The following is a 144,179-nucleotide window of genomic DNA, read 5'->3' as shown; positions in this document are numbered from 1 at the left end:
CCCCTGATGAGCTCCCACTCCAGGCCCCCGACGACGGCGGGCTGACCCTTGATGAGCTCCCACTCCGGTTTTTCCCACTCCCGCACTAACGGCAGGCTGTAGGATTAGGCCCCGCCCACACACGCCATGAAACGCCCCCCGTGACGCAGCGCGCTTCCCCCGTAGGATTGGTCAACCATCACGTCACTCAACGCTAATGAGCGGATTTTTACCGGTTTTTTTAAGGTTTTTCCAAAAAGTAAATATGCCTATGACACTCCCCTAATCATAAGCTTTCTTTTGATATAACATATGTGTAGGTACGCTCTGTAACTTTTGAGTTAAGCACGGACATACACACAGACAGACAGACAGACACCACCATCCATTTATATATTTATAATATATATAAAGATAGATTAAGGGCAAGAGGATAACCAGGGAAAGAGTAGGGCCCATTAGGGACCAAAGTGGCAATCTGTGTGTAAAGCCGGAAGATATACATGAGGTTTTAAATGAATATTTTGCACCTGTGTTCACTATGGAGAAGGACGATGTAGGCATAGAAATCAGGCAGGGGGATTGTGATACACTTGAACAAAGCATTGAGAGGGAGGAGGTACTAGCGGATTTAGCGTGCTTAAAAGTGGATAAATCCCCAGGCCCAGACGAGATGTATCCCAGGCTGCTGTGTGAGGCAAGGGAGGAGATTGCAGGAGCTCTGACACAAATTTTCAGAACCTCTCTGGCCACAGGGGAGGTGCCAGAGGACTGGAGGACAGCTAACATAGTACCATTATTGAAGAAGGGGAGTATGGATAAACCAGGGAATTACAGGCCAGTGAGCTTAACATGAGTGGTAGGGAAATTATTGGAAAACATTCTGAGGGACAGATTTAGTCTCCACTTGGAGAGGCAAGGATTAAATCAAGGATAGTCAGCATGGCTTTGTCAGGTGGAGATCATGTCTAACCAATTTGATTGAATTTTTCGAGGGGGTGACTAGGTGTGTGGATGAGGATAGTGCAGTTGATGTAGTCTACATGGACTCCAGTAAGGCTTTTGACAAAGTACCACATGGGAGACTGGTCAAGAAGGTAAGAGCCCATGGGATCCAGGGCAATTTGGCACATTGGATCCAAAATTGGCTTAGTGGCAGGAGGCAGAGGGTGATGGTCGAAGGTTGTTTTTGTGACTGGAAGCCTGTGTCCAGTGGTGTACCGCAGGGATCGGTGCTGGGTCCATTGCTGTTTGTAGTGTACATTAATGATTTAGATATGAATGTAGGAGATATGATCAGTAAGTTCGCAGATGACACAAAAATCGGTGGAGTGTGTAAGAATTCGCAATAATTTACAGTTCTGAAGATTAATTTTTTTGATTAAAGAATCCCTGGGCGTTGTGCTTTTAAATTTCCAGGGATTAAAAATGGCTGTCACACCACATGGCCGAAGACAAAGGACTTGGAAAGCAGCTTTCTGTGTCTGGAAGTAAGGTTCAATGGAGCTGCTAATCAAAGGGGAGTCCCCACCCCCCCTGCAGCAGGACAATCGATGCCTGTTTACAAAACGTTCTACAATGTTCACTCTAAGATTGAGTGCTTGAAACTGCCAGCATGAACAAAGGAACTTTGTTTGCTAAGCACTCAAGACTGTCAATCAATTGTGGTTCCAGATGACCACAGGGCAATGCTTTGTTTACAAAGCAATTGAATGCTATTAGCATTTGTTTGTATATCGAGTGGATACATCTAAGCTGCAGAAGAGACTTTTGGATCATGAATGGGAACCGTTTAAGAACTGAATGGGTCTAAATCACCTGGCATTCTGGACAATAGAGCAGTTGTATTTCCCTTTTGTTTCAGCCCAGGGAGCTCCGGAAGACACATTAACCCAGTCCAACCACTCTGAGTTAGCCAATCACAGCTTTCTTTTGTGTATTGGACCCTTTGGGTGGGAATTTTGCACACAGCCCTTGCAAGGCAGAACGGCAGGGGGCTCACCAGGTATATAAGATAGCTGCTGAGAAGCTATCTCTCTCTTTACTTCCTGGGACCAGAGGTGAGCAGGGTGTTCTGACTCCTCGGCAAGGCAACCTAGCAGGAGTTTGGGGTGGCGATTTGAGGGTAATTGCTAAGATTGTTTAAGTAACATTGGAGCCATTTTATCCCTCATTTTTGCCGTCTGCAACCCCGTTATATAGTTTTACTGTAATTACTGTGTTCGTGTGGCATAGTTTATCATTTGATTGTAGTTTATTTAGGTAATAAAACTTGATTTTTTTCTCTCATCCAAACCACTTGTCCATTTTAATATAATTAATTATAAGTTCCTCCACTCAGAACTGAAGGAGGGGTAGCGATTCGAAACCACTGTTTATAAATTGGTTTAGAGTGCAGCAGCAAAAGGCTGCTGACCAGGTGAATTACCGTAAACCAGGTAAAAGGTTGGAATTGGTCAGAGCTCAGAGGCAAAGGCTGCTGGCCAGGTAAATTACCATAAACCAGTTAAAAGATGCCCCCCCTTACAAGTGGTAAATAGTGAGGAGGGAAGCCTCAGGCTATAGACGGGTTGGTCAGAGGGGCAGAACAGTGGCAAATGGAATTTAACCCTGTAAAGTGTGAGGTGATGCATTTTGGGAGGACTAACAAGGCAAGGGAATACACAATGAATGGTAGGACCCTAGGAAGGACAGAGGATCAGAGAGACCTTGGTGTGCATGTACATAGATCCCTGAAGGCAGCAGGACAGGTAGATAAGGTGGTTAAGAAGGCATATGGGATACTTGCCTTCATTAGCTGAGGCATAGAATATAAGAGCAGGGAGGTTATGATGGAGCCCTACAAAACGCTAGTTAGGCCACAGCGGGAATACTGTGTGCAGTTCTGGTCGCTACACCATAGGAAGGATGTGATTGCATTAGAGAGGGTGCAGAGGAGATTCACCAGGATGTTACCTGGGCTGGAGCGTTTCAGCTATGAAGAGAGACTGGACAGGCTGGGGTTGTTTTCCTTAGAGCAGAGAAGGCTGAGGGGGTACCTGATTGAGGTGTACAAAATTATGAGGGGCATAGATAGGGTAGATAGAAAGGAACTTTTCCCCTTAGTAGAGGTAAGGGGCAGGAGGTTTAGAGGGGATTTGAGGAAAAACCTTTTCACCCAGATGGTGGTTGGGATCTGGAACTCACTGCCTGAAAGGGTGGTAGAGATAGGAACCCTCACAACATTCAAGAAGCATTTAGATGAGCACTTGAAACGCCATAGCATACAAGGCTATGGACCAAGTGCGGGAAAATGGGATTAGAATAGATAGGGCTTGATGGCCGGCACAGACACGATGGGCCAAAAGGCCTCTTTCTGTGCTGTATAACTCTATGACTTCATTCTCATTTACCAATCCATCTATGGTCTTATTCCACCCTGTCTCTGCAACCTCCTGCGGCCTACATCCCAGCCACACCATTTTCTCTTCTACTGTGGTTTAACTGCATCTCCACCTTCATACATTCACCACTGGTGACAGAGCAGTGGATGTTGTGTCCCAGCTCTCTGTAATTCTCTTCCTAAACCCTTCCAATCAATGCTCAATCTCTGCCCATCTTCAAGAGCCTCCTCAAAATCTATCTCTTTGACCACAGCTTTATTTACCTCCTTTAACTGCTGCTTGGTGTTGGATTTCCACTGCAAAGTACCTTGGGATGTTTTGATGTGTTCAAGGAGCTATTTGAGTGCAAGCTTTGCTGTTGTCTCTAAGCTGCAATCTTATTAAAAGAGACTCTTGACATAATGCATGGAAAGGGTTAAGAAATCTCTGAACTAGTTTTAAATTGCTTCCTGGAGACCAAAGTGACTTTCATGCACTTTAATGTACAGAAGTCACCGAGGCCATTAAACTTTTTGTTAGGTACTGTACGTTTAAAAATTTGAAGTGGCAAAAACTAAATTAACTATAATTGTGACGATGACAAATTGACTCAACCGCTGTTAAACATTTTGCTCTTGGACCATTTAGAACTGCCTTTCACACCCTTGAATATTTAGGACTGAAACACAAAATAAATTAAAAATAATCACTATGCCTTTCATTGCTGTGTTGGTGTACTTCCAAACTGAAAGATTAGGCACTTAACTGGAAAGCAAACAGACCATCAAGCCCAGGTTAATGGCACGCCTTCAAAATACTTCACTGCGTTATTTGTACATGATGTAATTCCAATAAAATTAATGCTCTGTTCTTCCAGCTATTTGACCTTTGCCAACAAAAAAAAGTCTGACAATCACTTTTCAAAAATGGAGATAGTGGGGTAGATTTTTACGTTGTGCAATAGTGTAAACAGGTGATAGCGAATTGGCAATCCATTTCACATCTCTCCCTGATTTTTATTTCCATTGAAGTCAATGCTTTGAAGGTCATGAAAGGCGCTATTTAAATGCAAGTTATTTCTTTCTTTTTAAGTGTTGTACAGTGGAGTAGTTGATGGAGTTAATTATTTAATTAAAAGGTAAGATATCCATTTATTTGTACGATAATAAGCTGCAGGTGAAATATGCAGGCATGTTTTGTAAGACTGGTTGGGTCACTGGCTGCTTGCTGTGGTCTGTGTAATAGAACCACCTGGTGGACTACTGATGTATTATAATAATAAAGCCATATGCAGTATAGTTCTTACCGGAAGCCAAGTTGTGCTGTTGTGCATATATATGCTGTGTCCCAAGAATATCACAATGAGGATGCGATTGCGGATTCCCTAGCTGAAATTTCTTTTGGAGGATAATCCTGCCAACCGATGGAGGGACTGTTAGAGGTTCTTCGTTTTGCAGAAAAACTTAAAAATCTGAGGTAAATTTCGAGCACACGTGGCTGAACTGTCGATGTTGCCAGAGCCCAGATGGCCATGCCTATGGGAATAATAGGGCACTTGAGTGAGTTCCATCGTGACTGAGAGACTTTTGGAGCGTATGTGGAGTGGCGAGAAATGTTTTTCACCGCGAATAGTATCGTCAAAGTCCCCGATGATGTAAACTGTAACTGGGCAGTTTTAGAAATGAAACGGGCTATTCTTTTTGACTGAAGCAGGCCCCGAGGTGTATGAAACCCTGAAAAATGTGCTTGCTCCCACCAAGCCGAAGGACACGCCAATGAAGGAGATCCTAACCAAGTTAGAACAACACTACAGTCCTGAGCCCCTGGAAATTCCTGAAAGTTATCGTTTTGGAACACGTGATCAATTAAATGACAAGGGTATCAGTGAGTACATTGTAACTTTAAAAAAGCTATCCATTCACTGTCATTTCAGAAACTTTCAGGACCGATCTTTGCGTGACCGCTTTGTTAGTGGGTTGAAAAATGAACGTATCAAAAGTAAATTGTTGACAACCTCTAACTTGACTTTTGACTTAGCTTGTCAGACAGCTATGTCGATGGATATGGCCAACAGATACTCCCAAGAGTTCCGCGCCATTTCCAGTCATCAGACAACCGAGGTGAATCAGCTGCAAGTTAAAAGTAAAAGGTAGTTGGGCCCCAAGGCCTCAGCTACTGGCCAAGATAACAGTGCATTGAAGTCGTGCTTTCGGTGCCTGGGGCAACACATTGCTCAAAGGTGTCCATGTGTGAAGGCAGAGTGTTTCTACTGCAAGAAAACTGGACATCTTGCGAAGGCATGCCGACAGGAGAGTAAACCGATTGGCAATGCTAGAAGTAGAAATCGCCAGACACCACATACCATTGAAGAGACGCAGCAGGACGAGGTGTTTCTGGAGATTCACGTCATCAGGAGCACGAAGGTATCTAACAGCGATTCGCGAGGTATCGTCATCCAAGTAGATGTCGCAGGGACCAGGATACCCATGGAAATCGATACTGGTGCATCCGTGAGCATAGTACCAGAATCACTATATCGCGACAAGTTGTGTGTTTATCAACCAGAGAAATCGAGGGTAGAGCTGCGAGGCTACTCAGGAGAGCAAATCCCTATAGTAGGAAGTGTCACCGTACCAGTGAAATACAAGGATCAGTGTCAGAGCTTGCCTCTCATAGTAGTGGCAGGAGACAAGCCTGCCTTGATAGGTAGAAATTGGTTGGGATCACTGAAGCTGGATTGGATGAGATTTTTCGTGTGGAAGCGAAATTTGCATCGAAAGATGATGTCATCAAGCAGTATCTGAAGGTGTTCAGTGAAACGGGCAGTCTGATCCAAGACTTCAAGGTGATTGTCAGAATGCAGACGGACGCAAGACCAGTTTACTCCAAGCCACTTCCCATACTCAAGGAGAAGGTTGAGCAAGAACTCAAAAGACTAGAAACTAAGAACATTGGGTTAAAAATTGGGTAGCACCCTTCCTTCGCCAGGGCGCTAATTTTAGCACCCCGAAAAAGCTAGCGCCCCCGCAGCCGATTTTCCCAGGTAGCGCCCCAATAGGGAGGAGGAGCGCTACTGGAAGTGCTCTGCGTCCCTCTTGGGGTGCTGCGAGCCAAAACCACGGTGCTACGGACATCGCACCATGGTACATAAGAACATAAGAAGTAGGAGCAGGAGTAGGCCATACAGCCCCTCGGGCCTGCTCTGCCATTCAATAGGATCATGGCTGATCCGAACCTAGACTCACGTCCACTTCCCTGCCCGCTCCCCGTAACCCCTTATTCCCTTATCAGCTAGGAAACTGTCTATCTCCGTTTTAAATTTATTTAATGTCGAAGCTTCCACAGCTCTCTGAGGTAGCAAATTCCATAGATTTACCTCTGAGTGAAGAAGTTTCTCCTCATCTCAGTTTTGAAACGGCAGCCCCTTATTCTAAGATTATGCCCCCTAGTTCTAGTCTCACCCATCAGTGGAAACATCCTCACCGCATCCACCCAATCAAGCCCCCTCACAATCTTATATGTTTCGATAAGATCGCCTCTCATTCTTCTGAATTCCAATGAGTAGAGGCCCAACCTACTCAACCTTTCCTCATAAGTCAACCCCCTCATCTCCGGAATCAACCGAGTGAACTTTCTCTGAACCGCCTCGAGAGCAAGTATATCTTTTCTTAAATATGGAAACCAAAACTGTACGCAGTATTCCAGGTGTGGCCTCACCAATACCCTGTATAACTGAAGCAAGACTTCCCTGCTTTTATACTCCGTCCCCCTTGCAATAAAAGCCAAGATACTGCAGGCCTTCCTCCCCTTATTAAAGGGGAGGGGTCTGGCATAGTGCGTCCCAGCGCCCAGCTGGGCCACCAGGTATCGGGAGTGCCGGCAAATGAGCCTGGTACTCAAGGGGACTTCACGGGGGCCGGGGACAGCAACGGGGGCAGGTGCTGGCAGGAGGCCAGCAACAAAAATGGCCGCCCGCCACATCCCCTTTAACTAGCGCCGCCCCAGCAGCACGGTGGCATAGTGGTTAGCACTGTTGCCTCACAGCGCCAGGGACCCGGGTTCAAATCCGGCCTCGGGTGACTGTCTGTGTGGAGTTTGCACATTCTCCCCGTGTTTGCGTGGGTTTCCTCCGGGTGCTCCGGTTTCCTCCCACAGTCCAAAGATGTGCGGGTTAGGTTGATTGGCTATGATAAAAATTGGCCCTTAGTGTTAGGGGGGATTAAATATGTGGGGTTACAGGGATAGGGCTTGGGTGGGATGGCTGTCGGTGTAGGGACCGGGTGCTAGGGTTTGGATGATCAGCCATGGTCTCGTTGAGTGGCGGAGCAGGCTCGAAGGGCCGAATGGCCTACTCCTGCTCCTATCTTCTATGTTTCTATGTTTCTATGACCCCGACGGACATAGCATCTGGTGGAAAGTCGGGAGGCGGCACCCAATGTTACAGCCGGGGCGTGAGCGGGGCGCTGCACATGGCAAGGATATCATTGCCAGCGGTGCAACACCGTGTGGCACTAACGGTTAGTGCCGCCGCTAACCTCCCGCGAATTTCATAGGAGGCGTTACCGGCGCCGTGCCCAGGCGCTAGTTGATTTGCGCCCCGTTAGCACCCTCTTAGAGGTGCAAATCAACCAAATTTAGCCCCTATTATCTCTAAGGTAGATCTGAGTAATTGGGCCACACCCATTGTTGTTGTACCTAAGTCAGATGGTAAGGTAAGGTTGTGTGGTGATTATACGGTAACCGTAAACCAAGTTCTAGAGTGTAATCTACCCAATACGTTGCCAAATGTGGAAGATTTGTTCACAATGCTGACAGGTGGCCAGACCTTTTCGAAGTTAGATCTAACAAACGCCTACCTACAACTTGAGTTAGATGAAGAGTCCAAGTCATGTTCGACTATAAATACTCACCGAGTCCTATATCAGTTCAATAGGCTACCATTTGGGGTGTCTTCTTCCCCCGACATATTCCAGGGGGTGATGAACCAAATTTTGCATGGGATTGAAGGGGTAGTGTGTTATTTGGATGACATACTCATTTCAGCACCAAACAGGCAAATCCATGATGAGGTGCTCAAACGGCTAGAGAAGCTCGGAGTACGAGTGACAGCTCACAAGTGTGAGTTGTTTCAAAACTCAGTGGAATACTTAGGGCACAGAGTAGACAAAGATGGTTTACATCCAACCAAGGGAAAGTTGGATGCAATCAGAAATGCACCCACTCCCAAGAATGTCTCTGAACTTCGATCATTTTGGGGTCTTTTGAATTATTACGGAAAGTTCCTCCCAAACTTGGCTACATTGTTACATCCACTGAATGAGCTGTTGAGAAAACAGGTCCCTTGGAAGTGGTCAAAAGAATGTGACACAGCATTCAAAGAGTGTAAAAGCCAGTTAGTAGAGAGTACCATGTTAGTTCACTATGATGTATCTAAGGAGATCAAGCTAGCGTGTGACATCTCTCCGTACGGAGCTGGGGCAGTGATCTCTCATGTACTAGATAGTGGGGAGGCGAGGCCAATTGCTTTTGCATCATGCACCCGCAGTGCCAGTGAGCAGAATTATGCGCAGATTGAAAGGGAAGCTTTGTCATTGATTTTTGGGGTCAAGTAGTTTCACAAATACTTGTTTGGTCATAAGTTTACCATAGTTACTGACCATAAGCCCCTGACAGCAATCCTCCATCCAAAGTCCACAGTTCTAACCTTTGCTGCAGCCCAAATGCAGAGATGGGCTTTGATTTTGTCAGCATATACGTATGACATTCAGTTCAAACGATCAGCTGATCACAGTAATGCTGATGCTATGTCCAGGTTGCCATCCCCATCACAAGTTACACCCAATAGGGAAGAAGTGTTCTATTTCTCATACATTGATGAGCTGCCAGTCACAGCTGAAGAGATTGGTAGGGCAACCAAACATGACCCAATTATGTCAAAGGTGTATGATTACAAAGCAAATGGATGGCCAAACCAGGTAGCAGAGGAAGATATCCATCCATACTTCATTTGTAGGAATGAATTGTCAGTGGATAAAGATTGTATCATGTGGGGAGCAAGAGTGGTTATCTCAAAATAGGTTCAGGTCTAAATTGTTAGGAGATTTTCAGGACCAGCACCTGGGAATGTGCTTGACCAAGAGCTTTGCACACAGTTACTTATGGTGTCCAGGTTTAGATAAAGAGATAGAGTACATAGTCTGTCAGTGTACAACATGTCAATCGGTGAGCAAGAAACCACCATCAGTACCATTACAGCCATGGAAATGGCCTCCCAGAGTGTGGCAAAGGTTACATGTAGATTTTGCTGAGCTAGAAGGACAGCAATTGTTCATAGTGATAGTCACTCGAAGTGGGTAGAGGTGTCTACGATGCGGATAATAACAATAAGCAAAACAATAGACAATTTGCAAAGATTGTTTTCTTCATATGGCCTCCCAGAAGAAATTGTGTCTGATAATGGGCCAAAATTTTGTTCAGAAGAGTTCACAGTTCATGAGCAGAAACAGTGTGAAACATACCAAAGTTCCACCATACCACCCTGCTTCAAATGGCGCAGCATAGCACACAGTAGAAATTGTCAAACGTGCCCTCATCAAGCAAATGTTGGATCTGATTTTCTGATTACCTATCGGAACACTCCTCATACCACTACTGGTAGAAAACCAGCAGAGTTGTTTCTCAAACGACAGCCATGAACCAGGTTCTCATTTTTAAAGCCAAACTTGGCACAGTCCATAGAAGAGAAACAATCAAGGCAGAAAGAGAGTCACGATAAAGGTAGAGTTAGAGAGAGAAGTGTGAAATTGAACCAGAAGGTTAGAGTGAAGAACCATCACCATAAATGGTTAAAGTGGTTACCAGGAAGAGTAGTGAAGAAATGTGGCCCTCGCACATATTTGGTTAAAATAAAATGTTTGATCATGGAAAGGTTAGGTTTGTTCACATTGATCATATCTTACCTGCAGATGTGGAAGGAGTTGAAAGCTGGGATGATTCAGTTTATTCTGATGAGTCAGATAGTCTTGTTACAAGTAGAGTACCGGTAGCATCAGACGTACCAGAAACAAGTCCAAGACAAGGTCAGAATTTAAGTCTGAGCCCGAGTCAGGCAGACAAACAGTCTGAAAGTGTAGAGTCCAAATGTAGATCAAAGTCAGCCCTTGGAGAAAAATTCTCCGCAGGCTCAGCCTAGAATGAGTCCTACAACACCTGAACAAGATCTGAAAGTTCTGTTCAAGAAAGAAGGTATCCTCTTCGAAACAGAAAACCAGTGGTTAAGTTTAATCTGTAAATATGGAAAATAAGTTCATGGGCTGGATTTTCCGATCAGAGGCTTCCTGCGTGCGGATGCCGCCGGTCTGGAAAAATCTACGAACTTACCTGCTGGCTCCGTAGGTCCCGACACTTCTGATCCTGGGCCTCTCCTGGTGCGCGCGCAGAGGCCCAGGTATCCCAGGGGCGCAGGCGGTTCGCAAGCGTCCCTGGGGTCATGTGGGCCATGGGGAACCAATCAAAGAAAGGAATTCCCCCTTCACACTTTTGACAGGTCTCTCCACATAGACCTGTCAAAAGTATGAATGGGGATCACTCAAAAAACACACTAAAACATTAAATACACTTATTTTTAAAATCATGTATTTAAAATTAGTTAAATTTACATTAAATTTAATATTTTAAACAAAAATGTAATTTTTTGAAAAAAATAATTAGTTTTTTACAGGGCTAAAAATAATCTTACTGTGGCGGAGCCACTAAGAGACTCAGAACATTTGAGAATAATCTCTTTAACTGCATTGTAGTGCAGCCACGTACTGCACCTTTAAACTGTTTGTTAACTATACTGTATGTACCTTCCTATACTCTGCGTGATGATGTCATGACGCTGATCACGTGACCGCCAGTGGCGCGAAGAACGCGATGACGTCATGACGTCAGTTTCCAGAACCTTCCAGTAGTCTTCGAGTGCCTTGCAGCCTGAACAGACCTGTATACATCTTCTCCTGTAGTTTACTAGTTAACCTCGTTGTTATTAAACTTTGTTGTTTTGATTTACTGAGTTGAACTGCAATTATTCAGATAGGAACTACCGTTCCTACATTACCTTTTTTAAAATTGTATTTACATTATAAATGAGTGGAAAAAAAAAATATTTGTTTACTTTTTTAAACTCTTTTGCTGGTAAAAGCAAGCCTTATGCCTGCTTTTACCAGGTGTAAGATTTTTAAAGGTTTTCAGCGGGCGGAAGTTGTGCAGAAAGCGGAATTCTCCACCCGCAGAGGCCCTTCTCCTGGGCAGGTGGATGATCTGTCAAGAGGATTCTTGACAGATCGGAAGTGTCGGTTTTCAGCGCATGCATTTCGCATGCCTGAAACCGGCACTTGCGAGGCCCCCAACACATGTGTACACACCTCGTACACACCCGTGGGGGTCGAAAAATATGGGCCATTATCTTTTGTTTGTGTCACAGAATTCTACAGTAGAATTTGGAAACATAAAATGGGTTCCATTTGAGAAATGTATACCAAGAGTTGTGTATACCATGCAAGTCATGTACAATGATTATTTGCTATGATACACTTCTCCCTCCTTATTGAAGAAGTTAAATAGAGCCACCTGGTGGACTACTGATGTATATAATAATAAAGCCATGTGCAGTACAGTTTTTACTGGAAGCCATGTGGTGCTGTTGTGTATATATATATATATATGAATGATGTGTTCCAAGATATCACAGTCTGAAGAAATGTTTCTTCCAAAATTAAGGTACTAGACAAAGACTTTGACCTGACACAGCTTCAAGTGCTTCAAAGTTTTAGGGGGAGAAATTCGGTATCGCCCCGTTCGGGGCACAATTATCGGCCGGGCGCAAAGTTTAGCGCCTGGCGCTAATTATCGCCTCTGACTGCAACCTTGGCTTTTATCGCCCCTGGAGGTGATTGGAGCGCTAAATCAGGCACTGCTCACCTGTCTTAAGGTGCAAAGGCCGAGGAGCAAGGCGCTAACTCAGAGTGCGGGTGCAGTGCTGGTGATGTCAGTTAGCGATGGAACATAAGACACACTGGCGCCGGCCAGTTCTTAAAGGGGTCGATCTTGCTCTCCAGCCACACCCTGCTCATTGGAGCCTTGAATTTCGGCCTGGAGAGACCTGTGACTACATTTTCCAGCCAAGGACCATGGAGAGGGTGAGAGAACGAGCTCAGCGCTTCAGCGAGTGGGCCTTGGAGGCTCTGGTTGGTGTGGTGGAGCGCAGAAGATCTATATTCTACCCTGAGAGTGGCAGGAGGCCTTTGCCGCGCGACTACAGAAGAGTGTGGAGGGAGGTGACTCAGCACGTCTCCTCCAGGAGCATGGTGCCCAAGACCCATACTCAATGTCGCAAAAAGTTCAACGACCTCACTCGGGTTGTCAGGGTGAGTGGCATTTTTTCAATACCTCTCCATCGCTCCATTTCAACCTCACTCTATGGCCAGAGGGTCTTAAAACCCCAATGCCCAACACTCATCCAACAACTATGGCCCTCTCATGAAACATACACGCACATTCCACACCTTGCATACAGTAAGGGCTATTCAACTATGGGAGGCGCATCAGCAAGACCATGGCTGCATACGTTAAGGGCTATTCAATTATGGGAGGCGCATCAAGCAAGACCATGGCTGCATACATTAAGGGCTATTCAATTATGGGAGGCGCATCAAGCAAGACCATGGCTGCATACATTAAGGGCTATTCAATTATGGGAGGTACATCAGGCAAGACCATGGCTGCATACATTAAGGGCTATTCAATTATGGGAGGTACATCAGGCAAGACCATGGCTGTATATTTACTCAGGCGCCATCCTTTTTCTTGCTGGCCAAGCTCTCTCATAACAGGAGACAGCAGCAACGGAGGGGTGGAGGGCAGCCTCAGCTGCAACACCTCAGCGATCTTGAGGCACGCGTCCACAGGATTGTGGCAAGCCAGGTGATCGGTCCCGTTGCCCCTGGAGAGGTTGACCCCGTTCGGGACAGCAATGGTAAGGTCATCAGCTTTCTCTCCTCTCTCATTCCACTTGTCCCTCACAACACCAGCCTTTGACACTTTCAATCCATCTTACTTAATTGCTCCACTCCTTCCTCCCTTACTACCCCCCTGACCTCACGCTAAAGCCACTCTTGTACCTCCCTGCTTTCAGATGGTGATTCATCAGCTGAGGAGACGGGCCCTCAAGCTGCCAGTGGGAGCGAAGCTGAAGGCGAGGAGGAAGAGGAGCATCAGCGCCACCCTCTCCCGAGGAAGCCCATGCCCACACCGGGACCATGTCTTCCCTAGAGGGGAGCGGCGGGGGGGGGGGGGGAAAGAGTCTGATGAGGGTGAAGCTCCGGGAGCCAGCGGGCTGCAGCAACGCGATGTGGCTAGGGAAGCTCAGGGGCCTTCTCCCCGGAGGGAGAGTAGGCCAGCGAGTCCTGCTGCACTGGACGCAGAGGAGGAGTGGCTCGTCGCTGAAATGAACACCCAGGCAGTGGACATGCACACTCAGCTCATGGGTGTAGTGGGAAGGGTGCCTGAATGCATTGATGCACTGGCAAGGAGTGTGGTGCACTACGCTGTAGCACAGGCGGATGCCACGCAAATGCTTAGTGCTGCAATTCAGTCACTGGCTGTCATGATCCAATCTCAGACTGGTCTCATGCAGACTCAGATTGAGGCCACGCAAGCACTGACTGCTGCCATTGTTGCTGGTTCGGACACATTTCCCCGGGGCTCTCACCGCGCCGCAGCAGGCCAGCAATCTGTGCTCCAGCAGATTTCTCCGGATGCTGATGTGCTGCTCCGTGGGAGTGCCAGTGTGTCAGTCGAGCAGGGAGTTGCTGTCCTCTCTCAAGATGACAGCATTCCTGCTGCCACCACTGTCACTTCCCAATTGCACTTGCCACCACCTGTAGCCCAGACTGCTGCCGCCCATGCAGAGTTGGTGCAGTCTGCAGCCGGGCCCTCCAGGCCCAGAGCTGGTCAAGGTTGTCCTTCAAGGGCATCTGTAGTCTCAGGTTCTGACAATCAGCAGCCTTCCAGCAGCCTTGCTGCAGCCACTGGGGCCCCATTACAGAGGAGCAGTAGGGTGGGAAGGGGGGAAGTGCGCAAGAAAAGGAGATCACCCTCGAAGGGCAAAAAGTAGGAGCTGTGACGAAATGTTCGAAAAAATTTTATTAAAAGTCGAGCTTCATGTTCAAACTTTTGTTTCGTGTTTTGGACATTATCTCCAGGTTGTGAGAACCAGTTATGTTAATTAATGATTTTTTGTGTTTGTTTCTATTAGTTTGTCATGAAGAAATGACACACACAGAGTTTGTAAAATAAAAAAGTTTTTGTATTCAAAATGTACAGGTTTGGCCTTTGGAATCATTGCTGCCTTGTCCGGCTTTGGGGTTGCGGGTTGCTTTCATTCATGTTGTTCTCCATGCCAGAAGCCATTCCTTAGTAGGGGCCTAGAAGCAGCTTGTTATCAGCCGTTGACAGACGGGCCTTGCAGTTTCAACATTGTGGGCCTCCCTCCCGCCTTAGTGCTGCTGCTAATCATCCTCCTCCTCTTCCTCCTCCTCCGGTGGTGCTCCAAGGCCTGGTGGCATTGACTGGGTCCTGAGGATTGCAAGGTTATGCAGCATGCAGCACACAACTATGAAGAGGGAGACTCGCTCAGGCGAGTACTGCAGGGCTCCTCCTGAGTGGTCCAGACAGCGGAACCGTTGCTTGAGCATGTCGATCGTCTGCTCAATGATGTTCCTGGTGGCGAGATGGCTCTCATTGTACCGCAGCTCAGCAGGGGTGTTGGGGTTACGGAGCGGTCTCATCAGCCAGGTGCACAGTGGATAACCCTTGTCCCCGAGGAGCCAACCACTTGGCTGATGCGGTGCCTGGAAAAGCTCTGGCACACCAGTCTGGCAAAGGATGAAAGCATTGTGGCTGCTGCCAGTATAGCGGGCATTGACAGCGAGTATCAGCTGTCTGTGGTCACAGACCAACTGGACGTTTAAGGAATGGAACCCCTGCGGTTTCGGAAAACCTCTGCATTCTCCTGCGGTGCCTGCAATGCCACATGCGTGCAGTCAATGGCGCCCTGCACCATGGGGAAGCCCGCTATCCTCGCAAAGCCCAATGCGCGTTCATGCCGTTTGGCCCGGGTCATCGGGAAAGAGATGTACTGGCATCTCCTTTATAGAGGGCATTTGTGACCTGACAGCAATGGACCGTGACCTGACAGCAATGGACCGTGAACTGGGAGATATTGGTGATGTCCCCAGTAGCTGCTTGAAAGGAGCCGGTGGCATAAAAATTCAGAGCCACTGTGACTTTCACTGCCACCGACAGAGACATCCTGGTCCTCAGTTGAGGCTGCAGATCTGGCTGCAGCAGGTGGCAGAGCTCAATGACCACCTCCTTGCTGAAGCACAGACTGTGCAAACCCTGCTCCTCAGACAAATGAATGTAGGAGAATTGCTCCCGGAATACCCTGGGAGGGTAGGGTCTCGTGTGCAGAGGCCTGTTGGCCCTTCTCCTTCTGACCATGATTGCCACTCTCTCTCTGCGTCTCTGATACCTCCGATTCTGCAGGCGCAGGACGACGCCCCGAATTAGTGCAGCCCCTATAGTCTCTTGGCAATCAAAGTAATGAAGGTCAAATCCAAAAGTACCTGCAAAGTGATGCACAGTAGCCAAAACTACTTCACACAGCGTTGACTCTATGCAGAAATCTCTCTTTCTCTCTCTCAGAATCTCTCTCTCTGTCAAAATGAGTGGTGCAAAAATGTCTACCACAGAAAAAAGCAGGAAGAGGGCGCCTTTAAATAGTGCCCCTCCAGCCCCTCACTGAATGGGAAACGTTCCAGTCTCCCTGTCATTGCTTGCGCCAGGTGGAAAGGAGGGGGGCGCCACTCAATACCCGGTCCTGGGCGCCACAAGGGCATTGCATGCTCGACTAACGTCACGATCTGCGGGCGCAGGAGATCGGGCCAGTAAACTTTTACACCGCTGCAATAACTCTAGTTAATTCCACAAGTGGCGCAAACACCATCACGCCCGGGCGCTAGCTTTGCACCCCATTAGCGCCCTTAGGCGCTAACGGGAGGCGTAAACCAACCGAATTTTTCCCCCTTAGTTTACATATTTAGACAAAAGTGAATTTCAGCGCTGCATTGGCCAGCACTAAGAGACATGAGAATGAAAACAGTGTCCATCTGTGATGTTAATGAGTGCCTCACACATGACCTTATTAGTCTTACCCAAAGCTGTCAACACTGAACAAATCCCAGTAGCAAACATTCAGTCACAAGTTGTATACCCGAGACATTAACTCACTCCAAAACATGAAGCTGTTTAAAAGCGGCAGGCTGTCTCTTTCACAGGGGTTACTGGGAGGACCAAGTGGCATCATTATAGTCTTCTTCTCTCACAGGGGTTGCAAGGGAGGGCCAAGAGGCATCAATATAGTGTTCCTCTCTCTTCGTTCTCATTCTTTTTCTCTACTTCTCTTTTCGCAGCCCACCTGGCTGTGGGGGTTTGCAAGCGTTCGATCTTTCCTTCACTGGAGCATAAGGGAAAAGGAGGAATAGCGATGGAAACGGGGCTATCCCAGTATTGATAGCAAAAGAGAACACCCTCTTTTGAATCTATAGAGCCTGTAGTTTTAGTAGAGGGTTTTAACTGTTGCTGGGATACTGAAGTAATCCTGTCTCCATTGAGGTGGTTTTGCTTTTTCTCAATTCCAGTGACAGAAAGCAAGAACATTTCTAGGATTTATTGGTACAGTCTAAATATACACAAGTTTCCATTATTACCTTTGGGAAATCGATGTATTTTAAGAAGAATTTTCCTGGATAGATTGTAGATGGCCTGTGGAAGGAGCAGGTTTCCTGGGCTAAATGGCCTTTTCTCATTCTATGCTTTCTAATGTTTTCTTGGAGATGACACCTGTTTATAGTTCAACATTACTGTTAGAAATTAGTCTGAATCATTCTGATAATAGAATTAACCTATGAGGTCCATATAAACTAATGCAGAACCTGCAGCAGAAAATCTCTATTAAATGCAGAATAACCTCTCCGGTTTCTGATTATCACAAGATAGTAATGGATGAGGAAGGTCATTTGGTCCATTTGATTCAGTCACCCAGAGAGATCCTACACCCCTCCCCCCACCCCCATTGTAGCAACTAGTTGTTTCTTCACTTATTCCAGAGTTTTACCTCCAATATTCTAACTGGAGATTTATGCTACATGTTGATTGCTCTTTACGTGAAGAAAAAGTTCCTGATACCTGTCTTAAAAGTACCCTTCTGTGTCCCCTAGTTCTATTTCCCAGAGTTTAACTTAAATTAATATTCTGGATTAACTTTTTCTTTTTTTTATTCATTCATGGGATCTGGGCATCGCTGGCAAGGCCAGCATTTATTGCCCATCCCTAGTTGCCCTCGAGAAGGTAGTGGTGAGCCGCCTTCTTGAACCTGCAGTCCGTGTGGTGAAGGTACTCCCACAGTGCTGTTAGGTAGGGAGTTCCAGGATTTTGACCCACTGACGATGAAGGATCGGCGATATACTTCTAAGTCAGGATGGTGTGTGACTTGGAGGGGAACTTGGAGGTGGTGGTGTTCCCATGCGCCTGCTGCCCTTGTCCTTCTAGGTGGAAGAGCTCGCGGGTTTGGGAGGCGCTGCCGAAGAAGCCTTGGTGAGTTGCTGCAGTGCATCTTGTAGAGGGTACACACTGCAGCCACAGTACGCCGGTGGTGAAGGGAGTGAATGTTTAAGGTGATGGATGGGGTGCCAATCAAGCGGGCTGCTTTGTCCTGGATGGTGTCGAGCTTCTTGAGTGTTGTTGCATCTGCACTCATCCAGGCAAGTGGAGAGTAGTCCATCACACTCCTGATTTGTACCTTGTAAATGGTGGAAAGGCTTTGGGGAGTCAGGAGGTGAGACACTCACCGCAGAATACCTAGCCTCTGACCTGCTCTTGTTACCACAGTATTTATGGTTCTATACCCTTATCTTATATACCTCTATAAGATCACCTCTCAGAGGCCTCCTTTCCAGGCAGAAAAACCCAAGTTGCTCTAGTCATAACTCATACCCCTGACACTGAAGAGTAGCCTCATGGCTCTTCTCTGCATTTCCTCCAGCGCCTGGCTATCTCTTTTTTGCTTGGCGAGCAGAACTGGATGCAGTATTCAAGGTGTGGTTTGATGAGAGACTCTAAATTTTGATCATTACCTCCTCTAATGTGTATTCTACTGTTTGGGCTATGTAGTTCAACATCTTACTGGCTTTGTTGATTGCTGCCTCTACTGGTTGTTTAGTGTTGAATCCTCAGTCTCTTTCAACTTCATCCTCAGCTATTTCAACATCATTCGTGGAGTGCGCGTTTTGTCAAATATTTCTTACTATGTGTAGCACTTTAATTTGTCTGTATTAAATGTAATCTCCCATTGTTCTGCTCACTTACATACCTCTTGTCCAACCCATTCTGTAATTTCTGAGCTACCTCCACCAATTACCTTGCCTCTCCTGGTTTAGTATCATATGCAATTTTGACCACTTTGTATTAATCCAGAAATAAAAACAGAAAATGCTAGAAATACTCAGTAGGCCAGGCAGTATTTGTGGAGAAAGAAACAGAGTTAGCATTTCAGGTCGATGACCTTTCGTCAGAACTGGAAAAAGTTAGAGATATAACAAGTTTTAAGCAAGTACAGAGGCAGGGAAAGGGGGGAGGGTGGAAAGAACAAAAGGGAAGGTCTGTGATAGGGTGGAAGGCAGGAGTGATTAAATGACAAAAGGGTTGATGATACAAGGCAAAAGGAGATGGTAATGGGACAAGTAAAGAAACAAAAGGTGGGCCTAGAGGGGGTGTAAATGGGAATAGCAGAATCATCAACAGTTGCCATGCAAATAAATGGGGGTAGAGGTTATTATCTGAAATTGTTGAACTCAGTGTTGAGGCTGGAAGGCTGTAAAGTGCTTAATCGAAAGATGAGATGCTGTTCCTCGAGCTTATGTTGAGCTTCATTGGAACATTGTAGGAGGCCGAGGACAGAGAGGTCAGAGTGGAGTGGAGCGGAGAATTAAAGTGACAGGTGACTGGAAGCTCGTGTTCACGCTTGTGGACTGAACGGAGGTGTTCCGCAAAGCAGTCACCCAATCTGCGTTTGGTCTCCCCAATGTAGAGGAGACCGCATCGTGAGCAGCGAATACAGTATACTAAATTGCAAGAAGTACAAGTAAATCACTGCTTCACCTGGAAGGACTGTTTGGGGCCCTGGACGGTGGGAAGGGAGGAGGTTAAAAGGGCAGGTGTTGCATCATAGAATCATAGAATGGTTACAGCACAGAAGGTGGTCATTCGGCCCATTGAGCCCGTGCCAGCTCTCTGCAAAAGCACTTCAGCTAGTCCCACTCCCCTGCCCTTTCCCCGTAGCTCTGCAAATTATTTTCCTTTAGATACTTATTCAACTCCCTTTTGAAAGATAAGATTGAGGCTGCCTCCACCACCCTTTCAGGTAGTGCATTCCAGATCTTAACCAGTTGCTGCATAAAAAAGATTTTTCTTACGTCGCATTTGGTTCTTTTGCCAATCACCTCAAATCTGTGTCGTCTGGTTCTCAACCCTTCTACCAATGGGAACAGTTTCTCTCTATCTACTCTGTCCAGACCCCTCATGATTTCGAACACCTCTACCAAATCTCCTCTCAACCTTCTCTGCTCCAAGGAGAACAACCCCAGCTTCTCCAGTCTATCAACGTAACTGAAGTCCCTCATTCCTGGAATCATTCTCGTAAATCTTTTCTGCACCTTCTCTAAGACCTTCACATGCTTCCTGAAGTGTGGTGCCCAGAATTGGACACAGTACTCCAGTTGAGGCTGAACTATTGTTTTATACAGGTTCATCATAATTTCCACACTTATGTACGCTATACCTCTATTTATGAAGCCCAGGATCCCGTAAGCCTTTTTAACTGCTTTCTCAGCCTGCCCTGCCACCTTCAGCGATTTGTGCACACATACCCCCAGGTCTCTCTGTTCGTGCACCCCCTTCAGGATTGTACCATTTAGTTTGCATGTCCTCTCCTCATTCTTTCTACCAAAATGTATCACTTCGCACTTTACTGCATTAAATTTCATCTGCCATGTGTCCGCCCATTTCACCAGCCTGTCTATGTCTTCCTGAAGTCTATCACTCTCCTCCTCATTGTTCACTATACTTCCAAGTTTTGTGTCATCTGCAAATTTTGAAATTGTGCTCCGTACACCCACAGCCAAGTCATTAATATATATCAAGAAAAGCAGTGGTCCTAGAACCGACACCTGGGGAACACCACTGTATACCTTCCTCCAGTCCAAAAAACAACTGTTCACCACTACTCTCTGTTTCCTGTCATTAGCCAATTTCGTATCCATGCTGCCACTGTCCCTTTTATTCCATGGGTTTCAACTTGCTGACAAGCCTATTATGTGGCATATGTCGAACGCCTTTTGGAAATCCATGTACACTACGTCAACTGCATTATCCTCATCAACCCTCTCTGTTACCTCATCAAAAAACTCGATCAAGTTGGTTAAACGCGATTTACCTTTAACAAATCCGTGCTGGCTTTCCTTACTTAATCCACACCTATCCAACTGACTATTAATTTTGTCCCTGATTACTGTTTCTAAAAGCTTCCCCACTACTGAGGTCAAACTGACTGGCCTGTAGTTGCTGGGTTTATCTTTACACCCTTTTTTGAACAATGGTGTAACATTTGCAATTCTCCAGTCCTCTGGCACCACCCCTATATCCAAGGAGGACTGGAATATTATGGCCAGTACCTCCGCAATTTCCTCCCTCAATTCCCTCAGCAACCTAGGGTGCATCCCATCCGCTCCTGGTGATTTATCTACTTTAAATACAGCCTGCCTTTCTAATACCTCTTTATAAATTTTTATCCTATCAGGTGTCTCCACTACCTCCTCCTGCTCTATGTCTATGACAGCATCCTCTTCCATGGTGAAGACAGATGCAAAGTACTCATTTAGTACCTCAGTCATGCACTCTGCTTCCATGCATAGGTCTCCTTTTTGGTCCTTAATCGGCCCCACCCCTCCTCTTACTACCCATTTGCTATTTATATGCCTGTAGAAGACTTTTGGATTACCTTTTATGTTGGCTGCCATTCTATTCTCATATCCTCTCTTTGCCCCTCTTATTTTCTTTTTCACTTCTCCTCTGACCTTTCTATATATAGACTGATTCTCAGATGTATTTGCAACCTGACATCTGTCATACGCGCTCTTTTTCTGCTTCATCATATTCTCTATCTCTTTCATCATCCAGGGAGCCCTGACTTTAATCGCCCTGCCTTTCCCCCTAGTGGGAATGTACCTGAACTATTTCCTCTTTAAAGGCAGCCCATTGTTCCATTACAGTTTTGCCTGCAAATCTTTGATTCCAGTTTACCCAGGACAGATCCATTCTCATCCCACTGAAAATTTACTCTAGATTGCTCCCTGTCCTTTTCCATAGCTAATCTAAACCTTATGATACGATGATCACTGTTCCCTAAATGTTCGCCTTCTATAACTTGCTCCACTTGACCTACCTCATTCCCCAGAATCAGATCCAGCAATGCCTCCTCCCTCATCATGCCGGAAACATACTCAACAAGAAAGTTCTCCTGAACACACTTCAGAAATTCTTCCCCTTCTCTGCCATTTACACTATTATGATCCCAGTCTATATTAGGATAGTTGAAGTCCCCCATTATTACTATTCTATATTTCTTGCACCTCTCTGTAATTTCTCTGCAAATTTGCTCCTCCATATCTTTCCCACTATTTGGTGGTCTATAGAATACACCAAGTAGTGTAATGGCACCTCTATTATTTCTTACCTCTAGCCATATAGATTCTGTCCTTGAACCCTCCAGGACATCCTCTCTCTCCAGCACTGTAACATTCTCCTTAACCAATGCTGCCACACCACCTCCTATCTTTCCTGCCCTATCTTTCCTGAACACCTTATAACCAGAAATATTTAATACCCAATCCTGCCCTTTTTTGAGCCAGGTCTCCGTTATTGCCACAACATCATATTCCCATGTGGCTATTTGTGCCTGCAGCTCACTTATGTGTTCACATACTTACACTGTAAACCCATCTTAGACCATCCTGTATTCTCTGTTAGTTTGACCCCACCTAATAACTTTCTATTTCTTACTTTAGTGCTCTCCCAATCCTTTGAACACTTTATTTTCCCTTTCTAATGTTAAATCCTGGTGCCCATCACCCTGCCAAATTAGTTTAAACCCTCCCCAACAGCACCAGCAAACCTCCCCGCGAGGATATTGGTTCCGGCCCTGTTGAGGTGCAACCCGACCGGCCTGTACAGGTCCCACCTCCCCCAGAACTGGTCCCAATGCTCCAGGAATCTGAAGCCCTCCCTCCTGCACCAACTCTCCAGCCACACATTCATCTGCTCTATCCTCCTATTCCTATACTCACTTGTGCATGGCACCAGGAGTAATGCGGAGATTACTACCTGTGAGGTCCTGCTTTTTAACCTCTTTCCTAGCTCCCTAAAATCTGCTTGCAGGACCTCATCCCTCTTTCTACCTATGTCGTTGGTACCGATATGGACCACGACCTCTGGCTGTTCACCCTCCCCCTTCAGAATGTTCTGCAGCCGCTCAGAGACATCCTTGACCCTGGCACCAGGGAGGAAACATACCATAATGGAGTCACGTCTACGGCCGCAGAAACGCCTGTCTGCTCTCCTAACTATCGAATCCCTTACCACTATTGCTCGCCCACTCTTCTTCCTCCTCCCTTGTACAGCTGAGCCAGCCGTGGTGCCACGGACTTGGCTCTGGCTGTACTCCCCAGAGGAACCATGACCCTCACTAGTACTCAGAACCGAATACTGGTTGGAGAGCAAGATGCACTCAGGGGACTCCTGCACTACCTGCCTCCGCTTGCACGGGAAGGTGCCATGGGAAGGGGAGGGGGTGTTGGGGGTGATTGAGGAGTGGACCAGGGTGGCACGGAGGGAACGGTCCCTTCAGAATGCTGAAAGGGGATGTGAGGGGAAGAAGTGTTTGGTGGTGGGATCACGCTGGAAGTGGTGGAAATAGCAGAGGATGATCTGTTGAATGTGGAGGCTGGTGGGGTGGAAGGTGAGGACAAGGGGATCCCTATCATGGTTCTGGGAGAGAGGGGAAGGGGTGAGAGCAGAAGTGCAAGAAATGGAACAGACACAGTCGAGGGCCATGTCAACCACGGTGGAGGGGAATCCTCAGTTGAGGAAAAAGGAAGATATATCGGAAGCAGTGGTATGGAAAGTGGCATCATCAGAACAGATGTGACGGAGACAGAGAAACTGGGAGAATGGAGTAGAGTTCTTACAGCTGTCCAGCATCTGCAGTATTTTGCTTTTGTTCTTAATATGCACGCTTTGTGGGCAAGGTTTAATGCCAAGAATACAAATATATAAAATATTCCCTTACATAGCTCTTCGTGGGTTTCTTCCATTTCCAAAAAGGCTTGCCGGATACTTTTCATGAGGAGAGAGCCAGTGGATGTGGTGTACCTTGACTTCCAGAAAGCCTTCGATAAGGTTCCACACAAAAGATTATCATGCAAAATTAAGGCTCATGGGATTGGGGGCAAAGTATTAACGTGGATAGAGAACTGGCTGGCGGATAGAAAACAGAGAGTTGGAATAAACGGCTCATTTTCGGAGTGGCAGGCAGTGACCAGCGGGGTGCCGCAAGGATCTGTCCTGGGACCCCAGCTGTTCACAATATATATAAATGATCTGGATCAGGGAATTGGATGCAATATTTCCAAATTCGCTGACGACACTAAACTAGGAGGAGGGGTGGGCTCTGATGAGGATGTCAGGAGGCTACAGTGCGATTTGGACAGGTTGGGGGAATGGGCGGATACGTGGCAGATGCACTATAATGTGGATAAATGCGAGGTTATCCACTTTGGGGGTAAAAACAGGAGGGTAGATTATTATCTAAATGGCAATAGATTGGGAGATGGGGAAGTGCAGAGGGACCTGGGTGTTCTTGTGCACCAGTCACTGAAGGAGAGCATGCAGGTGCAACAGGCGATTAAGAAGGCAAATGGTATGTTGGCCTTCATATCAAGGGGGTTCGAGTATAGGAATAGGGATACCTTACTACAGCTGTACAAGGTGCTGGTGAGACCGCATCTGGAGTATTGTGTACAGTTTTGGTCGCCCCATCTGCGGAAGGATGTTCTTGCCATGGAAAGAGTGCAACGGCGATTCACCAGGCTGATACCTGGAATGGCGGGAATGACCTACGAAGAGAGATTAAATAGTTTGGGCTTGTACTCACTGGAGTTTAGAAGATTGAGAGGGGATCTCATCGAAACATATAAAATTATGGCAGGCCTGGACAGGCTGAATTCAGAGAGAATGTTTCCAATGGCCGGGGAGCACAGAACCAGGGGCCACAGTCTAAAAATAGCGGGCAAATCATTTAAAACAGAGATGAGGAAGAATTTCTTCACTCAAAGAGTGGTGAGCCTGTGGAATTCCCTGCCACAGAGGGCTGTGAAGGCTAATTCAATAAATATTTTCAAGAGAGAATTGGATATATTTCTGAAGGCTAAGGGGATTAAGGGTTACGGAGAAAAGGCGGGGACGGGGTACTGAACTGGTAAGATCAGCTATGATCTCAGACGAAGATCAGCCATGATCTCATTGAATGGCGGAGCAGGCTCGAAGGGCCGAATGGCCTACTCCTGTTCCTATCTCTATGTTTCTATGTTTCTATGTTTAACGTTCAAAGAAACTAGCCCAAACTCTCCCAATTCATCCATACAGTATATGGATCTGAAGTCCAGAATTATCCCAGTTAGTCCTATGCCACATTGTTCAACACCTCTTCCAACCTATTTGCCTAAATTGTTCCCTTATTTCATTGCATTTAGCCTTTTTAAAATGATATACCTGGCTTATGGTCTTAGGTATTTCTGACTCTCAGATTGCTCATTCAGTGGTTGCTGCTCCCCAGGGGTTCTGCGACTTCCATTTCCTGTACATTTTCTGGCTATTTTACAAATACCAGTTTAAATTTGGTTGAGTGAATTGTTCCATTAAAATAACTTTCCTGTTCTCACATATCCTTCCAATCTATACAACGAGCAAATTGTCCTCCTTATGCTAACCGCACAGGGTCAAATAAATATTTGTGCACATCAATGGTGTGCTCCATATTAATTCTTGCTTCACTGCATTTATGTTCTGCAGCCAAATTTAACGGCAGGACTTCATTATCAATTTTTTATTCCGTTTCCCACCCGGCAACTGGCCAGATTGACAGGCTGGCCGGCTGCCAGGCTGGAAAGCCTGTAGTAGAAGGCCGCAGCCAGGGACCATTAAATTAGTGCTGCCTGCTGTTTTACATGATTGCTACGTGCAGCCAGTGCTACTCGCGCTGTTCATTGGTGGCACACATCAGCAAGGGGCCGGATATTGTGGATGACTAGCGCTACTTAAAGGCAGCCTGCACCTCTTAAAGTTGGCTGCAAGGAGTGGTGGCAGTCCTTTGCGAATTGAATCTGTGCTGTAATATATTGAAGAATGGCTGAAAATGTGAGAGCCAAGTATATGAAACCTGCAAAAACGCATACAATTGCACCAGCAGCCAGAAGAAATAATCCAGCAACTAACCTGTAAGTAGTTAATGATCCCTTTAAATAGCACTGGTGAGGGTCCTTGATTCTGTTTAACATCATGCCCAGCTGTGCGAGGTTAAGACACGGCGTTGGCTGGAGTGTGGAGTTGGAAAATGGCAGCGGTGGCTTCAAATCAGCGTTGCACCCTGGTTTGAGTCATCATCTTGATGCTCTGCAAGCTGCCGGAAGTATGCACGCGCATCTTGGGCCCCATTTTCGAGTCTTAGTTGGTCACCCGGCGCCTAAAAAATAGGCGTTACACGGTCCAATTTCCTTTGTTTTCATAAGGAATGTGCGGTGGTCACTCCTACCAATGCTATTGTGGACAGATGTTTCTGCAACAGGTAAAAGAAAAGAAAGATAGCAGTGATGGAGACTATTTGCTCCACTGTGCCATTTCATGGTGCTAACCTTTTAACTGGTGCTATCCTAATCCCATTTCCTTTACCCATATGATTTTGTACTCATTCTTTTTCAAATACTTATCCAATTTCCTTCTAAGTAATGTTGCAGTTCCTGTCTCAATAGCCACTTGTGGTAAAGCACCATATGTTCCAAAAACCCTGTGTGAAAACATTTCTAACTTTGTCTTTGATACTAATAATTACGATTGTTACCAATTCACCCATTAATCTTTCACCACTTACCCTCTCAAAACCATTCATAATTTTGAAACCCTTTATTAGATTCCTCTTTAACCTGGACTGAGAAAATCTCTAATTTATTTGAAGCTAGTACATGGCAGCACATTAGAGTACCCACGGCCTGGGCTCCTACCTTACAAGGCTCAGCATTCAGTGCTGCTGGGGGTCAGGGCCTGCTGGTCTCTCAATAATGTACTCTCCATAAACCAGATTAATTTAAGGCTTCAATACTTGGCGTGGTTCCAAAAAAAAATAGGCTCCACTCTGACCGTAAAATATGTTTCATGACAGAGATCTTCTGTTTGACCGTCCTCAGCTCCTTCGCTCCCCCACCTCGTGCTCCAGCCACTTTGCGCTGCCTCTCTGTTACCACGGCAACCCTGCAGGAGGCGCAAGATATCACAAGACCGCTTGGCATTCGTGAGAAGGAGGAGCAGGGGTCCAAGGTCACGGAGCCAATCGATGCACCAGGGACTGCGGCACTGCCGTCAGCCAGGGCCGAGGGGAAGAAGCTGAGCATGGTTCCCTCCACTCGGAGGGAGGAGGAGGTGGCTCCATCGGTCGATTGTTCACCCAGGTTAATCCTGGCTCTTGCCTGTGCGTGTTTATATATGAGGGCGGTCGGGCCGTGCTAAGCCCGCGGACTTGGATGCGGTGGAGTGAGGATGAACCCAATGGACGTTATGGAAAGCTTGGTGGGGGGTTTTTATGCGCATCCACAAATCGCGTGTTTTTTCCAAAAGTAAAAATCCTAAGATTTAGGCATTCCATCGCGTGATTGCGAGTGATGCTTTATTTCACTCTGAAATAGCGTGTCTCGCGATGAAATCTCAAGTTGGCAATACTGGAACAGAAGTAGGCCATTCAGCCTCTCAAGCCTGTTCCGCTATTCAATTAGATCATGGCTGACCTGTATCTTAATTCCATCTATCCTCCTTGGTTCTGTAATCCTTAATACCCTTGCCTAACAAAAATCTATCAATCTCAGTTTTGAAATTTTCAATTGACCTAGCCTCAACAGCTCTTTGGGGGAGAGAGCTCCAAATTTCCACTACATTTTGTGTGAAGAAGTGCTTCCTGACATCACGCCTGAATGGGTCAGCTCTAATTTTAAGATTATGCCCCATTGTTCTGGACTCCCGCACCAGAGGAAATAGTTTCTCTCTATCGATCCTATCAACTCCTTCAATCATCTTAAACACCACAATTAGATCACCCCTTAATCTATACTCAAGGGAATACAAGCCTAGTCTATGCAACCTGTCCTCATAATTTAACCCTTTTAGCCCTGGTATATTTCTGCTGAATCTGCGCTGCATCTCCTCCAAGACCAATATACCCTTCCTGAGGTGTGGTGCTTAGAACTGAACACAATACTCTAAATGGGGTTTAACCAGAGCTTTATACAATTGTAACATAACTTCCATACCTTTGTATTCAAAACCCCTTGGGATAAAGGCCAGCATTCCATTGGCTTTTTAAATTATTTTTTGTAGCTGTCCACCAGCTTTTAGTGATTTCTGTACCTGGACCCCTAAATCTCTCTGCTCCTCCACAGTTGCTAGCTTCTCTCCATTTAGAAAATACTCTGATCTATCTTTCTTGGTCCAAATTGGATGACCTCACATTTCCCCACACTGAACTCCATCTTATACAATTTTGCCCACTCACTTAATCTATCAATGTCCCTTTGCAACTTTCTGCTCCCATCTACACTATTTACTGTGCCACCTAACTTGGTGTCATCAGCAAACTTGGAGTCATCAGCAAACTTGGATATGCGACTCTCTTTATTCCTTCATCCAAGTCTTTTATATAAAAATATATATAGATAGTGAAAAGCTGAGACCCCAGTGCAGATCCCTGGGGGACACCAGTAGTCACATCTTGTCAATTGGAGTACGTACTCATTATCCCTGCTCTCTGTCTCCTACCTCCTAACCAATTCCCTACCCATGTCTAGGCTACGTCCAATTTTCATTTTTGTTAGAAGTCTCTTATGTGAAACCTTATCGAATGCCTTCTGGAAGTCCATATAAATAACATCGATAGACACTCCCTTATCTACCACGTTAGTTACTTGCTCAAAAAATTCAACTAGGCTCATTAGACATGACTTACCCTTTACAAATCCATGCTGGCTCTCTCTGATCAGCTCATATTTGTCCAAGTGCTCAGTCACTTTGTCCCTAATAACAGATTCTGGTTGAATTCTGGAACCTGAACCGAAGATGTTAGGGAAAAGATGTGCGAGTCCCATGAGTAACATAAATCACCTGGGAACAACTTGCCAAAAGAAATCAACCTAGCATCAATACACAATCTAGTCAGGCAAGTGTAGTTCAGAATAATTAACTGATAGCTTTCTCTTGGAGATGGTTATGTCCTTGCCTATACTGAACAATGATAAGAATGTATTTGATAGCCTGGCCAATACACGAAACAGCGGAACCGTACAGAGGGAGATTCTAATCAAACACCTTCAGACACCTCCATCTTTTGGTAAATAGCCTGGAAGGGCAAAAATGGCTTCTATTGGATGTCTCGTGCTGTATGATCTTGCGATGCCACTGTGTGGCAGCAATGCCACCAGAAGTAGGCAGGACAAGACTTCTACCCGTCTGTCTGTCCTGCTGTTAATCCCTGTGGATTTCCACCTATGCCAGGGAACATGCCACAGGGGTGAATATTGCTGCTACTGCAGGACTCTGGCTGCTGACTGGGCAGACAACCAGTCTTCTCCCACCACCTCAGGACATCCCAAAGTGTTTTACAGCCAATTAAGTACTTTTGAAGTGTAGTCACTCTTATAATGTAGGAAACGCAGCAGCCAATTTGTGCACAGCAACGTCCTACAAAGAGTAATGAGATAATGATCAGATAATCTGATTGTTAGTGGTGTTTGTTGAGGGATAAATATTGGCCTGGAAATTGGGGAGAACGCCCCTGTTCTTCTTTGAATAGTGCTGCTGGACCTTTTTCATCCACCTGAGCGGCAGACGGGGCCTCGGTTTAACGTCTCCTCCGAAAGATGGTGGGCTCGATTTTGTCAATGGGGAGCTTTTGGAGGCGAGACTCCCACTTTTTGGGTTTTAGTCCCGCCTCCATCAACTTGTGGCCAACCCACGCTACTTTCCCTTGATTGACCTTGTTAAGCCCACCCAGCAGGCTCAGCAGGCCAATTAAGGGACACCTGGTTACTGGTGACATCAGCGATTGACATTTCATCTGTCAAGAGCTTTTGACAGATGAAAATCAGCGTTTGACAGCTCTGTGAAGCTGTCAAACACTGACAATCTGTCTTCTAACTTGAGTCCTTCTACTCAGACTCAGTTAGAGAGCTCTCCAGACCAGAAAGCAGAGGCTGCAGCTTTTGACAGTTCAGCGGCCATTCTGCTTTCTGTGCCGGTGAGCTGAGCGACTCCCGAAACCTGAAGGAAAGAAGCCTGCAGGAAGAAGTAAAGGTAAGTAAAACTTATTAAAACACTTTACACTTACCTCACACACTTACCTCTGCACACATGCACCCATCACTCACCTGCACAACGGACATCTCGACCCCTCCAACCCCTGCAGACCGACAGGCAGTTAATTGGCACTAATCCCCTTCCCGCCTCAGGGAAGCGGCTCCCAGCACAGGTTGGGTTCCCGCCTCCTGGGACATTGGCACGGAGGCGGGTTGGGGGCAGGATGGGTTCCTGCCCCCCGATTTTGCAATTTTCCCACCACTCCCGCCTCCAAACCCGCCTCCTCGGGGCCTGGGAAATCGAGCCCGGTACCTCCAACAGTGAAGCACTCCCTTAGTTACTGCGCTGGAGTGTCAGCCTAGATTTTGTGCTCAAGCCTCTGGCGTGGAACTTGAACCCACAACCTTCTGAATCAGAGGTGAGGCTGCTACCCACTGAGCCGTGACTGACACCTAAAATGGTTAGAATTTGAATTCTCTGTAACAAATCAGTGTTGGAGGAGAGTCCATATGTACTTTTAAAAGTAAAAGAATTAGTTGTTTGGAAAGAGGAATGTTAAAGGCCTCTGACTTGCCTATTTAAACAAGACCCTCGCAGCTTCAGCCTGCTCAAAAAAACAGGTTAATATTTGAACCCATTGGGAAGGCAGCGGGATCAGAGGGGGTAAGTCGTTCCCCTCATTTTAACCAAGTTAAAATTGGGGCTTCTGTTTTGGGGTACAAAGTCTTGTTTGACAGTAGTGGCAGTTTAACTAATTCAAAATAGTCACATCACAATCACTTTGGCTTTAAATTTGGGCTCATCACTTATCCTATCTGATAGAGAGCAGCTGGTTGGAGAACTTGGGCTGGATTTTCTGAATGGAGACGTGTTGGAGGCGGGACTGCTGCTTGCTGGGTCTCAGTCCCGCCTCCATCATCTTCTGGCCAACCAGCGGGATTTTCTCCTGATTGACCTTATTAAGCCCAGCCTGGGGGCTCAGCAGGCCAATTAGGGGGAAGTCACTGACAGAGCACATCAATGTCTGATGTGCCATCTGTCAAGATTTCTTGAAAGAAGAAATGTCAGCGTTTAACAGCTCTGACATTCTGTGTAGTTTGATGACCCCTTGTGTACAGGACTCATCAAACCTTTCTACTTTGTAGAACTCAGATGACTGTTGGTTCGGAGGATCCAACAGCCAGTCTGTGAAATCTACAATGAAGATGTCGGGACTCCGGATCCAGAGTGGCTGAAGGCTGTAGGCAGAAACAAAGGTAAATGAACATTTTCTAACACTTTACACTCACATACTTACCACTCCACACTTGCGCCTATCACTCACTTTTACATTGCACTTTCAGGCCCTTCCGACCCCCGCAGACCTCCTACTCGACTCCTCCACCCCGGTGGGGTTCTCCGAGGTCGGGAAGCCTGCACTTGAAAAGGTAAAATGAGACAAATCCTTTTTTCTGCCTGTTAACTACCTGTTAACAGGCAGTTAAAAGGATTTAATCCCTTTCCCGCCTTGAGGTCAGGACGGCTTCCTGCCTCCTGGCAAAAGGGCATGGAGGCGGGATGGGGGTGGGTTTGCCAGCCGCCCCCACTTTCTGCAACTTTACCGGCAGTCCCGCCTCCATACCTGCCTCCTCGGGGCTGGCAAAGTCCAGTCCCTTGGGTGTAGAAAACAACATTTTTACACTGTGCAAATAGTCTCCGTTAGGAAATCCACCCCAGTATTTCCAAAACATTTCTACCAGGAACTGATTCCCCTCTTCTTGAAAATCATTTTAAATACGGAGTGATTATTTGCAACGCATGCTTGACTCTCTCTGTGCATGCGTGCCATTTCATACCGTGCACGTGCACTTTATCTAGTCGCGCATGCGCTGTACCCAACGGTGTGACGGCTGCAGCCTGCACTGCCACGCTTTCCTCAGTTCCATGCAGAATAGGTCAGGGGATCCATTGGTGGCCGGGAAGGAGAGGGGATCAAAGGAGGAGAGAGAGGGAATCCAGGGGGGCGAGAGAGAGGATCAAAAGAGGAGAGAGAATCAAAGGAGAGAGAGGTCAGGAGCTCGGGGGGAGAGAAGGTCAGGAACTCGGGGGGGGGGGAAATGAGGAAGAGCACGGAGAGCACAGTGGGGTTAGGGGAAGAATGTGATCTAGGTCTAAAGGGGGAGGGGGAATGAGAGCAAGAACGTGATCTAGATGGGAAGACAGATCACATTCTCACCCCCTCTGTTAGATGTGGATCACGTTCTTCCAACTCCACCCCATCCCCTTTACACCTGCACCACATTCTCCTCCCCTCCCCCTAGACCTGGTTGATTTCTCGGAAAGCCCGGCACAGGTGCAGCAAGTGACATCATTGGACTGAATGAAATCCGGAAGTCATGACACTGTCACTATTCACTTCACACCTAATAAACGTGCTAACAATCCGTGACCCACACACAATTCTCCCCCCTCTATGAGGGGGAGAAGGAGGTCAGGAACTTGTTGGGCGGGGGGGGGGTGGGAGAAGGTCAGGAACCCAGCGGGGGGAGGGGGAGAGAAGGTCAGGAACTATTTGTTGGGGGAGAAGGTCAGGAACTTGTTTTGAGCGGGGGGGGGGAGGGGGGCGGGGGGTGTGGAGTTCGTAACCCGCGAGGGTGAGCATTGTCTGTTTTCTGAAAGCAGTACTGTGAGCTGTATCTGGAGCCTGGCAGTCAGAATGAATGGCTCAAATTGCACATTGCAAAGTACTTGATTACTCAGGCAGGCAGGATCTAATTACCCATTCCAGACAAACTACTGGGTGTGTCTTGTCCTCCAAGGGGACCAATCAGAAATCTTGTCATTCAAGGGGACCAATGAGACCTTTGGGGGTAGATTTTCCTGAAGCTGTCGGGAAGGAGGCGGGACTACAACTTTCGGGTTTTAGTCCCACCTACATCGACGTCCGGCCAATGTGCGTGATTTTCCCTTGATTGGCCTGGTTGAGCCCGCCCAGCGGGCTCAGCAGGCCAATTAAGGGCCACCCGGCAACAGGTGACATCACAGACTGAGATTTCATCTGTCAAGAGTTCTTGACAGATGAAATATCAGTGTTTCAAACACTGACAGTCTAACTTCTAACCTGAGTCCTTCTACACAGACTCAGTTAGAAGTCTCACCGGCAATGAAAGCTGAAGGCTGTCACTTTTGACAGATCGCAGCCATTTTGCTTTCAGTGCTGGCTGAGTGATGGACTCCCGAAACCTAGAGGAAGAAAGGCTGTAATGGTAAGTACAGGTAATTTAAACTTCTTTAATCACTTTACACACACCAAACACACTTACCTTTGCACTTATGCACCCATCACTCACCTGAACACCGACATCGCGACCCCTCCAAGTCCTTCAACCCGACGGCCCGCCTGCTCTAACCTGGCGTGGTTTGGAGCCGTCGGGAATCCCACACGACACCCCTCAAAATAGGGATTAGGCTAAAAACTGCCTGTTAACTATCTGTTAACAGGCAGTTAATTGGCACTAATCCCTTCCTGCCTCGGGTCGGCGGGTCCCAGTGCGGGGCGGGTACCCGCCTCCTGTGAAACTTACGTGGAGGCGGGATGGTGTCGGGACCCCCGATTTCAGGATTTCCCCCCCACATGCCTGAAACCCCACCTGATGGCTCAAGGAAAATCTACCCCTTGGTGTTGCACATACACACAACCTTTTAAATATACAAACACTTTGGGGGAGCAATTCAGTATAGCCCCGTCTGGGGCGCTAACTTCGCCGGGGCACCCCGGAAATATTAGTGCCCCCGCGCCGGAAATTGGTCGGTTGCGCCCCAAAGGAAAGCAGGGCGCTACTGGAAGCGCCCCACTTCCCTCTTGGGGCGCTGCGAGTGAATATCGTGGTGCTATGTGCCGCAGCGCCACACACTGCGGCACATCGCACTGCGGTATTGCAGGCCTTCCTCCCCTTCTTAAAGGGGAGGGGCCTTGTGCAGTGCGATCTGGGGCCCAGCTGGGCCCCCGGGGATCGGGAATGCAGGCAAAAGAGCCCGGCACCCAAGAGAAGTGCCGGGCTCTTGGAGCGCAGCCGGCACTCCGCGGGCGGGGGGGGGGGCGGTTCCGGAGGCCGGGGAATGGAGCGCAGGCGGCCAACAACAAAAATGGTCGCCCCGCACCTCGCCTTTAATTTGCGCCTCCCCGGCCGCAGGTACGCCACCCTGACCCTGTCGGACATAGCATCCGGCGGTAAATCAGGGGGCGCTCCCAAAGATCGCGGCCCGGGCATGAGTGGGGCACTGCGCACAACGATGACGTCATCGCCAGCGGCGCAGCGCTAACGGTTAGCGCCACCACTAACCTCCCGCTGAATTTCGCGGGAGGCGTGGGCAGTGCCGCGCCCGGGCACCAGTTGGTTTGCGCCCCACTTAGCGCCCTCTTAAGGCGCTAACGGGTGGCACAACCAACTGAATTTTTCCCCCTTTCTCTTCCCATCATCTGTGCCAATAGCTTCTATTAACAAGATGGGTACATACTTGATACATTTGTCTGGTGTTACACTATGATTTAAAACAAAAATCACTGAGACAACAGCACACAGCAGTACAAATAGCACTCTGAAGTGAAAGTACGAACAGTAACACCATAAACAGAAAAAGATCTCCCTTTGGGGTTCTCCCGATCGGCCACCATAACTTCAGTGATGATCGGTGGGAACCCTATTAATACGGTGTATCTGGGACATCTGGCGAAGTCACAGTGGCCGATTGGGAGAACCGCCGAGGAAATTCTCAGTGGAAATAGCAGAAAATGAGATTAAGGCTATTGGGCCCATCAAACCATTCCTTCCACATACTATCTACAATTTTTTTTATTCATTCATGGGATGTGGGTGCTGCTGGCAAGGCCAGTATTTATTGCCCATCCCTAATTGCCCTCGAGAAGGTGCTGGTGAGCTGCCTTCTGATGAAGATACTCCCACAGTGCTGTTAGGTGGGGAGTTCAAGGATTTTAATAATTTTATGCCCTCTAGTTATTAACTCACCAACCCATGGAAATACCTGTTCCCTGGTTACCTCATGACAATCCCTTATAATTTTGAATACTTCTAACAGTGACGATGAAGGAGCAGTGATTATATTTCCAAGTCAGGATGGTGTGTGACTTGGATGGGAACTTGGAGGTGGTGGTGTTTGCCCTCTTATGGATTCTTTTGTGTCAGCTGTGGCTCAGTTGGTAGCACACTTGCCTCTGAATCAGAAGGTTGTGGGTTCAAGCCCCACTCTAGGGACTTGAGCACATAAAGCTAGGCTGACACTCCAGTGTAGTGCTGCACTGTTGGAGGTGCTGTCTTTCGGATGAGACATTAAACCGAGGCCCGGCTGCTCTCTCAGGTGGACGTAAAAGATCCCATGGCACTATTTCGAAGAAGAGCAGGGGAGTTATCCCCGGTGTCCTGGCCAATATTTATCCCTCAACCAACATAACAAAAACAGATTATCTGGTCATTATCACATTACTGTTTGTGGGAGCTTGCTGTGCGCAAATTGGCTGCCGTGTTTCCCACATTACAACAGTGACTCCACTTAAAAAGTACTTCATTGGCTGTAAAGTGCGTTGAGATGTCCGGTGGTCGTGAAAGACGCTATATAAATGTAACTCTTTTTTTCAATTTATTTAATTGCCTAAAGGAGGTGCATTGCTTCAGATAAAACCTTTAAGAAAATATATATTTCTGCTGGCACTCCTCCCCAAAAATAATGAGTGAAATTTTGATATTGGTTTTACCTCACAAATATTATTGAATTATATTTCACTATGATAGTTCCTTGTTCCCAGCATCACTGGAATTGTTTGATTATCTCCCTTGCTTATCCTGCTAAACTTCAATTCCATTGCAAACCATTCAGTTTCTTTCTGTTAAAGCTGAAGTCTGTGATGTTTTGATATACGTAGATTGTGGTTCTAGGGCCAAATCAAGTGTTAATGTATTACAGCTAATTATAACTCCTATCTTCTGAACATATACTGTATCTAGAATGATAGAATTTACATCACAAAGGGAAGCCACTTGGCCTATTTTGCCTGTGCCAGCTCTCTGAAAGAGCATCTACTTAGATCTATTTTATTACCTTCTCCCCATACCCGTTTAAAGTTTTCTTTTTCAAAAATTTACCCACTTCCATTTCAAAAGTTATTATAGATTCTGCTTCCATCACTGCTTCTGGTAGGGCATTCCCTGTCCTAACAACCCTCTGTATATGAACATTTCTTCTAACCTCTCCTTACATCTTTTGGTGATGATCTTAAATTTATGCCCTCTAGATATTAACTCACCAACCTGTGGAAATAGTTTTCCCCTGTTTACCTCATGACAACCCCTTCTAATTTTGAATACTTCTATCAGTTCTCTTATTAACTTTCTCTATTATATAGAAAATAGCCCTAGGCCGAGATTTTCCAGGGGATCAGATTGGTGGCGGGTCGGGTGGAAAAGGTCGCCACCCGCCTTGCCCCGATGTTGGATCTGTCAGCGCTGAACAGACCCGACATGCAGCGGTGGTTCACAGCGGGGGACCCAATTCAGGTAATTAGTGGCTTGTTTAGAGCCACTTAAGAATGAATTTCAGCTCACCTTTTGCATTTGACAGCTCGCCCACCGGGTCCACACTGGTCGCGGACCACGTCTGTCAAGCTGAGGCGGGAGTTCAGTGGCCATTGAATCAGCTGATGAGTTGACAGCTTCAAAATTAAAGTAAAAGCTCCCACCTTAGAGATATCTTTCCTCAGCCACAAGCTCTTCCTCACTGCATTTCCACAACAGATTCACCATGCTGCAAATCTTTACACAAGTCTCCATCCAGTCTGACCTCATTACCTCTCTCACCATTGACAGATTGCTTCTGTCATCTCTACTTCACCTGCCATCTATTCCATCAGCATGGGTGCCCTTTATACGGTCTCACCTCGATCCTCAGAATCCCACCACGATCAGCTCCAACACCAGCAGCACCAAGCACACCAGCAGCACCAACAACACCACCACCAACCTTCTCCACTGCACAGGACAGAGGGCATCAGCACCCGACCACATTGCAGCCTGCGAGGCCAGGGATGATCTCACCATGGCCAGATTTACTTCACTTGATGCTGTACACTCTGGCTGCCACATGATGTGCCAGGTTGGCACCACCCTACACTAACACCATAAAGCATTCCTACAATGCCCAAGCCATTCCTCTCACACTCATGACCATTGCGGGGGGTACCGTTATGTCTCACCATTCACAGCAACTCACTTCCAAAAGTGCACACAAATCTGTCCAAGAATGCAAAATGTTGAAAATAAAGGTATCAATGTTTGACTGCACATTAACAGAAACTTTACATGAACATTGGATAAAACACCCAAGTGGCTACCCTTGTGTGTTGTTAGTTGGTATGATTGTACTAGGATGAGAGTGAGGGTGAGGGGTGGCTAGTGAGATGGGGATGTGATAATGTAGGTAGAGAGGGATGAGTGGAGGTCAGTGGTGTAAGGATGTGCAGGAATAGGGTAAGGAAAGCAGTGTGATGGGGATGTGATGAGAGGCACAGCAGGATGAGGTTGAGTGTGGCTTTATACTAATGTTTCGTAATCTACTGTGGTCATTGAAACATTAGCGGCACTGCACCCAGGTCCTCCTGACCACATTCCTGCTTATGCCTTCCTGTGCAACGTGCAACCAGGCTGTGTTGATCTCCTGGGGAAGTCTCTACCGCCCATCAGAAGGGAAGAGAACCTCTCTGCGTGCTGTGACTCCCTCCATAGTATATTATTGGCCTGGGAAATGCACTGGGCGGGCTTAACAAGCCCAACAAAGAGAAATTCATTCTACACGGCGGGCTGGAGCCAGCAGTGGGATCAGGACCTGCCACTGACATCGCCCGCCACGGACCCGCTGAGGTTAGTAAAATCCCAGCCCTAGTTTCCCTAGTCTACTCTCATAACTAAAGCCTCTGATCCTTGGTATCACCTTAGTGGATCTCTTTTGAATGTTCTCCATAGCCTTGACATCCTTCCAAAAGCAAAGTGTCCAAAATTGGACACAATATTCTAATTGGCGTCTAACCAATGGTTTGTATAGATTTAACATTATTTTTTGCATTGATATTCTATGCCTGTATTTATAAAACCCAGGATTCCATACATTTCTTTCACAACTTTATAAACTGTCCTCCCAGAGCCATACTGGCCAGAGGTGTTATAGAAGTATAGACCACACCTTCTCCACGCCAAGCGGGCTACATATCAGTGCTTAAGAGATGCAACAAGCCTAGTGGAGGAAGCAGATATAGGCAACAAAGATTACTTCCACAAGAAGGTGACATATTGTGGTCAGACCTTCTTACTCTTGGCTTCAGGAGAAGAGCCCTTTTGTTTCAACTGCATTAATAGGATACATTACATACAATAATTTTATATAAACAAAACAGGAGTCAGCATTGTTATGTATTGTCATTGCATTGTATGTATTTGATATAGTTTGTCCTCACTATATTTATAGAAATATTTTATTTTTGGTCAGCCAGGTGTCTAACACAAGGAACTTCATCACTTTGTTTAAGAGTCTCCAAATCGAGCAGTTGAGAGATCTACACTTACCTGCAGGGTTTCTAATTGCTCAATAAGGAGTTGGTGAGCCAAGGCAAGTGTGCAGGAATTTAATCACCTAAAACTGCAACTTACTAAAGTTACTTCTCACTGTGTGTCCACCAAGGAACAGCTAGCTACCCATAGGACCATTGGTTTGCTGCATTATCTGGAACCAGGTGGGAAGAATCCCAGCTCTAAGTGACAGACCTACCCATCCGAATTGCATTGCTAAGCCTGACTGGCTGGTCAATCATTAACAATAACCTGCAGTATATGTGGACTGGCCTGGTTCAGATACCAGAATACCAAATCTACCACAAAGGTCCATTTGTTTCTGAACTTCTATCACTAGACATGTCACCTACCCCAGAGATCCCACTAGATAGAAACATCATTGTATACAACCTCACTTATACATTTAGGCTATTTGGGAAGATGTTGTCAATAACAGGGTACAGATTTCCTTTGAGAATTATTCGCTGCTAGAGTTACATTTACAATAACAACAACTTGTACTTATATAGTGCCTTTAACATAGTAAAATGTCCCAAGACGCTTCACAGGAGTATTATAAGAAAAATATTTGACACCGAGCCATATAAGGAGAAATTAGGGCAGGTGACCAAAAGCTTGGTCAAAGAGTTAGGTTTTAAGGAGCTTCTTAAAAGGAGGAAAGAGAGGCAGAGAGGTTTTGGCAGGGAATTCCAGAGCTTCGGGCCTAGGCAACAGAAGGTGCGGCCACCAATGGCTGAGCGATTATAATCAGGGATGCTCAAGAGGGCGGAATTAGAGGAGCGCAGATATCTCAGGGGGGTTGTGGGGCTGGAGGAGATTACAGAGATAGGGAGGGGTGAGACCATGGAGGGATTGGAAAACAAGGATGAGAATTTTGAAATTGAGGCATAGCTTAACTGGGAGCCAATGTAGGTCAGCGAGCACAATGGTGATGGGTGAACGGGACTTGGTGTGAGTTAGGACACGGGCAGCCGAATTTTGGATGACCTCAATGTTAAGTCTGTGTGTTATAGTGAGAATTACTACACAGACCACAAGAGTAAATTTTAACAGGTCTTTACTAGTCGAAGGTCAGGGCTGAACTGCCCAATAAATCATTACACAGCACTTATATACCGGTGTGGTCACCACCGGTATTACAGTATACAGCAGCCAAGATAAAGTAGTGCATCTCTTAAAATAGTTCTCTTAAAGGTGGAACGGTTACATACACCACAATCCTCCCTTTTTAGCTTAACAGTATATATTCCCCATTAACATAACATAATAACATATATACACAACTTCATGTAAAAACAGTTCACAGATTCAGTCTCTGAGGAGGCCTCCTGATCCGAGACGGATAACGCCTTTCAGGGGTCTCTGGTTCTCATTGCTGGGGTGACTCATCTAATAGTCCTTCACTGGACTTAACAGCTTGAACTTTCGTAACTTCAGAACCAGCATTGTTGACTTCTAAAGGCTCGAGTACCTTGGGAAGTTTTTCTGCTTCCAGACTGATTTGGCTCAGTTCGGAGGGACCACGTGCGTGACCTGGTAGGGGTGATAATGGTTCAGATGAGTCATCCTCTTCTGCTTCCTCTCTATTGTCTTCTATTTCCTCCATCACTTCAGCTTTTGCCTCTGCCACCAATTCCCTGAGTGGCTTATTACTGCTGACACTGCTCACAAAAGGGTGCTCTTTCTTCTTCGCTTTCAACTGAGCGATGAATTTGACATATTCCCTTTCTTGCTCAGCTTTGATTCGTTTGGCCTCATCGCGCAGACGGTCTGTGTGTTCCTGTTCCATTTTCTCAATCAGCTGCTTCTGCTGTCTTTCCAGATTCTCCAACTCTGTGTCAAAGAACTTTTTCTTTGCATTCATCTCTTGCTCAAAACGGCGAATCATTTGTTCTAATTGCTGTTGTAGTTTGAAATTGAGTTGAGTTCGAGCCCGGTGTTCCTCCTTCTGAAGCAACCGCAACTCTCGCAGCTCCTGCCGCCTTAGGAATCGCATTTCCTCAGCTTTCTTCTCATCCTCACCAATAATCTTTGAAGTAGTGACACCCACTTCCACTCCATCGACAACAAATTTTCTAGTTCGTTTCAGAGTTTTGTTGTATGCTTGGTTACCCCGTATTGATAGAGAGCCACTTTCCTTGTTTAAAGAGAGATCACCTGAAAGGGAAATGTTCAAGTCAACGCTATCGGATGCAGATATGCTACCCGAATCAGAATTTCTCTTTGACTTTCTATTGGTAGAATCTACTGCTCCATTGAGAGTTAATGAATCCGGGACCAGAGTGACTTGTTTATCAGATTTACTTTCCTTTTCGTTTCTGGTCAGCAATTCTTTTTCATTCTTTGAATCAGCAGTGCCCTCAGAAATGTGCATGTCTGTAGACTGGACAGACTCAAAATTCTCTGTCAAACTATGTTGTTGTTGTTCAGTGGAATTCTGTTCTGATACTTTGTTCTCTTCTGAAGCATTTATGCACTCCTTCGTTTTTCCATCATTAGTCTGCAAGTCCATTTTAGACTTGTCTTTTGCACATGGGCTGGTCTTACCATCATCAGTTCCAGAGTCTGAGCTGATTGTCTTCACCGAGTTCTCACTCTCTGCTTTGTCACTGTCACTGCTGCATATGCCCTCATCCAATATTCTGGACAATCGTTCAGGTTTGACATTTTTTTTTCCAGAATCTACCATGATTGCTTTTAGGGAGTGCCAGTCCATATTTATTTTCCTGATCCACTCCCGTCCCAGAAGTGGTGGACCTCCCTCAGGTAGTACATATAAGTCCATTCCTTGGTGTTCTTTGCCCTTGTGTACCACCTTGACTTTTATCTTTCCGATGGGGTATACTCTTTGCCCCGTGTATGTCTGCAATACTATCTCCGTATCCCGTAGGGGAATATGTGTGAATAACCTTTTGTAATCTTGCTTATTCATGACCGCCAACGCCGATCCGGTGTCCAATTCCATCTTCACTTGGACTCCTGCTATCTGCAGTGTGACCCAGATAGTTTGTAGGTCAGCTTCCTTACTCACATTGTGAATTCTCAGACTACCCAGTTCCTTGCTGTTGGAGTCTGAATCCGAATTCTGTTCATCCGAACTCTTCTCAGCCACCTTATGTACCTTTCTGCACTTTTCCTGCGGTGACTTTTTGTTGCTGGTCTTCTTTCCTGACCGGCATACCTTAGCTATGTGACCAAGCTTACCACATTTTCTACATTCCTGATTTTTAAACCAGCATTGGTTCTGATCGTGTGTTGTCTTTCCACAACGATAACATTTCGCTGTACCCAAAGCCATTTGATCTACGCTGAGTACCGCTGCCTTCAGTTGCATTTCCACAGTGCCTCTCGCTGCGGCTTCGTGCGATGCTGCAATAGTGACAGCCTTATCAAGTGTAAGATCATTCTCTTCAAGCAGCCGCTTTTGTGTTCCTTCTTTCGACAATCCACACACGAATTTGTCTCTCAGTGCCTCTGTCAGTCTTTCCCCAAACTGACAGTATTTCGCTAGCTTACGCAGTTCAATTAAATACTCCGCGTTGCTTTCCTCTTTCAGTTGCGTTCTCGCATAAAATTTAAATCGTTCCGCTAACATCAGCAGTGTGGGGTTCAAATGATTTCTCAGGACAGCAACAATCTTAGCGAAAGTCTGATCCGCCGGTTTAGCTGGTGATAGAAGATGCTTCAATAGCCCGTATGTCTTCGCACCCATTGAGTTTAGTAAGGTTAGTGCTTTATCTTCATCTGATATTTTATTTGCCTTACAATAAATCTCTATGCGTTCTACATACGTGGCCCAATCTTCAACATCGGGATCGAAATCGTTGATGTTACCACGCTTAGGCATCCTCGCAATCTTCTTGAGAAACAAAAAGAAATTTTTCTTTTATTTTTTTTTCAAAATGGCGGTTTCCCGCGCTTGTCTTCTTCCCCCGCCTACGAAAATGGCGGCTTCCCGCGTTTGCCTTTCTCCCCTGCTGGCTGTAATGGCGATTGCCGTATTGCTGCATTCGCCCTCCCCAGCGGTTCTCAAATCGTGCCTCCCAGCCCCTCTTGCAGTCCGGTCCTTTCCCCCGGCTGCGGCTGAGTTCTCCGCAGTTTTTTTTTAAATTTTATCCCGCGCCTCACGGTCTCGGTAGCTGCCCGGCCTTTTTCCCCGGTCGCGGTCGAGCTCTCTCTCGATGCTGTTGCGTCTCCCAGCCCGCTTGCAGCCCGGTCCTTTACACCGGCTGTGTTTGCATTCACCGCGGCTCCCGTGCCTTATGTTGCCCCAGTCTCAGCGCTTCTGGCCCCGACTTCTGTCCGGCTCTTTTCCCCGGCCGTGGTCAAGTTCTCCGCCCTTATATCCTCCGTTTTTCCCTCCCCTACTTCACAGCCAACGTGGCCGACTTGCTGCTCGTCGCTGATCGGCTTACCCACCACCGTGATAGAAGGGATGATCACTGCCTGTTGCTGATGGAAGGCTTCGTGTCAGGATTCTTCCTTTGCTCTTCAGACCCGAGTCTTTTCTCAGCAGGATGATGAGGGCGGATGCCTCTTCTCGACGCCCGTTAAACTGCCTTGGATGTATCTCTGCCGCAGGGTAAGATCGTACTCGTCGCCACTGTTAAGTCTGTGTGTTATAGTGAGAATTACTACACAGACCACAAGAGTAAATTTTAACAGGTCTTTACTAGTCGAAGGTCAGGGCTGAACTGCCCAATAAATCATTACACAGCACTTATATACCGGTGTGGTCACCACCGGTATTACAGTATACAGCAGCCAAGATAAAGTAGTGCATCTCTTAAAATAGTTCTCTTAAAGGTGGAACGGTTACATACACCACACTCAAGTTTACGTAGGGCAGAACGTGGGAGGCCAGCCAGGAGTGCATTGGAATAGCCATGTCTAGAGGTAACAAAGGCATGGATGAGAGTTTCAGCAGAGGATAAGCTGAGGCAAGGGCGGAGACGGGCGATGTTACGGAGATGGAAATAGGTGGTCTTAGTTATGCCGTGAATATGTGGTCGGAAGCTCATTTCAGGGTCAAGTATGACACCAAGGTTGTGAACACTGTGGTTCAGCTTCACACAGATGTTAGGGAGAGGGATGGAGTCAATGGCTAGAGAACAGAGATTGTGGCGGGGACCGAAAACAATGGCTTCGGTCTTCAAAATATTTAATTGAAGAAAATTTTTGCTCATCCAGAACTGGATGTCGGACAATCAGTCTGACAATTTAGAGACCGTGGAGGGGTTGAGAGAAGTGGTGGTGAGGTAGAGCTGGGTGTCATCAGCGTACATGATGTAGTGTATGTACCTTTAAGGGGAGAACTACTTTTTACAGCTCCTGTATACTGTAGTACCGGCAGTGACCACACCTGTATATAACCCTGAGTAGGGTTCTGTACTGCTTAGTTTTAGAGCAACCCTCATCCAGTAAACACTTGTTGATTGTTCTCTGCAGTCTCTGTCGATTATTTGAAGGACACACTACCTAAAGATATCCAGATTCAACATTGGCGATGAGGTGATTCGAACCTACCTGCAACTCTGCAGCAGAAGGCCGATTCCATCAGTGCGGGCGTCGACCATCCTGAGAGGACTTGAGCAGGCAGAGGAGGCTGTGGAGAGCTGGGCTTGGTTCTCCAGCTGCGACGATCCAGCGCAGCGGGCTGGCAGCAGGTATGGCGCAGACCCTTCCCGGACAGCGGCGGCGGGAGCCAACCGACGGCACACAAAAAGGCCGAGCAGCATCGACGGGTAAGAGAGAGGGTAAAGCGCACAGGGCACAGCCGGGGTTGAAGACCGAGCGGCGTCAACGAGAGAGGGTAAAGCGCACAGGGCGCAGCCGGGGTTGAGGACCGAGCGGCGTCAACGAGAGAGGCTCACAGGAAAACACGCAGAGCGCGGCCGGGGTTCAAGGGCTGAGCAGCGTCCGCAGTGGAGAAGAAGGGAGAGCGTGGGAAGAAAGGAAAGCGTGGGAGACGCCATTTTGAGCCAGCGGAGAAGAAGGGAGAGCGCAGGAGACGCCATTTTTAGCCAGTCTAACCACACCCAGGGATGCCGAAGAGTGGCAGTGTCACAGCGTTCGACAATGAAGTCGAAGATTGGGCGACATATATAGAACGCATAGAAGTGTACTGCAAGGTGAATGACGTGCCAGATGCCAGGAAAGCACTGGTATTGTTGAATTCCATGGGTGCAAAAATGTACGGCTTACTGCGAAACCTAGTAACCCCAGAGAAGCCAGTGGAAAAGGATTTTGAAAGCATAGTGGCAATCCTACAGGACCACTTAAACCCCACACCGCTGCTGATAACAGAAAGATTTAAGTTCCACAAAAGGAACCAGCATGAAGACGAAAGTAATGCTGAGTATTTAACGGAACTGCGCAAGCTATCGAAACACTGCCAGTTTGGAACGGGACTAGCAGATACTTTAAGGGACAAGTTTGTGTGTGGGCTTCAAAGTGAAGGAACCCAGAAACGGCTTCTATCAGAAAAGGATCTTACGCTGGACAAGGCTTTCAGCATGGCAGTACCACACGAAGCAGCCGCATGGGGCGCTGCAGAGATACAACGGAGACCGCAAGAATATGGCACAAATGAAATGTCATATGGAGCAGGGAAGTGTTATCGCTGCGGCAGAACAACACACGACCATAAGGATTGTTGGTTTAAGGGCCAAGTGTGCAGATAGTGTGGAGAAGTAGGACACATAGCAAGAGTCTGCAGGTCGGGAAAGAAAACCAGCAGCAAGAAATCTCCACAGGAGAAGTACAAAAAGGTACATAAGTTGACGGAGAGTAGTTCAGACAAACAGAAAAGTGATACATACTCCGGAAGCAAGGAGCTGGGTTGTCTGAAACTACATAATGTAATCAAAATGGAGGATCACCAAACTATCTGGGTCACGCTCAAGATAGACGGAGTCCAAGTGAAAATGGAATTGGACACAGGATCAGCCCTAACAGTCATAAACCGAAGGGACTACAAGGGGCTATTCTCACATATACCCTTGAAAGATACAGAGGTTGTCTTGAAGACGTACACGGGGCAAAAAGTCTACCCCAAAGGAAAAATAAGGGTGAACGTGATATACAACGGCAAGGAAACACCAAAAATGGACCTATATGTATTGCCAGATGGAGGACCACCACTACTAGGACGTGAATGGATCCGGAAGATACAGTTAGATTGGCATGCCATACAAGCACTGACGTTAGATGCCAAAAAGGATGAAGACGTCACACCTGGACGACTGTCAAAAATGCTAACTGACACACAAGAAGTGTTCCAGGAGGGACTCGGAACACTAAAAGGCATAACAGCGATGATCAAAACAGAGGAAAATGCAAGCCCAAAGTTTTTTAAGGCCAGACCGGTGCCTTATGCGATCCGCCCAGCCGTCGAAGCAGAGCTGGAAGGTTTGGAACGTTCTGAGTACTGTCCAAAGTGGACTGAAGCGAGTGGGCTACACCCATCATTCCTGTAATGAAGAGGTCGTTGAGTAATATGCCTGGGGAACCAAAGAAGATTCGCATCTGTGGGGACTTTAAGGTGACAGTGAACCCAGTCCTTCACACGGTACAATATCCGCTTCCGCGGATTGAAGATATTTTTGCCTCGCTATCTGGAGGAAAACGCTTCACTAAGATTGATCTGGCCCAGGCATACCTGCAAATGGAGGTAGAAGAAGCCTCGAAACAGCACCTCACGATCAACACTCATAAAGGTCTCTACCAATACAACCGGCTGGTGTTCGGGGTAGCATCAGCTCCGGCTATTTGGCAAAGGGCAATGGATCAAGTCCTGCAAGGGATTCCAGGGACCCAGTGTTATTTGGACGACATCCTGGTCACGGGCGAAAATGACAGTGATCACCTCGCCAACCTGGAGCAGGTGCTCACTAGATTGAAGGAATATGGGCTCCGAGCTAATCGCCACAAATGTGAGTTTTTCCAGAAGCAGATCTCGTATTGTGGCCACGTTATTGATGAAGAGGGGTTACATAGTCCCCTGAAAAGATTGAGGCAGTAGTCAAGGCTCCAGCACCGGAAAATGTGTCACAACTGAGGTCGTTCCTTGGGCTGGTGAACGACTACCATAAGTTCTTACCGAATTTGTCTACAATACTACACCCACTGAACACCCTACTGCAAACAGGGGTACCATGGAAGTGGAATTATGAATGTAAACGAGCTTTCCAGAAGTGCAAAGAATTGATCACATCAAAAGAGGTGTTGGCTCATTTCAACCCAGCACTACCAATTCGGTTGGCGTGTGATGCATCACCCTATGGTATTGGAGCGGTGCTGTCGCACAAATTCCCGGACGGCTCGGAGAGGCCAGTAGCCTTTGCGTCTCGGTCACTAACCTCAGCAGAACGTAACTACATCCAGATTGACAGGGAGGCCCTCGGCCTAGTGTGGGGAGTGAAAAAATTCAACCACTATCTGCACGGGCAGAAGTTCACCTTGCTGACCGACCACCAACCACTTGTCTCCATCTTTAATCCAAAGAAGGGCGTTTCAGTGATGACTGTGCAACGGCTACAAAGATGGTCCCTTTTTCTAGGGGCGGACCATTATGAAATAGAGTATAAGGGCATGAAACCGCATGGAAACGCTGATGGGCTATCACGCCTGCCACTGCCTACTGCAGAGGAAGCACCAGCAGTGGACCCTGTCGAAATATTTTATTCGACTATAATTGAACGCTTGCCAGTAACTAACGCGGATATAGAGAAGGAGACCCGAAATGACCCGACACTGTCTCGGGTATATGACTTGACGGTGAAGGGATGGCCAACACATGGCGACTCACTGTTGCCAGCATTCTCATCCAGAAGAGAACAGCTGTCAGTATGCCAGGGGACCTTGATGTGTGGATCCCGAGTGGTAATTCCACCCAAGTTAAGGGAGAGAGTGCTCAATGAGCTTCACGAAGGCCATCTGGGAGGGGTGAAAATGAAAAGCCTTGCTAGGGCTTATGTGTGGTGGCCGGGGATCGATCAGCAAATCGAGGACCTGACAAAGAGCTGCTCAGGATGCCAGAAGGTTCAAAATGCACCACCACATGCCCCTCTACACCCATGGGAGTGGCCCTCCTCTCCATGGCAATGGGTGCATATTGATTTTGCTGGTCCATTCATGGACTCAATGTTTTTAATAGCCGTGGATGCGCACTCAAAATGGCCTGAGGTGATCAAAATGTCCTCCACCACCACGGAGAAAACGATTGCAGTCCTACGGACCATATTTGCCAGGAACGGCTTGCCAGAGCAGATTTGCTCTGATAACGGACCACAGTTTGTGTCCGAAGAGTTTCGAAGATTCATGAAAAGGAATGGGGTAAGGCATTACACATCCGCCCCGTATCATCCAGCCACAAATGGATTGGCTGAGAGGTTCGTACAAACCTTTAAAAAGGCAGTAAGGGCCATGTGCGATGACGACATTCCACTGCAGCATAAGGTGGACAATTTCCTGTTAGCCTACAGAAATGCGACACATGCAGTTACCAACCAGACCCCGGCCATGATGTTCTTTAACCGAAGGTTGCGATCTCGTCTGGATTTGCTCAGACCAAATGTACGAAGAAATGTTGAGAATAAGCAATTCCAGCACATCAATGAGAAGCCGACAAGGAGCTTCAATGTAGGGCAACCAGTCTTGGCCCGCGACTACCGAACAGAGAAATGGCAACCAGGAACGATATGCACACGGCAGGGGCCACTAATGTACACAGTGGATGTTGGGGAGAACATTGTGAGACGCCATGTCGACCAGATCCTAGCGTCACAGGAACGAGTCAACCCCATGTCTCGCGTACCTGGTAATGAACCCGACATACAGGTAGCATCTACCCCAGAAACAGTAATATCGGAAGCTGATGAACCAACCGAAGACAAGGGGCCGGAATCGCCTCCGCACCAAGAGCAAGACACTCAGGAAAGGCGCTATCTAGAAAGGATCAGGAAGCCGCCCCAAAGACTGAATTTATAAATGGACTATTTTCAGTTAATGTTGCATGTTAAAAGTGTTAATTGTTAAATGAATGTTATGGTACTGTTAATCTAAAAGGGGAGGAATTGTAGTGTATGTACCTTTAAGGGGAGAACTACTTTTTACAGCTCTTGTATACTGTAGTACCGGCAGTGACCACACCTGTGTATAACCTGGAGTAGGGTTCTGTACTGCTTAGTTTTAGAGCAACCCTCATCCAGTAAACACCTGTTGATTGTTCTCTGCAGTCTCTGTCCATTATTTGAAGGACACACTACCTAAAGATATCCAGATTCAACACATGTGGAAACTGATGCTGTGTTTTCGGACGATGTCGCCAAGGGGCAGCATGTAGATGAGAAATAAGAAGGGGCCAAGGATAGATCCTTGGGGGACACTAGTGTAAGATATTTAGTAGATGAGAATCATATATGTATAACTGCAAGTGTAGCCATTGACCAAATAATATTACCCATAATTACTCCTGGGTAACTAGAACTTGTTCAAAATGTAGCTGCACAGTCAAAAGCAGTTTTGACTAAGTTTTGATAACAAACAGCCACAGACTGCAAGTGAAGGTCAGATCATTAAATTGCTAAGAAAAACATAATGCTGTTAGAACTTAGAATTCGCTTAACAAAACTAATTGCAACAATATTTAAAGAATAATTAGTGTAAATTCCAATAAATGAGAGCTCATGGAAGTTAAGGTATTTATCTGGTAGATTAAAGTGAGATAGTCTGGATACATCAAGACTAGTGAAACAGCACTGAAATGATCTGGGCCCTTGGTGTAGAGAAGGGCCTTGTACTGCTTAAGGCATGAAATGAAAGAGATATGGTAAATTCCAATGGGGTGAAAAGCTATAAACAAGATAACACGACAGCAGAACAGGGTTAATGGAAATGTACTGGAAAAGGAGTGGCCAGGTTACTAGCCTTAACCGGAGTGACAATGGTATTTTGACCATTAGAACCAATTAAAAAAGGTGATTTTGTTAAAGACCATATATGGACACTGGCCAACCAAACTGTTGATAAGGAATGGGTTAAAACCTCGATATTCAAACAACAGTTTCACACAGAGTTTTGCTGCGAAGATAAGGAACAGACCTGCGATGATGTTGCCTTTGTCCGAAGGGCTCCAGAAACCAAGGGCTGCGAGCTATTCGTTACTATTGCCTAATGTTAATGTTAATATTATGCTGTAAGCTTAATAAATCTGAGCTCAAACAGACTGGCTGCTGCCTATTTGTGTCTTGTCCAAGAACTCCGAGTGGTCATACTGACTGACTCACACCAGAGGTAACAATGTGGGGGCGGGAAGAGAAGCCATCGCAGGTTATTCTCTGGCTATGATTAGATAGATAAGAATGGAACCAGGCGAGTGCAGACCCACGCAGCTGGATGACGATGGAGAGGTGTTGGAGAAGGATGGAGTGGTCAACCGTGCCAAAGGCTCTGGTTTTATTTCCTTTGGTTTTAGGAAAAATGTTTCCCTCATTTCTTGTGCTACTACAAGGTCGTTAATTTCATGAAGGTTGTTGAAGTTCTTCATCCTCCATTGCCGAAGCGTCTGGCTATTCTTCAGATTCGTTCAGACTGATGCCACATCATGTGACCAAATTATGTCAGAAACCTCCCAACATTGAATACAAGATTACTGAGAAGATTTCAATTAACAAAAAAGGTTGTTGTTGTTTCCTATGACCCCTCGTTCTCAGGTAAACAGCTTAACAACAGTTTTCATAAACAAGCCAAATCTTTTGTGAAATAAAACCTGCACTATTTCTCTCTCTTGTTTTTGGGTTAGCATGGACCAGATCTAGCAATCAATCCCAAACATGACAAATTGCTTACTGAAGGTTATGTGGGATGCCCACCACATTTTCCGATTGCTTCCAATGATGAGAAATAACACACTTTTACACCACGAAACCAGATTTTATTTATAAATAATGCATAGAATCAGAAAGACATAGGCAAAATATTAAGCAGTACTAATACATGAACTGGAATTGACCCACACGGAATTAGCATAACCTATTCAGAAAGCTGGCTCTTACAGACTTTGGGCACATAACTGTTGCTTTGGATAAACCAACCTTTCTAATTCCTTTGCATAATCTTTCAGGATGAGATGTTCCATATAGAATGCATGAGTCACACATGCTCATGGAGCCCAAAACTAAAACCTAGCAACCAGACCTGTGACATTTATTCAATAAATCAAACAAAATGCTAACAATCTGCAGATAAGCAAACAGTGAGGTAAATGTAAATAAAAGACAAGTTTATGCAACTAGTTCTCATAATTTAATCCTTTTAGCCCTGGTATCATTCTGATGAATCTGCACTGCACCACTTCCATGGCCAATATATCCTTCCTGAGGTGTGGGCCCCAGAACTGAATGCAGTACTCCAGATGTGGTCTGACCAAAGTTCTGTACAACTGAAACATAACTTCCACCCCTTTGTATTCCAGCCCCATTGAGATAAAGACCACCATTCAATAGCCATTTTGATCACTTTTTGTACCAGTCCACTACCTTTTAGTGATTTGTGTACATGGAGACCAAAATCTCTTTGCTCCTCTACAGTTCCTAGTTTCTCACCATTTAGAAAATACTCTGATCGATCTTTCTTAGGTCTAAGGTGGATGACCTCACACTTTCCCCACATTGAAATCCAGCTGTCACAGTTTTGCCCACTCATTTATTCTGTCTATGCCCCTTGTAACTTCCTGCACCCATCTGCACTATTTACTGTGCCTCCAAACTTAATGGGCTGTATTTTCCGATCGGAGGCCTGCATGTGGAGGCCTCCAATCTGGAAAAAATCTACGGACTTATCTGAGGGCTCCAGAGGTGCATATATTTCTGCTCCTGGGCCTCTCCAACTCGAAATGTGCAGGGCCCACATATCCCAGAGGCGTATGCGGTTCGCAAGTGTTCCTGGGATCACATGGGCCATGGGGAGCCAATAGGAGAAGGGAATCTCCCTTCATACATTTAACAGATAGACCTGTCAAATATATAACGATAGCAAAATACTGCGGATGTTGGAAATCCGAAATAACAACAGAAAATGCTGGAAAAACTCAGCAGGTCAGGCAACATCCGTGGAGAGAAATTTGAGTTGACATTTCGGGTCAAACCCTTCTTGACTAGAGATCACCCCAAAAACACTGTAAAACATTAAATAATTTTTTTTTAAATCACATTTTTAAAATGAGTTGAAATTACAATAAATTAAATATTTTAAACAAAAATTTAATTTAAAAAAAAAATAATTGAAGTGTTTTACAGGGCTAAAAATAAACTTACCTTAAGATTTCTAAGGGTTTTCTGCGGGCGGAGGTTCTCCAGAAAGCGGAACTCTCTGCCCACAGAGGCCCTTCTCCAGGGCAGGCGTCCGATCTGTCAAGAGCATTCTTGACAGATCGGAAATGCCGGTTTTCAGCGCATGGCATGCCTGAAACCTTATCGAATGCCTTTTGGAAATCCAAATATACTACAGTACATCCACTGGTTCCCCTTTACCTACCCTGCTAGTTAAGTCCTCAAGAAACTGTAATAAATTTGTTAAACACAATTTACCTTTCATAAAACCATGTTGACTCTACCTAATAGTATTATGATTTTCTATGAGCCCTGTTACCACTTCCTTAATAATGGATTCCAGCATTTTCCCAACAACTGATGTCAGGCTAACTGGCCTGTAGTTCCCTGTTTTCTCTCTCCCTACTTTACAAATCCATGCTGACTCTCTTTGATCAGCTAAAATTTGTCCAAGTGCTCAGTCATTCTGTCCCTAATGGCAGAGTCCAGTAACTTCCCCACAACTGATGGTAGCCTGACAAGTCTGTCGTTACCCGATTTCTCTCTCCCACCATTCTTAAATAATGGAGTGACATTTGTAATTTTCCAATCCAACTCTACTCTGCTCTAGAGCTTTGACATTACTATCACTGCTTTTAAATTTTGCACTTTCCTGAATCCTCGCACCCCCCTTCATTAGTTGTCTACTGCCCTCGTTACTCGGTTCGCCAAGACACTGTCCCCAGCCTGGTTTAAGTGGAGCCCATCCCAACGGAACAGCTCCCTCTTTCCCCAGTACTGGTGCCAGTGCCACATGAACTGAAACCCCTTCCTCCCACACCACTCTTTGCCTTCTTACTTGATCTAGATTAAGTTATGGGTACTGAAATTAAATACCTACCTGTAACACAAAACACTACAAGTAGTGTAGGCAAAACGCAACAACTCCTTCCCCCTCTTCTCCGAATTCCCAATCTTTCCAAATTCCCAAATAAAACACTCTGTTTAAATCCACTCTGTTTTAATCCCTCTCTGTGCAGACCGCTGCAGTATCGAGGTAGCTAACCATTGACCTATGTTGACCCTTGTTGTGTATGTACCTTTAAGAGAATAACTGGTCTCAGACTGCAGTACCGGCAGTGACCACCCCTGTATAAAAGGCGCTAGTAAGCCTCTGTAGTTTCAGTTTCCCGATTGACTCCTTTCAGTAAAGACTTGTTTTGTTCAACTCCTGCTGTCCGTGTCTCAATCATACACGGACATAATACTGGCGACGAGCAGATACGAACTTACCTAGTCTGCACCACCTCCTGGGATCCATTCCTGCAGCAAAGTGAGCAGAGGTCGAGGCCAGAAGGAAGAAAGCAGTAGAAACGGGCGTCAACCGTGGGCATCTGCCCCTGTGTTAGCGGAGTTGAAGATTGCTGGAGAAGCTGTCGAAAGCGGGGCCTGGTTCCTGTCGACGGTGCTTCAGCTAATCGGGCTGGTGGCAGGTAGTACACTGATCCTTCCTGGGCTGCGGCGGTCACGAACTCGAGCGGGTGGCTTGCAACGGGGCCGAGCAGCGTTGTCGGGAAGAGGAGAGAGAGGGTGGAGCACACAGGGCGCGGCCGGTGCTACGAAGCCGGGCTGCGTATAGACCCGAGAAGAGGGAGGCAAGAGTCCCACAGGGTTGTTCCACGACGGGAAAATAATAAAAAAAAGAAATATTAAACACGCAGGAAACCGCAAGGAGCTGCAGGTTGCAACGGAAACCACAGAAAGCAGCGCTAGCAACAGCGGGGAAGGCGGCAAAGTGCGGGAGGCGCCATCTTAATCAGCGGGGAAGAAGGCAAAGCGCGGGAGGCGCCATTTTGTTAAATCGGGGAAGAAGGCAAAGCGCAGGAGGCGCCATTTTAGATTTGCAAGATGCCGAAGACTGGCTGTATCACTGCCTTTGATAATACAATAGAGGACTGGACCACGTATGTGGAAAGAGTCGAGGTATATTGCGAGGCAAACGAAATAGCCGATGAGAAAAAGGCATCGGTATTGCTAAACTTAATGGGCACTAGAACGTACGGCCTATTGCGGGACCTGATTACTCCAGTCAAACCGAAGGCGAAGAGTTTTAATGAAATTGTTGCTGTCCTACAGGAACACCTAAACCCTGCACCGCTGTTAATAGCAGAAAGATTTAAATTCCACAGGAGAACTCAGCATAAAGATGAGAGCAATGCTGAGTACCTTACGGAACTACGCAAGCTATCAAAGCACTATCAGTTCGGAGCAGGACTGGCAGATACATTACGGAACAAATTTGTCTGTGGACTCCTGAGTGAAGGAACCCAGAAGAAGTTACTCGCAGAGAAAGAGCTGACGCTAGATAAGGCTTTCAGCGTGGCAGTATCGTATGAAGCAGCAGCCAGGGGAGCTGCGGAAATTCAACAAAAGCCACAGGAATACGGCACCCACGAAATGACACGGGGATTTGCAAAATGTTATCGCTGCGGCAGAACTAACCATGACCAGAAGGACTGCTGGTCCAAGGACAAAATATGCAGGCAATGCGGAAAGATGGGACACATTGCACGAGTTTGCAGGTCTGGGAAGAAGACCAGCGACAACAAAAAGGTTACTAAGGAACCGTACAAGAAAGTACAAAAGATGACGGACAGTAGTTCCGAAGACCAGATGAGCGATAGTGAATCCGGGAACAGGAGACTAAGCTGTCTCAAACTTCACAATGTAATTGCAAAAGAGGATCACCGAACCATTTGGGTCACCCTCACGATAGCAGGGTCCCAAGTTAAAATGGAATTGGATACAGGATCAGCGCTAACCGTCATGAATCGACGAGACTACGAGCGGCTATTCTCACACATACCCTTGAGAGAGACATCCATCATCTTGACGACGTATACGGGGCAAAAAGTATACCCCAGAGGAAAAATAAGGGTGCCTGTCGAATACAACGGCAAGAAAATACGGAAATTGTATCTCTACATACTGCAAAATGGTGGACCACCGTTATTGGGATGTGAATGGATCAGGAAGATAAGCTTAGATTGGCACTCCATTCATGCAATGATGGTGGACGGTAAAAAAGATGAAGACGTCACTCCTGGACGATTGTCAACAATCTTAGCTAACGCCAAAGAGGTATTTCAACAAGAACTGGGCACGCTTAAAGGCGTAACCGCCTTGATAAAAATAGAAGAGAATGCAGTTCCCAAGTTTTTCAAAGCAAGACCGGTACCATATGCAATTCGCCCAGCCGTCGAGGCAGAGCTGGAGAATCTGGAGAAGGCAGGCGGCGTGTTGTCTAAGGTCGACTGGAGCGAGTGGGCGACACCCATCATTCCTGTCATGAAGAAAACGTTAAGCAATAAGTCTGAGGAGCCAAGGAAGGTTCGCATCTGTGGGGATTTCAAGGTGACGGTGAACCCAGTCCTTCACACAGTACAATATCCTCTTCCAAGGATAGAAGACATCTTCGCCTCACTGTCTGGAGGGAAGCGTTTTACAAAAATTGACCTAGCACAAGCATATTTGCAGATGGAGGTTGAAGAATCCTCTAGGAAGTATCTCATGATAAACACTCACAAAAGGTCTTTACCAGTATCATCGATTGGTATTCGGAGTAGCATCGGCTCCGGCGATATGGCAAAGAGCGATGGAACAAGTCCTGCAAGGGATTCCGGGGACTCAGTGTTACTTGGACGACATCCTTGTGACAGGTGAAGATGACAGTGAACACCTTAACAACCTAGAAAAGGTGCTCACTAGACTACGGGAACATGGGCTACGAGTCAACCGCCCCAAGTGCGAGTTTATTAAGAAACAGATATCGTATTGTGGCCACGTGATTGATGAAGAGGGGTTACATAAGTCCCCTGACAAAATTGAAGCGGTTGTTAAGGCCCCAGCGCCTGAAAATGTGTCGCAACTGAGGTCATTCCTCGGATTGGTGAATTACTACCATAAGTTTTTGCTGAATTTGTCGACAATCCTGCACCCACTGAACGCCCTGCTACGAACGGGAGTAGCATGGAAATGGAGCAATGACTGTAAGCGGGCCTTTCAGAAGAGTAAGGACTTAATCACTTCAAGAGAAGTATTGGCTCACTACAACCCAGCACTGCCGATCAGACTGGCGTGTGATGCGTCTCCCTACGGCATTGGGGCGGTACTGTCACATAAATTCCTTGATGGTTTAGAGAGGCCGATAGCTTTTGCGTCACGCTTGTTAACTTCTGCCGAGCGTAACTACGCCCAGATTGACAGAGAGGCCCTCAGCCTAGTGTGGGGGGTGAACTACCTGCACGGTCAAAAATTTACTCTACTAACCGATCATCAACCTCTTGTCTCCATTTTCAACCCTCAGAAGGGCGTACCGATAATGACAGCGCAACGGCTGCAGAGGTGGTCCCTTTTCCTAGGGGCACACCAATATGACATCGAGTACAAAGGAACTAAACAACATGGGAATGCTGATGGATTGTCACGCCTACCGTTGCCGACGGTGGAAGAAGACGACCTTGCAGTGGATCCAATGGAGTTATTCCACTCGACCATAGCCGAATGTCTCCCTGTGACGAATGCAAACATAGAAAAGGAAACACGGAATGACCCGACACTATCACGGGTCTATGATTTAACGGTGAAGGGATGGCCAGCACATGGCGAACCACTGCTGCCAGCATTCTCGCTGAGAAGAGAACAGCTGTCAGTCTGCAGAGGAACCTTGATGTGTGGATCCAGAGTAGTAATTCCACCTAAGTTGACGGATAGAGTGCTCAATGAGCTTCATGAGGGTCATCTGGGTGGGGTAAAAATGAAGAACTTAGCCAGAGCGTTTGTGTGGTGGCCGGGAATCGATAGAGAAATCGAAGAGATGACCAAGAGCTGTGCAGGATGCCAGAAGGTCCAAAACGCCCCACCACAAGCTCCTCTGCATCCATGGGAGTGGCCCTCATCTCCATGGCAAAGGGTGCACATTGATTTTGCTGGTCCCTTCATGGACTCGATGTTTTTAATTGCGGTGGATGCACAAAGTGGCCAGAGGTAATAAAAATGTCCTCAACCACCACGGAAAAAACTATCACAGTTTTATGAACCATATTCGCCAGGAATGGGCTGCCTGAACAGATTTGCTCTGACAATGGACCACAGTTTGTGTCTGAAGAGTTCCGGAGGTTCTTAAAGAACAATGGTGTTAAGCATTACACATCTGTCCCATATCATCCAGCCACTAAAGGATTGGCTGAGAGGTTTGTTCAAACATTCAAGAAGGCTATCAAGGCAATGTGTAATGAAGATATACCCCTACAACACAAGGTGGACAACTTCTTGTTTGCCTACCGGAATGCGACACATGCGGTTACCAACCAAACTCCAGCCATGATGTTCTTCAATCGAAGACTACGATGCCCCTTGGATTTGGTTAAGCCAAACATCCGAAGAGATGTGGAGAACAGGCAGTTTCAGAATATGAATGAAAGGCCGACCAGGAGTTTTAAGATAGGTCAACCAGTTTTGGCCCGGGACTACCGCACTGAGAAATGGCAGCCAGGAACGATTTGTACACGGCAAGGACCTCTCATGTATACCGTGGACATTGGAGAGAGCATTGTAAGACGCCATGCTGACCAGATTCTAGAGTCACTGGAAAACGTCAACTCCACACCACGATCTGATACACCTGGCAATGAAATCGACGTACCAATTGCAGCTACCGCAGAATCGGTGATATTGGAAGCAGATGAACCAAACAACAACATTGATCCCGACTCAACCTTGCCAGAGGAACCTGATACCCCAAAGAGGCGTTATCCAGACAGAATCAGGAAGCCTCCTCAAAGACTGAACTTATAATTGCTTAAACTTAACCAATGTATCTAGCAACCGTAATTGTGATTGTAATTAGTTATCATTTAGTTGTTAAATGAATGTTATGTACTGTTTATCTAAAAGGGGAGGAATTGTTGTGTATGTACCTTTAAGAGAATAACTGGTCTCAGACTGCAGTACCGGCAGTGACCACCCCTGTATAAAAGGCGCTAGTAAGCTTCTGTAGTTTCAGTTTCCCGATTGACTCCTTTCAGTAAAGACTTGTTTTGTTCAACTCCTGCTGTCCGTGTCTCAATCATACACGGACATAATAACCCTAGAGACGGCAATGGTGAAAAAGAACTTGTCAATCAAACAATGAAGCCGGATGGTCACTAAGACAAAGAACTTGGTTGTTCATTAACTAGTAGCAGCAACTCTTCTAATAACCACACAGACTGTGTCAATTTTTAAGTAAATGCACATGTACAGAAGTTGCAGAGATAGTTGCATAGCTAAAATTGACATATGTTTGTGTGGTTTGGGAAAAGTAATTGATTGGACAGACTGCTTGAAGTGATGCTTTAATCCTGTTAAAGGTGTGCTCCAGAAACTTGAACCAATGTATGACAGAGAAAACTAAAGAGTATCAATACAGTCGTTAAACTGCTCCCCAATCAATCAGAGCACGGGACATATTTTGTCGTCTTTGATTTGTGATTCTAATGGAGCAGAAGAAGCCGGGTAGTCCAGCGGAGATTAGTTACGCTGGTTTTGGGTACTGGTGATTAATGAAGCAGGCAGGAACGTCATTTGCTATGTAAAAGGAGATGGGAACGGGTGCTGTGCCATTTTTCGGCTTGCAAGATCCTGGATGCCAAGTTCCCAAGCATATCCATGGAAACCTGGCAGGAAGCAAGTCTTGGGCAGACCTGCTGGTGGTAGAAATATTAAAAGGCCTGCGTATTTTACAGGTTAAGTGTTTCAGGCCTTTAAAAGGCCCTTCTTGCTTTTTAGTGTTTTTTCCAGCTAGCACTTATGCTTTCAAGAGCCCTTTGTGCCAGTTGTGATTATTTATTTATTCCACCCGCACAAGCTCCCTTTTTTGGCAGCAGCTGCTTGGCCAATAGAGATTCGTCGAGCTGCCGTGACCGCAGGATGAACTCCAGAGGGGTGCCAAGCTGCCAGAGCAGTGCCCCGTGCCCCCCAACAACATAGCATCTACAGACAGGTACCTCACTTTAGCAAACATTTGTGTTGGTGAAGGCTCCTCTTTCCAAAGCAAACTGTGTCAGAAGTGGCATGATAATGAGATGTGAGTGCCTGATCGTTGTACTGGAAGGTTCTTCAGAAGCTTTCCAAACACCAACAGCATGTCATGCGTGGTACTGAATGAAAAAAGACAGTGATCAGAAGATGTGAGTTGGGAGCCAGAGGAAGAAAGGTCAGTGAAGGTTAAAATGAATAGCAAAAAAAAGCAGAGCATGTAGAAAAAAGAAAAATTAAAGCTGAAATTTAAAAAAAATGCAGGGCAGATAATAAGGAATAGAGAACATTAAAGCAAAGTGAATGACCGGGAGAATACATATTTATATGTAAAATAGTTTTTAGATGTGCAATTTAAGGAAAGTCTTCCATTTATATAGCACCTTTCAGAACCTCAGGATGTCCCAAAGCACTTTACATCCAATTAAGTACTTTTGAAGTGCAGTCACTCTTGTAAAGTAGGGAACACGGCAGTCAATTTGCACACAGCAAGGTTCCACAAACAGCAATGTGATAATGACCAGATAAGCTGTTTACAGTGATGTTGGTTGAGGAATAAATATTATCCAGGACACCAGAAAGAACTCCCCTGCTCTTCTTCAGAATAGTGCAATGGGATCTTTTCCATCCACCTGGGAGGGCTGACAAGGCCTCGGTTTAACGTCTCATACGAAAGCCAACACCTCCGACACTGCAGCACTCCCTCAGTACTTCTTCTTCTTCTTCTTCTTCTTAGGCAGTCCCTCAGAACCGAGGATGACTTGCTTCCAGATTAAAAATGAGTTTGCAGGTGACTGATGAGTCCAATGCGGGACCTACAGTCTCTGTCACAGGTGGGGCAGACGGTGGTTGAAGGGGCGGGTGGGTGGGGTGCTTGGGTTGACGTGCGCTCCTTGCGCTGCCTGCGCTTGCTCCCGGTGAAGAGTCTCGAGGTGTTCGGCGCCTTCCCGGATGCTTCTCCTCCACTTTGTGCGGTTTTGGGCCAGGGATTCCCAGGTGTTGGTGGGGATGTTACACTTTTTCAAGGAGGCTTTGAGGGTGTCCTTGAAGCATTTCCTCTGCCCACCTGGGGCTCTCTTGCCATGCCGGAGCTCTGGATAGAGCGCTTGTTTTGGGAGTCTCGTATCGGGCATGCGGACAATGTGACCTGTCCATCGGAGCTGATTGAGCGTGGTCAGAGCTTTGATGCTGGGGATGTTGGCCTGAGCAAGAACATTGACGTTGGTGCGCCTATCCTGCCAATGGATTTGCCGGATCTTGCGGAGGCAGCGTTGGTGGTACCTCTCCAGTGCTTTGAGGTGCCTGCTGTACATGGTCCATGTCTCTGAGGCATACAGCAGGGCAGGTATCACTGCTGCCCTGTAGACCATGAGCTTAGTGCCGGGTTTGAGGTCCTGGTCTTCAAACACTCTCTTCCTCAGGCGACCGAAGGCTGCACTGGCACACTGAAGGCGGTGTTGGACTTCGTCGTCTGCCCTTGTTGACAGTAGGCTCCCGAGGTATGGAATGTGGTCCACGTTGTCCAGGGCCTTGTCGTGGATTTTGATAATTGGGGGGCAGCACTGTGTGACGGGGGCAGGTTGGTAGAGGACCTTTGTCTTACGGATGTTTAGTGTAAGGCCTATGCTCTCGTATGCTTCGGTGAAGGTGTTTACGATGGTTTGGAGTTCGACCTCCGAATGAGCGCAGACGCAAGCATCGTCTGCATACTGTAATTCGATGACAGAGGATGAGACGACCTTGGATCTGGACTGGAGGCGACGGAGGTTGAACAGTTTCCTGTTTGTTCTGTAAATTAGCTCCACTCCAGTGGGGAGCTTACTGAGGGGGAGATGGAGCATTGCAGCAAGGAAGATTAAGAGCGTTGGTGCGATGACACAGCCTTGCTTGACCCCGGTTCATACGTGAATTGGGTCTGTGGTGGAACCGTTGGTCAGGATCACGGCTTGCATGTCGTCGTGAAGCAGGCGGAGGGTGACAAACTTTTGAGGGCAGCCGAATTTGAGGAGGACACTCCATAATCCCTCACGGTTGACAGTGTCGAAGGCCTTTGTGAGATCAAAGAAGGCCATGTACAGTGGTTGGTGCTGTTCCCTGCATTTCTCTTGTAATTGACGTGCGGTGAAGATCATGTCCATTGTGCCCCTTAGTGGGCGGAATCCGCATTGCGACTCTGGGAGGAGCTCTTCGGCCACTGGGAGAAGGTGATTGAGGAGGATTCTTGCAATGACTTTTCCTGTGGCAGATAGCAGGGAAACTCCTCTGTAATTACCGCAATCGGACTTGTCACCTTTCTTGAAGATGGTCACAATTACGGCATCTCTGAGATCCCCTGGCATGCTCTCCTCCTTCCAGATAAGAGAAATGAGTTCATGAATTCACGCCAGTAGTGCTTCTCCGCTATGCTTTAGTGCCTCGGTGGGGATTCCATCTGCTCCTGAGGCCTTGTTGTTCTTCAGTTGTCGGATGGCCTTTTCAACCTCATGCCGGGCTGGGGTTGTGCTGAGATGGTGGTGGGTAGCATGCTGTGGGATGAAGTTGAGGACACTCGTGTCGAAGACAGAGTCATGGTTAAGGAGATCTTCGAAGTGCTCCTTCCAGCGGGCACTGATTGCTTCCCTGTCCTTGATGAGTACCTCTCTGTTCTTGGCCCACAGTGGGGAAGGGCCTTGGGTGCTTGGGCCATAGATGGTCTTGACTGCGCTAAAGAATCCATGCACGTCCTTTAACGTCTCATATGAAAACCAACACCTCTGACACTGCAGCACTCCCTCAGTACTTCACTGGAGTATCAGCTTAGAATTTTGTGCTCAAGTCTCTGGAGTGGAACTTGAACAGAGACCTTTTGACTTAGAGGTGAGAGTGCTACCAACTGAGTAGCGGCTGATAATTCAGGGTTACTGTGGTATCTTGAGGTGGCCATTGATGGAGACAGACACAGGTTAACTCCGTAACATGGTTTAATCAACACTTGCACATAAAAGCTTCTGCCATGAGGCAGCAAAAACAAAGAGTACAACCAGTACAGACCAGACTTAACTCAGGAGACCAATTGCCACAGCACCACCTGGTGGATCAGGTTACTCATAACCTCCCAGGTTACTACACTCCTCCCCCCTTAAGATTGGCGTATGCAATTCTTAAACAATAACCCTTACTAGGTACTACGTTTTAATTAACCAGTATGCTCTAACCATGGTTAACCCCTGACTAATTTAACGGGTTTGTATAAGTCTTTCTGGTTGTTTGTGAACGTCTTAATTCCACTTGTGGTGGATTCTCAGATTCACTCGCACTTGAGATTGTAGTCGTCTCTGATGTTGGTTTTACTCTGTCCCGCTGTGGCCTGGCAGTATCAGTGTCCACTGGCACCTTATAAGCCGTGCTGGGTCCTGGAACAGCCTCCTCTACTGCCCTTTGTTCCATCTGAGGCAGTTCCCCCTGCTGCCAGCTGAAAAGCTGATCCACATGCCAACAAACCCCTCGACCATCCCCTAGTAACACGGAGTATGACACAGGTCCTGTAATGTCCTGGATTAGTCCTGGTATCCATTTAGGTCCATAGCCGAAGTTCCGGGTATACACAGAGTCCCCTATGGCAAAATGACAAGCTTTAGTATGTTTGTCATGGTACGCTTTTTGGTTTATTTGTTTTGGCTCAACCTTGCTTTTGAGATCTGGGTGTATCAGGTCTAACGTGCACCGCAACTTTCTCCCCATCAACTCAGCCGGAGAAAGCCCCGTGGTAGCTTGGGGTGTTATACGATAACTAAACAAGGCTCTATTGAGCTCTTCCTCATGAGCTCCTTAAAAGTCTGCACGGCTCGCTCGGCTAACCAATTTGAGGCTGGGTGATGTGGAGCCGAGGTGACATGTGTGATTCCATTCCTTACCATGAATTCTTTGCTCCCTTCACCAACAAAACACTGTGCATTGTCGGATACAATCATTTCTGGAATACCATGCGTGCTGATGCTGTTCCTGAGACAATCCAGTGTGGCATCAGTCGTTGCAGAGCTCACTGGATAAACATCGATCCACTTTGAGTGAGTGTCTACCAGCACCAAAAACATTTTGCCCATAAAAGGTCCCGCATAGTCTATGTGAATTCTCCCCCAGGGTTTACTGGGCCACTCCCAGGGATGGAGTGGTGCCCCAGCAGGTGCTTTTCTCTGTTCCTGACATATAGTGCATGACTTTACCTTTGACTCAATTTCAGCATCCAAGTTAGGCCACCACAGGTAGCTCCTAGCCAGTCCTTTCATTCTAGTCATTCCTGGGTGCGATTGATGCAACTGTTCCATCAAAGTAGAGTGTCCCCGCTCTGGGACTATGATGCGTGCTTCCCATAGCACACATCCATCTTGGACACTGAGCTCGTGCTGTCTCTGTCTGTACGGCGCGAACTCCGGTCCCTCACGGTGATCTGGCCAGCCTTTCAACACATACTCACGGACCCTTGACAGAACGGGGTCCTTGGCTGTCCAGCCCTGGATTTGCGCTGAAGTCATCAGGGGACTGATCTCCTGATCCAGCATCAGGACGTGCTCCTCAGGGGGAAGTACTGCGAGGAGATTTTGAGAGGGGCAGGCGACTGAGAGCATCAGCGTTCCCGTTTTCCTTGCCGGCTCTGTACGTGATCACATATTCATAGGCTCTTAGTATTACTGCCCATCTCATTATTCTCTGTGATGCCATTTGAGGCACCGCTTTCATCTCATTCAGTAAGCTAATAAGAGGCTTGTGGTCAGTACTGATTACAAACTTCCTCCCATATATGTACTTATGGAATTTCTTTACTCCAAATATAATGGCTAACCCCTCTTTATCAAGCTGTGAATAGTTCTTTTCCGCAGCTGTGAGCGTGCGTGAAACAAACCCGATGGGCCGTTCCGCACCATCTGGCATGCGGTGGGTCAACACTGCCCCCACTCCATAGGGTGATGCATCGCAGGACATTATCAGCTCCTTCTTCTCGTCGTAATGCACTAACACCCTGCTGGACTGAAGTAGCTCCTTTGACTGCTGAAACGCTTTCGCTTGCTCTGGCCCCCAACGCCATGGCTCCTCCTTTCTCAGCAGTTTGTGCAGGGGTGCCAGCAGCATCGATAAGTTTGGAAGAAACCGGTTGTAATAATTCAGGAGCCCTAGATAGGCTTTCAGTTCAGTCACCGAGGTGGGTGCAGGTGCATCCTGCACTGCCCGCACTTTCCCTGGTAACGGATGGAGGTCTGTGGCATCCACTCGATGTCCCAGGAATGTAACTTCCTTCTCCATGAAACTACACTTACTCAGTTTCAGACGTAGCCCCGCCTCTTCCAGCCGCTGTAGCACTTTGTCCAGTGTTTTTACGTGATCCTGATCATCACTTCCTGTTAGCAGAATATCATCTAAGTACACGGCCACCTTTGGAATGCCCTCCATAGTCCATTGGAATATTGCTGGGCTAGAACTGACACCAAATGGTAACCTGGCATACGTGAACAGCCCCTTGTGCGTGTTCACGACAAACTTTTTTGATTCTTCATCTAGCAATATCTGCTGATACGCATGACTCATGTCCAGTTTGCTGAATCTTTCTCTCCCAGCGAGCAATGTTAACATGTCCTCCATTCTCGGAATGGGGTACTGTTCCAGTGATGATACTCTATTCACTGTTAACTTATAGTCACCACACACCCTTACGTTACCGTCGGGCTTCAATACCGGGACTATTGGTGCCGCCCAGTCTGAAAATTTCACTGGTTCTATTACTTTGTCCTTTAGCAGGCGATCTAGTTCCGCCTCAACCTTGGTTTTCATTGCAAAAGGTACCAACCTTGGTTTAAAGAAACGAGGCGTGGCATCACTGGCTACATGAATCTTGGCTGTGGCTCCCCTTAAGGTGCCCAGTTCGTCCTTGAACACTAACTCATGCTTCATCAGCACTTCTTGTAGTGCCTCTGTACTGTCCTCCATTTTATTCATTGCCTGCCAGTCCACACTCAACTCACTGATCCACCCTCGCCCTAACAGGTTTGGCCCTGACCCTGCTACCACTACCACCGTAAGCTCTTTGGTGACTCCTTTGTGTTCCACTTGTACTTCGGCTGCCCTCAAAATGTCCACCTTCTGTCCTGTGTAGGTTTTGAGACTAATGGGGCATGTACCTAGCTCTGGTACTTTTGCTTCCCCCCATAGCTTGGCGTACTCAGTCTGCGACATTATGGTTACACTACATCCGGTGTCAATCTCAAACTTTACTTGACCTCCATTCACTATCAAATACTGAGTGAGAGGGGGTACATTGGGCCTTGAAGTGTCTATGCTGTATATAGTGAGAACCTCCTCACTAGACTCTTCCTCCTCTTGTATGTAATTTGCCCGCTTTGTGTACTTCTCCCTGCCCCCTTTAGCATGCTTTGCCCCTTTAGCACTGCTTCTCTCACTCACTATTCTTTTACAGACTTTCTTTAAGTGCCCTATTTTTCCACAATTGTGGCACTTTGCCTTTGCAAACCTGCAGTCCTTTGCATAATGGCTCATCCCGCCACATCGGTAGCAATCCCCAACCCCGACTGGTGGACTTTTCGCGCCAGCTTCCATCTTGAAAACAGCTCCTCCCATTGGTTTACTCCATTTCTCCTTGCTCATACTGTTTAAGTCCTTAATGTCCTTGTTAGCCGTCTCCATGGCTTGTGCTTTTTTAAGTGCCGTCTCAAACGTTAATCCTTCTTCTGACAGCAACCTTTGCTGTATACTGTCGTCGTTAACTCCGCATACTAGTCTGTCCCTTAACATGACTGTGAGCGTATTTCCAAAATTACAGTCCTGTGCGAGCTTCCGAAACTCCTCCACATGCTCAGTAACGCTTTCTTCCGGCCTCCTAATCCTCGAATTGAATTTCCATCTCTGTACTATTTCACTAGGTTTCGGATTGAAATGATTCTTTAGTAGACTCACCAACTCGTCAAAAGATTTTTCTCCTGGCCGCTCTGGGCTCAGCAGATTCCTCATCCGTGTATAGGTTTGCACTCCCACACAACTCAGTAAAATGGCCCTTTTCTTTTCAGCACTGTCCACCTCGTTTGCCATAAAGAAATGGCTCAGTATTTCACAATACTCCTCCCAAGACTGCGACTTGCTGTCAAAAGGTGCCACGGAGCCTACCGTTCCTGCCATCCTTGGAGTCCGGTCACGTCAGCCAAAAAATCAAACTCCGTTTCGACTCCCGCGGCCTAGCCTTATGCTTTTCCGACTAGTTTGCTAACCAACCCGAGCACCTCTTCCGAATACTCCATAATTATGACTGATCCACCAAAACTTTTCCGTCCTTTATTCTCGTCGCCATATGTGGTATCTTGAGGTGGCCATAGATGGAGACAGACACAGGTTAACTCCGTAACATGGTTTAATCAACACTTGCACATAAAAGCTTCTGCCATGAGGCAGCAAAAACAGAGTACAACCAGTACAGACCAGACTTAACTCAGGAGACCAATTGCCACAGCACCACCTGGTGGATCAGGTTGCTCATAACCTCCCAGGTTACTACAGTTACTATTACAGTAGTATGGCTTTTTCTATTATTGAGTATATCTTTAATTAAGGAAGGACTTGCATTTAGTGTCTGAAAATGCTTCCCATACAATGAATTACTTTGAAGTACAGTCAGTGTTATGCAGGCAAAAGCAGCAGCTATTTTGTGCACAAGATCCCACAAGCAGCAATGACCAGTTAATCTGTATTTTGGTGGTATTGGATTTAGGAAAGAACATTGGCCAGGACACTGGGAAAACTTCCTGCTCTTCTTCGACTAGCATTATGGGATCAAGCCACAATGTTCTAACACAGAGGGGAGTGTACCATCAACAAAGCCAGGCCACCACTTGGGAGAGCTGACCAGGCTGTGCTCCAACATGTTGAATGTCAGGTTTCAGATAAGGTTCCACAGATTTCAGTAACAAAGAACAGAAGCTCTGGCAGATGCTTCCTACATAACAGCAGAGCTTGATCAACTAAAAACAAGCACTTGGTGAAAGTGACTGGTTTACATCCTGTTACTATACTCCAGCAGTACAAAACTCTGCTTCCACCTAGAGGGTTTCAATGTGCACCCGGTCTGGATATTGGGAACGTTTAGTCCAATGCAAGAATTACACATCTATGATTATATTAAGAGAGCTAAAAATAACAGTTGATTTTAATGCCTACATTTTAACATTTAAAGGTACTTTAAGTTAATCAAATATGAAGATGCTTACTTCATGCTTTTATTTGATAATGCTATAGAAGTAGAGTGCACTGTTGACAACGTTCAGCATTGAGTTTCTGTTGGTCATTTCATTGCTAATTGTTCAGACTGTGGTAAGAGTAAAAAATTAAAGTGTGTACAATCCTAAAAGAGGAAATCTCAGCATCAATACTCCCTTCAAAAACTAGTATAAAAAAATCTGATAAACTACAAAATAATTTCATCTTCCTCACATTCTGTTATCTTACTGAATTTTTTTTTGCTTTCTTAGTTTTTGCCTCATCTCTCCCACAGCCACTAACTTACGCTTGGGTATGGTTCACATGTGTCATACGTTCAGGTACCCCATTCAAGTGGTCAGTCTTAATGCCTAAACCTAAGCAGTGAAAGCTATGGCCCAGTGGTAGCGATCTTGCCCGAGTCAGAAGGTTGTGGGTTCAAGCCCCACTCCAGACACTCGAGTACATAATCCAGGCCGACACTCACAGCAGTATTGAGGGAGTGTTGTACTAACAGAGGTGCAATTTTTCAGATGATGCGTTATACCGAAGCCCCGTCTGCCCTCTCAGGTGGACATAAAAGATCCCACTGCAACTATTTTGAAGACCAAAGGAGTTCTCCCCGGTCCTGACCAATAGTTAGCCCTCAACCAACACCACTAAAAAAAAACCCCAGAGAATCTGGTCATTATCACATTTCTGTTTGTGGAGCTTTGCTGTGTGTAATTTGGCTGTTGTGCTTCCTACATTACAACAGGGACTAAACTTCAAAAGTACTTCATTGGCTGTAATGCATTTTGGAACATCCTGATTTTGTGAAAGGCACTATATAAATGCGAGTTCTTTTCTTTCTTTATACAGACTACAATGTAGGAGGCCTGATTAAGGAATTTGCAGATGATACAAAAATTGGCCATCTGGTTGATAGTGAGGAAGAAAGCTGTAGACTGCAGGAAGATATCAATAGACTGGTCAGGTGGGCAGAAAAGTGGCAAATGGAATTCAATCTGGAGAAGTGTGAGGTAATGCATTTGGGGAGGGCTAACAAGGCAAGAGAATAAACAATAAATGGTAGGACACTGAGAAGTGTAGAGGAACAGAGACCTTGGAATGCATGTCCACAGATGCCTGAAGGTAGGTCAGGTAGATAAGAAGGCATACGGAATACTTTCCTTTATTAACTGAGGCACAGAATATAAGAGCAGGGAGGTTGTGCTTGAACTAAAACACTAATTAGGCCAGAGCTAAAGTACTGCATACAGTTCTGGTCACCACATTACAGGAAAGATGTGATTGCACTAGAAAGGGTACAGAGGAGATTTATGAGGATGTTGCCAGGACTGTAGAATTTTAGCTATGAGGAAAGATTGGATAGGCTGGGGTTGTTTTCTTTGGAACAGAGGAGGCTGAGGGGAGACTTGATTGAGGTGTATAAAATCATGAGGAGCCAGATAGTGAATTGGAAGGACCTATTTCCCTTAGCAGAGGGGTCAATAACCAGGGGGCATGGATTTAAAGTAATTGATAGAAGGATTGGAGGGGAGTTGAGGAGAACATTTTTCACCCAGAAGGTGCTGGGGGTCTGGAACTCACTGCCTGAAAGGGTGGTAGAGGCAGAAACCCTCATCACATTTAAAAAGTACTTGGATATGCACCTGAAGTGCCGTAACCTACAGGGCTACAGATCAAGAGTTGGAAAGTGGGATTAGGCTAGATCACTTTTTTAGGCCGGCACGGTCATGATGGGTTGAATGGCCTCCTTCTATGCCATAAGTTTCTAGGATTCTAAGCGCCCAGTGCTAATACGTAATCAGCCAGTGTATGTATGTATATGTATGCGTATATCGGTATTATGCTAGCAGGTCATTACCATATAAGCCAATCGGAGTTCTGTAAATTCAAAGCATATTATTGGGGAGCTGCAAAATGGCAGCCAGTTACTTAAAGGGAGAGACAATTCACGTAACCTATGAAGAATCATTAAAACACCCTCCGTACTTGTAATAAATCCACAGTAGAAGCTAAATTAAAAGCAAGTTAGGTTTCAATTTTTGTTTTATTTTTAAAACATTATTGTACAAGTGCAATGTGAACAAAATATTTGAAGATCTGTAGAATACAGAATGGAGTCCACAAGTGATAAGCTCAATATTACCATACTGTCAGTGTTTTCCCTGATACTCCGTGAAAGTACACTAATCAAAATATGGCAAACTGCTCAATATTCTATGTAGTACATCAATACAAATAATTCCATCTGGTTAATTAGCAGCACCAGTTCATTTAAATTAGCGTAGTAACTTACGCAAATTAGATACACATCTGACAAAGAGGTGGGACTTTGAATAATGTCTCCCAATTCAAAAAAACAGAAGGAATGCTCAGACACACATTTCCTCAATCTACAGAAAGTTTAGATACTAAATTGGAACATATAAATAATACTTGACTGTTCAGGTTCTCAATAGGTGGATTTTAGGGCCTTGATACAAGCAAATTTTGATTAAAATGTAACTCATTTTTCTGATATTGTTATGAATTATAAAAGGTGTAAGGAAACTATTTTAAGAATTAAGTGATTCACAAAGGCTCAGAATTTGCAGTGGGTAATAACAGCAAATGAACTGTATTCGTTATTATTACCCCATTGAAAATTACTGCAACTTCAGGATTTAGCGCATGCGCATCTTAATGCGGAAATCCTGAAGTTGCAGTCAGTAATTCACTGCTCTGACACTGGCTGTGCTGTAGTGCAATCCCCCCCCACCCCCACCCAATAGCTGGCAATCTATTTAATCAGCAAAATCAATCAGTGTAGCTGACAAAAGCTTTGGCTTTTCCGTGCTACTATCACTGTTAAATACCCTATTAAAAGTTGGACCTTGTTCATATTTATTTCAGGTTTACCTTTTCCCCGATGTGAGAGCCCCAATCTTTGTTTCTCTCTCTCTAACATTTTTAACAAGTTAGAATAAAAGGGGGTTCTTCACTTCCTGGTTCCCAGTCTGAGAATTCTGCATTGTGATTGGCTGCTTAGACAGCTTGTTGAGGTCACATGAGCTCGCGCTAGGGATTCCCCATTAACTTACACTGATCTCAACTGAACGTCGGAAAAGCCGAACTTCTCACCACAGAGATCGCGAGATCTTTGTGGGAAGCTTTCTTCAGGGTCAGCGGCGAATGCCTTTGCTTCACCGCTGACCGCAAATTATGGGCCATAGTATTTAAATACTACACACGAGAAATGTGAATATAATGCCTTCTCGCTCTTTACAAAATTTAAAGTTATTTAGCATTGCTAATTGGGACTGGCATACTTATCCAATCTACATGTCCTTTCACCTTAAAATGGTTTCATAGCAGCCTTTCGTTACATCTGTTGACTGAATATATACTTTTTTTTTTTTCTTATTGCAAAACCCAGGTGAAATGCCACAGCCCATCGTGCAGGGCAGAGATCATTAACTTACCTGTTTTGCATTTCACTACACAATGTGGCAATTTTCTGCTCGAGGCTAGATTTCCAACTGGCTATATTTAAACATCATTCAAATAACAACATTAATTGGAAAATTTAGGCCAGGGTTTATCAGCAGTAACTGTCTCAGGCTGAACCGGACTGTTAATAATCTTGCTGTTCTATTCGATAATCTACATCATAGGGTCCTTAAGGAAGTGGCCCTAGAAATAGTAGATGCATTGCTGGTCATCTTCCAAAATTCTATCAACTCTGGAACAGTTCCCATGGATTGGAGGATAGCTAATGTAACCCCACTATTTAAAAAAGGTGGTAGAGAGAAAACGGGGAATTATAGACCGGTAAGTCTGACATCGGTAGTGGGGAAAATGCTAGAGTCTATTATAAAAGATGTAATAGCAGAGCACTTGGAAAACAGCGACAGGATCGGACAAAGTCAACATGGATTTACAAAAGGTAAATCATGCTTGACTAATCTACTGGAATTTTTTGAGGATGTAACTAGTAGAATAGATAAGGGAGAACCAGTGGATGTGGTGTATTTGGACTTTCAGAAGGCTTTCGATAAGGTCCCGCATAAGAGATTAGCGTGCAAAGTTAAAGCACACGGGATTGGGGGTAAGGTATTGTCTTGGATAGAGAACTGGTTGCCAGACAGGAAGCAAAGAGTTGGAATAAACGGGTCTTTTTCCGAGTGGCAGGCAGTGACTAGTGGGGTACCGCAGGGATCGGTGCTAGGACCCCAGCTATTCACAATATATATATAAATGATCTAGATGAGGGAACTAGATGTAATATCTCCAAGTTTGCAGATGACACAAAACTGGGTGGGCGTATGTGCTGTGAGGAGGATGCAGAGAAACTCCAGTATGATTTGGACAGGTTGGGTCGTTATACTGCATTTGCCATGCATCTGCCCAATGTGGATAAATGCGAGGTTAGCCACTTTGGTGGCAAAAACAGGAAGACAGATTATCTGAACGGCAATAGATTGGGAAAAGGGGAAGTGCAACATGACCTGGGTGTCCTTGTGCACCAGCCGCTGAAGGTAAGCATGCAGGTGCAGCAGGCGGTTAAGAAGGCAAATGGTATGTTGGCCTTCATAGCGAGAGGATTCGAGTACAGGAGCAAGGATGTCTTGCTGCAGTTGTACAGGGCCTTGGTGAGACCATACCTGGAGTATTGTGTGCAGTTTTGGTCACCTTATCTGAGGAAGGATGTTCTTGCCATGGAGAGAGTGCAGCGAAGATTCACCAGACTGATACCTGGGATGACAGGAATGACATATGAAGAGAGATTGGGTCGATTAGGCTTATAGTCACTAGAGTTTAGAAGAATGAGAGGGGATCTCATTGAAACTTATAAAATTCTAACAGGACTAGACAGACTAGATGCAGGAAGGATGTTCCCGATGGCAGGGGAATCCAGAACCAGGGGTCATAGTCTAAGGATAAGGGGTAAGCCATTTAGGACTGAGATGAGGAGGAATTTCTTCACCCAGAGAGTGGTGAACCTGTGGAATTCTCTACCACACAAGGCAGTTGAGGCCAATTCATTAAACATATTCAAGGAGTTAGATATATTTCTTAAGGCTAAAGGAATCAAGGGATATGGAGAGAAAGCAGGGACAGGGTACTGAATTTGGATGATCAGCCATGATCTCATTAAATGGCGGAACAGGCTCGAGGGGCCGAATGGCCTACTCCTGCTCCTATCTTCTATGTTTCTATGATTCCAAGCTGAGCTTCCAACCTGATCCATCATAAAAACTTCTACCGCCGGAATATTATCTGCCTCCATCTCTATCTCAGCCCATCTACTGCCAAAACCCTCATTCACATCCTTGCACCTCCAGGCTCAACTTTTCCAATGTTCTCTTAGCCGGACTCCCATCTTCCACTTTCTGTAAACTATGGCTCATTCAAAACTCTGTTGCCCATATCCTATCCTGCACCAAGCCCTGCTCACCCATCAGCCCGGTCTTCACTGACCTACATTGGCCCCCAGTCCTTCAATGCTCAAATGTAAATGTTTCATCCTGATGTTTAAATCACTTCAAAGCCTCACCCACCCTGTGCTCTATAACTGCTCCCTTACCCCCAACCCAGAGGTCTCTGTTCCTCCAACGATGGCCTCTTGTACATTCCCCCCCCCCGCTCCCATTTGCTCTACCATTGGTAGCTATTCCTTCAGCAGTCGAGGCCCAATGTTCTTGAATTCCTTCCGTAAACCCCTCTGACTCTCCACCTCCCCTCCCTTCTATAAGGCACTTCTTAAAACCTACCTCTTTGACCAAGCTTTTGGTTACCCCTTCTAATGTCACCTCCTTTGTTGATTACACCTCTGAAGAACCCTGGGACATATTTCTATGTTAAAGACGCAATATAAGAGCAAGCTGTTGTTGTATGCTAATAATGGGGAGACGAGGTCAGAGCCGGTTACTGACCTATTAAAAGGATACTCTTGCCATTTATTAATGGTTTATTTGAACACATACACTACGAGTGCTTGGACCAATGTCACAATCCCAGATAGTGTTGAGTTAGTGCAGCAACTCCATATGCAATTCTGGACATTCCATTAATACTAGTAAAATAAGTCTACATGGGTATATTAGATACTGTATGTGCACCTACACATGCACACATTTTGTTTTCTTTTTCTTGTTTTATTTCTCATTTATATTTTATTTCCTGCCTCTTTCATGTAAAATATACATAAATTTTGCCTTAAGTCAATATTGAATGATCAGCTTAACCGGTCTCATGCAGTAAGTTCTGCAATCCACTGTCCAATATTAATTATACTACTGATAATCCATAATATTTTAAATGTGGCTTTTCTCAATAAAAAGATAAATATAGTGCAGTTTTATTGTATTCACAACTTAAAAAAAAAAAATCTTCACAAGTTTATCATAGTAAAAGCTAGTCAATCTCTCATAGCGCAAGACCACATGCAGTCTTCAGGGGAAGTGAGGTTAAAGGGCAAGAGATAATTGAACCAGAGCACACAGACAGAATACAGTCCCCATTTTAAAGTCATACTGCCTTTATTTTCTATAATACTTTGATCTTATATTATTTATAGTTAAATTGCAAAAGTATCGTATTTGGAAAGTAGGGTTTGGTTGGCTCCTCAGAGTTTCTCTACAGTAAAGGCTGAGGAGCTGGGAGATGTAATACTGAGATGCTACAGTAGCAATGGTGGGAGGGCATCAGTACAGTGTGACAAGTTCACACAGGCAGTTTCCATTATAAATGTGGACATAGGAATTTATGGAAAAAGTTGACACAGGAAATGTGCACAGATGTAAGATTATTTTCGATGATTGTTATGGTCATTTGAATAGAAGCACAACATTGACACTACAAAATGTGAAAACAGTACCAAGTTCCCCAATATTTTCACAGAGTAACATAACGAGCAGGTAATCTGCCTAACAAGTAGTCACATTCACAATGTACAGCCAATGATTTTTCTTGCGTCCAACTTGCTACATAGATGTAGCTGACTTTTCCTCTGTATTCAAGCTATGCACATGCACAATGCAGCTGACATCATTATGGTCAGCACTGTTTGACCACAGTCAATTTCTCTCACCTATGGGCAAACTATATAGTTTATACCCCTGACTTTGATCAATCTAAAGTCATCAGAATCATTTTTTTTTTTTTGCGGTCAAGTTAAAATTTAGAAAGTGCTGAAATTAACCTTCTCTGCTCTAAAGCAGAACAACCCCAGTAACTGAAGTCCCTCATCCCTGGAACCATTCTCGTAAATTTCCGTTCCAAGGGCTTGACATCCTTCCTAAAGTCTGGTGCCCAGAATTGGTCACAATACTCCAGCTGGGGCCTAGCCAGTATTTTAAAAGATTTAGCGTAACTTCCTTGCTTTTGTATTCTATGGCCTAGAAATTCACTATAGCCCCGTTTGGGGCGCCAGCCTCGCCAGGGCGCTAAAAGTAGCGCCCCGGAAGCATTCGCGGCCGCCCGCCGGAAATTCAGTTGGAGCGCCCCAGAGGGAAGTGCGGCGCTACTGGAGGCGCCCCGCATCCCTCTTGGGGGCGCTGCGACTGAATATCGTAGCACAACGTGCCGCAGCGCCACACGCTGCAGCACGTCGCACTGCGGTACTGCAGGCCTTCCTCCCCTACTTAAAGGGGGGGGGGGCCTTGTTCTGCGCGATCTGGGGCCCGGCTGGGCCCCCGAGGATCGCGAGTGCCGGCAAAAGAGCCCGGCACCGAGGAGATGTGCTGGGCTCTTGGAACGCAGCCGGCACTCCGCGGGGGTTGGGGGTGGGGCGGGGTGGTTAGGAGGCCGGGGACAGCAGCGCAGAGGGGTGCTGGCAGGCGGCCAGCAACAAAAATGGCCACCCCGCACCTCTCCTTTAATTTGCGCCTCTACCGCCGCAGGTAGGCCCCCTTGAACCGGTCGCACACAGCGTCCGGCGGTAAATCAGGGGGCGCTTCCTAATATCGCGGCCGGGGCGTCAGCGGGGTGCTGCGCGCACCGATGACGTCATCAGTAGCGGCGCAACGCTAACGGCTAGCGCCACCACTAGCGTCCCGCTGAATTTAGCGGGAGGCGTGGCCAGTGGCTTCCGACCCACTTAGCGCCCTCTTAAGGCGCTAACGGGTGGCACAGCCCACTGAATTTCTAGGCTTATGTCTCTAAGGATCCTGTGTGCTTTTTTTTTTTTTTTTAAAAACAGCCTTATCAACTTGTCCTGCCACCTTCAAAGATGTGTGAATGTACTCCCCCAAAAAATCAGCAGTGCCACAAATTCAGGCAGTGGTGGGACATGAGCCTACTCCCCCAAAGAGACTGGAGCATTAATCCAGTGTCTTACACTACTACACAGTTGTTTTAATATTGCAATATAGTACCCGAAGTCTGTAAAAACACTTTTTCAGCTGGATGTGAATTGGAGCCAAATGCTCACAATTCTGTATTTTCATGCCCCATAGGGAGCTGAACACAGATCCCAGAATTGAAAGTTTGGGTAAGAGACGAAGTATGCGCCAGCAGAACAATTTCTGAATATCCTCCGTAGTCACGTCAACACTTGTGGAAATGGTATCATCCAGAAAATAAGCATAGTGCTGTTCAAAATATCAGTGCAACACTGACAATTATAGAAAGTAAATGGTTTCTAAGAAGCCAATGATATATGGATGGAAAATATAACACATTATTAGCAGTCTATTACATATGCCAACAAGTCTTAAATGTGAAGCAATTACTTTTTAAAGTACATTTAGCAAGTGATTCATATCTTAAAATCAAAGGTGTCATGGAAGGCCTATCAGGGTATACATATTTTCCCACTTTTTATTTTTGGAGGCTAAAGTATGAATTAGGTTTGAAGAGTGTGTTCTCGTTATTCCCGATCAACAATCTTCCACGTACATTTTGACATTGGCCTGGATTTTCCAATCAGTGTTATTTTAATGCCGGTGATGTCCCATTTAAAATAAATCGAATTAGTGCCGGCTGCAAAATATGGCAATTAGAAAATCTGGGCTTCTCTGTTTAATCCTTATTCATGATCATATATGCTGTACAAAGGTATATCAGACCTGGTTTGAAAAGCAAGGACCTGCTGATTAAGATCGTAAAGCTTTGGGACAATTACTGTTATTAAGAGCTACGTTATATCATCAGTGATTCATTTTACTAATGCTAGCAGCTGAACACTTAATATATTTGTACAACATCCCCTTGTCTGCGATCTTAACAGAGGTGTTAATATGCTTAAAATAAATTAACTAGTACCTGCATTAAAATAGAAGATAGATGAATATAAAACTAATCAGCAACAGTAATTCTAGACGCAAAACAGTATATATAGAAATACATGAGTACAAAGATGTGTGAATGTACTCCCCCAAAAAATTAGCAGTGCCACAAATTCAGGCAGTGGTGGAATATGAGCCTACTCCCCCAAAGAGACTGGAGCATTAATCCAGTGCCTTACACTACTACACAGTTGTTTTATTACAAAATAGTACTAGAAGTACATTATTTTGTTAATAGTTTACCACAATGTACATGATTAACCTTTAGTTTTCTCTCCACCTCAGTGGGGTATATTCTCCCATATGGAGTAATATGTACATCATAAAATATTAACATTAATTAATATAATTCTCTACTAAAAAAATATGGAAAATTCCTCCAGCCCTACAATTCCTCCCCCCCCCACCACAAAGAACTCTGTGTTCCTCTGACTCGAGCATATTGTCCGTCGTTGTTTGTATGTTCGTATTATGCATCCCACATTCCCTTTGCCCCACCATTAGTGGCTATACCTTCAGCCATCGAAGCTTTACACTCGCAACTCCCTCCCTAAATCTCTCTGCTTCTCTCCCCTTTTTAAGACCCTCCTTAAAACTCATCTCTGACTAAGCTCTTGTAATATCTCCTTCTTTGGCTTGGCAGCCATTTTTATTTAAGTATGCTTCTGTGAAGTGCCTTGGGGCGTTTATCTATATTAAAAGGTGATGTATAAATGCGAGATATATTTTCTTTACCAGTAATCATAGTTATTTTTATCAATATCCAGTGCCTTTACATTTTCAATATTAACTGTGATTTGTCTGCTCAATCACTACTTATAATACTTAAAATATTTTCATCATAGTCATAAATATTTGAAACAGCAGAGGCCCCAAGACCAGACTTCTTTGGTCTCGCGTGACCTATTAGAACTAAAACAATTGATAAATACCCTCCGTTTCCTATTAAAAATAAAATGAATACTCCAGTTTACATGAATCTTAACCTTCAATTTTCATTATAACCATAAATCTCATGTGATGAACCTTATCGCCTACTTTCTGAAAGTTAAATTATATATTATCCAGCTTCTTAACCTCATTGTCCAATTGTTACATCCTCAGAAAATTCTAATAAAATGTTAAACATTAGTTTCCATTCATAAACGCATGTTAACTTGGATGTTCTTAAATTGTTGTCTTAATAATAGACTCCAATGCTTGCCCAGCATAGTTACCACATTAATAAGTTAATAATTCCTAGGATTAGGCACCAGATTCTTAAAAAAGAACAAAATCCAATTATTTCATACCATCCTGTGTCTAGGAGTCGCTAATCTGATTCTCCTTAATAATTTTTAATGCATTCCATCATGGTTTGGTGCGTTTTGATTGTTCAAGTAGTCCACAGTTTCTAAATTACTATTTTCTTCATGAACTTGGATGCAACTTGTTCCTTTGGTTGTCTGCTTGGGAATAGTACCAAAGTATTCTATAGTGAAAAGAAAATAATTTATAGTTCCACCATGCTGGCAACCTTCTTTTCTCATCCTTCGGAAGGGGTGCCAAGTGAAGGAGGCACTGAGCAGGGGAAAGAAAAAGAGGAAAAATCCAGGCTGCTCTTCTAGCAGATGATTGCATAAAGGTATTGGGGCAGAGACCTTGGGTCAGTTGTTCATCCATTCATCCTCTTTGCTCATAAATTGTGTTCAGCACAGAAGACAAGAACTTAAAAAAAGAGAATAAAACTTTCAAACTGAAAGATAGGAGGAAAGACACAAGGGAAACAGCTAAATCTTAAAAAGAAAAAAAGTCAAGTAAGATGAGAAAACATTTAAAAAAAAAATCTAACTTCACTGATAGAAAAGCAGTTTCATTTTCGGATTTTAAAAAAGGATGTGGGGTATGAAAACACTTTCTGTTCCTCGCTTCCTGTACAGTCAAGGATCTGCATATCACATCAAAGGGATTCTATATGCTGCAGTCATTGTTTTCAAGGTTAAAGAAACACTTGTTTTTAATGCGCCATTCTTGACGAATAGGTACTTCAGACTGAGACAGCGTCCTTGGTCTTAACCACCGTTCCATGCACTGTGCCACCAGTGGGTGGTTGTTGACTTCAAATTTGTTTGCAAATAAACTGTCCTTTTGGGCAAGCCATTCCAGGTCTCCCAACCCATACACACAGATGCTGCGAACATAATGACCTGAAGGAAACAAAACAAATGAAAAAAGCATTTTAATTTATGTACGAGAGTGGTAGGTTCTACAACTATAACACTGCAATCTTATTGTCGCAATTCAAAAATTAAACTGCATTTTTCTCCAACCTAGCGTGTGAAGCACACTCACCACCAATGTTAATCAATAGAAACGGAAGACTGATGTACAAGAGTTTAGCAGGGAAGCAAGGCCCATCTTTTCTTGGCCCAGAACTTGGTGTCGGGGGCTTGCCGCGCGTGCAAGCCCCCGATGTGCGCTCACCCTGTGCGCCGACATCTGAAACCTGGCCCGCAGTGGATTTCCTGTCAGTGGCCCGGTTCTGATGTCGGCGCGCTGTGCTAACCTGACCCAGCGGCGTAGTTAGTGCGATGTGCCGGCTGGGATCAGGTGAGCACTGTTCAGCCAATCAGGGGAGGGGAAACTTCATTCATAAGTTTGAGTAAGAACTGTCAAACTCATGAGAAGTACTGCACCCCAAAACACTACTTAAACTTTAAATAAAATTTTAAAAAACATCCCAATCATTAAATTAAGTATAAATAAGTTAAAAAAAAATTTAAACAATAATTTTTTTTTTTGAAAAAAATAAAAATTTTAATAAAAAGGGTCTAAAACTAAACTTACCTTATTGTAGATTCTTTAAAATAATAAACCTGTGGAAAAAAAAATTCTAAATTGCACTAAAACACCACTTACCTGTAAAAATAAATACTTACGTGTGCTTTTTACAAGCGTAAAGACCGGAGGCCTTTACACATGCGCAAATCCCCCAAAACAGAGGAAATCCAAGACGCACGCGCTGCCCCCTACAGCGCACGCGCTAGCCTCTTCAACTCTTGGGCTGGAGGAGAGGAAATGCCGGTTTTCAGCGCATGTGCTGTGCATGCTGAAAACCGGCATTTCCTCCGGCCAGACGCGCGAGTACCCCTTCCGTACTCACGCGTTTGGGGAGGAATTTCTGCCCCAATAGTGCAAGGAATGATGACTTCCTGAAAAGTCCACTCATCCTGCTCACACTGGTTAAACTCACTGTTAAGCACGTTACAATATAAAGTGACTGTGCACAGCCATGATATTTCCACTGGTTACGAGGCTTCAATCAGAACATGTGTGTGCACGTCTACAGTTAAAGAAAAAAAAAGGAAAGACTTGCATGAATATCACATGCCTTTCACAACCTCAGGATGTCCCAAAGCTCTTTACAGTCAATGAAATACTTTTGAAGCGTAGTCATTGTTGTAATGCAAGAAACACAATTTGCACACAGCAAGATCATACAAGCAGCAATGTGATAATGACCAGATAATCTATTTTTGGTGATGGTTGAAGGAAAATTATAGTCCAGGACACCAGGGAGGACTTTCCTTCTCTTCTTCAAAATAGTGCCATGGGATCTTTTACGTCCACCTGAGGGGGCAAACGGCCTCAGTTTAACGTCTCATCCGAAAGACAATACCTCAACAGTGCAGCACTCCCTCAGTACTTCACTGGAGTGTCAGCCTGGAATTGTGCTCCATTCTGTGGAGCGGGACTTGAACTCACAAGCATCTGACTTAGAGAGGAGTGTGCTACCAATTGAGCCATGGCTGGCACCTACACAGTTGAATGTGTAGTTCCTGCAAAATGGTAATAGACATACTTGGTATATCTATCACACACATTGTAAACTTCTGCAGACAATACTAATTCATGGCCATTTATTTGACCCCCTTCCTGCTCCTCCCCCCTGTACATGTGTGTAAATATTTCAGAACCTTCACAGCATCACTGCACATGGAAAGGCATGCAGGTGGTGGAGAGGGGAACAAAACATTGAAATGATTAGGGTTTGTATAGAAAGTAAGGGTACTGCCATAGTGGCTTCTTATACATTAAGTGGAACCCACACCACGACTGCTGGTTACAAGAAGCATAGGTTTGGTAGAGCCAGCTGCAACACAACCAGAAAATTACCAGGAATCCCCAAGTCTGGCAACCTGGAAGAACCTGCTAAAATGGATGTACCCAGCAGCTAGCTTTAGCGAGACAACGGTTTTACACCGGCTCATAGCTGGCTGCACAAGGCCAGTGCTTCCAGAAACAGCTGGCACTAACAACTCTCGCAAAAAATAAAACCAGCTTAAACACTTCAAAGAAAGAAGATCTCTACCACATGTAATCTTCGATGACATATACCATCTTTAGCGCTGGATTCAGTGGAATTTGTATTCCAATTTGACACCCTTATTTTATTATACCTGGTTTGAAGTAGGGAGAAAACATTGCCATCTTCTACTACTTGTTCTTGTGGTCTCACATTCCGACAGAGATATGGTGCACGTATACATTATACAGGGTATGTGTTTCTGTGTACACATCAACAAGTGTGGAGCATGTCTGTTTGTATTTAGTAAATTGGTCTGCGAGGTGCATCAATTCACATTAAGCTTTTACATAGGATTACACAGGGTATACGGCACAGAAACAGGCCATTCGGCCCAACCAGTCCATGCCGGCGTTTATGCTCCACTCGAGCCTCCTCCCGTCTTTCCTCATCCAAATCTATCAGCATAGCCCTCTATTCCCTTTTCCCTCATATGTTTGTCTAGTCTCCCCTTAAATGCATCTATACTATTCGCTTCAACCACTCCCTGTGGTAGTGAGTTCCAGATTCTCACCACTCTTTGGGTAAAGATGTTTCTTCTGAATTTCCTATTGGATTTCTTGGTGACTATCTTATATTGATGGCCTCTAGTTATGCTCTTCCCTACAAGTGGAAACATTCTCTCCGTATCCAGTCTATCAAAATTTTTCTTAATTTTAAAGACCTCTATTAGGTCACCCCTCATCCTTTCCCGATATGTATACCCTCGCATTTCTGGTATCATCCTTGTAAATAATCTTTGCACCCTCTCCAGTACCTCTATATCCTTTATGTAATATGGCGACCAGAACTGTACACAGTACAGTACGTGGTCTAACCAAGGTTCAATACAGGTTTAGCATAACTTCCCTACTATTCAATTCTATCCCTCTAGAAATAAACCCTGGTGCTTGGTTTGCTTTTTTTATGGCCTTGCTAACCTGTGTCACAACTTTTAGTGATTTGTGTATTTGTACTCCTAGATCCCTTTGTTCCTCTACCCCACCTAGACTCGCACCCTCCAAGTTTGTTGGTGACCACTTTCTTTCAGTTTGGACATGAATTACCCAGGTTTAATTGTGAAGCCTACTGGTTCAGATGTGAACAGTGTTGCTTTCCCGACTCATTAGAATTAATGAGCCGTAATTTGCGGCTCCTATGGGCGCGTATGAGGTGCGCCCGCGCTCGTAGGGGCCGCACAAGTTCTGGGTTTAGGCATGCGAAGCGCATGTGCTAAAGCCCGGAATTTGTGATCTGATCGCACACATCCCCAGGAGAAGGGCCTCCGTTGGCCTGCTTTTACCAGTGTAAGAGTTTTAAAAAATATAAAAATAAAACATTTTCATTTAAACATTAATACACATGTACAATAAGGTAAGTTTATTTTTAGACCATTTAAAATATGTAAATATATTTTTCAAAAATTTTGTTTTTGTTTTACATGTTTAATTATATTGTATTTTAATTAATTTTAAATATGTAATTTAAAAAAATGTATTTGTTATGTTAAATCTATTTTTAATGTCATCCCCATTCATGCTTATAGATGGTCCGTACAAACGGAACCTCCATAAGCATGAATGGGGATCCCCCTTCTTTGATTGGTTGGGCCAGCCCACGTGATCCACGGGGCGCTTGCGAACCGCATGCGCCCCTGGGATACGTGGGCCTCTACACAGGCCTACGCGTAGAGGTCCAGGAGCGCAAAATTCTGAACCTCCGTAGATTTTTTGCTGGTTGGAGGCATCCGTCCGCAGGAAGCCTCCGGCCGCAAATTCAGCCCCTATATCTAAAGAGGAGCCCCACCTTGTGATCGAGTTGGGAAAAATTCCCGCCTGAGTATTTGATGTGTGGGTGGAGAGAAAAGCCTTCTGTTGTGTAGCTGAGAATGTCAGCTGGATTTTCTGATACTAACTTGTGCAGGCCTGCAAGGGAGGTCACAGAAAGTGGTTTGACTGGGTTTGCATCCTACTTGAAATAAAAAGAAAATACAACACAATAAAAAGAAAATACAACACATTCAGAATGCCTACTTTTAAAAGGTAAATGTTATTGTGTTGGGGAGAAGCGAGTACTTTCAGTAGACTTGGCTTTTCCTGAATTTCAAAAATCATAAACAACTTTGCAAGATTGGCATCTAGAATCTAAAACGATGGGGGCGAGTTTGCCAGCCCTGGGGAGGCGGGACTGCCAGGAAAATGGCAGAACTTGGGGGCGGGTGCCCAACCCGCTCACAACCCGCCTCCATGCCATCTTCCTAGGAGGCGGGTGGCTGTCCCGCGCCGGGTCCCATCTCCTTGGAGGCGGGAAGGGATTAAAGCCTAATAATTGCCTGTTAACAGTTAGTTAACAGGCAGAAAATAGGATTATCTCCTTTTTGCCCTCACAAGTGCAGGCTTCCCGAAGGCTCCAAAACCCACCAGCTCAGCGAGGCGAGTACTGGGTCTGCGGGGGTCGGGTGCAAAAGTGTGCTGTGAAAGTAAGTGATGGGTACAAGAGTGTAGAGGTAAGTATCTGAGGTAAGTGCAAAGTGTTAGTAAAAGTGTACTTACCTTTGTTTCTTCCTGCAGGCTTCAGTCGGTGTGTATGCGGAGAGTCTCGGACCTCCGTGTTGCAGATGAGAGATGGCCGTTGCATTCTCAGATGCAACAACCTTCTCATTTCTGTAAAAGAAAGAAGTTTGATGAGGTCTTGAATTCAAGACCTCATCAAACTACAGAAAATGTCATTGTTTAACAGCTTCACAGAGCTGTCAAACGATGACAATTCATCTGTCAAAATTTTTTGACAGATGAAATGTCATACATTGACATTCTCTGCAATTGGCTTTCCCTTCATTGACCTGCTAAGCCCGCTGGGCAGGCTTAACAAAGTCAATCAAGGGAAAATAGCGTGGGTTGGCCACAAATCGATGGAGGCAGGACATCGACCTGCCAAGCAGCAGTCCCGCCTCCAACGCACCCCCATTAACAAAATCGCCCCCGATGTCATCCCAGTGGTCTCAATGGAAATCACTGATTGAGAGACCCATCACTGGCATAACCCGAGTGACTCCACTGACAATCATACCCAAAATGTCACATCTCTCAAGAGGCTATTCTAGCAGGTAGGAAACATCCTAAACTTTGACATCTAAACTAAATGCGTAGCGTACTTTTCATGTAAAGAACTTCCCCTAAAAGTAATGTTTCCTACCGATTTTGTCTCCTCTGAAGTAACTTTTACTGTAGTAAAGTTCCACAGGTGACAGTCAACAGTACCTCATCTAAGAAATCATACTTTTTTTTGTCCCCTTTCGTCTCCAAAATGTGTTGACTCTCCTTGCTGCAGTTAGGTTTCACGTATGCCAGTCACGCTCTGACACCTTGCCCAAATGGCCATTATCTAGCTCAGCCTTGACAAAAGTGTAGGCAGGCTATACGTGCATGGGGAAGCATAGCAGCTGAATGCATGTGAATTTCCTACAAAGGAAAATGGATGGAATCAGAAGCGGGAATTCTAGTTGATTTTTTCCCTCTTTCTTACTCCAAGCGGGCAGAGGAAGAGGTCAATTGTTGCACACTTACCACTACCCCAGCTGAGATCAAAAGATCACAAGATAGAGACAGATGAGAAAGGTCATTCACCACATCTGTCCTTACATTTCTCTCCCCCAATTACGGCATGCAACTGGTCCTTAAATGATTACCACTATCCTAACCTGAAGTTCATTTCATGTGTTGCTCACTCTGTGTGAAGTACTTCCTGGCACGAGTCCAAAATTTGTCATACTCTACTGTGCGCCCTTATCCTACTGTCATAGTTTAATTTGAAGCAGTGCTTTGGATTTATCTTTTCTATACCATTTACTACATTTTACAGTTCCATGAGAGCCCCTTTCAGTTGCTTAATTTCCAGGATGAATAGTCTGAATATTTCCAGTCTTTCCTCATAGCTCATTCTCCGCCACTAGAGATCAATCTTTTAGATCTTCAACGATTTGCTTCCAGGGCATTGTGGCTCAGTGACCAGAACTGGACATAGTACTCAAAGCATTGTCTGAACAAATGCTGTACAATTCATGTGATGGAGGCAGAGTCCCATCATGCCTCAAACAGAAAGATTTTTTTTACATGATGTGTTTACAAAGATTGGCACCTGGCAGCTGTATTTAAAGTTCCATTCCCTCTAGCATCAGCACACTGTGGCTGCAGTGTGTACTATCTACAGAAGGTACTGCAGCAACTTGCCAAGGCTTCTTCAGCAGCACCTCCAAACCCGCAAACTCTACCACCTAAAAGGACAAGAGTAGAAGGCGCATGGGAACACCATCACCTCCAAGTTCCCCTCCAAGTCACACACCATTGTGACTTGGACATATATCGCCGTTCTTCATTGTCGCTGGGTCAAAATCCTGGAACTCCCTCCCTAACAGCACTGTGGGAGTACCTTCACCACACAGACTGCAGCAGTTCAAGAAGAAAGCTTACCACTACCTTCTCAAGGGTAACTAGGGATGGGCAATAAATGCTGGCCTTGCCAGCGATGGCCACATCCCAATAATTTTTTTTTATTTTTTAAAAGAATTCCTTTGTCTTGTTAGGGGAGAAAAACAATATACAAAGCTATCTAGAAATAGGCATTAGTTTCCTGGGAAGGCTGCTAACCTATGTTGGTGCAGCACCTGAGAAGTCTGTTTGGCTAGCCCCCATGTTTTTAAATCATTAATATATATACACAAGTTTTGCAGGACAAGATAAAACTCATTAGGGTAGATTTTCCAATATGGGTGCATTTTAATCCTGACTGATTAGAAACCGGTTCAAAGCATATCTGAAGTGAAGTGTGCTGATCACATGTAATTTTCCATTCTCAGCTCATTAGCATGATTATGCACAGCTCCAGGCGTGTGGAGGGAGCACATTCATGGCGAGAGCAGTAATTCCGTAGAAGTAAAATTTTAAAGAGAGGCAGACAATTAAATTGGATGTGTCAGAATAGGGGAGGAAAATCCTTACAGCCTCAGGAAAGGCTCAAAAGGCATTTCAACCCATTGGCTGCCTGCAATCAGCCGAAGGGGGAGAGGGTGAAGAACTGACAGGCGATAGGACACTCAATGTGCAGGCATGCATCTGCAGGCAAGTAAGGCAGCAGCCCTGCACCCAATTCCCTGATTGATGTGGAGATGGTGCTGCACGAGTTGGTTGTGAGGAAGGTGGCCCTGTTTGCCACTCCATGGCACCATCCCCATTATCCTCACATTTGTCACCCCTAGACATGATTTCTCTAATGCCCAGCTTGCTACCCTCCCATCCTCCATAAACTCATTGTCCAAAATACACCTGACCATCTCCTGTCCCACTCTAAGTAGCGGCCATACTAGCTGACCTACATTGGATCCTCATGCAACAACATTAAATTTTAAATCCTTGTCCTCACTTGCAAATCCCTGCATAGCCTTGCCCACCCCACCGCTACAACTTTCTCCAGTCTTATGTCCCTTCTTGCACCCTTCAGCCCGCCACCCGAGGCCTTTGTACACATTCCTTCCCTCCCTTTTATGCACCATTGGTGGTAGAGCTTTCAGCTGCCTTGACCCGACTCCTTGAAACTCCTGGGTTAAATCACTCCAAATCTGAAAGCCCAACTTTTAAACCAAGCTTTTGATCAGGTCTCCTAAATATCCCACCATGGCTTGGAATAAAAGTAGGCCATCCAGCCCCTCGAGCCTGTTCCGCCATTCAACGAGATCACAGTATCCACTAGCCGTGGCTCCATATTCCTTCATAACTTTGGTTAACAAAAATCTATCAATCTCAGATTTAAAATGATCAATTGAGCTAGCATCTACTGCTTTTTGTGGGAGAGAGTTCCACACTTCTACCATCCATTGTGTGAAGCAGTGTTTCCTAACTTCTCTCCTGAATGGCCTGGCTCTGATTTTAATGTCATGTTCCCTTGTCCTAGACTCCCCACCAGCAGAAAAAGTTTCCCTCTATCTACCCTATCAAAATCCTAAAAACCTCAATCAAATCAGCCCTTAACCTTCTATATTCCAGGGAATACAAGTCTAGTTTATGTAGCCTCTCCTCATAATCTAACCCTTGAAGACCTGGTAACATACTAGTGAATCTGCACTGCACTCCTTCCAAAGCCAATATATCCTTTCTAAGGTGTGGTGCCCAGAACGGTACACAGTACTCCAGATGTGGTCTAACCAGGGCTTTGTATAGCTGTAGCAAAACTTTCCCTTTATATTCTAGCCCTCTAGTTATAAAGGCTGACATTCCATTAGCCTTTTTGATTTTTTTTGTACCTGATCTGTGTACATGGACCATAAATCTCTTTGGACCTCCACTGCTCCTAGCTTTTCCTCATTTAAATAATACTTGGATCTATCCTTTTTGGGTCCAAAATGGATGACTTCACATTTACCTGCGTTGAAATCCATCTGCCACAGTTTTGACCACTTACTTAATCTATCAATGTCTCTTTGTAATTTTATGCTTCCGCCTACACTACTTACTATGCCACTAATCTGTGTGTCATCGGCAAACTTGGATATATGGCTCTCTATTGTATTATCTAGGTCATTAATAAATATAATGAACAGCTGAGGCCCCAGCACAGATCCTTGTGGGACACCACGAGTCACTTCCTTCCAATTTGAGTACCTACCCATTATCCCAACTCTCTTTCTTCTACCACGTAACCGAGTCAATAATTTGGCTTCAATTCCATGAGCTTTAATTTAAGCTAACAGTCTATTATGTGAAACCTTATCAAATGTTTACTACTTCCTCAAAAAATTTAATTAGGTTTGTTAGGCATGACTTACTCTTTTAAATCCATGTTGGCTCACTCTAATCAGCTCAAATTTCTCCAAGTGTTCAGTCACATTGGGCGCGATCTTGCCAGCCCTGGGGAGGCGGGACTGCCGGGAAAATGGCAGAATCTGGGGGCGGTTGCCCAACTCGCCTCGGTGCCATCTTGCCAGGAGGCGGGTAGCCAACCCGCGCCAGATCCCGTCTCCTTGGAGGCAGGAAGGGGATTACAGGCACTTAACTGCCTGTTAACAGATAACAGGCAGATAAGAGGATTATCCCCATTTTACCCACACAAGTGCAGGCTTCCCGAAGGCTGCGAACTCCACCAGGGTCACCGAGGCGAGTAGTCGGTCTGCGGGGGTCGGAAGGGTGCAAAAGTGCGCTGTGAAAGTAAGTGAGGGGTGCAAGTGTGGAGAGGTGAGTATGTGAGGTAAGTGGAAAGTATTAGAAAAAGTTTACTTACCTTTGTTTCTTCCTGCAGGCTTCAAGAGTTGGGTATGCGGAGAGTCTCGCATCTCCGTGGCAGAGATGACAGATGGCTGCTGCATTCTCCGATGCAACAACCATCTCATTTCTGCTAAAGAAAGAGGTTTGAGGAGTCTTGAATTCAAGAACTTATCAAACTACAGAGAAAGTCAGTATTTGACAGCTTCACAGAGCTGTCAAACGATGACAATGCATCTGTCAAAAATTTGTAACCGGCTTTCCCTTAATTGGCCTGCTAAGCCCGCTGGGTCAACCAAGGTCAATCAAGGGAAAATAGCATGGGCTGGCCACAAATCGATGGAGGCAGGACATCAACCTGACAAGCAGCAGTCCCGCCTCCGATACGCCCCCATTGGCAAAATCGCCCCCTCTGTCCTTAATTATAGATTTCAGTAACTTCCCCACAACAGATGTTAGACTAACAGGTCTATCATTTCCTGATTTCTCTCTCTCACCTTTCTTAAATAATGGAGTTACATTTGCAATTTTCCAATCTAAAAGGGACAATTCCTGAATCGAGAGAACTTTGGAAGATTACAGCTAAATCATCTGCAATTTCTTCAGCTACTTTATTTAAAACCCTGGGGGTGGAAACCATCAGGTCCTGGAGATTTGTCAGTCTTTAGTGCCATTATTTTCTCCAATATATTTTCTTGCTCAGTTAACTTTAGTGAGTTCCAGTCCTCAATTCATTATTAATTTCCCTGGAATGTCAGGTATATTATCCTCTTCCTCTGTGAAGACTGACACAAAGTCTGCCATTTCCTTATTTTCATTTGCAATACTACTCGCATTTGGTTGTAAAGGGCCCACATTACCCTTGACTACCCTTTCACTTCTAAAATAATTGTAAAAACTTTGTGCGTTAATCTTGATATACCTCACAAGTTTCCTTTTGTATTTCCTTTTTGCAGCTCTTACTATATTTTTTGTCTTCCTTTGCTGTAGTTTCCATCTCTCCCAATCCCCTGGATCTACACTATTCTCTGCACGTTTATATGCTCTCTCCTTTAGTTTTATGTTATCTCTCACCTTTTTTGTTGACCATGACTGTTTGATTTGGTAAGTTGAGCTCTCTCCCCTTAGGGGTATATACTGATCCTGTATTAAACTATTATCGTTTAATGACTGAAATTTCCCTGATGGTTCATTCTAGTTAGGCTTTGGCTGGTGTGACACCTGGTGTTTTAGAATGTCCATCAGTATGCCCAACCAGTGCTCTGTAAAAGGGTCAGGGGAGAAGAATATGACTTGCTCCTTAACCCTTTATACACTGTAATACATTATCAGGCAGAAGGTACATAACCAAGGCTGCAGTACACACAGTAAAGTTGGAGAAATGAAACTTTGAATTTACAATAATACAGTCCCCAGCACAAATACATCGAGTCACATCGAGTTCACGGCACAGAAACAGGCCATTCAGCCTAACTATGTCTATGCAAGCATTTATGCTCCACATGAGCCACCTCCCACCCTTCTTCATCTAACCTTATCAGCATATATTTCTGTTCCTTTCTCCCTCATGTGTTTAAATGCTTCTATGCTAGTTGCCTCAACTACTCCTTGTGGTAGCGCGTTTTACATTCTTACTACTCTTTCGGTAAGGAAGGCTTGAATTTTCCAGGGGGTCAGATTGCAGTATCAGTGGTCGGTCGGGTGGGAAATTTGTTTTTTTTGACAACGGGTCGGGACCTTTCCCACAGGCGCGTGTGTGATCTCCGATCCGACCCGAAGAGGCGGGCAACATAATTAAACCAATTACTGGGTTGTTGACAGACCCTTATTAATGCTTTTAACCTTACCTTTTAACTTTAACTGCTCACCCACGGGATCCACGCTGCTTGGGGACCATGTCTGTGAACCTGAGGCGGGAGTTCAGTAGCCACTGCGCCAGCTGATTACTTGACAGCTTCAAATATACAGTAAAAGCTCCCACCTGGCAAATCATCACTTTCCTCAGCCACAAGCTGTTTCTCAGTCTATTTCCAGCACAAATTCTGCAGACTTTCCACTCTCCATCCACTCTCACCATTGACAGAATGCTTCTGTCATCTCTACTTTGCCTGCCATCTGTCTCACCTTGGTCCTCAGAATCAGACCACGATCAGCCCCAACACCACCACCAACCTTCCCCGCAATCACCTGATGCCGCACTGGACACAGGCCATCAGCACCCAACCACATTGCTGCCCGGGAAGCCAGGGACGGCCTTGCCATGGCCAGATTTACTTCTTGATGCTGTACACTTTGGCTGCCACATGATGCGCCAGGTTGACACCACCCCACACCAACACCATAAAGCCATGAAAATAAAAAGTTTCAACGTTTGACAGCACATTAACAAACTTTACATGAACATTGGATAAAACACCCAAGTGGCTACCCTTGTGTGTTGGTATGATTGCATGAGGACGAGGGTGAGCGTGAGGGCTAGCTAGTGAGATAGGGATATGATAAATGCAGATCGAGAGGGATGGGTGGAGGGCCAAGGTAAATTAGTGAGAGTAAGAATGTACAGGAGATGGGTAGGGAAGGCAGAGTGATGGGGATGTGATGAGAGGCACAGCAAAATGAGGTCGAGTGTGACTAACGTTTTGTGATCGAATGAGATCATTGAAAGCTTTGTGCCACTGCACCCAGGTCCTCCTGACGACATCCCTGTTTGTGCCCTCCTCTGCAATGTGCAAGCAGGCTGTTTTGTTCTCCTGGGGAGGTGTCCTCCACCCATCGGAAAGGAAGAGGGCCTCCCTGCGTGCTCCGACTCCCTCCGTAAGCATATGGAGGGAGTCATGGGAGAACCTGGGTGCAGCCCTGCATCTCTGTGCAATGCTGGTCAGTGTTTGCAGTACTCCAATGCTGTAGAACACTGACAGCACAAATGTCAAAAGAAAGTTGGCCATAGTCCCATTAAAGAAACTGGCTGAGGACATGCCATGAATAACATCTCCAGAGCCGCATCCTCTAATTGGGCCGTGAAACGCGCTGGGCGGGCTTAAAATGCCCCATCAACATAAATTCATTTTGCAGAGCAGGACGCCACCGACATCGCCTGTCCCGGACCCGCTGAGGTAATTTCTCATCTACATGTTGTGCCTTGGTGACATCATCTGAAAACAGTGTCAGTTTCCACATGTACGCTGACGACACCCAGCTTTGCCTCACTATCACTTCTCTCGACCTTTCCTCAGTGTCTAAATTGTCAGACTGCTTGTCTGACATCCAGTTCTGGATGAGCAAAGATTTTCTCTAATTAAATATTGGGAAGACCGAAGCCATTGTCTTCGGTCCCCGCCACAAACTCCATTCCCTAGTCACTGACTCCATCCCTCTCCCTAACATCTGTCTGAGGCTGAACCACACTGTTCGCAACCTTGGTGTCATATTTGACCCTGAAATGAGCTTCCGACCACATATCCGCAGAATAAAGACTGCCTACTTCCATCTCCATAACATCGCCAGTCTCTGCCCTTGCCTCAGCTCATCCGCTGCTGAAACCCTCATCCATGCCTTTGTTACCTCTAGACTTGACTATTCCAATGCACTCCTGGCTGGCTTCCCACATTCCACCCTACGTAAACCTGAGGACATCCAAAACTCGGCTGCCCGTGTCCTAACTCGCACCAAGTCCCGTTCGCCCATCACCCGTGCTTGCTGACCTACATTGGCTCGCGGTTAAGCAGCGCCTTGATTTCAAAATTCTCATCCTTGGTTTTCAAATCCCTCCATGGCCTCGCCCCTTCCTATCGCTAATCTCCTTCAGCCCCACAACCCCTCCACCTCCCCCACCCACCCCCATATCTGCGCTCCTCTAATTCTGCCCTCGAGGATCCCCGATTATAATCGCTCAACCTTTGGTGGCCGTGCCTTCTGTTGCTGAGGCCCTAAGCTCTGGAATTCCCTGCCTAAACCTGTCTGTCTCGCTACCTCTCTTTCCTCCTTTAAGACGCTCCTTAAAACCTACCTCTTTGACCAAGCTTTTGGTCACCTGCCCCAATTTATCCTTATGGATCGGTGTCAAATTTTTTGTCTTAAAATACTCCTGTGCAGCGCCTTGGGACGTTTTACTATGTTAAAGGCACTATATAAATACAAGTTGTTGTAAGGAAATCCCAGCCAAAGTTTCTCCTGAATTCCCAATTGGATTTATTAGTGACTATTTTATACTTATGACCTCTAGCTTTGGACTCCCCCCACAAGTGGAAACCTCTTCTCTACGTCTACCCTATCAAACGCTTTCATTATCTTAAAGACCTCCATCAGGTCCCTCCCATAGTTGGTTTTTTTTTAAATAGAGAAAAGAGCCTCAGCCTGTTCAGCCTTTCTTGCCAAGTATATCCTCTCAGTTCTGGTATGATTCTAGTGAATCCTTTTGGCACCTTCTCCAATGCCTCTATATCCTTTTTATAATATGGAGATCAGAACTGTGTACAGTAGTCCAAGTGTGGTCTAACCAAGGTTTGATAAAAGTTTAACATAACTTCTCTGCTTTTCAATTCAATCCCTCTAGAAATGAACCTCAGTGCTTGTTTTTTTTTTTTTTTTATAAATGGCATTAGTAACCTGCGTTGTTACTTTTAGCGATTTGTGTATTTGTATTCCTAGATCCCTTTGCTTCTCTACAACACTCAGACTCGTATTATCTAGGCTGGATGTGGCCTCCTTTTTCTTCCTACCAAAATGCACCATCTCACACTTGTCTATATTGAAATGAATTTTCCATTCTGCAAGTTTATTAATGTCTTCCTACATTTTGTCACATTCTTCCTTTGTATTAACTACAAATTCCAATTTGGTGTCGTCAGCAAATTTTAAATTCTACTTCCGATTCCAGAGTCCAAATCATTAATGTAAATCGTGAACATCAATGGTCCCAGCACCGATCCCTGTGGAACACCACTTCCCACCTATTGCCAATCTGAGTAGCTACCCTTAATCCCTACTCTCTGCTTTCTGTTTTGTAGCCAGCTTACTATCCGTTCTGCTGCCTGTCGCCCCATTCCACATGCTCTGACCGTAGTCATGAGTCTACTATGCCATACCTTAGAGGGCATTTTTAAATTCTAAATTTATTATATCTAATGCATTACCCTTGTCTACACCTTCCGTTACCTCTTCAAAGAATTCAGTAAGATTGGTCAAACATGACCTTCCCTTTTGAAATTCGTGCTGACCATTCTATTGTATTTTCGATTTCTAGATGTTTTTCTATTACATCTTTGAGTAAAGATTCCATTATCATTCCTACCGTTAAGCTAACTAGAATATAATTCCCCGGACTTGTTCTTTCTCCCTTTTTCACTCTAAGAATAACATTAGCTGTCCACCAGTCCCCTCGCACTAGATGATTTTCTAATGTATTTTTATAAATATGTAATAGTGCCTCTGCTATCTCGTCCCTAACTTCTTTAAATATGCGTGGGTGCAATCCATCCAGACCAGCAGTTTTATCCTCTCCAAGTTTGACTAGTTTAGCAATTATCTCCCCCCTTTCTATCTTAAATGTCTTTATATATTTTTTGATCTCTTCTTCATGCCCATCTTGTTAGTTTCCCTGTTATATATTGAGGCAAAGTAACTATTCAATATTTCTGCCTTTCACTGTCATTACCTGTGAGTTTATCTCGTGTATCCTTTAGTGGCCCTATCCCTATCCCTGTCCCGATCCTGCTTTTTCTTTTGTTATTGATGTGCCGATAGAAAACTTCACTATTTATTTTTATATTCCATGATAATTTAATTTTGTAGTTCCTTCTTGCTATACATTTTTTTTTTTTTACTTCTTTCCTAAACTCTTCATATTCCCTTTCGTCATCCTCCTCTTTATTGTCTATGTACTTAGTTAATGCCTTTTTCTTTAGTTTCAATTTTAACCTTTGCATTATTCATCCATGGGGTTTCATTATTGGCTAGCTTGTTCTTGATTTTTAGCGGAATATATTAATCCTGAACTTTATTGATCACTGTTTTAAATATTTTGATTGCTGTTCTCCCTTTGTCTGTCATTTTTTTTCCAGTTTACTTTCCCTAGTACCATTTTCGTCCCCTCAAAAGTAGATTTTTTTTAATAGTGAATACAATGTGCACGCAGTGGACGGTAAAACCATAATAGGCTGAAACAACTCCCGGGATTGTTAACAGTGCGAACAGCTGATTGAAGCTGACTTTATCTGAAATCAGCAGAGCTTTTTAAAATCGGTAAGTACCGAACTGCGCAAAATAGCCAGCTTGTTTAATGCGTTTTAAGCCTTGCCTTTGTAATGGACGCCTACGGTAATGACAAATGGTTAGCAACATTTTCCCCAACATAGGCGCCTGTCCTCGGACGGTGTATGACGGTTTAAAACAGCTCAGACTATTGCTGCTTATTTAGATTGGATACTGAGAGATTGGTGCCAGTCAGCCAGCCCCTCGAGTTGACACAGCTAAATCCAGCACCCTTATCTTGTTGGGAGAATCTTCGCCCAGATATTTATGTGAAGGCGGGAGGGTGGAATTACGTGGGCAAAACACAGAAGTCAAGTCAGCGGATCAGAATCTGCGATTGCAACTGAATTGAAACAATAAATTTTGACTTCCCGGTTTAGCGTCCCCAAGCTGTGCAATGGGTGTGGTGCACACCTGCATGACGCAATCTCAACTTTATTTAAAGGGACAATGTATAAATGAAACTTGGAGGAGCCAGGTGATTACGATGGATGCACATAGAGCAAGGGCAGCACCCAGATTGAATGATGCATCCCTGGAACAGTAATGCCAACGCTCACGAATTAATCACGAGACACGTGGTTTTTAATGAATATTTAAACCAACGTGCGATTCAACAGCGAAATCTCGATTTCCACCCTCCCGGCCATGGAGAATGACGCCAGACAGGAGTTGAACAGCACGGCAGTACTCCAATTGGGCAGTGCGTGACAGCGCCGCTCAGCATGGGGCGTGGAGATTGAAATGCTCCCTGGGGGCACGCGTTATTTAAAAGATGACAGATGAACAGACAGTGTTGCTGGGTGAGATCAGTCTTGCCTTGCCTGGCGTGCATGGGCTAGCGCTGCCGCCCACTCATACCAGGCTGCTCATTGTACAAGGTAGAGGTACACGATGATCGCAATCTACTGCGCTCTCCCCTCCCCCTCACCAATCTCCCCCTCCCACCTCCCCAATCGTCATCATGTAGTGTTTCCCTGGCTGGGATTAACTAGCTCAGTACAGCCAAAGATTGAGCCCGAGACCATGCTGATGTGTAAGGTTCGGTAACACAACATACAGTGCATGCTCCCACTAGCCATCAAAAGGACTCAGTTCAGCTTTTTTTTAAATTAATACATGCATGTATCAGTTGGTTACCTGCAAGAGACATAATTCAGTCCGCCTCATTTCCTGCAAAATTACAAGTGCCAGTTCCCAATTGAGTTTATTAACATTTTCTCATCAAATTCACAATTTCTGTTTACATGTGAGGGAGATATCTAATGGGCAGACATCATAAATATCCAACATCATACAGGAAACTTTCTGATATCCGGCACTGACGGGACCGAGCTGGTGCCGTACCATCAAAAGTGCCGGACATACCAGCATAATGTTGAAATATACGGAACTGAAAAGCTCCGTGTGAATCAACAAACCCACAGCTTCAAAATAGTCGGCTGCAGCTGCAAGCATCTCTAGCTGAAGCTGTTGCTATAGCTACAGACCTTGCAGTGCCTGACTGGGGAAAAAAAAAGCAACGAGAACTAAAAACACTTATAGAAAACGGCTCCTGATTTTTGCCGTTAGATCGAGTATTCCGGACATATAACCTCCGGATAAACCAGTTTCCTGTATTGTATTCAGTGCGTCTCCAGCAGGTCCCTAACATGTACTAGGCACTAAATGTTCTCGGTCATAAATGTTGTCGTGTTTTGAGGAACTTCTATGAATGCCTTACCGTGGAACAGTAGCTAGCAGTGGGATCGAAAGAGAATGCTTTTCGCCCAGTGTCTGAGTAGGCAAGAAGCTGTCAAAAGACCGTGCTGATCACTGATTCAGCCCCCTTTTACATAGTATTACTTTGTTCATTGGAGACGGCACCAGCAGCTGATGGTGCCGTGATGGGAATGGTAAACAGCCTCTAGGGCAGACAGTGAGCTGCGGAGCAGGACTGTGGCTGTCACTCCAGGGACAGATCCTTGTACCGAGCCCACTGCAGCCCGAGCCGAAATATGAACCACTGTCAGACCCCACATCAATTGTCATTAGCACTGTGACATGCCTCGCTGAGTCTTTGAAAAACCGGGCATTATAAAGACTTAATTTTTGTTTAGAATACAATAATTTCAATGCTTACCCAATACTGAAAAATCACCCGCCCGAAACGCAAGAGGAGCACCCAAACATAGCAACATGGTGATAACAGGTAAAAAAAAAATTAAACTTTTTGTAAAGCATTTTCAGATGTACTGTAGTAATATCATTTTTATAAAGAGCTGTGACCTGTTAGAGATTAAATAAAACCACTAAAGGAGGTTTATAAATCAACTGTCAATCTAGATTTGTTTACGTTTGGGGAAAAAAAAGCAACTCATGAGTTCTTAGCAAATCTCATGATTTTTAAGAGTTTGTCTCATGATTTATGAGACGGTGGGGTTGGCATTACTGCTGGAATTACTACTGGGTGCAGTCAGGAGCAGGAGGGACATACTTTTCCCCAGAAATGGGAAGAAATCTGCTGATCTCACCAAGTAGGCATGGTTGGAGGCGGCTGAGGAGGTGAGCAGCATGACCACTGCGCCCTGGTCTTGGATGCAGGGCAGGAAGTGAGTACTTTTCCTGATTCACCTACATCCCGTCTTACCAAGCATGCTCCATCACATCACTCCTCACACCCACTCAAATTTTAGCAGTACCCAGCCTTCACTTTCTAGGCACGTCATCACTTACCCATTTATCCATCCATTGCCACTCACCCCAATCCTTACGCAATAGGATGCATCTGTCTCATAGTCAACCTCACCGAATGCACTGCATCTATCGGGTGAATATCTCACCTTCACTCACTCACAGATCTGTTTTTTCACCCCTTGTAGGAGAGAGCGCAAAACACAAGGGAGATGAACAGGACTGGAGGTGGGCCGCTACAAATAATCCAGCTCTGATACAGAGGACATAAGTGGCACATCTGCATTCCTCAGTCGGAGATGGAAGGGCAGGGAACTCACAGATAGTTGGTGACAAGAATTACAAATATCTCTGACACACATGTTGACTTCCTTTCATCAATGACTGAACTGTGAGAAGACTGAGTATGGTGACTGTCAAGATCGTGACTTTGCCATGACTAATTCATATCCCTTTCTTTTGTCTTCCATGGCTTTCACGCATGCAGCAAGAGTCATTGGAGATGCAGGAGGGCGATTCCACAGAGGACCTCATTCCTTCTGAGGTGCACCGTCACAGGATGCACAGCCGGGCACCAGCACAAATACTCGCACTTCGGTGGGCCCATTTAGAGAGTTAGTTGGGTTTTCACCTGGTGATTCACAACTCACAAGTGAGCACAAGCAGACACTGATGGCAGAGACAGCTGTGCAGAGTCCACGTGGGGGGGGGGGGGGGGGGGGCAATCCTCTCCATGCTCTGCTCAGCTGGACACAGATGCTGAACCCCGGAGGCTATTGTTGAGAAGGAGAATGTTAAAGGTGCGTCAGCAACCACATGCCGCACACTCTCCACAATAGTAGAGAGGATGCAAGAGTCCAACTCAATCAATAGGGGATTAGTGGAACAGGTAATTGTGAGAATGTCTGCCATGGAGAATGGCTGCCTACATGAAGTTAAAAGCAAGGCTCTCAAATGAGTCCATGCAGGCCATTGTAGGGTACCGGATTGGTTTGGATCATTTAAATGTCATGAACTTTTGACTCTTTGGCTAACGGAAAACCCAGGCTGAAAGTTAACCACAAACAACAGACTTTGGTCTACTGCTTTGATGGAAAACAGAAAAAAGGTACAGCAATAAATCACAAACTTTTGTCTACTGCTAAGGAAGCAGACACAGAAAAGGAAAGGTCCAGTCTGTGGACACTGCAACAAAAAGTAACAATGCCAGAGAGGCCCCTTTGATGGGAGTCAGAAAACAGAAGACAAAACCTCAAAACTGTATAAAAAGAACAAACTGCATTACCCTTGTCTACTCTTTGTTACTTTGTCAAAAAATTCAGTAAGGTTGGTCAATCATTACCTTCCCTATAAGGATAAAGACTATCGCGAGGGACAGCCAGAATGCGAACCATGGCACTTGAGCTGGAGGCTGGCCAAAGGGAGGAGGTAATGTGGTAGTTGTAGGGGATTCTATAATTAGGGGAACAGACAGCATCCTTTGTAAGCAAGAGCAAGAGTTCCACATGGTATGTTGCCTACCTGGTGCCAGGGTGATGGACATCTCGAACCAGCTTGAAAGGATATTGGAGAGGGAGGGGGAGGATCCAGTCGTTGTGGTCCATGTTGGGACCAACAAAATAGGGAAGAGTAGGCAAGAGGTCCCGTTTGGAGAGTACCAAGAACTAGGAGCGAAATTAAAGAACAGGAACTCAAAGGTTAGAATCTCTGGATCATTACCTGAGCCACATGCAAATTGGCGTAGGGATAAGCTGATTAGGGAAGTGAACACATGGCTGAAGGAGTGGTGTGGGAAAGAGGGGTTCCATTTCATGGGGCACTGGCACCAGTATTGGGACAGGAAGGAACTGTACTGTTGGGACGGGCTCTGTAGTGTATGTACCTTTAAGGGGAGAACTACTTTTTACAGCTCCTGTATACTGTAGTACCGGCAGTGACCACACCTGTATATAAACCCTGAGTAGGGATCTGTACGTTTAGTTTTAGAGTAACTCTCATCCAGTAAATACCTGTTGATTGTTCCTGCAGTCTCGTGTCTAGTTATTGAAGGACACACTACATCAAAAATACACGGATCTAACAGTGGCGACGAGGCAGATTCGAACCTACCTGCAACTCTGCATTACCTCCCAGGGATTTGCTCCTGGAGGACAGTGGAAGAAAGTTGAGGCCAGAAGCACGGGCGTCGACCACGAGCAACCGCCCAGTCATCCAGCAGAGATTGAGCATCGCAGGGGAGGCTGTTGAGAGCTGGGCTTGGTTCTCCAGTCACGGTGGTCCAGCGAAACGGGCAGGCAACAGGTACGGCGCAGACCCTTCCCGGACAGCGGCGGCTAGAGCCGACCGACGGCACAGAAAAGGCTGAGCAGCGTCGACGGGAGAAGAGAGGGTAGAACTCACAGGGCGCAGCCGGTGTTCAGGACCGAGCGGCGTCGACGGGAGGAGGGTAGAGCGCACAGGGCGCAGCCAGTGTTCAGGACCGAACGGCGTCGACGGGAGAAGAGAGAGAGGTGCGAAAGAAAACGTGCAGAGCGCAGCCGGTGTTCAAGGGACGAGCAGCGCCAGCGGGGAAGAAAGGGAAACGCGCAGAGCGCGGGAAAACGCCATTTTGAGCCGCAGCGGAGAAGAAGGGAGAGCGCGGGAAAATGCCATTTTGAGCCGCAGCGGAGAAGGGAAGCGCAGGAAAACACCATTTTGAGCCAGTCTAACCACACCCAGGGATGCCGAAGAGTGGCAGTATCACAGCGTTCGACAATGAAGTCGAAGATTGGACGACATATGTCGAACGCATAGAAGTATACTGCAAGGCGAATGAAGTGCCAGATGCCAGGAAAGCACTGGTATTGTTGAATTCCATGGGTGCAAAAATGTATGGCTTATTGCAAAACCTAGTAACCCCAGAGAAGCCAGTGGACAAGGATTTTGGAAACATAGTGTCAACCCTACAGAACCACTTAAACCCCACACCGCTGCTGATAGCAGAAAGATTTAAGTTTCACAAAAGAAACCAGCATAAAGATGAAAGTAATGCTGAGTATTTAACGGAACTGCGTAAGCTATCGAAACACTGCCAGTTTGGAGCGGGACTGGCAGATACCTTAAGGGACAAGTTTGTGTGTGGGCTTCAAAGTGAAGGAACCCAGAAACGGCTTTTATCTGAAAAGGACCTTACGCTGGAAAAGGCTTTCAGCATGGCAGTATCACACGAAGCAGCCGCACGGGGCGCTGCAGAGATACAACGGAGACCGCAAGAATATGGCACAAATGAAATGTCATATGGAGCAGGGAAGTGCTATCGCTGCGGGAGAACAACACACGACCATAATGATTTCTGATTTAAGGACAAAGTGTGCAGACAGTGTGGAAAAGGAGGACACATAGTAAGAGTCTGCAGGTCGGGAAAGAAAACCAGCAGCAAGAAATCTCCATAGGAGAAGTACAAGAAGGTACATAAGGTGACGGAGAGTAGTTCAGACGATCAGAAAAGTGATACAGACTCCGGAAGGAGCTGGGTTGTCTGAAACTACATAAGGTGATCCAAACGGAGGATCATCAAACTATCTGGGTCACGCTCAAGATAGCTGGAGTCCAAGTGAAAATGGAATTGGACACAGGATCAGCCCTAACAGTCATAAACCGAAGGGACTACAAGCAGCTATTCTCACATATACCCTTGAGCGATACAGAGATTGTCTTGAAGACGTACACAGGGCAAAAAGTCTACCCCAAAGGAAAAATAAGGGTGAACGTTGTATATAACGGTAAGGAAACACCAAAAATGGACCTTTATGTATTGCCAGATGGAGGACCACCACTACTAGGACGTGAATGGATCCGGAAGATACAGCTAGATTGGCATTCCATACAAGCACTGACTGTAGATGCCAAAAAGGATGACGACGCCACACCTGGACGACTGTCAAAAATGCTAACTGACGCACAAGAAGTGTTCCAGGAGGGACTTGGAACACTAAAAGGCATAACAGCGACGATCAAAATAGAGGAAAATGCAAGCCCAAAGTTTTTTAAGGCCAGACCGGTGCCTTATGCGATCCGCCCAGCCGTCGAAGCAGAGCTGGAAGGTTTGGAGCGTTCAGGAGTACTGTCCAAAGTGGACTGGAGCGAGTGGGCCACACCCATCGTTCCTGTAATGAAGAGGTCATTGAGTAATACGCCTGGGGAACCAAAGAAAGTTCGCATCTGTGGGGACTTTAAGGTGACAGTGAACCCAGTCCTTCACATGGTACAATATCCGCTTCCGCGGATTGAAGATATTTTCGCCTCGCTATCTGGAGGGAAACGCTTCACTAAGATTGATCTGGCCCAGGCGTACCTGCAAATGGAGGTAGAAGAAGCCTCGAAGCAGTACCTCACGATCAACACTCAAAGGTCTCTACCAATACAACCGGCTGGTGTTCGGGGTAGCATCAGCTCCGGCTATTTGGCAAAGGGCAATGGATCAAGTCCTGCAAGGGATTCCAGGGACCCAGTATTATTTGGACGACATCCTGGTCACGGGCGAAAATGACACTGATCACCTTGCCAACCTGGAGCAGGTGCTCACTAGATTGAAGGAATATGGGCTCCGAGCAAATCGCCACAAATGCGAGTTTTTCCAGAAGCAGATCTCGTATTGTGGCCACGTTATTGATGAAGAGGGGTTACATAAGTCCCCTGAAAAGATTGAGGCAGTAGTCAAGGCTCCAGCACCGGAAAATGTGTCACAACTGAGGTCGTTCCTCGGGCTGGTGAACTACTACCGTAAGTTCTTGCCGAAATTGCCTACAGTACTACACCCACTGAACACCCTACTGCAAACGGGGGTACCATGGAAGTGGAATGACGAATGTAAACGAGCTTTCCAGAAGTGCAAAGAATTGATCACATCAAGAGGTGTTGGCTCATTTCAACCCAGCACTACCAATTTGGTTGGCGTGTGATGCATCACCCTATGGCATTGGAGCGGTGCTGTCGCACAAGTTCCCGGACGGCTCGGAGAGGCCGGTAGCCTTTGCGTCTCGGTCACTAACCTCAGCCGAGCGTAACTACGCCCAGATTGACAGGGAGGCCCTCAGGCTAGTGTGGGGAGTGGATCGTGTCGAAATATTTCATTCGACTATAATTGAATGCTTGCCAGTAACTAACGCTGATAGAGAAGGAGACCCGAAATGACCCGACACTGTCTCGGGTATATGACTTGGCGGTGATGGGATGGCCAACACATGGTGACTCACTGTTGCCAGCATTCTCATCCAGAAGAGAACAGCTGTCAGTATGCCAGGGGACCTTGATATGTGGATCCCGAGTGGTAATTCCACCCAAGTTAAGGGAGAGAGTGCTCAATGAGCTTCACAAAGGCCATCTGGGAGGGGTAAAAATGAAAAGCCTTGCTAGGGCTTATGTGTGGTGGCCGGGGATCGATCAGCAAATCGAGGACCTGACAAAGAGCTGCTCAGGATGCCAGAAGGTCCAAAATGCACCACCACATGCCCCTCTACACCCATGGGAGTGGCCCTCATCTCCATGGCAACGGGTGCATATTGATTTTACTGGTCCATTCATGGACTCAATGTTTCTAATAGCCGTGGATGTGCACTCGAAATGGCCTGAGGTGATCAAAATGTCCTCCACCACCACGGAGAAAACTATTGCAGTCCTACGGACCATATTTGCCAGGAACGGCTTGCCACAGAGCAGATTTGCTCTGATAACGGATCACAGTTTGTGTCCGAAGAGTTTCGAAGATTCATGAAAAGGAATGGGGTAAGGCATTACACATCCGCCCCGTATCATCCAGCCACAAATGGATTGGCTGAGAGGTTCGTACAAACCTTTAAGAAAGCAGTAAGGGCCATGTGCGATGACGACATTCCACTGCAGCATAAGGTGGACAATTTCCTGTTAGCCTACAGAAATGTGACATATGCAGTCACCAACCAGATCCCGGCCATGATGTTCTTTAACCGAAGGTTGAGATCTCGTCTGGATTTGCTCAGACCAAATGTACGAAGAGATGTTGAGAATAAGCAATTCCAGCACATCAATGAGAAGCCAACAAGGAGCTTCAATGTAGGGCAACCAGTCTTGGCCCGCGACTACCGAACAGAGAAATGGCAACCAGGAACGATATGCACACGGCAGGGGCCACTAATGTACACAGTGGATGTTGGGGAGAACATTGTGAGACGCCATGTCGGCCAGATCCTAGAGTCACAGGAACGAGTCAACCCCATGTCTCGCGCACCTGGTGATGAACCCGACATACAGGTAGCATTTACCCCAGAAACAGTAGCATCGGAAGCTGATGAACCAACTGACGACAGGGGGCCTCCGCACCAAGAACAAGACACTCAGGAAAGGCGCTATCCAGAAAGGATCAGGAAGCCGCCCCAAAGACTGAATTTATAAATGGACTATTTTCAGTTAATGTGCATGTTAAAAGTGTTAATTGTTAAATGAATGTTATGGTACTGTCAATCTAAAAGGGGAGGAATTGTAGTGTATGTACCTTTAAGGGGAGAACTACTTTTTACAGCTCCTGTATACTGTAGTACCGGCAGTGACCACACCTGTACATAAACCCTGAGTAGGGATCTGTATGTTTAGTTTTAGAGTAACCCTCATCCAGTAAATACCTGTTGATTGTTCCTGCAGTCTCGTGTCTAGTTATTGAAGGACACACTACATCAAAAATACACGGATCTAACAGGCTCCACCTGAGCCAGTCTGGGACCAGGGTCCTAACAGAAAGGATAAATAGGGTGGTCACAAGGACTTGCAGGGGTTGGGGGGGGGGGGGGGGCTCAGGTGGAAATTGTAATACAAATAGTAGTTCAAAAACAAACGAAAGGGAAGAGAGTAGAGTAACAGTCAGAAATTGTGCTTTAGGCACTACAGGTAAAGGGAAAATTAAAAGATGTACAGTGATTAAACCAGGAGAAAGAAATAAGAAACAGGAGTAAAACATTAGAGCTGAAGGACAGGCTAGGTTGTGTGGCCCAAATAAGCATTCTTTATATGGTCAGGGATTCTAGGACTAGGGGGCATAGTCTAAAAATTAGAGCCAGACCTTTCAGGAGTGAAATTAGGAAACACTTCTACACACAAAGGGAGGTAGAAGTTTGGAACTCTCTTCTGCAAATGGCATTCAATGTTGGATAAATTGTTAATTTTAAATCTGAGATTGACAGTTTTTGTTAACCGAAGGTATTAAGCGATATGGGTCAAATGCAGGTATATGGAGTTAGGTCGCTGATCAGCCATGATCTCATTGAATGGCGGAACAGGCTCAGGGGGCTGAAAAGCCTACTCCTGTTCCTGGTCCTTCCCACAACAATGGTCTGGTCAATAAGTGTTCTGAATCCTGTTCCCAGTTGTATTATTTAGATCTGTTGCTTATTGTCGTTTGGCAATCAAATGAATTATTTATTATAGAATCATAGAAATTTATGTCACAAAAGGAGGCCATTCATGTCTGTGCCAGCCGAAAAAGAGCTATCTTGTCTTATCCTGCTTTCAGCTGTGGCTCAGTTGGTAGCACACTCGCCTCTGAATTAGAAGGTTGTGGGTTCAAGTCCCACTCCTGGGACCTGAGCACATAAATCTTGGCTGACACTCCAGTACAGTGCTGAGGGAGTGCTGCACTGTTGGAGGTGCCGTCTTTCGGATGAAACGTTAAACCGAGGCCCTGTCTGCTCTCTCAGGTGGACGTAAAAGATCCCATGGCACTATTTCAAAGAAGAGCAGGGGAGCCCTGGCCAATATTCATCCAACATTAAAAAACAGATTATCTGGTCATTATCACATTGCTGTTTGTGGGAGTTTGCTGTGCACAAATTGGCTACCGCGTTTCCCACATTACAACAGTAACTCCATTTCAAAAAGTACTTCATTGGCTGTAAAACGCTTTGAAACGTCCGGTGGTCATGAAAGGTGCTATAGAAATGAAAGTCTTTCTTTCTTTCCAGCTCTTGAAGTGCTGGAAGGATCTACAAGGCTACAGACCAAGTGCATATCCAAGTGCTTTTTAAATGCAATGAGAGTTTCTGCCTCTACCACCCTTTCACACAGTGAATTCCAGACCCCCATCACCCTCTGGGTGAAAAAAGTTCTCCTCAATTCTCCTCTAATCCTTCTATCAATTACTTTAAATCTATGCCCCCTAGTTATTGATTTCTCTGCTAAGGGAAATAGGTCCTTCCTATCGACTCTATCTAGGCCCTTCATAATTTTATACACCTCAATTAAGTCTCCCTTCGGCTTCCTCTGTTCCAAGAAAACAACCCCAGCCCAACCAATTTTTCCTCCTAGCTAAAATTCTCCAGTCCTGGCAACATCCTCGTAAATCACCTCTGTACCCTCTCTAGTGCAATCACATCTTTCCTGTAATGTGGTGACCAGAACTGTACGCAGTACTCTAGCTGTGGCCTAACTAGTGTTTTATACAGTTCAATCATAACCTCCCTACTCTTATATCCTATACCTCAGCTAATGAAGGACAGTATCCCGTCTGCCTTCTTAACCATCTTATCTACCTAGGAACATAGGAACAGTAGTAGGCCATTGAGCCCCTCGAGCCCGCTCCACCATTCAATGAGATCATGACTGACCTGCGATCTAACTCCATATGCCCGCCTTTGGCCCATATCCCTGTGGTAAACCACTAATCTGCCTGTACAGAACATGTCTGGGCATGCCTCAGCTGGCTCCGCCCCTGGCTCCACCCCTAAGCCCAGGTATAAAGGTGATTGACCTCCAGTCCCCCTGGCTTTAAGGATCGGTCTACCAGCAGAGGCATGCTCGTATTCTTTTGTTAATAAAAGCCTACTTGTTATAAGTTTAACTCTTAGTCTTCTGGAGTTATTGATGGCGCATCAATCCCTTAATACCTTTGGTTAACAGAAAGCTATCAATCTCAGATTTAAAATTAACAATTGATCATCATCAATTGCTTTTTGCGGAAGAGAGTTCCAAACTTCTACCACCTTTTGTTTGTAGAAGTGTTTCCTAATTTCATTCCTGAAAGGTCTGGCTCTAATTTTTAGACTATGCTCCCTAGTCCTAGAATTCCCAACCAGCAGAAATAGTTCCTCTCTACCCTACCTGCTCCCCTTAATATCTTGAAAACTTCGATCAGATCAACCCTTAACCTTCTAAATTCTAGGGAATAGAACCCCGATTTGTGTAATTTCTTCTTAACTTAACCCTTGACGTACCTGTCCTGCTACCTTCAGAGATCTGTGGACATGCACTCCAAGGCCTCTCTGTTCCTCTATACTTTTCCGTATCCTAAAATTTATTGTGTATTCCCTTGCCTTGTTAGCCCTCCCCAAATGCATTACCTCACACTTCTCCGGGTTGAATTCCATTTGCCATTTTTCTGCCCACCTGACCAGTCCATTGATAGTAATCTTAGTATCAGGTGTTGTCTCTCCTCAAGGTTAGAACTAGTGACAGGGTTATTTTCCTAAACATGGGGACAAATAATCCTACAACATTTGCCACAGCCGTACAGACTTTGGATGCCAACATGTCTGCCGCCTTAAACAGGATGACAGATAGCTTATCCATGGCCTTATAACGCGTCACTGATCACCAACAAGCTGGTTTGCAGCAGATTGGTACAAGTAATGTGGCACTGGCCCAGGATACGGATGATGGCGAAAGGGGACATGGAAGTGGGAACTCCACTCAAGGCGCTCCCACTTCTCACCCACTGCAACCCACCCCCCCCCACCCACTCCGCACCCCCAACCAGTACCCGACAAGCTGCCTCATCTCCTGATAGCCGAGTCTGCCCTGCATTGACGAAGGTGGAGCAGTCTTTGGTGGGGCCCTTAGTGGCTCAGAAACCCAGAGGGGCAGGGACATGAGCAGCCTGCCTCTACCTCTGCTGAAGCCACAGGGGATGCATGACATAGCAGTAGGAAGCACAAGAGAAAGCTATTATAATTCACCAAGGGTTTGCACATGGGTGTTAGACAAAATGTTATGTTAAGTTTCCTTTTCTTATAAGGACACATAAAATTTATTGCTTAGCTCCACGTCCACATCTTGCCCATAATGGCATCCCGAGGGCCAGCTCGCCCTTTCACTCGTTTCATGAAGAATGTCAATACATGATGGGTCCCATTGGCCGGATGTACAATGGGTAGATGCATGGTTGAAGGACTATTTAATGTGGGGGGGAGGAAGGAGGAGCAGGAGGATGTAGATGGGACACCATTGCCAGACCAGCTGCTTACATTGTTGCCAGGGATGCCCTAATATACAAAGGTTCACTTAGTCTGAAACATAACAAATTAAATCCTGCATTCCGCTTCTTCCATCAGCACCGACACTCTCCCATTCGCACCCCCTCCCCCACCCCACTCCCTTTGCACTCAAGCACTCATCCACCCATTGCACATCCGCCCAATGGGTCCCAGCATGCATTGGCATTCATCATGAAACGGCGAGTTGGCCTTCGGGATGCAATAATGAGTAAGATGTGGAAGTGGTACAAATCATTAAATTTTATGTGGCATTATTAAAAAAAGAAACTTAACATAGCATTGTCAAATGCCCATGTGCATACCGTGGGTGAATTATAACTTACGCTTCCTACCGCTTCGACGTGGCACATCCCATGTGGTTTCAGCAGAGGCAGAGAGCTCAAACCCCTGCCCTGATTGCCAAGAGGCTTTTGGCCTACGACCTCTGGGTTTTGGAACCCGAGGGTCCCGCCAAAGCCTGCTCCATCTGCACCTGTGCAAGGGGCAAACTCGGCCATCGGGAGACGAGGCAGCATGTCGGGTACTGACTCTGGGGTGGGGCGCAACATGTGAGAAGTGGGAGTGCTTTGAGTGGAGTTCCCACTTCCATGTCCCCTTTCACTATTATCCCTATCCTGGGCCAGCATAACATCACTCCTACCACTCAGCTGTAGACCAGATTGGTGAAGATCTGCGACATATTGCAAGGCCACGGATAAGGTACCCGTCATCCTGTTGGTGGCAGACAAGTTGGCATTCAAAAATCAGCATGCCCATGGCCTGCATGGACTCATTTGAGAGTCTTGCTTGAAGCTCCATGGAGGCAGACTCTCTCTCCATGGCAGACATTCGCGCAATTCCCTGCCCCACCAATCCACTAGCGATCGAGTTGGACTCCTCTATCCTCTCCTCTATTGTGGAGTGTGTGCGTGGCACATCTGTCAGTACCTGGCAAAGTTGCTGATGCACCTCTAGCATTCTCCTTCTCAATGATAGGTTTCAGGGTTCAGCATCTGTGTCCAGCTGCGCATAGTTTGGAGAGGATTGCGCTCCATCTGACACAGACTCTCTACAGCTGTCCCTGCCACCAGTGGTTGCTTGTGCTCACTTGTGAGTTGTGAATCACCAGGTGCAAACCCAACTAACTAAGTGGACCCACCAAAGTGCAAGGATCTGTGCTGGTGCATGGCTGTAGGTCCTGTGAGGGTGCACCCTCAGTAGGAATGAGGTCCTCTGAGGAATTGTCCTCATGGATGTCCTGCAACACTTGCTGTATGCGTGAAGTCCCTGGGAGACAAAAGAAAGGAATATGATTTAGTCGTGACAAAGTCACAATCTTGACAATTACCATACTCCGTCTTCTCATAGTTCAGTCCGCATGTGTGTCAAGAGATACTTGTAATTCTGTCACCATCTCTCCGTGAGCTCTGTCTCTCCATCTCGGACTGTGAGGGCGCAGATGTGCCACTTATTTCCAGGGAAATCTCTTCTGCATCAGAGCTGGACTATTTGTGGCGTTCACCCCCAGTCCTGTTCATCTCTCTCGTGTTTTGCACTCTCTTCTCCTACAAGGGGCGATAAAACAGATCTGTGAGTGAGTGAAGATGAGATATTCACCTTATGGATGCAGTGCATTCAGTGAGGATGACTAGGAGACAGATGCATTACATTGCATAAGGATTGGACGAGTGTCAACGTTGGATGGATAAATAGAGAGGCGATGAAGTGTATAGAAAGTGAAGGGTGGATGCTGCTGAAAGTTGAATGGGTGAGGAGTGATGTGATGGAGAATACTTAGCGAGACGGGGGGGGCGAGCTGAAAGCACAGGATGTAGTAGAATCAGCAAATGTACTCACTTTTCCTGACCTGGTTAGGTCATTAAATCACTTCCTACATTGCATCCATGACCTGGGCACAACACTCTGCTGCTCACCTCCTCAGCTACCTCCAAACACACCTTCTTGGTAACAGCAACAGGTTTCTTCCTCCCTAGCCAATATTTATCCCTCAATCAACATCACTAAAATCACTAATTATCACATTGCTGTTTGTGGGAGCTTGCTGTGCGCAAATTAGTTGCCACGTTTCCTACATTACAACCGTGACTACACTTTAAAAAGTACTTAATTGGATGTAAAGCGCTTTGGGACATCCGGTGGATGTGAAAGGTGCTTTTTATAAATGCAAGTCTTTCTTTTCTTTTCCTATTGATGGGAAATGTCCCTCCTCCTCCTCCTGACTGCACCCAGCAGTAATCCCAGCATGGTATCATTAAATCAGGGTGCTGCCCTTGCTCTATGTCCACCGTTCATCCTGAACACCTCCAATTTACATTTGTAGGCGGTCCCTTTAAATACAGCAGAGATCACGTAATGCAGGTGTGCATCACGCCCACTACCCACTTGGATACATGAAACCCGGAAGTCAAAATTAATTGGTTCGATTAAGCTGAGATTGCAGATTCCAACCCGCTCAGTTGACTTCCGGGTTTCCCCCCACTTAGTTCCACTACACCCTCACCCACCCAGGGGTTGGAAGCCACCTTCAAATCAATATCTGGGTCTAAATTTAAAGGTAATTAAAATTCAATGTAAACATACCTCATTAACGTCTGATATAGATGCTAATTGCTGGGATAAGTACCCGCCCGCCTTCACTAATTAAGGTCCTGACTGCGGAGAGTAGGTTACTCGCAAGCATCCAAACGCAACTCCATTAAACCCGGGAGTGGGCGCGTTGGAGCCGGGTTGCGGTTGCAATCTAAAAATCACATTTTAGCTACCCACCCGCCCTCAACCCACCCATTCTTGGGGGTTAAAATTCCCTCCTTAGACTCATGAAAAACTGGGTCTATACCTCTGCTGTTGGGAGAAAGGAGCTGGATTTAGCAGTGTAAATGTTCGGAGCTGACTCAAGGACACCAGTATCTGGAATCAGACCTAAGCTAGCAGCAGTATAAAAGTGTCTTATTGTACTTACATAGGTTGACCTCCAATACATAAATAATGAACGGATTTACTATCAGAGTAAAGACATAGGTTATTAATGTGCTCTTAACACAAAGGGATCCCAGTAAATGAATGAGAACAATGCTAATCTCAGCAGAGCTGTTGACTTTAAATTCAACGCAGCATCTGCCTGTTTAATACCAGTAACAGACTGTAAGCAGCAGCATTTCATCCAGGTGTTGTACAGCTCACAAAGCTCTCTTCTGGCAAAAACCCAAATTTACACGACAATCATTACATTTTATTCAAATTCTGGTGACAACCACTGCAAGGCTGTGAAACGATCAAGAGATCCAGATGAGGTTACTGTGAGTCAGTATTTTAATAAATGGTATAAACAATAATTATTCATTATTGTAATTTTGGCAAAAAAGCTCCATATTTAAATACTACGCAAAAGACCATCAAAACCAAACATTTTTTGGTCAAATGGGGGTGTGTGACAAGTGCAAACCCATCACCATGTTAAAAATTCTCCAAACTAAGCTACTGTGAAGTCCACAAAAAGAGATACAGAGTGCACCTTCGCCGTCTGTGGGAACACACCCCACGTACCCAAGGTCAGGGGACCCAGGTACGGGTAGGCAAGAGTCAAATGTAGCAACTCCTAAATGTGTGCAGGTGTATAACCAGCCAAAACCAGGCAGCTTACCAGCACAGAGCAACTGTAGGCTTCATGCTTTTTGTTTAGCCAAGACCACCCAACCTGCTATGGCACTGGCTTCCTGTGTAATGCAAGGCTTTATCAGAGTTGGAAAATTCCAGCCCCTAATGACAGGTCTATGCCTTCAAGTTTCATCAATGAGGCAGCCTGGCTGGGCAATCGGCAACAGCGTCCTAGAATACTGCATACCTGTCTGGCTCAGTCATCAAATTACTGAGTTTGCAACTGAACTTTCTTCCAATGTCCCACAGCGATCCTACATTTTGCAACCCCTTAACGAGACCCCTCCTACTTCCTTCCACCCCGCCCCCACCCCAACCACAATGAAAACTACTCTGGAAGCGACCCTTCATTTTAGCCCTACTTCTATGTTAAGACAAGTTTTGATCTACACTAGGTGCTGCAATGCTTAGCTTATAAGCTATAAGCAAAAGTGTTGCCAAACTGTGGAGATTATCGGAGTTTACCTTTACAACCATTGTGGGCTACTCGCGCCTGGTCCAGCCATTTAATTGATCTTATGTTGCCTTCCCACTCAGCATTGGGATCTGCTCCTGGTGCATCTGTTAAAAGAAAGAGTGCTGCTTAGTTAATTCAAAGCATCCATGTTGTCCTATCCTGGAAAAACCACTTTGGTATATGTTTTAAATAAATCCTATGTAGCCCCATTTAGGTAGATTGGAAATGCATCATTGTACCCACCAACAGGTTGGTCTGCAATTAAAGGCAATGGATGTGCAACACTGTACCACTGGAGGTTGATTCTTGTGCATGTTCTGACAACAAAAATATGCTTGGCACTGCCACTTTCATCCTTGGCAATGAATTGGCAACATTAAAAGGGAAGTGATAATTCAGGGTCTCTGTTTGAGGTTCTTCCACACACAAGTTTTGACATTTGTGGATATGTTCCAGTCAAGATAACTCCAAAAAGCATGTTCTTCTTGTCTTCTACACACATGGTTGCTAATACAGCTCAGAAGCACAAAATCCAAAGGCTTTTTGCAGTTCATTATGACCCCTAATCTGTACTATCATCAAGGACATGTTTTTTTTAAATCATCAGTAGCACGGAGACCAGTGTAACACCAACAGCAGCAGAATGCCCCACCTATCACCATCCCAGCTTTACCATTACTAGTAAGTTCTGACTTTCTCCCATCACCTCTAGGCCCTAAATAACCGATTCATCCAAATCCCAGTGAATTATCCTGACCTCCAAAAAAACTTACAGGTCCCCACATATGCACAACATACTAACTACTGTACCGTAACATACCAATGTAAATACTGTGTGACAAACTGCAGTTATATTATAAAATACACATGTAAAAAAAAAAGTGCAAAAATTATAATGCAGAAATTTCTTTAATAAAACTTATTAGAGAAAACAACACTCGTGGATGTGTAGTCTTGAATCTGCAGCATGTTTAGCTGCTAATTTTGCCTGTAAGATCACTGATGCCAATAGGCAAATCTCATCATTGTATCAATTTATAAACTGCTGACATTAGAGAACAATTGTAATCATTTGTAAATATCAAGCTCCAGGTCAAAGACTGTCTTTTTTGGGGGATTTATTTCTATCTCTAACAAAGTGTGATGTCTGCAGCGTGATAGATACTCTAAACACTAGAGAGTCTTCCATGGTGTTGCTCTCGGTGTGTCGGAAGATATGCTGTTGTATAACAGCAGGCGTGTTACACTGTGTAATCCGCAATATATCATTCTGCTAAGGTAGAGCTGTTCCCTTTAAAGCAACAAAGTCCAATTATTGATAAGTAAAAATAAACAAGCTCATGTTAGTCAGAGTTTAATTTTTATTTGGTATGGGAACTTTGCAAATTGTAAAATGCTTGGTTAGTTTTGGGTCCCAGTCAGAAGCACCCGGCATTAAATAACTGACTTTTTCTTTAAACGAACTGTAATTCAGAATTTTTATTTAATAGCTTAGTGTATTGCAAACTGAAAAACCGGTCTATTTTTAATGTTTTTCAGCTGCTAGTACCTTTATTTATTTATTAATTTAGTGGCTCAGTGACCATACACTTTTGGTATAGCTAGAACAGGTGCAGATATTTTTCATGAACAAATCAATATTTTTGAATTCACAGCTTAGGCAAAAGAAAACACAGCTGCTGTAATCACTTTTTTTAAGGTTGTTCTGCATCTTTAAGTTTGTCATCAGGAGCATGCTGTTGGAGTGCACTGATATTACCAGAGGTTCTCCGGAGACAATGCCTATGCTGTTCCTGGGGACTGGATGGTGATGATGTGTGGAAGTGGGGAGAGGTGGACATCTGCAGTGCAAGAATTTAGAAAGAAGTTTGGGTACGATCTCCCTAGAGACAGCAAAGTGTCCTTTGTTGTTTCCTAGAAAACAAATATGCTCTGTGGCTGCTCAAGTAAGCAGGTTATTTTGGGTTTATTCTGTGTCTCTCTTGAACAGCAAATAAAGGCATAATGGGTTGGATAAACACACCTGAAAACAATGCTGTGAATAGGAGAAAATACTGATCTCAAACGAACTGTAATTCAGAATTTTTATTTAATAGCTTAGCGTATTGCAAACTGAAAAACCCATCTATTTTTAATGTTTTTCAGCTGCTAGTAGCTTTTTTATTTATGTATTAATTTAGTGGCTCAGTGACCATACACACTTTCGGTATAGCTAGAACAGGTGCACATATTGTTCATGATCAATCATTATTTTTGAATTCACAGCTTAGGCAAAAGAAAACACAGCTGCTGTAATCACTCCCTTTGTCCATCAATCTCTGATCTAGGTCCTCTCTCTCTCTCTCTCTGTGTGTGTGTGAAGTAAAATTTATATACTTGACGATAGTTTAAATCTGAAACTTTCCTGAAATAAATTTTTGAAAATAATTCTTCATTTCGCTTTCAAATCAATTCAAAAAATGAAGAGACTCAGAAATCATGTTACAGCATGGGAAAACCACACACTTCCACGGTCTACATTGGAAACAAAACATTGATGCATGCTGGGAAATTCAGCCTAGTTTCATACTGTGGCACCTTGGGAATTGCGGGAACAAGGGGAAGATGCTAATTCCCTTTGGCTGACACACTAATAACTCTGGCAAAAATCAAAACTCCCTAGTCCAGAGGCTGAGACCTCGAAGTAAAAATATCAATAAAGCTGCCCAAAGAGACAAAAGACAACGTAATAGGTAAATATAATCAGATTATTGCAAAATATGTAATCTTCTAATGTTTTAATGATGTTTGAAACCTCATTTTGAACCTGTAACCAGCAGGCTTGGGTTTAAAGCGAAAATGACACAAAAATATATTGGGAGATTTCCTTCCTTTTCGGACTGCTCAATTAGGACTGGCTGTTTCAATAAGCCCAAAGTACTTTCTTATTGGTAAACTTCTATCCAGGTGGTGTGTACAGACATACCATTCTTAATACATTACTAGCGGATTTGCCACGACATTGCTCATGGGGAATCAGCAGACAGTTGTGTAGATTGTCCGATCAGTTACAACCAATAAACAGACAAAACTGATGCGAAATACAGGTAGAGATTGGCTACACCAGATTTCTGCCATTTAGTGTCCCAGTTAATATTGTGCTCAGTTTCACAGTTGAAGTATTTAAATGAGATGTCAATACATTATTCAGACAATGCAATTTCCAACCATTTAGTGTGGCAACATTAATTCATAAATTAGCCCTATAGAATGGCTGACCAAGGTTGCTAGAGGCTATACTGTATGCAGTACTATGTTTAAAAAGAGGCCTATAAGAACTATAAGGCTGTTTCCCAAGTTTTACACAGAATCACATAGAATATACAGCATAGAAACAGGCCATTTGGCCCAACCAGTCCATGTCCTTTTTTTGCTCCACTCGAGCCTCCTCCCATCCTTCCTGATCTAACTATCAACATAACCCTCTATTCCCTTCTCCCGCAGATGCTTATCTAAATGCATCTGCACTATTCACCCCAACCACTCCCTGTGGTAGCGAGATCCACATTCTCACCACTCTGGGTAAAGAAGTTTCTTCTGAATTCCCTATTTCTTGGGTGACTATCTTATATTGATGGCCTCTAGTTTTGATCTTCTCCAATTTCCGTGTTTTATTATGAACACTCTCTCTCTCTCTGTCTATTCTATCTAAACATTTCATAATTTTAAAGACCTCTATTTGGTCACCCCTCAGCCTTCTCCGAGAGATAAAAAAAAGAGACCCACAGCCTGTTCATCCTTTCCTGATAGGTATAACCTCGCAGTTCAGGTATCATCCTTGTTGTTAGATCCATGTGTTAATGGAGACACGGAATGCAGGAGTTGATTTAACAAGTGTTTACTGAACAAAGTCTGGAGGTGAACTAACAACACAAGACGCTACACAGGCTTATATACCCGAGTGGTCACTACTGGTACTACAGTACACAGGGGCTTCAAAAACAGTTCCTCTTAAAAGGTACATACACTACAATTCCTCCCCTTTTAGATAAATAGTACATAACATTTTAAGTAATCATTAAATAACATTTTTACAAGAACAATAATATACACATTTGCTGAAGTTAATCAATTACAAATTCAGTCTCTCTGGAGGCTTCCTGACTCGGTCCGGATAACGCCTCGGTGGTGTAGTAGGTTCTTTTGGCAAGGTCGATTCGGCTTCAATGCTAGTGTCGGGTTTACCTGGTTCCAGTATCACCGGATCGGAGGTAGATACTATGGGTATCTCTGCTTCATCACTAGGCGTATAGAGTTATGGTGTAGGTTGTCCTTTTTCGGATGACTATGATCTGGTCAGCATGGCGCCTTATTATGCTTTCTCCAATGTCCACGGTATACATCAGTGGTCCTAGTCGTGTGCAAATAGTTCCAGGCTGCCATTTCTCGGTACGGTAGTCCCGGGCCAAAACTGGTTGACCTATCTGGAAAGTTCTAGTTGGCCTTTCATTCATGCTTTGAAATTGCAGGTTCTCTACGTCCCTTCTGACGTTTGGCTTGACCAAATCCAGCCGGCAACTTAGTCTTCTATTGAAAAACATCATGGCGGGGGTTTGGTTTGTAACCACGTGTTGCATTCCTGTACGCAAACAAGAAGTTATCTACCTTATGTTGTAGATTTATGTCTTCATTACCCATGGCCTTTATGGCCTTCTTGAAGGTCTGGACAAACCTTTCAGCCAATCCATTGGTGGCGGGATGGTATGGGGCGGACGTGTAGTGCTTAACCCCATTGTTTTTTTAAGAACTTCCTGAATTCTTCAGATACAAATTGCGGTCCATTATCAGAACAGATCTGTTCAGGCAGCCCATTCCTGGCGAATATGGTCCTTAATACTGTGATGGTTTTTTCCGTGGTGGTGGAGGACATCTTTATTACCTCCGGCCACTTGGAGTGTGCATCCACCGCGATTAAGAACATTGAGTCCATAAATGGACCAGCAAAGTCGATATGTACCCTTTGCCATGGAGATGAGGGCCACTCCCATGGATGTAGAGGGGCTTGTGGTGGGGCGTTTTGGACCTTCTGGCATCCTAGACAGCTCTTGGTCATTTCTTCGATGTCTCCATCGATACCTGGCCACCACACAAACGCTCTGGCTAAGTTCTTCATTTTCACTCCACCCAGATGCCCCTCGTGAAGCTCCTTTAGCACTCTATCCTTGAGTTTGGGTGGAATCACCACTCTGGATCCACACATCAAGGTTCCTCGGCACACTGACAGCTGTTTTCTTCTTTGCGAGAATGCTGGCAACAGTGGTTCGCCATGTGCTGGCCATCCCTTCACCGTTAAATCGTAGACTCGTGAAAGAGTCGGGTCATTTCGCGTTTCCTTTTCAATGGTAGAATTTGTCACCGGTAGACATTCCACTATGGTCGAGTGGAATATCTCCACTGGGTCCACTGTAGGCGCCTCTTCCACCGTTGGCAACGGTAAGCGCGATAACCCGTCAGCATTCCCATGCTGTTTTGTTCCTTTGTATTCTATGTCATATTGGTGTGCTCCGAGGAAAAGGGACCACCTCTGTAGCCTTTGCGCTGTCATAATGGGAACACCCTTTTTAGGGTTGAATATGGAGATGAGGGGTTGATGGTCAGTCAACAAGGTAAATTTTTGTCCGTGTAGGTAATGGTTGAATTTCTTCACCCCCCACACCAGGCTGAGTGCCTCCCTGTCGATCTGGGCATAGTTACGCTCAGCTGAGTTCAATGAGCGTGACGCAAAAGCTATCGGCCGCTCCGAGCCATCAGGGAATCTATGCGATAATACCGCTCCCACGCCGTAAGGGGATGCATCGCACGCCAGTCTGATTGGCAGTGATGGGTTGTAATGAGCCAACACTTCCCTGGACGTGATCAAGCCTTTGCATTTATGGAAGGCACGTTTACAGTCTTCGCTCCATTTCCAAACTACTCCCGTTTGTAGCAGTGCGTTAAGCGGGTGCAGTACCGTCGACAAGTTCGGTAAAAATTTATGATAGTAATTTACTAATCCCAGGAACGACCTTAATTGTGAGACATTTTCAGGTGCTGGGGCCTTTACGACCGCTTCAATTTTTTCAGGTGACTTATGCAACCCTTCTTTGTTAATGACATGGCCACAATATGATATTTGTTTCTGGAAAAATTTGCATTTGGGGCGATTTGCTCGTAGGCCCCATTCTCTCAGCCTCGTGAGCACCTGCTCCAAGTTGGCAAGATGCTCGTTGTCATTTTCTCCTGTTACAAGGAGGTCGTCTAGGTAGCATTGAGTCCCCGGAATCCCTTGCAGGACTTGCTCCATAGCTCTTTGCCAGATAACCAGAGCTGATGCCACTCCGAAAACCAGTCGATTGTACTGGTACAGGCCTTTGTGTGTGTTTATCGTGAGATACTTTTTAGAGGCCTCCTCAACCTCCATCTGTAGATATGCCTGTGCTAAGTCAATTTTGGTGAAACATTTCCCTCCGGATAGTGAGGCGAAAATATCTTCTATCCTCGGAAGAGGATACTGTACCGTGTGAAGAACCGGGTTTACAGTCACCTTGAAGTCCCCACAGATGCGAACTTTTCTCTGTTCTTCAGATTTATCATTATTCAACGTTTTCTTCATGACCGGGACGATGGGTGTTGCCCACTCGCTCCAAATCTACCTTGGATAACACGCCTGCTTTTTCCAAATTCTCCAGCTCTGCCTCGACGGCTGGACGAATTGCGTATGGCACCGGCCTTGCCTTAAAAAACTTGGGAATTGCCGCATCTTCCACTTTTATTGAGGCAGTGGCGCCTTTCAGGGTTCCTAGTTCCTGTTGAAACACTTCTTTGGCGTTAGCCAAGATTTCTTTTAATCGTCCAGGTATGACGTCATCATCGTTTTTTTTCTTACTGGTCACCGTCAGAATGGAGTGCCAGTCTAAACGTATCTTTCTGATCCATTCACGTCCCAACAACGGTGGACCACCATCTTGCAGAACGTATAAATACAACTTCTGTATTTCCTTGCCGTTGTATACAACAGGCACCCTTATTTTCCCTCTGGGGTATACTTTCTGCCCCGTATATGTCTTCAAGATAATGGATGTGTCTTTCAAAGGTATATGCGGAAATAGCCGCTCGTAATCCCGTCGACTCATGACGGTCAGAGCTGATCCTGTATCTAGCTCCATTTTGACTGGGGACTCCGCTATCGTGAGGGTAACCCAAATGGTCTGGTAATCTTCTTTGGCAATTACATTATGTAATTTGAGACAGCTTAGTCTCTTGTTTCCGGAGTTGCTATCGCTCTTCTGGTCTTCGGAGCTACTGTCCGTCATCATTTGTACCTTTCTGTACTTTTCCTTATTGACCTTTTTACTGTCAGCGGGTTTCTTTCCAGATCTGCATACACGTGCAATGTGTCCCATCTTTCCGCATTGCCTGCATGCTTTGTCCTTGAACCAGCAGTCCTTCTGGTCATGGGTGGATCTGCCGCAGCGATAACATATCTCGAAACCCCGTGTCATTTCATGGGTGCCGAAGTCCTGTGGCTCTTGCTGCTGCTTCATATGATACAGCCACACTGAAAGCCTTGTCCAGTGTCAAATCTTTCTCAGAAAGTAGTCTTTTCTGTGTTCCTTCGCTTAGGAGACCGCAGACGAATTTGTCTCGTAGAGAATCTGCCAGTCCTGCCCCGAATTGGCAGTGCTTTGACAGCTTTCGTAATTCAGTGAGGTAATCAGCGTTACTTTCATTCTTGTGCTGATTCCTCCTGAAGAATTTGAATCGTTCCGCTATCAGCAGCGGTGTTGGGTTTAAGTGCTCCTGTAGGGTATCAACAATCTCCTTAAAATTCTTGTCAATCGGTTTGGCTGGAGCGATCAAGTTTCATAACAGCCCGTATGTCCTTGCGCCCATCAGATTTAGAAGTACCGATGCCTTTTTATCATCCGCTACTTCATTCGCCTTGCAATATACCTCCACTCTTTCCACATATGTGGTCCAATCTTCTATATCACTATCGAAAGCAGTAATATTGCCAGTCTTCGGCATCTTGAAAATCTAAAATGGCGCTTCCCGTGCTTTTCTTTCTTCCCCGCCGAGTTAAGATGGCGCCTCCCACGCTTTCCCGCCGCTGCCGCTGCTGCCAACGCTGTTCTCCGCGGTTTCCGTTGCGACCTGCAGCTTTTCGCGGTATTTCTATTTTTTTTTTATATATCGCTTCAATAGTTTCTCCGTTACTTGGAGAACCGTTCCCGTCGTGGAGCGGACCCTCTGGGACTTTCCCCTCCCTCTGCTCGGTCCGAACGCCGACCTGCTTTGCAGCACCGTCCGCGCCCTGAGTGCTCCACCCTCTCTCTCTCTCTCTCTCTCTCTTTGCTTCTGCTTCCCGACTCGCTGCCCGGCCCCGTTGCAGAGCCACCCGATCGAGCTCTAGCCCGCCGCAGCCCAGGAAGGATCAGTGCACTACCTGCCACCAGCCCGTTTAGCTGGGGAAACCACAGACTGGAGACCAAGCCTGGCCCTTGTTTTCGAGTTTCTTCAAGTTACTTTTTTTTTCTTGCTTCGACCTTCGTCTGAGGAATCGATCCCCTTGAGGTGCTGCCGAATTGCAGGTAAGTTCGTTTCTAACTCGTTGCCACTGTTCGATCCGTGTGTTAATGGAGACACGGAATGCAGGAGTTGATTTAACAAGTGTTTACTGAACAAAGTCTGGAGGTGAACTAACAACACAAGACGCTACACAGGCTTATATACCCGAGTGGTCACTACTGGTACTACAGTATACAGGGGCTTCAAAAACATAGTTCCTCTTAAAAGGTACATACACTACACTTGTGAATCTCTTTTGCACCCTCTCCAGTGTCACCACATAGCTTTTATAATATGGCAACCAGGACTGTACATAGTACTCAAAGTGTGGTCTAACCAAGTTTCGATACAAGTTTAGCATAACTTCTCTACTTTTCAATGCTAACCCTCTAGAAATAAACCCTAGTGCTTGGTTTGCTTTTTTATGGCCTTATTAAACTGCGTCGCTACTTTTAGTGATTTGTGTATTTGTACTCCCAGATCCCTTGGCTCCTCTACCCCATTTAGATTCTTGTTTTCCAAGTAATATATGATCTCATTTTTAGAATCAACTTGCGTATTGAAATTCATTTAGAAAAAAAGACAGACTTATATTTATATACAGTAGCGCCTTTCATGACCTCAGGATGTCCCAAAGCGCTTTACAGCCAATGAAGTACTTTTGAAGTGTAGCCACTGTTGTAAATGAAGGAACCGCGGCAGCCAATTTGTGCACAGCAAGCTCCCACAAACAGCAATGTGATAATGACCAAATAATCTGTTTTAGCAATGTTGATTGAGAGATAAATATTGGCCAGGACACCGGGGATAACTCCCCTGCTCTTCATCATAATAATGCCACGGGATTGTTTACGTCCACCTGAAAGAGCAGACGGGGCCTCGGTTTAACGTCTCAACTGAAAGACGGCATCTCCAACAGTACAGCTCTCCCTCAGTACTGCACTGGAGTGTCAGCCTAGACTTTTGTGTTCAAGTCTTTGGAGTGGGACTTGAACCCACGACCTTCTGACTCAGGCGAGAATGCTTCCAACTGAACCACGGCTGACACTTGCCAATTATATGTCCATTCCGTAAGTTTATTAATGTCGTCTTGTAATTTGTTGCAATCCTCTCCAGTATTGACTATCCACCCCACCCACCCAATTTGCTGTCGTCAGCAAATTTAGAAATTGTGTTTTTGATTCTAAAGCCTAAATCATTAATATAAATTGTGAACAATATTGGTCCCAGCATTGATCCTGGTGGGACCCCACTTTCCACCATCTGCCACTCTGAATAGCTACCCTTTACTCCTACTACAGGTAGACTATCCTTTATCCGAAAACCTCGGGACCAGCCGAGTTTCGGATAAAGGAGAATTTCGGATTTCGGAAGGTGGGTCGGCGGGGGGGTCGTGCGCACAACTTACGCTGACGCTCAGCGTAAGTCAGTCGGGGTCGGCGGGGGTCGGGGCCGGCGGGGGTCGGCGGTTGTCGGGGCTGGCGGGGTCGGTCGGCGGGGGGGCGTGCGCACGACTTACCCTTTATCCGAACTTCCGAAACCGGAACCCTCTAAAAACCGAAGGTTTTTTCGTTCGTACGCACGACTTACGCTGAACGAAAAAACCTTCGGTTTTTAGAGGGTTTCGGTTTTCGGAAGATTGATCCTTTATTATCTTTTATCTCTATCCACGTGGATTCTATTTCTGTCTTGCTGATGGCTGTGTCACTTTTTTTCTACTGCCATTGTTATCTCTAATAAGTACAGCTACTCCGCCTCCCCTGCTTCCCACTATCTTTTCTAAATATATTATACCCTACACTGTTTAATTCCCAGTCCTGATTTTTCTGTAGCCATGTCTCAGTAATCCCTACTATATCTGGTTCCTCGCAGCGTATTATTGCCTCCAATTTCTGTGTTTTATTACGAACACTGTGTGCATTGCTGTACAAACAGTTTAATTCAATTTTAAATAGCAGTTCCTCTTCCTTTATTTTTAACCATTTTTTTTTACACTCCAGTTCCATAACTCTTATTTATTCGCTGGCCATTTATATCCTCCTTTAGTTTAAATCTGTCCTATGCTCTCCTTTCCTGTTTTGTTTATATTTAGGCTTGTTTCATTTCTTGCATATCCCTTCCCCCATCCCGTCTTACTAGTTTAAAGCATTTGCAAGCCCCCTATTTACCCTTTCCGCAAGGATACTGGGTCCATTCTGGTTCAGGTGACTCTCATCCCATTGGTGCAGCTCCTTCCTGTCCCAGTACTTGTGTCAGTATCCCATGAAAAAAAAACCTTCATTCCCAGGTTCAGGTTTGTTGGGGCCAGGTAACCTTTACTCCCTGTTAACACTTAGTTCCTACCAAAGCTTTATGCCATGTGTTTGTTTCCATTCCCATCTTTTTGAAATGTTCTTAATATTGGCATGAACAGGTTGGTTAATGGGAATCCAAACTTATTTATGTTTTTGGTGGAGGCAGAGGAACAACGGGTAAGGTTATGCCTGCTCCACAGCATCCTCACACCCACATTTATAGGCTGAGGCACACCTACTTGTTTGTATATGTTCTGAATCACTGGGTAGGCAATGTCAGAGCTGTACCATATGCTCCAAAGAAGGGTGGGCAGGTTGAGGGGTATGTGTGCGGCAGTGTGATAAGTACAGGATTGTTGAAGACCGCCCTGTCACTAACAGTCCAAACTCACACAGAAAGAATAACTATTTGGTCAAAGCACCAGAACACTTCTTCCACCAATGGAACTGAACATTAACATGCGTTGAAGCCATCATACAATGTGGAGAAAAATAAACTATTTTTTTCTACTCTACAACATGAGGAGGCAATTAAACATCTAGTCTAAATTGAAGGTATTTTTGACACACACCTATATCTACAAAGAGTAAATGCTTTAAGCGATTTGAAGAAGCAATTTGTCCCCCAATAGTGGACAATGTACTTCAAAACAGCAAGGAACTGCTGATTGCCCCATTAAGTCTGCAATTTTATATTTTATTCTTCTTATACCAGCTTAAAGCAGCCGAGTCAGACTCAGGTTCTGTCAAAACCCACCCAAGGAGATGCAGTATATGCTGATGTGCTGGCTGTGTAACAGCTGGAACCAACACAGCATCACAGAAACCAATGCATATCATAACGTGCATTGGCACAGTTCTATCAACTTACTTGCATGAGTTCTTCGCCAACAAGAAAGAAGCTTTATGCAACCAACTGAAACAGGCTATACATTCTAGCCACTCCAATTTGTTTTTCATTCATGTAATTTTACTTTGTTATTAAGTTGTACGAAGTTTACGTGCTTTCTCAGGTCAGTGTAGAATACAAAGTAACAAGAGCACAGGCTGCTTTGCATGTGACAGATACAAACAATGAGGGTTTTATATAGCTAATACAGTTCACACAGGCAGGGTTTCTAGTCGGAGGATTCAACGTCTCTTCTTGACAGAAGGCTCAGATCACTTGGGGAGGGGGAAAATGAAAGCTCTTGTTGGGCACAAGATACCCAAGGAAGGTAAGGAGTTTGGCGGGAGGTGGTAATCTGTATTTATTGGTTGGCCTACGGATCCCTCGATCTGTGTACTTGTGGTGGGTGGACCTGCATGAAGGGGGACCCCACCCACGCTGCATCACTTGCTCTGCTTAGCAGATGTTCCATGGGTTCTTTGCACACAGGTTTGTTGTAGGGGGAAATCAGGTTGCATCAGAGCAGAGAGATGTACTTTCTTGCTACTTGAAGTAAAAGTTGCGGATAGCCTGTGATTGACCAGGATTCCTAGCCTCGTTAGCAGTAGACAGAGTAGGCATAGGGGTGAGTCTTGTGGATTGGCAAGGCCAATTCTGGACTTGGTGGCCTTCACAAACTCCATCTAGAAGAGCTTGAAGCACTTCAAGATCAGAATGTACATAGTGTGTCCTTATGTCCCGCCAGCACTCATCGGACAGTGGCAAGTGGAATTTATGAAGTTTGACTGGGGTGACGTACGCGCGGTGAGAATTTTGAGCTGGGCCTCCCTCAATCTACTTCAGGTTGAGGTTGTGATGACCAGCCTCAGTACCTCCCCCCATTGTTCTCTTGGTAGTGAGTGTCTCAGGTCATGTTCCCAAGATTTACACTAGCTTTCTGGATCATCTGGTGAAATAGCGACCAGTGTTGAGTAGAGGTAGATGTGGCTGTAAAGGGCGGGGTGGGGGTGCCATGGGTCAGTTCACACTGAAATTTAGGTAATGCTGTCAGGTCTCAGAGGCAGTGTCAGATCTGGGCACAGGATCCCTACATCCTTGGGGATGTAGAATTGTCAGTCAGCTGCTGGAAGGATGTGATTTGGTTCTTCTAGAGTAGCTTAGCTATTTCAGTAATGCCCTTCTGATACTATGCTCTGAGGTCACTTGCAGCAGGAACTTCTGAAAGTCCATAGGTGTGATACAGCTGTCACAGATCCTGGGGCTATCAGCGCAGTGCAGACATCCCTCTAGGCGGCCTGGATTAGTGATACTATTCAATGTTTTTTGTATCTAGCTGGCCGTGCGTGAAGGGGATGCTGTGCAGTGGGATTGGTCGAGGAACCTTTACCTCTATTTCCATTTATAAATTTTGGGGGAAAGGCCATGCTCGTGGAATGACCCCCTACCTAAAAGTAGTTTTGGATTGTTGAGACTCACGCTACCTTCCATTTTGGGGTGATGTATCCTTGGCCACTTTCCTGTCCAAGAACCAGAAAATGTGCTCGGAAAGGTCATAGAAGTGCGGTGCCAGAATTTGAATGGGCAGCACTTGAATAGGTAGGTGGGTGCACATTGTTTATAGCGCTTGCTCTCCTAGCAGTGAGATGAGCTAGCTGTTTCATCTGTTCAGGTCTGCAGGTCACTCCAATTTATTTGGAGGTTGAGAGCACTACTGTGTGCAATAAGCATGTAGACAGGGTGCCAAGAGCTATGTGTAATCTGGCTAACACAAGGCGGCAGTATTTCATAGCCCAGAATTTCCTGGGTCTGGTGACTTACGCCATAAATGATGATGTTTTGTGCCCTGAACTTCCTGTTGTGAACTTACTCCAAAATTTCCTGGAAACGTGATTTGAATACACCGCAGTGCGCATAATGCCGAATCAGAGACCTCAGAAGTGGCGCAGTGAATGGCTTACCCCACCAGCATCAACTAAGCAGATCAATATAACATGACCAGAATCACTGAATTGTGAATTTCAAATTCTTTCACTACGCTGAACTTGATCACTTGCAGATAATTGTTTGAGTTATTGACACATACATCTACTGTGTTCAGTTTCCAATAACATTCTAGGTTTGACTGTCTTTAATATATATTTAGAAACATTAGTAATCTAAGCTACCTAAAATGTCTCAGATTAAACAAGTGGAAGTGAGGGCAAAATTGGGCCTCGTTTCACATGTTTCTCAGGTGCAAAATGGGGGCAAAAGGACCAATTTCATGGGCCTGTTTTGATTACTGAAGAACAATATGGAACTATATAATGATACAGCACAGGAGGGGGACATTTGGCCCATCATGCATGTGCCGGCTCTTTAAAAGAGCTATCCAATTAATCCCATTGCCCTGTTCTTTCCCCATAACCCTGTAACTTTTTTTTCACTTCAAGCATTTATCCAATTCTCTCCACCATCCTTTCAGGCAGTGCATTCCAGATGATCACAACTCGCTGTGTAAAAAATGTTTTCAAATCAAATCTCCTCTTCACCTTCTCTGATCTAAGGAGAACAACCCCAACCTCTCCACATAACTGAAGTCCCTCATCCCTGGTACTATTCTAGTAAATCTCTTCTGCATCCTCTCCAAGGCCTTGGTTTAGATTAGTTTTGGCAAAGGACAAGGAACAATCTAGAATAAAAATATTTAGCAGGAGGAGGGCTAATTTCAGTGAATTGAGGAGGGATCTGGCCTGGGTAAATTGGAGTCAAAGACTGGCAGGCAAAAATGTAATGGAGCAATAGGCAGCTTTTAAAGAAGAGATGGTTTAGGTACAGTCTAGGTACATTCCTATGAAGGGGAAAGGGCAGGCAACTAAAGCCAGAGCTCCCTGGATGACAAAGGAGTTAGAGAGTAGGATGAAGCAGAAAAAGGGGGCATATGACAGATGTCAGCTTGATAATACAAGGGAGAATCAGGCTGAATATAAAAAGTACAGAGGAGAAGTGAAAAAGGAAAAAGAGGGGCAAAGCGACAGAACGAGAATAGGTTGGCGACTAACATAAAGGGGAATTCAAAGGTCTTCTATAGGCATAACAATAAAAGGGTTGTCAGAGGAGCAGTGGGGCCGATTAGGGACAAAATGGAGAACTATTGGTGGAGGCAGAAGGAATGGCTGAGATAATAAATGAGTTCTTTGTATCTGTGTTTACCCAGGAAGAGGACTTTGCCAAAGCTATGGTAAGCGAGGAGGTTGCTGGGATACTGGATGAGATAAAAATAGATAAAGAGGAGGTACTAGACAGGCTGGCAGTAATTAGTCACCCAGTAGATAAGTCACTGGTTCAAATGCGATGCATCCTAGTTTACTGAGGGAAGTAAGGGTAGAAATTGCGGAGGTGCTGGCCACAATCTTCCAATCCTCCTTAGATACAGGGGTGGTGCCAAAGGACTGGAGCATTGCAAATGTTACACACTTGTTCAAATATGGGGGAGAAGGATAAAACTGGCTATTACAGGCCAGTTAGTTTAACATCTGTGGTGGGGAAGCTTTTAGAAACAATAATCCGGGAGAAAATTAACAGCCACTAAGAGAAGCATGGACTAATAAAGGAGAGCCAGCATGGATTTGTTACGGGCAAATCGTGTTTGACTAACTTGATTGAGTTATTTGACGAGGTAACAGAGGGTGAATGATGGCAATGCAGTTGATGTGTATCTGAACTTTCAAAAAGGCGTTTGATACAAGTACCACATACTAGACTTGTTAGTAAAATTGAAACCCATGGGATAGAAAAGGCAGTAGCAGCATAGATACAAAATTGGCTAAGGGAATTGAATATTTGGAAGGAGAAAAATTTTCAGGAATATGGGGAAAGAGCAGGGGAGTGGGACTAGGACTAACTGGATAGCTCTTCGAAAGAGCCGGCGCAGACTTGATGGGTCGAGTGGCCTCCTTCTGTGCTGTACTATATGATTCTACATCCTTTCTAAAGTGTGGTGCCCAGAATGATTCTACATCCTTTCTAAAGTGTGGTGCCCAGAATTGAACACAATACTCCAGCTGAGGCCTAACCAGTGTCTGCTTGTCCGACATCCAGTACTGGACGAGCAGAAATTTCATCCAACTAAATATTGGGAAGACCAAAGACATTGTCTTCAGTCTCCCCCACCAACTCCATTCCCTAGCCACCGACTCAATCTCTCTCACTGGCAACTGTCTGAGGCGGAACCAGACCATTCACAACCTTGGTGTCATATCTGACCCGGAGATGAGATTCCAACCCCGTATCCACGCCATCACCAAGATCACCTACTTCCACCTCCGTAACATCGCCCAACTCTGCCCCTCCTCAGCTCAAATGCTGCTGAAACCCTCATCCATGCCTTTGTTACCTCTACGCTTGACTACTCCAAAGCTCGCCTCGCTGGCCTCCCATCTTCTGCCCTCCATAAACTTGCGCTCATCCAAAACTTTGCTGCCCGTATCTTAATTTGCACAAAGTCCTGTTCATCCATCATCCCTGTGCTCGCTGACCTACATTGGCTCCCAGTCCAGCAACGCCTCAATTTTAAAATTCTCATCCTTGTTTTCAAATCCCTCCATAGCCTCGCCCATCTCCAACAGCCTCCAACCCTACAAACCTCAGATCTCTGCGCTCATCCAATTGTGGACTCTTGCACATCCCGTTTCATTCGCTACACCATTGGCAGCATGCTTTCAGCTGCCATGGCCCTAAACTCTAGAATTCCCTCCTCAAACCTCACTACCTCTCTCTCCTCCTTTAAGACGCTCCTTAAAACACTTGCTAATACCTACGTCTTTAACCAAGCCCTGTCCTAATATTTCCTTAGGTGGCTTGATGTCAAATTTTGTTTGATAACACTCATGTGAAACGCCTTGCTACGTTTTACGACGTTAAATGCGCTACAATAAGTGCAAGTTGTTGTTGATAAAGATTTAGCATAACCTCCTTGCTTTTGTACTCTATTCTTCTAGTAATAAAGCAAAGGGTCCCATATTCTTTTTTTTAATAAAAACAGCCTTCTCAACTTGTCTAGCCACCTTCAAATATTTGTGTACATACACCCAGGTCTCTCTGTTCCTGCACCACCTTTAAAATTGTACTGTTTAATTCATATTGTCTCTCCTCATTCTTCCTTCCAAAATGAATCACTTCACACTTCTCTGCATTAAATTTCATCTGCCATGTGTCTGCACATTTCACTAGTCTGTCTGTGTCCTCCTGAACTTTGTTACTATCCGCCTCACTGTTTACTACATTTCCAAGTTTTCTGTCATCTGCAAACTTTGAAATTATGCCGTGTACGCCCAAGTCCTGGTCATTAATATATCAAAAGAGCAGTGGTCCTAATACTGACCCCTGGGGAACACCACTGTATACTTCCCTCCAGTCTGAAAAACAACCGTTCACCACTACACTCTGCTTTCTGTCCCTTAGCCAATTTTGTATCCATGCTGCCACTGTCCCTTTAATCCCATGAGTTTTAATTTTGCTAGCAAATCTATTATGTGGTACTTTGTCAAATGCCTTTTGAAAGTCCATATGCACATCATCAACCGCACTACCGGGCTTATCCCTCTCCCTTTTAAAAAAAAACATGGGTGTAACATTTGCAATCCTCCAGTCCTTTGGCACCACCCCCATATCCAAGGAGGACTGAAGATTGTGGCCAGAGCCTCTGCAATTTCCACCCTTACCTCCCTCATTAACCTAGGATGCATCCCATCTGGACCAGGTGACTTTCAACTTTGAGGACTGCCAACCTTTTAAGTACCTCCTCTTTATCTAAACACAAACTTCAACAAGAAAATCTCTTTTTTGGTCCCTAATTGGCCCCACCTGTCCTTTGACTACCCTTTTACTATTTATGTGTTTAGAAAAGACTTTTGGGTTCCCTTTAATATAACCTAGTAAACCAACAAATTTCCATATACACACACTAGGTCACATTTCCATAATCACTCCAGGTCACATTCTCTGAATAAGACAGTTGATACAGAGTTCTATTATTTGACAACTGAACTGCATGACAAAATATGCAAGTCTGCATTTGATACAGAGTTGCATATTGTTAAGAACTGGGTGGCATAGTGGGCTGGGAAAATGATCCTTTCAGCTCCGGAGCCTGAGGTCAAATTCAGCCCATCCTACAGCTGCTTTAAAGTGTAAATATCCTATGTGAAATTATATGGGAAAGGCTCAGTAAGGATAGGTACAGCACAAACTGACTTATCTCAATCAATGAGGCCACAAGGATGGCTGATATTGGAAACGGAAAAAAAAAATCACACTGGTGCAGTAGAGGAATGTCCTCATAAGCATGGAGCAGGACAAAGATCCCACAGCCTCCACAAGATATGGGAGTGTTCCATTCCCCAGCACTCAGAACAGGACAAAGATCCCATGGGCTACAATATGTAGGAGTGCTCCATTATCCAGCACTCGAATCACGCACCCGATGAGCACAGAATTCACCAAAAAAATGTCTGAATAATAAATTGTACACTAAAACTTGCAGTCTATGTCACTGATATGCTAGTAAGGATAGAATAATGGCCTGTGTGTACATCAGCATACTCTTAAGGACATTATAAGGCATTCATGTTGATACTATGTTGTATCGTTTGCTTGAATACACTGACACGTAAACAGAGGGGGTCGTCCGGCCGGATTGCCTCCCTCTCTTCCGCAGCCATGTTCGCGGCCGGGTGGCCCTAGAGATGGAGCACGCGGTGTCCGCCGGCGAGCTCGAGCTCTTTCGTGACCGGTGGGCGCCGCGGGGACTGGAGTGCATAGTCGGTTTAAATAACCAAATTTTAATTTGATTGGTTAAGTTTTGTTTAGGGGTTATTGGACTTTTTGTTACAGTTTATTTGTTTAATGTCTGTTTTTGGTTTATACAAAAAGAGGACACGTAAACAGTCTTCTTTGTATTTGTATTACACGGAACATAATCCCCAAAGGGCCTAATAAAAGCCGATGGCTCACAATCTATTTGTGATGGGAGTTTTTGGAATGCTCTGATGGTCATATCAAAAGCTGAATCTTTTTGCTATACAGTGGGTCCTTGGACAATATCTTTTTTATACAGTGGAATCTCATTATATTGAAGCCATTCTTGCCACATAAGAGTTTCTACCTCCCTCCATCTCAAATTTTCTCCTAATTTCTATGGAGTATGGTTCCATAGACTGGAGCTTCTCTTTATTCTTCCCATTATGTAGACTTGTCTGTCTCTTCCCATTAGTGCAGAGGCCAATTCCCCCAGGCTAACAGGGGTTAAAAATACAAACAGGGAAAACAGTACTTGCCCTGGAGGCAAACTAGATTTGACCACAAAGAGGGTTCCTCAGCAAATAAAGCCTAATCTGCTTCAACTGAAAGCCAAAAAGGTGAATTATTTAGTTTCCATTGTAAAGTGTGCACAATGTTTTTTATGGACCAGAAAATGAATTCTTAGCATTTAGATTTTCATTATGAGCAGGAAGTAATTTCACTACAGCAGGAGTGTCATGCTATTCAGTGGGACAAAGAACATTACTTTTAATTCAGGAGCATTGTGATATCGCTTTTTAATGTAACTATTTTTGACAATCGTGAGGTAGGTCATGTGGTCAGGGATCGAACAGCTGCCGTCAACCTCCTTCAAACAAATTTCACAAAACAACTCCAAAATAAAAACACACCAAACTAAAAACCCAGACTACCAACACTTAATCCTGAAATAAAACGAAATGTGAAAATGTTTTTTAAAAAAAAGCCATTTCACCCCCCCCCCCCCCCCCCATGCATTGCTTCTCTCTCGTGTAGCTTTACCTAATGCATAAATCTCTACATGGCCTCATCCCATCCTACCACTGTGATCTTCTCCAACCCCATGTTCTAGTATCTTTGCTTTTCTGTCTCTGGCCTATTCTGCATTCCTCCCTCTGCTCCACACTCCGTGATGGTGAGAAAATTACTTCTTTCAGGCTTTTCTGTAGAATAGACCTTTTAGTTTCAAAGTTGTTATTGTCAGCAGATTGTGCAACTGTCCTTTATAAACCTACGTAAGACATACTGTCTACTGTGGTTACCTTATGTTTATGGGATCATAGCATGGGAACTATTGGTTGATTGTTTGTGCCTACTGTGGAATATAAGGGAGTTGTTAAGTGGTTGTTTGGCTTGGGAAACATTGAAATTAATTGGCATACAGGCACAAAAAGCAGGCTCAAGCTCTCAATATAATGAGTGATTAATGTATACAAGGTAGACTTAGAGAAATGTTCTAATATCCTATACTTTAAGTGAGGTTGGACTGCTCAAGTGTTGCTAGAAGGTCATTCGAGATCGATCACTTCAAAACCTTGTTGATGTTTAGCAGGTTATATCTCAATGTCTTATTTAATACATTATCAATATAATTGTTGTATTTTAACTTCTTTACTTCTTGTATTGTAGTTTCTTTTATAATAATAAAAGTATGTACTTTGGAACAAGGCTCCCTCCAGTATCAAAGACTGAATCTAATATAAATTACTCAGTGACACAGCCTTCAGGCATCATGCCTCTCTACTCTGGAATTCGCTCCCTAAACCATTCTATCTTGCTACATCTCCCCATGCCATAAAGAACCACCTTGAAAGCCCCGCTCTTCAACCACTCTTTCCTCCCTATAACTCCTGTTCGGTATCTGTTGCCCCCTTTTATGTGAAGCACCCTAGGGCATTTCACTATGGTAACAGTGCTAGCAGCAATCAAGTGAGAAACTGTATCTAATGGACAAAGTGTGCACTCTTTACTTTTGTATTTGTTAACCTAAATAGGTATCATGCCATTGCAACCATGGTTGGTTTGTTTGATTGAAGGCAGGGAAGGACCGATACCTGATGCATGCCAGAGACGCAGCTGAAATCGGTGCTTTGTTGGAAGCTCGCTCAGTGGGAACACCATTCTGTTCAATTGTGGATCAAAGGGAACAAGCTGATTTAGCTTGTGCACAGTCACTATTCAGTGAGAGGGCGTATGAAGTAAGAGCAGCAAATCAGCAGTTACTGAGGCACAGAGGCCTGCAGATGACTGGCTGTTAATCAGAACTCAATATAAACTCATGGTTACAGAGAAACTGAGTAATGCCAATGCATTCTGACAAATACAACTGGCTAGTTAAGAAGCCAGGGCCTAAAAAAACTTGACTCTTCCTCATCTCTGAAACCCTTTTTATATACATTTATTTATGAGCTGGTACTTTTTTTTAAATGAACAAAGCGACACAAAATTACAACTTTTGCTCCTACATTTGGCAAAAATGAATCTTAAAATAGGACAAAAATTTAATGGAACCACAAAAAGAATTAAAGGAGAGATTAGAAATAAATTATTTTACTGAGGGGGCGGTTCGAATCTGGAATTCTCTGTCAAACTGTTGCTGAAGCAGATACCATAAATTCTTTTAAAACGTTAATAAAATAGTTTCTTGAAAAAGTTTATAGGATTTGGGGTGCGAGTTTAGACTAGTTCACGCTAGCATACTTTGATTCTATAAATAGGATCTCTGATTCGAACAACACTTCATTGACGGTCCTCATCTTAGTTGGAAGGTGTATCTACATTGCGAGAGATTTCTCTTATTACAACTTGGCTAAACCACGAGGTCGGCACCCCTTTGCCTGCACACGATACTGTACCTGCAATGCGATTTAAGGTGACCCAGTAATGCTCATCGGGGCTGTATGTGTCCCTCGACCACTGCAGCAAGTCCTTCGCCCGCTTGTCCCGCAGCACAAAGTTCACAAACTCTCTGGTGAGAGCATAGTAAGCGGAGCCGAAGTAAAGTTTCAGCCCGTGGGGCACGCTCCCCGTCTTTTTGACTTGTGTCTTTATAACGTAGGACTCGCCCGGGGAGAAGTACTCCCTGTAGACGTGGGTCGTCCTGTGCTTCATGTGGTCCGGCTGCAAGATGCCCGGGGTGATGTTTTTATTCTTCCACTGCTTTTTCAAGTGCTGCACCAGCTCCCTGTTGGTTTTCAGCGGGTAATCCTGTCCGCACAGGTTAATCGCGTACTTCCACTTGACCCGGGAGCGCGCCAGCTCCTCCATGCAGTTGATGTCCGCCTGCAGCCGCGAAAACCCCCCGTACACCACATTCTCTGCTCTGGAGGCTAAGAACACGTTGTCGAAGCAGCCGGCCAACTCTTGCACCCCTTGCCTGAAGTCCGCCGACGTCTTGTTGTCGACGTGGATGCAGTAGACATTCTGGGGCGTGTAGATAGCCCTCAAGAGCCACTCCAGGGTCTGCAGGTCCTTGTGGACGGCCAGGATGTAAGCCAGGGGGAAGTCCGCCTCCTCCCGGGACAGAGTCGCGGTGATGTAGGAATGGGCAGCCAGCAGCCTGGAGCAGTTGACCGCCGCGCCTCCTCTCGCCGCCGGCCGGTGGATCTGCTCGCACTCGGCTCCGATGACAGCGGCTGCCGGCTTCCCTTCGAAGAGCGCCGTGCACAGCTCGCCCGTGTATTCCCCGCACTCGGCGCAGTCAAACTTCCAGCCCTGGGGTACGGGGCTCTTGACTTTACTGGTGATGTAGATACAGAAGCAAATGACAGCGCTCACCGCGGCGCACAACAAGAAGCTCAACTTTGCCGAATTCATCTGCGACCTTTTTCGTGGCGCATTAAAGTCTCATCTTCCCCCCCACCCCCCATACGAAATCGAAGAGTTGCACCGCGATGTGGCGCTGGTCGACCCCCTATTTCCTGTCTGCCGTGCATTGGCTGCTCCGACTCCTCGCTCCACCCATGATCTACAAAAGGCAGGACCTTGTCTCCGACCCATATTCGGAGAAACAAGAACACGTAAATGTGTTGTAGCAGGAAGCCAGAACGTGTAATCTTCCTGAATGTTACGTGACATCGATCAATTCTGTGGGTTCACGGACAGCTTGGATAACCACCAACAACATGAAGCTAAAACCTAATCAGGCCATTCTTTTTCACAAGATACTCTATAGACGAGGAAAGCCATTGAACGCATCTGAATTCATATATTCAGAACAACCCTACAGTCCCCACATTGCTGCATCTAAATGAGAGAGAGGGGGGGGCGTTATTTGAGATTTCTCCTGCTCCGCCAAACTAATTTTGGCAGAAACCCTGTTTATTATGCGCATAACGAAGGTCTCTGCCAAACCTCCACAAGTTACAGTGGTGGAGCAGAAGAAGCCAGGCATTCCATGGTTTCTTAAAAGATTTCAGGCTTTCATCTGCACCACGCTGCCTTGGCCTCCATTCCAAGTAGGGTTGCCAACACTGGTTGGAGGTATTCCTCAAGGTTTGATCACGCGATGCCTGATCGCGTGACGTCTACGAATGTTACTGCATTTAGTTAACTTATATATAAAGGTTGGGTCCCCTGTAGCCGAGTATCTTTATTGGTGGTTTTGTGCCAGCAGCTGTGTGAGAAGTTATGAGAACTAGGAGGCCACCCACGAGCAGACGAAACCGAGGGTGGTGAAGAGCGGAAACCGAGGGTGGGGACAGGATTCGCAGAGGGAAATCGAGAGGTGGGAGGAATTTTGATTCCACCAGTAACTAATAGTAATTCACTGAAATTTCACCGATAACTAATAGTAATACTGGCAACACACAGATTCCCCTTGTAACCAACAGTAATACAATAACTTGCTGAAAGTCTATATGTAACTGGTAGTAATAGGTGTAGCGTCCCAATATCCTACCTGTAACTAGCAGTAATCCACTAGCCCACTGATATTTCACTCTGTATGTAACTACAGCCAGGATCCCCCTGGACTGCACAAGGTGTGGTCAGGCTCCCCAGTCGATGCCACTTGTAATAGGCACCATCTCTCCCTTTCTCCTTGGAATCAGATTTGGACTCTGATTCGGTGTGAAGATGACAACGTTGAACTGGAAGCCTTAGTCAGAGCTGATCTGTACTTGTACTTCACATGTCAAAACTGGTCAGCACAGACTGTCCTGAACCAAACTGAGTGATTGCACAAAGGGCAGCAGGCTCAAGTTTGGGGCACTTCTCACAGGGCACATCGTCTGCAACTCAGCTGAGCACCAACATTTCTAAATCACCAGGATGGCCTGAGGGCGCTCCGCTTCTTCCTTGAACAGAGGCCCAACCCAACCAGTCCCCTTCCAGCACCACCCTCCTCCGCCTGGCTGAACTTGTTCTCACATTGAACAACTTCCCCTTTGACTCCACTCACTTCCTCCAAATTAAAGGTGTTGCTATGGGAACCCGCATGGGTCCTAGCTATGCCTGCTTATTCGTGGGATATGTGGAACATTCTTTGTTCCAGTCCTACTCGGGTCCCCTCCCTCACCTCTATTCCGGTACATTGATGACTGTATCGGTGCCGTCTCCTGCTCTCGCCCTGAACTAGAAAATTTCATTCACTTTGCTTCCAATTTCCACCCTTCCCTCACCTTCATATGGTCCATCTCTGACTCTTCCCTTCCCTTCCTCGACTTCTCTGTCTCCATCTCTGGGGATAAGCTATTGACAAACATTCACTATAAGCCCACTGACTCCCACAGGTACCTGGAGTACACTTCCTCCCACCCCGCTTCCTGAAAGGACTCTATTCCATTCTCCCAGTTTCTCTGTCTCCGCCACATCTGCTCTGATGATACCACCTTCCATACTAGTGCTTCCAACATGTCCTCCTTTTTCTCCAACTGAGGATTCCCCTCTACCGTGATTGATATGACCCTTGACCATGTCCGTTCTATTTCCCGCATTTCTCCCCTCCCTCCCGGAACCACGATAGGGGTTCCCCTTATCCTCACCTTTCACCCCACCAGCCTTCACGTTCAATGGATCATCCTCCGCCATTTCCGCCACCTCCAGCATGATCCCACCACCAAACACATCTTCCCCTCATCTCTCCGTTCAGCATTCCGAAGGGACCGCTCCCTCCGCGACACCCTGGTCCACTCCTCTTTCACCCCCAACACCCCTTCCCCTTCGCTCGGCACCTTCCCGTGCAAGCACAGGAGATGCAACACCTGCCCTTTTACCTCCACTCTTCCCACTGTCCAGGGCCCCAAACACTCCTTCCAGGTGAAACAGTGATTTACTTGTACTTCTTGCAATTTAATATACTGTATTCGCTGCTCACAATGCGGTCTCCTCTACATTGGGGAGACCAAACGCAGATTGGGTGACCGCTTTGCGGAACACCTCCATTCAGTCCGTAAGGGTAACCCCGAGCTTCCGGTCGCCTGTCACTTTTATTCTCCGCTCCACTCCCACTCTGACCTCTCCATCCTCGGCCTCTTACACTGTTCCAATGAAGCTCAACATAAGCTCGAGGAACAGGACCTCATCTTTTGATTAGGCACTTTACAGCCTTCTGGACTCAACATCAAGTTCAACAATTTCAGACCATAACCTCTGCCCCTATCGTTTTTTTTCTCGCTCTCACATGGTAGTTGTTAATGATTCTGCCATTGCCATTTACACTTCATCTAGAGTCATCTTTTGTTTCTTAACATGTCCCATTACCATCTCCTTTTGCCTTTCACCATCATCCCTTTTGTCTCTTAATCTCTCCTGCCTTCCATCCTATCACAGACCTTCCCTTTTGTTCTTTCCTCCCCTCCCCCCTCTCCCTGCCCCTACACTTACTTAAAAACCTGTTCCATCTCCAACTTTTTCCAGTTCTGACAAAGGGTCACCAACCTGAAACGTTAACTCTGTTTCTCTCTCTACAGATGCTGCCTGACCTGCTGAGTATTTCCAGCATTTTCAGTTTTTATTTCTAAATCACTCCCTGGGCTTGGACTCAATAGAGAGTTTTCATAGAATGATAGAAATTACAGCGCAGGAGACCATTCAGCCCCCAGTGCCGATGCCAGCACTGGCACTCTCTCCTGTAATTCCATTCCCTCCAGATCCTTCTATATACCTTCTTTCCAAATGCATCCCATTCCCTTTGAAATTATGTTTTAATTTCTGCCTCAATAGCCACTGGTGGTAAAGCATGCCATGATCGAACAGCGCTCAGTTCAAAAACCTTCATTCTCACTGCCCCCTTGCTTCTTCCAGTAAAAATAGTTGGTCTCCATCCCCTTGTTCCCCAATTACCCACCAGTCAAACAATCATTCACTATTTACCCTCAGTAATGTCCCCAGGTTTCACTCACCCCTTCACTGGCTGCTCCTCTCTGGGCACTGCTCCCACTCACCATGTTTTGCTTTTCTTGCTCCCAGCTCTGCAAGAATTGCTGGGCCCTACATCCACCCCATTTCCCACCCTCCCTTACTCCCACCCCTAACCAAGCTCTGATCAGTCCCACCCCCAGTTCCATACATTTACTATCTTTTGTATCACCATAAGAGCACCTCTTAGTTGCCTTCTTTCCGGTCTGAAAAGTTCAATTCTCTCCAGCCTTTCCACGTAACTCAGACCCCTGACACGAGGGATCACCTTTTGACTCTTCTCTGCACTGCCTCACCTCTAGTGCTTGAATATCTTCCTTTTTTCTCAGCAACCAGAACTCGACATATAGAAATAGTTGATGCTTTGCTGATCATCTTCCAGCATTCGATGGAATCTGGAACAGTACCCATGGATTGGAGGGTAGCTAATGTTAACTCACTATTCAAAAAAGGTGGTAGAGAGAAAACGGGGAATTACAGACCGGTAAACCTGACATCGGTAGTGGGGAAAATGCTAGAGTCCATTATAAAAGATGTAATAGCAGAGCACTCGGAAAACAGTGACAAGATCGGACAAAGTCAACATGGATTTACAAAAGGTAAATTGTGTTTGACTAATCTACTGGAATTTTTTGAGGATGTAACTGGTAAAATAGATAAGGGAGAACCAGTGGATGTGGTGTATTTGGACTTTCAGAAGGCTTTTGATAAGGTCCCGCATAAGAGATTAGCGTGTAAAGTTAAGGCACGTGGGATTGGGGGCAAGGTATTGACTTGGATAGAGAACTGGTTGGCAGACAGAAAGCAGAGTTGGAATAAACAGGTCTTTTTCCGAGTGGCAAGCAGTGACCAGTGGGGTACCGCCAGCTGAAGCAAGAAAAGCCACCTCTAGAGGTAATTCCATTTCCTAAGGGCAAAGGCTGCTAGTGGTAAACACAAGTGACCACCATTGCTAAGGCTTGCTACCAGATGTTGTTCTTCCATGGGTCCACAGTGCTCTTGGCCCACAATCCAATTTTCTTGATAGACATCAGGAAACATCTCTAGCCAGAATTATGTAGTCTCAAACGCAACCATGAGCAACTGCAGCATCGTGAATGAAAGATTATTCTGGCTACCGCTGGTCTCTGCACCTGTCCCATAGTATGAAACAGGAAACTGCATCATATTGGGAAACTGCTTCCATTGGAGGTGGACATGGTATTATGTCGTCATTCACACAACTAACTGGCAGTAGATATTTTTAGTCAAACAAAATAGCTCACTGCAGCATGTCACGTCTGGAACATTTTCCTTAAGGGCATACTGGAGTATAATACTACTGAAGCTCACATCAGTCAGCAATGCAGTGTAATTTCAAAATACTCTACTCCGTGCTGCAGCTGAGAAGCAAACTAGCGACACTAAAAGACAATTACAGTATACTTTATTTGGATATAATGGAGACTCTAGCTTATTGGAGTTTGTGTAACTTGACAGGAGTTGTAAGTCTGGAAATTACTGCCAGCGTTAGCCCTAAAGTCTGCACTAATGGAGGGTTACTGGGTAGTTATTTTGAGGACAATGTGGAACACATATTTCCTGCCAGTTTCTTGCATGCTGCCAAATTATTGTTATGGGGAAATGGCTTCTGTGCAGTACAATGATGAAGATACGTGTTAGGGTAATTAATCTTGGCATGGTCAATGACTCCAAACTCCCTCATGATTTTTCCTCTGCGGTCCATTTCAATGGTACTATCCCAGCCTGGTTCGATTCCTGCCTATCCCAATGTGGCCAGCACATCCCCTGAAATGGTTTCTTTTCCCACCTCAAGGCTCAGCTCTAGGCCCCTTCCTGTTCTTTATCCAACTGCTGCCAATGGACAATATCATCCAGAATTAAAGGGTCAGCTTCTATATCTATGCTGACAACATCCAATTCTACCTCCCCACAACCACCCTCAACTCCACAACCACCACTGTGTGGAACAACTATTCCTGTCTGATGCCAAGTTATGAATGAGCCATAAATTTCCCCAACTCAACATCAGAAAAACCTGTTTGACCCCTGCCATAAATCTGCACCCTAATGTCTCATTGCATGCCCTCCCTGGTTGCTCACAGGTTGAACCTGAGGTTGCACAACCTCAGTAAATCTATTTAAGCTGAGTTTCAAACATTATTTACTATCAATCAACCAGTCTGCCTATTTCCAACTCCATAATATTGCCTACATCCTCCCACCGCACCATTTTCCAATGCTAACGCATGGAATGTGGGGTATGTTGCTAGGCCTCATTTTCAATTAATATTATTGCAGAGGCTGCAGTTTGTTTACTCAGCTGTTTACTAAAAGGTGAGGTTTTGCACACTTAAATCTATACTTTTTTGGACACTGCAATTGTAAGAAGAGGACCAGTAGGAAAGATCTGCCCTTGATGTCAGGTGTCCTGCTGGTACAAACACAATGGTTCTAATGTACCAGGCACAACTACCTCGGCATGGTGGAAGAGTTGTGCCTAAGGAGGCCAAGGCACAGCAGGGAAGTTGTGACAGAGCTGTACCATCTCCTTCAGGAAGACTTTTGGACAAGGTCTAACATGCCTAAAGCACAGGAGGTGGACACCAAAGTCACGTTGGTCCTCAATTTTTATGTATCTCCTTCCAGGCTAGCTGGAGATTACAGTGTCAACAGTTTGCTATCCACCGATACATTATTCAACAGAGCCAACAACTTCATCACTTGCATCACTAATCAATAGCAGCAACATGACAAAGCAACACAATTCCACAGATTTACAGGCTTTTCCAGAAATCCCAGAGATTGCATCCATGTTATATCTCTGCATAACATTGTGTCCTTCATACAACAGCAGTTTACATTTATGTAGCATTCATCAAGTAGAGAATGACATCTTACAATGCTTGATTGATCGGTGGAAACTGAATAAGAGAGATAAAAGGAGAGAGAGAACAAAGGCACAATCAAAAAGAATGGTTTTAAGGGTGTTTTTGAAGGCAGGGAGGAGACGAGGAGAGGATGGTGCATGCAGAGACACAGCTGGCAGAAATATGAACTGAAAGGATTTCATTCTTTTAATGTCCAGTTGCTTTGTGGGTGAATTCCTGCCTCCCCAGTAGCTCTGACACTGCCTTCAAACCTGTGCCAGCCTTATTTGAAAGGCACTAATTCAAGATGGCATTCAATGAGTGTCACCGCTGTTAGAAACTAGGTGTGCCTAAAAATATATATGGTTATGCGAATGAAACTGTAATGCGAATAATACTGTGTTTAAATGATTGTATTAGTGCTCGAGACAAGGGGTTAATGTATAAGTTGTGTTTTACTGCAACTTTAAGTTTTGTTTTCCTGGAGGCTTGTATTAGACTTTGAGACAAAATGCCTTCAGTTAGTTAGATTAGATGAGGCATAACATTCCACACAGGGGACCATAGCATGGCCTTGCCCTGCCAGGCTAGCTGTAAGTTGTTTGTAAGTTAGAATTTTGACTCTGTTGTTGTGTCTTTAATTTGGCCAGTTAAGGCCCAACCTATGTTTCTTCCATTATTACTAATAACCATATTATAAAGCTAAGGTAGAATTTGGAGTTTGTTTAACAGAACTGCGAAAATAATTAAAAGTTAATTTAGTATAAAGGACATAGAATAGAAGGAATTTATGGGAGTTAAGGTACCATCTCAGGATTAAGTTAGATTAAGGGGAGATATTTTGGATGGCGGCTGGTTGAGTAAGACAGCTCTGGCTTGGGCCTCTGATTTAATGGCCCAAAGCTGTGCCTGGTACATGCACTGGCTGCACCAGTGGTGGACAAGACAGGATGAAATAAGAGACTATTGCTTTGGAAGGAAAGGGCTGGATGAGATAAGGGAAGACAGTCCTCAACATGCTGTAAGGCCATGATTGGTCAAGTACAGAAAGCATGTGTAATGGTAGTGAAGATCCCTTGAGGGAGGCTCTTCATCTGTAGGTTTAGACAAAGAACTCGACATGCCATTGGGCACCTTGTTTTAAGGGGCACCTCCGTAGGTTAAATGGTCCTGTCCATATCCTACCTCAGGACCACCCCTAAAAAGAGAATAAAAGGAAGAGCTAAAGAACTCTTAGCTCAGACCGTGGAGCGAAGGGTACCCAAGAGTGGAAACGGTGGTCTAACACTCTTCAGAGAGTGAACCCATGCGAACCCTAGTCTAACACTCTTGGGTAGTTCAGAGAGAGACACGTGAGACAAAAAGGAGAACAAATAAGAGGAGTTGTTTGCGCACGCCAGCCGTCTGTCTGATCAGGTCCGGTACCAGCTACTTGCCATGGTCGTATGTTTTTGCTGTATAACTAGTATGTTATATTCCATCCTAAACTCCGATTAAACACAATATACGCACCATATTGGTTTGCACTCGATCCTGTTTACCAGAGATATGTGAATCTCTACAAATTGGTGAGTCAACAGGAGTGCAAAAGGGTTGTTGTGGTCGAAACGAGCTGAGGACAGGTTCGGTCTATAAAGGTACTAGGCATTGTTATCAGGTTGTAAAGCAAAAATGAAATGGCAAATGCATATTTTAGAGACAAAGTTGCGAACAGTCTCTCTGATAAGTTAGGGGCCCCGGGGGCCATTGTGTGGCATGTGAACGTTGCCAGCATGATTTGCCTCATTGCTTCCCCCTTTGTTTCAGACATTGGACACCGAAACTAACCCAATCTACTTCTTCTAAACTGCTGGGATTCTGGTTCTCTCAGACTTCATTTTACTGGTATGGCTGGATGGTTCTGCCTGCGTTCTGATACTGCCAATGTCAGTTGCAATAGGGATGCTTAATGACCATAATGCGGTGTTGGCTTGAAAATCAGCTGCCTGATCTGTAACTGCTTTGGGCATCAACTGCTGCTGGGCTCTCGCTCAACATGTTCACTGTTCTGTGAGACTGCCGAACTTTGAGCAGCTACGAGGTCTATGAATCCCTTATTCAACATTGTCTGCACCTGATATCCCGGTATCTTTAAGATTAGAGCCCGTTCATGTGAGCTTCTCCCACTATGCCTATGACCTGTGCCAGAGGGATCTGCTGCAGATCCCATACGAGTTGCTACCCACTCATAGGACACTGCCTTGCCAGGCAGGCTACTATTTAGCCATTACTTTGCAGATCATGGCCGTGGATTCTTCCCTAGACACTACAGTGTATTTTGTATGGATACATGTGACTCAGACAGTGTTTCTCAGGCAGCAATCTACGTTCATTAGTAGGCCCTGTAAGATCCAAAACCCTAGACATTGCAGAAGAGGCAGAAGCCATACTGTACCCATGACTATCAGGTGCTGGGCTTATAACAGCAAACATCATATTCCTCCTTATCATGGATGAAAATCATGGGGTGAACATGTCAGAATTCCTGAAATGTGCACCCAGCAATTAAATAATAATGTAATCTAACTACTAAGACTGCACAATAGGCTGTTGTGTTCAAAAACATTGAGATTTGAGGTCAACTGTAATCTGAGAGAGCAGTATAGAGTGTGCTCAGTATCTCTTTACTGAACACATTCTGTAACCTCAGGTATACAAATTTATCAAGCGCATCAATTGAACATTAAATTTAGCCAAGGAATAATTGTAAAGTGACATTTCATATTACCCTGGCTTTCTTGTTGTGACACTGTAAAGAGGAAACAGCCACTCATCTACATTATGGTGTACAATTTCTGCAATGTTTTGCAATCTACTGGCAGAAATTCCAGGGGTATTTCTATTGCTGATTCAACACTATGTTTTAATATGTCTAGAAATGCTGCTGTATTTCTTTTTGTGAATGCTTGCACTCATTGAGGTAAGGGCTACCAATGTGAAGAAGCAGAACACTTGTCCATCTTTTGCATTATTGGCAACTAATGTTGCCCAAGTCAAGTGTAGCAATATACACAGTTACCTTCTTCCCCAACTGTGGGCTCGATTTTAATAGCCCTGAGGAGGCGGGTCGACAGCGAAAATCGGAAAAAATGGCATCGGCCTGCGACCCCGTCTCCATCCCGCCCCCATGTGATTCTCGTGAGTGTCGGGTCAGCCGCTCCCGAACTGACCCGACGGGAAATGGTGGGACAGGTAGTTAAGGCAGTCAACAGTCTGATAACTGCCTTGCTAATCCTATTTTTATAGCAGTTCCTGCTTTTTGTGCTCCTGGCTCCTGTTTCCCGTCTTGCCAGAAACACGTCAGCTACAAGGAGACGAATTTCTTGAGGACGTGAATTGTAATCATTGGTGCAGCATTTTAAAAGCGCTCCTGTAACATGGCTGACATTCAAATGCAACAACTTTGTTGGAGGTTTGGGATAAGATTTTGCAAATCTACTGACCTTGTGACTGTTCAAGCTGACACCCATCTGCAGCGTGACCTGATTGGAATAATTTCAGGCCACTTTGAGTGTGCTCTTGCAAGCTTCTTGTCTCAACTGAAATCTATAGCAACGGGATGGGAACCATTTACATTCTCTCATCCTGGTCATCAGATTTGGAAAAAGAGCAGCCACGGCAGCACCACAACCAGCCACAACAGTAGCACCAGCACCAGGAGCACCAACTTCCTCCTCACCCACCTGATAATGCACAGGGCGGAGGGCCTCAGTGCAGGGCTGCACCTCGCCGCAGGAGATACCCCAAACACAGGATTTACAGGCAG

General features: G+C 45.4%; 1 protein-coding gene across 1 annotated transcript; it reads right to left on the bottom strand.

Moving 5' to 3' along the window:
- Positions 1-69,424: 69,424 nt before the first annotated feature.
- On the bottom strand, positions 69,425-134,597 carry LOC147117689 (N-acetyllactosaminide beta-1,6-N-acetylglucosaminyl-transferase-like). Its single transcript, XM_085988888.1, has 3 exons — positions 133,001-134,597; positions 111,566-111,661; positions 69,425-78,862 (listed from the first exon to the last, which is right to left on the bottom strand). The coding sequence occupies exons 1-3, from the start codon at positions 133,959-133,961 to the stop codon at positions 78,627-78,629; spliced, it is 1,293 nt and encodes a 430-aa protein (XP_085845014.1). The 5' UTR covers positions 133,962-134,597; the 3' UTR covers positions 69,425-78,626.
- Positions 134,598-144,179: the final 9,582 nt, after the last annotated feature.

Source organism: Somniosus microcephalus, chromosome 5 (assembly GCF_052327205.1).
Source record: "Somniosus microcephalus isolate GS21.2 chromosome 5, FLI_Smic_1.0, whole genome shotgun sequence".
Taxonomy (NCBI): Eukaryota; Metazoa; Chordata; class Chondrichthyes; order Squaliformes; family Somniosidae; genus Somniosus; species Somniosus microcephalus.
The sequence above is the reverse complement of the archived record's forward strand: the minus strand, read 5'-3'. Positions and strand labels throughout refer to the sequence as shown.

Excerpts from the sequence above, each read along its gene's own strand:
- LOC147117689 (XM_085988888.1), bottom strand. The coding sequence starts at position 133,961 with ATGAATTCGGCAAAGTTGAGCTTCTTGTTGTGCGCCGCGGTGAGCGCT. Across the intron at positions 111,662-133,000 it reads CACCTTAAATCGCATTGCAG|ATGCACCAGGAGCAGATCCC; the intron begins GTACAGTATCGT and ends TTCTTTTAACAG. Across the intron at positions 78,863-111,565 it reads AGCCCACAATGGTTGTAAAG|GTCATTATGTTCGCAGCATC; the intron begins GTAAACTCCGAT and ends TGTTTCCTTCAG.